General features: G+C 45.1%; 2 protein-coding genes across 2 annotated transcripts; both read left to right on the forward strand.

Annotated features, from left to right (window-relative positions):
• The first annotated feature begins 31,256 nt into the window (after positions 1–31,256).
• Positions 31,257–95,926, forward strand: notum2 (notum pectinacetylesterase 2). Its single transcript, XM_060840933.1, has 11 exons — positions 31,257–31,585; positions 31,763–31,815; positions 34,971–35,066; positions 38,143–38,203; positions 58,100–58,158; positions 58,235–58,337; positions 74,343–74,531; positions 83,045–83,145; positions 83,228–83,375; positions 87,597–87,644; positions 95,623–95,926. Exons 1-11 carry the CDS (start codon positions 31,257–31,259, stop codon positions 95,924–95,926), a joined length of 1,491 nt encoding a protein of 496 aa, XP_060696916.1.
• Positions 95,927–108,890: 12,964 nt separating this feature from the next.
• Positions 108,891–110,745, forward strand: LOC132825107 (inositol 1,4,5-trisphosphate receptor-interacting protein-like 2). The gene has a single exon (XM_060840093.1). The coding sequence runs from the start codon at positions 108,960–108,962 to the stop codon at positions 110,391–110,393; it is 1,434 nt and encodes a 477-aa protein (XP_060696076.1). The 5' UTR covers positions 108,891–108,959; the 3' UTR covers positions 110,394–110,745.
• The last annotated feature ends 11,151 nt before the right edge of the window (positions 110,746–121,896 follow it).

The raw sequence follows: 121,896 nt of genomic DNA on the forward strand, positions 1-121,896 counted from the left end.
TTTTGCCAATAAGTCTGAGGTGGACATAAAATCATTTTAATCATATAAATGAGAAGAATGAACTTTTGCTGCAGATGTTATTGCTGCTGGCGATGGAATTCTGATTTAATTGAACACATCTTTATAAAGAAGGTTCTATTAAATTGAAAATGTTCACTGTTCTCAATTGTCTCAAGCTATACATTGGTAAATATGAATATCTGCGTACATCAGATTCAAATGTTTAAGTTGGGGCATTTCCACGGTCTCTCTCTTTCTTTCTCTCTCGCTCTCTCTCTCTCTCTCTCTCTCTCGCTCTCTCACGCTCTCTCTCTCTCTCTCTCTCTCTCCCCCCCCATATGCACAATATTTGAAATGGAATAGGCATATGTTTTTGGGATTTTATGTTGACAGATGTGATTATAGTTTAAGAAATGGCTGGGAGCTACCTGGAGTCATATGAGTTTGGTGAAGAAATCCTGTTTTCAATCAAACTTCCCGTGGAACAAACTAAGTTGTTGAATGATACAATTAAAAATCTGTGACAACTCAGGATGGGAGTAAAGTAAATGATTTTCTCAGCCATCTAGTAAAGCACCTCAATTATTTCAGAAAGAACTGAAGGATTACTAAAGGGGATAAATGTTGAAAGATGTGTTTTATCAAATATGTAACTGTGCAGCGAGCAAGATTCTTTACAGAAACCTGTGGATGAGAATTGGGAAAGTATAATTGCAGAATGGCTGCTGGATAAATGGGAACAGGCTGCAATGTATTGATCCTGCAGAAATCACCAATCAGCTTATAAAGAGAAACAGAAAAACACAAAACTCTTGGAATACTTGGTAGGTCTTACAGCATTGATGGAGAGGGAGAGAGAGAGAGAGAGTTTTACATTTCTAAGCTTTCATTATTGAAAAGAGACAGGGAAAGCTAGGGAGTTATGAAGATTTCAGAAGGAAAGACTGGCATTTATATAGTGCCTTTCATGGTGGTGGGACGCTTTAATATGTTTCTTGCATCCTCTTTCTGGTGAGAGCAAGATGTAAAGTTTCAGCTTGTTCTCTGCATTTCACAAGGAATCAGATCCCTGTGTCCGTGAATGGGGACAGTTTGCACTGGGGTCTGCCTCCATCTAAATCAGTGTTGCTCACACAAGAGACCCTCCCAATGAGCCTCATCCTTTCAGCTGCAGCAGATCGAGAGGTTTGTTGAAGTTGATTTTAAGGATACAGGCTTCAAACTCCACAATGTCAGGAGTGACTTCAGTTTATTTGGGAAGAGATCGGGGGTTTCAGATCAGTGAGCATTGATGCACTGACCTTCCAACTATTGTGTACAAAGTTCAGAGCATCACTGACAGGTGAGTTACAAAGAAACTCTCCCCCTTATAGAGGAGTCCCTTACCAGGCACACAGTTTGTAGGTACAGAGCAGGAGGTTTAACAGGGGTTTGAGGGAATGTTTATTCACCGAGAGGGTTGTGTTCACCTGGAGCTCTTGGCCTGAAAGCTGGAGAAACTCAACAGGTCTGACCCCAACTGACCAAGGAAGAAACAAAGTGATCATTTCAAATCCAGTGTGACTCTACTTCAGAACTGTATCCACAGCGTTTTTAAAAATTTGTGTGTTCTCTACTTTGTATTCCACACCTCTTAGAATAAACAGCAATGTTCCATCTGCCTTCCTCATCTTTCACTGATATTACAGGATACTGCATTGATCTGTATTTCACATCTTTCCAACAGCAGCTCACAGGCTGGGAATCCTGCAGTGAGTAACTCCCCTCCTGACTCCCCAAAGCCTGTCCGCCATCTACAGGCACAAGGCAGGAGTGTGATGGAATACTCCCCACTTGCCTGGATGGGGGTACAACACTCAAAAAGCTTGACACCATCCAGGACAAAGCAGCCACTTGATTGGTGCCACATCCACAAACATCCATTCCCTCCACCACCGACGCTCAGTAGCAGCCGTGTGTGTATCATCTACAAGATGCACTGCAGAAATTCATTAACGATCCTCAGGCAGCACCTTCCAAACCCGTGACCGCTTTCATCTGGACAGACAAGGGCAACAGATACATGGGAACACCACACCCTGCAAGTTCCCCTCCGAGCCCCTCACCATCCTGACTTGGAAATATAATCACCGTTCCTTCAGTGTCACTGGGTCTGAATCCTGGAATTCCCTCCCTAAGGGCATTGTGGGTCAACCTACAGCACATGGACTGCAGTGATTCAAGAAGGCAGCTCACCCCCACCTTCTCGGGGTAACTGGATTGGCGGCACGGTGGCACAGTGGTTAGCACTGCTGCCTCACAGCGCCAGGGACCTGGGTTCAATTCCCGACTCAGGCGACTGACTGTGTGGAGTTTGCACGTTCTCCCCGTGTCTGCGTGGGTTTCCTCCCACAGTCCAAAGATGTGCGGGTCAGGTGTATTGGCCGTGCTAAAATTGCCCGTAGTGTTAGGTAAGGGGTAAATGTAGGGGTATGGGTGGATTGCGCTTCGGTGGGTCGGTGTGGACTTGTTGGGCCGAAGGGCCTGTTTCCACACTGTAAGTAATCTAATCAATAAATGCTGGGTCCAGCCAGCAATGCCCAGGTTGCAAGATGTTTTTGAAGAAATCCCTTTCTGTTTAAATACTGCCCTGCCTTTGTATTCTTCATGAATGTTTGTTCCCTTAGCACAGTGCACCAACCCAGCCCTTTGACAGATGGAAAGGAAGGGGGTTGATGGCACTAACCTTCGAACCAGAAATCCCACACGGTGATCGGTGGTGGGCAATGCCACAAGGTACAAAGGTGAGATAGCTAGGAGCAGAAAGTTCCAGAAGACTTTTAAAAATTGACCTCTTTAAGAGTTCCTCAGTCTACAGCTTCAGCATGTGAACAAATGAGCAGACAGCAGGAGCTGGTGGAAACACCATCACGAGAGACGGAGATAGAGAGAGAGAGAGATAGAGGGGCTTAGAGCAAGAGAGAAAGAGAGATAGAGAGAGAGATAGAGGGGGTTAGAGCGAGAGAGAGGGATAGAGAGAGAGAGAGATAGAGGGGGATAGAGAGAGGGATAGAGGGGGTGAGAGCGAGATAGAGAGGGATAGAGAGAGAGAGATAGGGGGGTTATAGTGAGAGAGAGGAATAGAGAGAGAGAGATAGAGCGGGATAGAGAGATGGATAGAGGGGGTTGGAGCGAGAGAGAGAGGGATAGAGAGAGAGAAAGAGATACAGGGGGATAGAGAGAGAGGGATAGAGGGGATGAGAGGGATAGAGAGAGAGATAGAGGGCGACAGAGAGAGAGGGATAGAGGGGGACAGAGAGAGATAGAGGGAGAGATAGAGGGGGAGAGAGAGAGAGAGGGATAGAGGGAGTTAGAGCAAGAGAGAGAGGGATAGAGGGAGAGATAAAGGGCGACAGAGAGAGGGATAGAGGGGGTTAGAGAGAGAGATAGAGGGGGTTAGAGCGAGATAGAGGGGGATAGAGAGAGAGATAGAGGGGGTTATAGCAAGAGAGAGAGAGATAGAGAGAGAGAGATAGAGGGGGAGAGAGAGAGAGAGGGATAGAGGGGGTTAGAGCGAGATAGAGAGGGATAGAGAAAGAGATAAAGGTGGATAGAGAGAGCGATAGAGGGGGATAGAGAGAGATAGAGGGGGTTAGAGCGAGAGAGAGAGGGATAGAGAGAGAGAGATAGAGGGGGATAGAGAGAGAGGGATAGAGGGGGTTAGAGCGAGAGAGAGAGAGAGAGAGAGATAGAGGGGGATAGAGAGAGATAGAGGGGATTTGAGTGAGGGAGAGAGAGATAGAGAGAGAGTGAGATAGAGGGGGAGAGAGAGAAAGAGATGGGGGGTTAGAGCGAGAGAGAGGGATAGAGAGAGAGATAAAGGGGGATAGAGAGAGGGATAGAGGAGGATAGAGAGAGAGATGGATAGAGGGGGATAGAGAAAGAGTGATGGGGGATAGAGAAAGAGTGATAGAGGGGGATAGAGTAAGAGAGAGAGAGATAGAGAGTGATAGCGGGGGCTAGAGTGAGACAGGGAGGGATAGAGGGGGTTAGAGCGAGAGGGAGAAAGGGATTGAGAGAGAGAGTGATAGAGAGAGTTAGAGTGAGAGAGAGGGATTATATATATATATGTGTATAGAGGGAGACAGATAGAGGGGATTAGCGCGAGAGAGACAGAGGGAGGGATGGAGTGAGTGAGAGAGAGAGAGGCATACAGAGAGAGGAATAGAGGGGGATAGGGAAAGAAACAGAGAGCGAGAGATGGAGGGGATGGAGCGAGAGAGACAGGGATAAAAAAGAGAGAAGGATAGAGTGGGATAGAGAGGGAGAGAGAGAGAGGGATAGATAGAGAGAGAAAATGGCATGACAGACAGATAGAGAGGGATAGAAAGAGAGATAGAGGAATAGAAAGAAAGAGATAATAGCTTTTACTCCTTCCCTTCAAACCTGGGAGGAGAGACAGAAGGTATCCTGTCACCTGGAAAGAGTTTACAGGCAGCTCACAGCTGTTAGTTACCGACACCATTAGCAAGTGAATATGTGCAGGAGCACTCTCAGTTCAAGGCACAGGCCCCTGAACATAATTTAACAACCCCCATTGGGTAAGGGGGAGTATCACTGAATTCATGGCACAGAAACTGGTCTGAGGAGTAATAATAAAGAATTTCCAGCCCTTACTGACTGAGAGTAATAACTAGAGTATTTCCAGCTCTCTCTAAGTGAGAGGAATAACTGGAGCATTTCCAGCTCTCTCTGAGTGACAGTAATAGCTAGAGCATTTCCAGATCTCTCTGAGTGAGAGTAATAACCGGAGAATTTCCAGCTCATTCTGGGTGAAAGTGATAACTGGAGCGTTTCCAGCTCTCTCCAACTGAGAGTAATAACCAGAGCATTTACAGCTCTCTCAGAGTGAGAGTAATAACTGGAGTATTTCCAGCTCTCTCTAAGTGAGAGTAATAAGGGGAGCATTTCCAGCTCTCTCTGAGTGAGAGTAATAATTGGAGCATTTCCAGCTCTCTCTGAATGAGATTAATAAGGGGAGCGTTTCTAGCTCTCCTTAAGTGAGAGTAATAACCAGAGAATTTCCAGCTCTCTCTGAGTGAGAGTAATAAGGGGAGCATTTCCAGCTCTTTCTGAGTGAGAGTAATAAGGGGAGCATTTCCAGCTCTCTCTGAGTGAGAGTAACAAGGGGAGCATTTCCAGCTCTCTCTGAGTGAGAGTAATAACTGGAGTGTTTCCAGCTCTCTCTGAGTGAGGGTAATAACTGGAACGTTTCCAGCTCTCTCTGAGTGAGTGTAATAACTAGAGTGATTCCAGCTCTCTCTGAGTGAGAGTAACAAGGGGAGCATTTCCAGCTCTCTCTGAGTGAGAGTAATAACTGGAGTGTTTCCAGCTCTCTCTGACTGAGAATAATGAGGGGAGCATTTCCAGCTCTCTCTGAGTGAGAGTAATAACTAGGGCATTTCCAGCTCTCTCTGAGTGACAGTAATAACTGGAGTGTTTCCAGCTCTGTCTGAGTGCGAGTAATAAATGGAGCGTTTCCAGGTCTCTCTGAGTGAACATAATAATTGGAGCATTTCCAGCTCTCTCTGAGTGAGAGTAATAACCGGAGCATTTACAGCTCTCTCTGAGTGAGAGTAATAACTGGAGTGTTTCCAGCTCTCTCTGAGTGAGATTTATAACTGGAGTGTTTCCAGCTCTCTCTGAGTGAGAGTAATAACTGGAGTGTTTCCAGCTCTCTCTGAGTGAGTAATAACTACAGCATTTCAAGCTCTCTTTGAGTGAGAGTAATAACTGGAGTGTTTCCAGCTCTCTCTGAGTGAGAGTAATAACTGGAGCATTTCCAGCTCTCTCTGAGTGAGTAATAACTGCAGCATTTCAAGCTCTCTCTGAGTGAGAGTAATAACTGGAGTGTTTCCAGCTCTCTCTGAGTGAGAGTAATAACAGGAGTGTTTCCAGCTCTCTCTGAGTGAGAGTAATAAATAAAGCGTTTCCAGGTCTCTCTGAGTGAACATAATAATTGGAGCATTTCCAGCTCTCTCTGAGTGAGAGTAATAACTGGAGTGTTTCCAGCTCTCTCTGAGTGAGAGTAATAAGGGGAGCATTTCCAGCTCTCTCTGAGTGAGAGTAATAACTGGAGTGTTTCCAGATCTCTCTGAGTGAGAGTAATGATTGGAACATTTCCAGCTCTGTCTGAGTGAGGGTAATAACTGGAGTATTTCCAGCTCTCTCTGACTGAGGGTAATAACTGGAGTATTTCCAGCTCTCTTTGAGTGAGAGTAATAAGGAGAGCATTTCCAGCTCTCTCTGACTGAGGGTAATAACTGAAGCATTTCCAGCTCTCTCGGAGTGAACATAATAATTGGAGCATTTCCTGCTCTGACTGAGTGAGGGTAATAACTGGAGTGTTTCCAGCTCTCTCTGAGTGAGAGTAATAACTGGAACATTTCCAGCTCTCTCTGAGTGAGGGTAATAACTGGAGCGTTTCCAGCTCTGTCTGAGTGAGAGTAGTAACTGGAGCATTTTCAACTCTGTCTGAGTGCGAGTAATCACCAGAGCATTTTCAGCTCTCTCTGAGTGAGAGTAATAACTGGAGCATTTCCAGCTCTCTCTGAGTGTGAGTAATAACTAGAGCATTTCCAGCTCTCTCTGAGTGAGAGTAATAACCAGAGCATTTCCAGCTCTCTCTGAGTGTGAGTAATAACTAGACCATTTCCAGCTCTCTCTGAGTGACAGTAATAGCTAGAGCATTTCCAGCTCTCTCTGAGTGAGAGTAATAACCTGAGCATTTACAGCTGTCTCTGAGTGAGAGGAATAACTGGAGTGTTTCCAGCTCTCTCTGAGTGAGATTTATAACTGGAGTGTCTGAGTGAGAGTAGTAACTGGAGCATTTTCAACTCTGTCTGAGTGCGAGTAATCACCAGAGCATTTTCAGCTCTCTCTGAGTGAGAGTAATAACTGGAGTGTTTCCAGCTCTCTCTGAGTGAGAGTAATAACTAGAGCATTTCCAGCTCTCTCTGAGTGTGAGTAATAACTAGAGCATTTCCAGCTCTCTCTGAGTGAGAGTAATAACCAGAGCATTTCCAGCTCTCTCTGAGTGTGAGTAATAACTAGACCATTTCCAGCTCTCTCTGAGTGACAGTAATAGCTAGAGCATTTCCAGCTCTCTCTGAGTGAGAGTAATAACCTGAGCATTTACAGCTGTCTCTGAGTGAGAGGAATAACTGGAGCGTTTCCAGCTCTCTCTGAGTGAGAGTAATAACTGGAGTGTTTCCAGCTCTCTCTGAGTGAGAGGAATAACTGGAGCGTTTCCAGCTCTCTCTGAGTGAGAGTAATAACTGGAGTGTTTCCAGCTCTCTCTCGACTCTAATCTCCAGCATCTGCAGTCCTTACCTTCTCCTCTCTGGATTATCACCTAGGTCATGCATAAACTTCTACAGGGATTAAAAAAAAACCAAGGAAGTAAACTGCACATGGAAAGGCATGGGTAAGAGGGGTTCCATTTTGTGGGGCTCTGGTATCAATATTGGGGCAGAAATGATTGGTCCCATTGGAACTGGCTCCACCTGAACCCATCAGGGACTGGGATCCTAACGGAACATCTAAATAGGGTGATCACAAGGACGTTAAACTGATAAACAGGGGAGGGAACTTGGGGGATGTCAATACTGTTTCAAAATCAAACAACATGACCAAGAGTTAAGAAACAATTCGCAGTCCTACTACAGGTACAGCAGGTAATGGCAATAAAACATGTATTGATTAAACTGGATGAGGGAAGTAATGAACAGGCAAATAAGGCATCAATACTGAGGGACAGTGGGTGGCCCAAGGATCTGTTTCCACACTCTATGACTCTAGGTATCAAAATCAACAAGAATAACATATCGTTCCATACAGGGAATTCAGGTGGTCAGGTGCAATGTTGGCCCACTGAAGGCTGGAAGTGGAGATAGTGTCAATGACTTTGGGGAAATGGCAGACATGTTGAATAATTACCTTGCCTCAGTATTTACAGTAGGAAAGGAGGAAGCTTGCTGGAAATCCCAGGGAAATTAATAGTGGATTGAGAACAAGGACTGAATAAAATTAATCTTAAATAAAATATTGGTTTTAGGAAATTAATGGGATTAAAAAGTGGCAGTTCCCCATAACCTGGCAGTGTCTACGGGAAGGTGTTAAAGGAAATAGGGGAACACATTGTTGACACTCTAACTGTAACCTTTCAGAATTCCCTAGGTACAGGAGTTGTCTCTCTGGTTTGGAAAATTGCACATGTCTCTCTGCTTTTTAAGAAAGGCGAAAGAGGAAAACTAGGGAGTTCCAGACCAGTTCGACAAACATCTGGGGTGGTCTCTATAATCAGGGAGGGGAAAACTGAACACCTTGAAAATGTTCACTGAATCAGGGAGAGCCAGCGTGGATTAGCGACAGCTAGGTCACGCCTGATAAACCTCACGGAAGTTTTGAAGAGGTGACTGGGGAATGTCTGTGGATGTTGTGAATGAGGACTTCGATAAAGTCCCATATAAGAAACTGCTAACATCGGAACAGTAGTAGACCATTCAGCTCCTTGAGCCTGTTCCACCATTCAATAAGATCCTGGCTGGTCTGGGGCCTGACTCTATATACCTTTTGAAGAGGAAAAGACAGGGTATTTCTACGATTAGTGGTGCTGGAAGAGCACAGCAGTTCAGGCAGCATCCAAGGAGCAGCAAAATTGACGTTTCAGGCAAAAGGCAGAGAGCCTGAAGCGTGGAGAGATAAGCTAGAGGAGGGTGGGGGTGGGGAGAGAGTAGCATAGAGTACAATGGGAGAGTGGGGGAGGGGATGAAGGTGATAGGTCAGGAAGGAGAGGGTGGAGTGGATAGGTGGAAAAGGGGACAGGCAGGTAGGGAAAATTTGGACAGGTCAGGGGACAGTGCTGAGCTGGAAGTTTGGAACTAGGGTGAGGTGGGGGAAGGGGAAATGAGGAAGCTGTAGAAGTCCACATTGATGCCCTGGGGTTGAAGTGTTCCGAGGCGGAAGATGAGGCGTTCTTCCTCCAGGTGTCTGGTGGTGAGGGAGCAGCGGTGAAGGAGGCCCAGGACCTCCATGTCCTCGGCAGAGTGGGAGGGGGAGTTGAAATGTTGGGCCACGGGGCGGTGTGGTTGATTGGTGCGGGTATCTCGGAGATGTTCCTTAAAGGTCTCTGCTAGGAGGCGTCCAGTCTCCCCAATGTAGAGGAGACCGCATCGGGAGCAACGGATACAATAAATGACATTGGTGAATGTGCAGGTAAAACTTTGATGGAAGTGGAAGGCTTCTTTAGGGCTTTGGATAGAGGTGAGGGAGGAGATGTGGGCACAGGTTTTACAGTTCCTGCGGTGGCAGGGGAAAGTGCCAGGATGGGAGGGTGGGTTGTAGGGGGGCGTCGACCTGGTTGGAGATTCTCGAACCGGGGCATTGTCTGGGAATTAGGTTCTGGAGAGATGTTTACACACAGAAAAGGTGGGAGAGGTTTGGAACTCTCTCCCACAAATGGCAGTGAATGTTGGACAAGTTGTTAATTTTAAATTTGAAACAGATAACTTTATGTTAAAATCTTCAAGGAGAAAGTGAGGTCTGCAGATGCTGGAGGTCAGAGCTGAAAATGTGTTGCTGGAAAAGCGCAGCAGGTCAGGCAGCATCCAAGGAGCAGGAGATTCGACGTTTCAGGCATAAGCCCTTCTTCAGGAAAGAGGGCTTATGCCTGAAACGTCGAATCTCCTGCTCCTTGGATGCTGCCTGACCTGCTGCGCTTTTCCAGCAACACATTTTCAACTTTATGTTAAGCCAACACATGAAGGTACATGGGCCAAAGGCATGTATATGGAGTTCGGCCACAGATCAGCCATGATCCCACTGAATGGTGGAACAGGTTCGAGGGGCTGAATGGCCTCCTCCTGATCCTAAAACCTGTTTTTATTTTCTAGTTGTAATTCACGCATATTCTAATTTTTTAATCATTTTTTACTTTTTTGTTGTATTCTGACCATTTCTAGAAATCTGTTGGACTGTAATACATTTCATTTTGATAGATACAAATTTTCAGATATTTCTTTAAGGGGGAGCTTTCTAGTCACACTCCTGTAAAAGAGCTTCTCAGAAACCCTGGAAGAATGTAGTCTTTATCAGACACATGGAGCGTCTGTTGGCTGCTCTCTATAAATTCCTAAAATGCTTCTCTGATCCTGCAATGGGGTAAGATACTCAAAACAGAACCAGCCTTCCTATTCTGAGGAGACAGTGTGGCAGCAGTTAATGCAGATCTGAACATTTCTCAGTAGCTGCAAAGAAGGCTGTGATTCTCTTTATCCTGAGTCTCTAAGTTGAGTTATTTATTACCTTTGGTGCAGAGGAACTAATAAGATGAATAGAGTGATGATAGCCTTACAACAATTACTGTGGGGAAAACCAACCTCTCATACAATAAAAGCATCGTCTTTAAAATAATGTTGATATTCTTCTCAGAATGAACCATGAGTGATCTTTAACTGGTTATAACTGAGCAGCAGGAGCGATTACTGCAAAATTAACAAATGATTCCAGAGTTGGGGATCAATTTTCTCAGGAATGACTCAGTCTGCTGCAGGGCCTTCACACAAATGTGATTTAATTTGTACACTCACCTCGGAGAGCTGACACCCAGGTGCAGCATCCAATCAGGAAAGCTGATCAGATGTTAACTTCCTTCACAAAGGAAGCAGGGCAGAGATTTTCTCCCAACACTTGGACAATTATACAGGATATTCATGAGCCCTCACCTGGACAATGGTCCATGCACAGTTTTAGTTTCATGAACTGGGGAAGTTTATATTTATCCTGGAGGGGGATGCAAAGAAATCTGGGATGACAGATTTGTCTGATTGGAACAGATTGAGGGAAGGAATTGAGAAGAATGGGAGATGATCAAAGTGAAAGGTATAAATTTGTTGATTACTGTGGAATTTATAAAACAGTGTCAAGCTAAATGCAGCTTTAAAATACAGAAACAAGCTGCAAGTGGATTGGAGAGATGCCACAGGGTTGGGGTGCCAGTGTCCATTGACATGGGGTGTGTGTGACTGGTCCATGCCCTGAGATATTGATGCCAGGTGCCCAAGACTGCAGCCTGGAAGAGTATATGATGAGCTAGTGTGGCCAGACTTTCATATTTTATTCTCTCGTAGGACATGGGCGTTATTGGCTGCACATTTATTGTCCATCCCTAGTTACCCTTGAGAGGGTGGGGGTGAGCTGCAGTCGATGTGCTGTAGTTAGACCCACAATGCCCTTAGGGAGGGAATTCTGGGATTCTGACCCAGCGACAGTGATGGAACAGCGATGTATTTCCAAGTCAGGATGGGAGTGGCTCGGAAGGGAACTTGCAGGGTGTGGTGATCCCATTTATCCCACTTTCTAAATGGAAGTGGTCATGGGTTTGGAAGGTGCTCTCTGAGGATCTTTGATGAATTCCTGCAGTGCATCCTGTAGATGGTACACACTCTGCTACTGAGTGTCAATGGTGGAGGGAGGAGGTGTTTGAGGATGTGGTGCCAATCAAGTGGCTGCTTTGTCCTGGATGGTGTTGAGCTTTATGAGTGTTGTTGGAGCTTCACCCATCCAGGCAAGTGGGGAGGATTCCATCACACTCCTGACCTGTGCCTTGTAGATGGTGGACAGGCTTTGGGGAGTCAGGGGGTGAGTCACCCACTACAGTATTCCCAGTCTGTGAGCTGCTCTTGTAGCTGCTGTGTTTATGTATCAAGCTCAGGTGAGATTCTGGCCAAAGATAGTCCACAGAATAGTGGGGATTCAGTGATGGTAACACCATTAAATATCAAGGGGCAGTGGCTAGGATATCTCTTATTGGAGATGGTCATAGCCTGGCATTATATTATCTGCAGTGAGGAAACTAGATCATACAAGATCTGGACAATATTCTGGCTTGGGCCAGATCTTGTATGATCTAGTTTCCTCACAGCAGGTAATATAAAAGCAAGCTGCATATTAATGAGGTGAGATTCAATGTTAATGAGGCTGTTAATGATGGCAGTGCTCATTAATGGGATCTTACCTCTGCCTTGTGAGAATTTGGGTAAAAAGTGAGGACTGCAGATGCTGGAGATCAGAGCTGAAAATGTGTTGCTGGTTAAAGTGCATTCCTGATGAAGGGCTTTTGCCCGAAACATCGAATTTCCTGTTCCTTGGATGCTGCCTGACCTGCTGCGCTTTAACCAGCAACACATTTTCAGCTTGTGAGAATTTGGACTTAGCACCGGGAGCGCTGGAAAATGTTCCCGACATAACCTGAAAACTGCCACAATTCTCCCAGATTTCCACGTTGTTCATATCCCAATAAGATTCACCCAATAAATCCAAACTGTTTTCTACTCGTCTCAGATACATTAGGGACATATAAGCGACTCTTGGATAGGCACATGGAAGTTAGTGCAATGAAGGGTATGTAGGTTGTTCTGATCTTAGAGTAGGATAAAAGCCCAGTACAACATCGAGGGCTGAAGGGCCTGTACTGTACTGTTCTGTTCTATGTTCGATGTTCTCCAGAATCCCAGTTTCTGCCTTTCAGAAGCTTGCTCTTTACATCCAATTTTACACTAAATCCCACTCACGCAACAGTTACGTTTGCAAATATACAACCTGCAACTTTATCATCCCACCCAATCTCCACAAATCTGCACAACTTTATGATCCCCACTTTCCTGCGATGTACTTTCTCCGTATCATTTAAAATGCCCCTCCCTCTCTATCTCTCGCTTTCAGAGAACCCACCCCCCCACGACCCCCCAACCCCCACCGAAGTCTCAGTTTTCAGCTGGACCCCCCAGATCTCACAGAAATCTCTTTACCTCGCTCTGAGTATACCTTCTTTTTTCGACAAACTTAATCGATAAAATCCAATCACAGAACTCCCCCCGGTCCTCACTTTCCACTCCCACCAACCATCGGATACATCGCATCATCCTCCGCCATTTCTGCCACCTACAGTCAGACACTACCAGCAGGGGTATATTTCCCTCCCCACCCCTATCAGCATTCTGCAGAGACCATTCCCTCCTCGATCCCCTTGTAAGGACCTCGCCCCCCTCCCGGCATCTTCCCCTGCCTCCACAAGAATTGTCAAACTTGCGCCCACACCTCCCCCGCCCCTCACCTCCATCCAAGGCCCCAGAGGATCTTTTCACATCTGCTGGAGATTTTCCTGCACCTCTACACACCTCATCTACTATGTCCATTGCTCCCGATGTGGTCTTCTTGACATCGGGAAGACCGAACACCAGCTTACGGAGTGTTTCGGGGAATATCTCCGGGACACCCGTACTAACAAACCCCACTGCCCCGTGGCCAAACACTTCAACTCCCCCCTCCCACTCCACCAAGGACATGCAGATCCTGGGCCTCCTCCACCGCCGCTCCCTCACCACCCGACGCCTGGAGGAAGAACACCTCATCTTCCCTCTCGGTACCCTCCAACCCCAGGGCATCAATGTGGATTTCACCAGTTTCCTCATTTCCCCTCCCCCCACCTTACCCCTGATCCAACCTTCCAGCACAGCACCGTCCCCATGACCTGTCCTACCTATCCATCCTCCTTCCCACCTATCCACTCCACCTTCCACTCTGACCTATTACTTTCATTCCCACCTCTATCTACTTATCACGTTCCCAGCTACCTTTCCCCCAGCCCCAAACCCTTCCCATGCATCTCTTAGCCTCAGCCCACAAGCCACATTCCTGATGAAGGGATTATGCTCAAAACATCGTGACAGTGACACTAGGAGTATGATTGTAAATTTTAAATGTTTGATCCCTCATTGTGAGATTCTGCTGTTTGGTTGTGGACTCTCCCACAATGGGAAATACCCTTTCCTTTCTCCCCCATGTCAAGGTCTTCAAGAATGCTAAATGTTTCAATAAGGTCATCTCTCAATCCTCAGTATTCTAATGGACTGAGTGAAATGTTTTTCCCAGAGGATTGAATGTCATGGTGCTCCATCCTTTCCCAGATATTCAAATACAAAATATCAATAAAAACATTTCAAGTGGAAATGTACTTTCCACATTATTCTGAGAAATATCATGCACTCTTTTCCTTTTGGAGTCAGGTTCACTCTCACCTTGAGGATGTGTATTAACCACTTACCAATGTATTTCAAGAGACAAATGTCACATTCTGAAGTGCCTTTCACATTTACAATTTCCAGGTGGTTTCTTCCTTTTGTGTTGGCATTGCATTCTCCATTAGCCAGGTATCTAGTGAATTATTAACAATGTCTCCATTTGAAAAGTATTAGAAACGATTTACAACAATTTGTTCATTTCTTAGATATTTGCATCTGTGAAGCACATTGTAAGGCAATACAGGTGGAAGATGGATGGGATGTTTGTGTGAAATATAAATTCATACTTCAGAGAAGTGAGAATCTAATTGATGACAGTGTTAAATAGTTTGTGGGGTCCATGTCTCCTTTATTCGATTCCGTTCTGGTTAGGTCATCGTTTTGTTGCTTCCTGGAAGCTGTAAAGATCAAGTTGGGGTCTGGCAGTACTTCAAAGACAGATACAGTCACATACACCTCGCCTGTATCAACGATGTCACTCACATTGAACAAGGTGGCAAACTGAGCAGAAAACAGCAAAGGTTTTAGGTGCAGGTTCGAACACAACTTTCTTCCAAAAACAAATTTGAAATAATTAATGGCTGATACAAAATGTAATTATTCTTCTCAAATAATTTCAGTTATTTATCTGCATTTACCTATACTATGTATAAAGTGCTTTCTATTTTCATATGTCATTTCATGAGCTTTTGGGGTGGCTCAGTGGTGAGCGCTGTTGCCTCATATTACAAAGGTCCCAGGTTCAATTCCGGCCTTGGGCAACTGTCTGTGTCGAGTGTGGACATTCTCCCCGTGTCGGCGTGGGTTTCTACCAGGTGCTCCGGTTTCCGTCCAAAGATGTGCAGGTCAGGTGAATTGGCCATGCTACCTTTCCCGTTGTGTTAGGTGCATTAGTCAGAGGGAAATGGGTTGGGATGGGTTACTCTTCGGAGGGTTGACGTGGACTGGTTGGGCTGAAGGGCCTGTTGAGAATACAGTAGAGAATCTAATTTAAAAAAACAACATCATTCACACCTGCCCTTACTGTGTGACAATAACACGGAACAACTTACAGAATTATTTCTTATCATGAGAGTGAAGCTTTATCCAAAGCGGTTTGGTGATTTACAACTGATGGTAAATTAAAGCACCAACAGAGTTTAAGATGAAACCATGTAAATTACATAAAGAAATACCTGACTTGCCACATTCCCCACACAGCAACAAAACTTCAAACGTATTTATTGCCTTTAACCTCTGAGTGGCTGTGGATGGAGATGTTGAAATGCATGTATTTGCTTTTGTTTTATTGGACAGTCTCACAGAAAGGGAGTTACTGGAGAGAGAAGACTCAGGGAAGTTGTGATGAGAACCAATGTGGAATGGTTGGCATCTACCAGGTGAGAGAGGTGTGGAATTCGAGATGACGGAGCAGGGTCAAGGGATCAAATGGTCCACCACTATCCAAATCCATGTTTGTATTGATAAGGATGGCCTACCCCTATCCTAATCCATGTTTATATTGATAAGGATGGGCAACCCTCGTCCTAATCCATGTTTATATTGATAAGGATTGACCACCCCAATCCTAAACCATGTTTATATTGATAAGGATGGCCCAACCCTATTCTAATTCATGTTTATATTGATAAGGATGGTCCAACCCTATCCTAATCCATGTTTATATTGATAAGGATGGGCCACCCTCGTCCTAATCCATGTTTATATTGATAAGGATTGACCACCCCAATCCTAAACCATGTTTATATTGATAAGGATGGCCCAACCCTATCCTAATTCATGTTTGTATTGATAAGGATGGTCCAACCCTATCCTAATCCATGTTTATATTGATAAGGATGGGCCACCCTCGTCCTAATCCATGTTTATATTGATAAGGATTGACCACCCCAATCCTAAACCATGTTTATATTGATAAGGATGGCCCAACCCTATCCTAATTCATGTTTATATTGATAAGGATGGCCCATCCATTTCCTAATCCACGTATACATTGATAAGGATGGCCTACCCCCTATCCTAATCCATGATTTTATCGATAATGATTGACCATCCCTATCCTAATCCATGTTGGTACTAATAAGGATGGCCCACCCCTATCCTAATCCATGTTTACATTGATAAGGGTGGCACAATCCTATTCTTATCCATGTTTATATTGATAAGGATGGCCCACCCTTTTCCTAATCCACGTTTACATTGATAAGAATGGCCTACCCCTATCCTAATCCATGTTTTTATCGATAAGGATTGACCACCCCAATCCTAATCCATGTTTCTATTGATAAGGATGGCATACCCCTATCCAAATTCATGTTTATACTGATAAGGATGGGCCACCCTCATCCTAATCCACGTTTACATTGATAAGGATGGCCTAGCCCTATCCTAATCCATGTTTTTATCGATAAGGATTGACCACCCCAATCCTAATCCATGTTTCTATTGATAAGGATGGCACACTCCTATCCTAATCCATTTTTATTTTGATAAGAATTGACCACCCCTATCCTAATCACTGTTTATATTGATAGGGATGGCCTACCCCTATCCTGATCCATGTTTATATTGATAAGGATTGACCACCCCAATCCTAATACATGTTTGTATTGATAAGGATGGGCCACCCTCGTCCTAATCCATGTTTGTATTGATAAGGATGGCCCATCTCTCTCCTAATTCATGTTTATACTGATAAGAATGGCCCATTCCTATCCTAATCCATGTTTGTATTGATAAGTATGGCCTACCCCTATCCTAATCCATGTTTTTATCAATAAGGATTGACCACACCAATCCTAATCCATGTTTGTATTGATAAGGATGGCCCACCCCTAACCTAATCCTTGTTTACATTGAGTTGGATGGCCCACCCCTATCCTAAGGGTAGAAAATGAGGTCTGCAGATGCTGGAGATCACAGTTGAAAATGTGTTGCTGGTTAAAGCACAGCAGGTCAGGCAGCATCCAAGGAACAGGAAATTCGACGTTTCGGGCATAAGCCTAATTCATGTTTATATTGATAAGGATGCCCATCCCTATCTTAGTCCATGTTTGTATTGATAGGGATGGCCCACCCCGATCCTAATTCATGTTTATATTGATAAGGATGCCCATCCCTATCTTAGTCCATGTTTGTATCGATAAGGATTGACCACCCCAATCCTAATCCATGTTTGTATTGATAAGGATGGCCCACTCCTATCCTAATCCCCGTTTGTTTTGATAACGATGGCCAACCTCTATCCTATTCCATGTTTATATTGATAAGAATCGACTACCCCATCCGAATCCATGTTTGTATTGATAAGGATAGTCCATCCCTATCCTAATCCTGGTTTTTATTGATAGGGATGGCCCACACCTATCCTGATCCATGTTTATATTGAAAAGGATTGACCACCCTATCCTAATCCATGTTTATATTGATAGGGATGGCGTACCCCTATCCAAATTCATGTTTTTATCGATAAGGATTGACCACCCCAATCCTAATCCATGTTTGTATTGATAAGGATGGCGCACCCCTATCCAAATTCATGTTTATACTGATAAGGATGGGCCACCCTCGTCCTAATCCATGTTTACATTGATAAGGATGGCCAACTCCTATCCTAATCCATGTTTGTATTGATAGGGATGGCCCACCCCGATCCTAATCCATGTTTGCTTTGATAAGGATAGCCCATCCTTATCCTAATCCATTTTTATATTGATAAGGATAGCCCACCCCTATCATAATCCATGTTTTTATCGATAAGGATTGACCACCCCTATCCTAATCCATGTTTATATTGATAAGGATGGCCCTCCCCTATCCTAATCCATGTATGTATAGATAAGGATGGACCACCCCTATACTAATCCATGTTTATATCGATAAGGATTGGCCACCCCAATCCTAATCCATGTTTGTATTGATAAGGATTGCCCACCCCTATCCTAATCCATGTTTATATTGGTAAGGATGGCGCAACCCTATCCTAATCCATGTTTGTATTGATAAGGATTGCCCACCCCTATCCGAATCCATGTTTATTTTGATAAGGATTGCCCACCCCTATCCTAATCCATCTTTATATTGATGGGGACAAGGTATTGTTGCATGTTGGGAGCTCTCGATTATCAGTTCAAGCATAGACGGTGTCATGAACAGAGCTGTCAAGCAACACCTGGTCAGCATTAACCTGCTCAGTGATGCCCAGTTTGTGTTCCCCCAGGGCCACTCAACTGCATCCTCGGGGCAAACATGGAGAAAAGAGTTGAATTCTGAGAGAGGGGAAAGGGATAGCCTTTGATATCAAGGCTGCATTCGATCGAGTGTCGCAAAGCTAGTATCAATGGGAATCTGGGTCAAACTCTCCACTGGCCAGAGAGGTCCCTGACACAAAGGAAGATGTTGTGGTTGTTGAAGATCAGTCATCTCAGCTTCAGGATATCTCTGCAGGAGTTCCTCAGGGTAATGTTCGAGACCCAACCATCTTCAACTGCTTCATCAATGTCATCTCTGTCATCATGTCTGAAGTGAGGATGTTCGCTGACGATTTCACAATATTCAACTACATTCGTTACTCCTCAGATACTGAAGCAGTCCGTGTTCAAATGCAGCAAGATCTGGACAATATCCAGGCTAAGACTGACAGTGGCAAGTAACATTCATGCCACACAGATGCCAGACAATGACCATCACAATAAGAGACAATCTAACCACTGTCCCTTGGTGTTCAATGTTGTCACCAGCACTGAATCTCCCATTATCCCCAACATCTTTGGGGTTACCATTGACAAGAATCACAACTGGACTCACCACATAAACACAGTGGCTACAAGAGCAGATCAGAGGCTGGGAATACTGCAGTGAGTAAGTTCTCTCCTGACTCCCCAAAGCCTGTCCACCATCTACAAGACACAAGTCCAAAGTGTGATGGAATACTCCCCAATTGCCTGGATGGGGGCAGCTCCAACAACACTCAAGAAACTTGACACCATCCAGGACAAAGCAGCCGGTTGACTGGGACCACATCCACAAACATCCACTCCCTCCACCACCAACTCTTAGTAGCAGCAGTGTTTACTATCTACAAGATGCACTGCAGAAATTCACCAAAAATGCTCAGACAGCACCTTCCAAACCCACAACCACTTCCATCTAGAAGGGCAAGGGCAGCAGATACATGGGAACACTATCCCCTGCAGGTTCCCCTCCGAACCACTCACCATCCTGACTTGGAAACATATCACCGTTCCGTCAGTGTCACTGTGTCAAAATCCCAAATTCTCTCCCTGCAGTGGTTCAGGAAGACAAGTAGGGATAGGCAATAAATACTGACACAGTCAGTGACACCTATATCCTCTGAATGAGTCAAAAAGAAATCATTTGTTGAGATGCTCCATTTTTAGTTTATTTAAATTTGCAAATATCCAGTAATGAATAATATGAGACAAAAAGGAAGGTGTTACTGTGAAAAATAATCATTTAGTTTGCTATTCAGCAGATTAAGTTCTTTCAAAGTTGTTTAATTTGATTTAGACTTAGACTTCAACTCATGCACAAAGTCTGAGCAAAGTAACTGTCAGAATGCAGCCTCACATGGTCCATATATGCTTGTCCTTGTCAGTGTTAGCTGTCCTGACACAGATCGATGAGCTGGTGTCTGCGTGTTCGAGTGAAAATGTGACTGATCCCATTGAGTCCCTCTGGGATTGGTGCCCAGTTAAATCCTTTGATAAGTCTCAACAATTTCAGAAAGATCTCGGATGCATTAACATAATTGTTTTCTGACCTGGTGCTTTTGTGTTCCTGAATTGAAAAGCAATTTAAGGCCAGACTGAGTTCTTTCCTCAGCTAGAATTGAGACTATCCAAACTAATGTAATACAGCATTTGTCCACAGGCAGAAAAGACATTTCTTAAACTATTCCTTCAAACACATGTCCATATATCAGACAGTTTTAAAATTAAATTACTTTAATTAGTCCTTTACTTAATAACAACTGGAATGAAATCATGGCAATATGTTCCTGCTACAGTTTGAAATCTAAGTTCTATTATTACCCTGATCTCCCATCAGAAGGCAGTATATTATTTTAATGTGGGCTATATCTGGGCTATATCTGGGCCTGAAGGTGCAGTTATTAACTCCATTACATAAGACACATCCATTAGGAACTGGAGGAGACCCTAGGCCCCTAAAGCCTGCTTTAGAATCACAGCTGGCCTGATCACTCAATATTCTTACGGACACCCCTTTGGTTACCTCTGCCTTAAAAATATTCAGTCCCTTTTGAGGATAAGTTCCAAACAACTAACAACCCTCTGAGAGGAAAGGTTTTTCCTTTTTCCTGTCCTCAGTGGATGATGTCTTCCTTTCAAACAGTGCCCCCCAGTTCTAGGTTCTCCTACATTTGCCACAATTTAAATTAATTTTATATAAATTGGACATTGTTCGTGTTTCCCTTTTGTTCATTTCAGGTTCAAAGGCAGAGGAGTCTCCCAATGAGGTGTTACCTTTAAATTTTTATCTAAATGCCCTTCCCTTTGTCTAACTCTATTGGACTACACTTGGACAGAGGCTATTAGAGACCTTCATTGCAAGTTCCCCTGACAATATTTTTCTGAAGCCCTTGGCAGATGTGAATGATGACCCTTGATCCAGTTTCTCCTCAGCTCCTTTGCTAAATGTGCAAGGGACCTCTGAGCTACCTTGGGTTTAAGTTGAGACGGGAGGTGGGAGAAGGACAGATGATAGCAATGTTTATGAGGCATTTAGACAGACACATGGACAGGGAGCAAATAGAGGGGTATGGACACGTGTAAGCCCAGGTGTCTACCAACACCCATGAGGTTTTCAGGGAGAGGTGGGCAGCGCAGGGCATGGAGTGTTTGATTTCCGCCTCCAATTCTATTTTGATTGAATCTCTGCCCTCCCCTTCACTGTTTGATCACACAGCATTGTCTTTTGGTGAGAAGGGCACTGCTTGTCACTGGCCCCTCGGGTGTTTCCTGGTGGTGGGGAATGAGTAAAGATCTGTACACCTGGTATCTTTCACCTGCTGGTGGGGCTGGGGAAAAATAAACGCTATGGCAGTTAGGCAGTAGTGTGGGAGCCATTAAAATAAAATTTAAAGAAAGGGATATGGGCCATGTGCAGGAAGATGGGGTTAGTTTAGAATGGCATCTCAGTCAGCACAGGCATGGTGGGCCGAAGGGCCTGTACTGTTCTACGTGCTGCGTACTATGATGAGAGAATTCACATGAAGTCACGTTCTGGCCCTCATTATGGTGCCTGAGCTGCTTGTGCAGTGAACTGTTTGAAATACCATTCTATTAAAATGAGGAAAGAGGTATGTGTTCCTGAATCATTCAGAAAAATGCAACCTAATGTATTTACAGAGTTTCTGATCGTGTCAGAAATATGTCCCTTTTTTGGTAGTAAACTGTAGTAAATAATTAATCTTTTTATGAGTTCTTTCCAGCAATTTTCTGTTTTATTTTTGTTTGGTTCAGATTTCCAGCATCTGCAGTTCTTTTAAATTTACGTTTTTAAACCACTAGTAATGTCATTTGTTTAAGAATACTGGAATCAAAGTACTTACGTTTACATCTTCAAGTTTGTGGCAACTTTGATGAAATCATCGAAGCATAATTCTTCACAATTTTTTTAATCATTCACAGGATGAGGGCGTCGCTGGTTAGGCAGCATTTATTGTCCATATCCCTAATTACCCAGAGGGCAGTTAAGAGTCACCCACATTGATGTGGGTCTGGAGCCACATGTAGGCCAGATCAGGTAAAGATGGTAGGTTTCCTTCCTTAGAGGACATTAATGACCCAGGTGGGCTTTCCTGACAATCAGCAATGGATTCATGGTCATCATATTTCCATAAGTATATTGAAGTCAAATTCCACCATCTGCCATGGCAGGATTCAAACCCAAATCCCCCAAACATTACCTGGGTTTCTGGATTAATAAGCAAATGATGTTTCCATTTGGCTATCACCTGAATATATCGTCTCAAATATGAAGGGATGTTGGCTGGAAACTAAAAGAAAATAAATTACTTCTGTCATAATTCTTGCCAAGGAAGAAAAGTTTCAATAATTATTATTTGAAGTTATCCCCCGAAGAAGTTAATATTTCTAAACATTTGTACAGATTTCTTGATAATATGGCACTTCCTAAAAATAATGCGATCTTGTCCTAAATGTGTATATCAAAATATTGAGATCAGCAAAGACTTTCTGATTAAATGTCCTCAAGAAACATCAGAAGCACAGTGGGCTGATAAATCTCCGGTGCTGATCACCCAATTGGACATGAGCCTTTGATGTTGCTGTTTCTTTGTGTAGTGACAGCGAGCCTGTCTAAACCCACTGCAGGATCAAGGTGTTCCCTCCTATGGTTAGATGGCAAATTACAAACCCAGAAATTCTCCAAACCCAATCCAGCTGCAAAAGCCTCAATGATTATTGCAATATCTTATTGCTCAGCCAGAATTTTCTTTCAAATTAAATGTTCAGTAATGTTCATTGCTGGTTCCCTGCATGATTACAAACTAAACCATTTATAGCTCCCTATGTAATATGAATTCCTAAGTCAGTCATATTTTTCCTTGATCAGCGTTGCAAGTAATGTTTCTGTCTTTAGACTATCATCTCATGGTTATTATTCAGTGATGCTACTGAAGGGTTAAGAACCTCTGTTTTGGCTACAATTCATATCCACGTGAATTATCAAAATGTTCAAGTGTCTGGCCATTTTTTATTTCACTAAATGCAAAACCCTTCTATGAACTCATGGAATTGGACAAAATTTTAGAAAGTAATTTCTTCTCAAAAATGGCATTAAAATAATCCCTGATCATGTTGCAGTGAAAAATGACCACTTCTGGAGTCAGTGTGAATCGAGGAAGCAAAGATGGTTTAATTCACAAGATGTGGGTGTTGACGGCTGGGCCAGTGTTTATTACCCAGAAGACAGTTTAGAGTCAACCACATTGCTGTGGCTCTGCAGTTACATGTTGGCCAGACCAGGTAAAGATGGCAGATTTCCTTTCCTGAAAGACATCAGCAAACCAGATGGGGTTTTCCTGACAACGGTCACCATTAGTCTCTTAATTTCAATTTTTAATGAGTTTTGAGAAGATTTGTAGCTCAGGTTGAGGTTTTGAATGTAGGTTTGCTTGATGAGCTGGAAGGTTCATTCCCAGATGTTTCATCACCGTACCACGTAAGATCTTCAGTGGGCCTCAGGCCACTGAAATTGAATTGAAATGCCACAATCCAATATGGCAATTCACCAGAACAATACATGGATCAATGGATTAATAATCAAGTGACAATGCACGAAACCATCTCACCCCTCACCTCCCCCTCCCCAACCCTGAGAATACACTAGGAAGATCATATCAGATTACAAAAGAACTTTTCAGTAAGACTGATTTTACAGCACAGAAAATATGTTGCTGGTTAAAGTACAGCAGGTTAGGCAGCATCCAAGGAACAGGAAATTCGACGTTTCGGGCCAGAGCCCTTCATCAGAGCCCATTCCTGATGAAGGGCTCTGGCCCGAAATGTCAAATTTCCTGTTCCTTGGATGCTGCCTGACCTGCTGTGCTTTAACCAGCAACACATTTTCAGCTCTGATCTCCAGCATCTGCAGACCTCACTTTTTACCCGATGATTTTACAGCGCACATTGATAATTCTCAACATTGTGCAAACCCCTGTTTATCTCGGCCTTTAACCTTGGGTTTGTTAGTTTCTATGGTAACATAACCTAGCTTTCAGTTCCTTTATTCCCTTAGCCTGTGTGCTACAGGATAATATGCTTACACTATTGGCTGTTACTGCTACAAAATGGAAGAAATCAAGTATAACTCCAGCACTTACTTCAACACGATCATGCACTTTAATGTTATTAACCTCTTGCTCCACAGCCTCGACTTCAGTCCCTCCTTATGAGTCCCTGATCACATGGGATAGTCTGAGATCCTGTCCCTGATAATTGTTCCATGGATGCTGCAGGAATCTGATAGTATTCTGGATAGGCTGGGACTTTTCCCCAGAAGCGTAGGAGACTGAGGGGTGATCCTACAGGGATCTATAAAATCATGAGGAGTGTCAATTAGGTAGGTAGCCAACAGCAACGCCCCATTGTAGGGGAGTCTAAAACTAGAGGCCTCTTGGAGTTTCAAAGGCATTTTCCCCCATTAGCAAGACCATTCCTCTGATGGCATCATAAATGATTAATGACTTGTTCCTGCCGGGGGGGTGGGGGGGCAGATATGGAGTGAAATGTGTAAAAGGTGAGGTTACTGCCTGCAGGATTAAGGGTACTCACAGTGAAAGGGACTGGGAGCTGAAAGCAAAGAGTTTGAATGTTGTTACACTCCAATCCTTCCCACAGGAACCTTGTGGTGTCTGCCTGGGGGAGGTGTGTACTGGTTTCAAGGTTACTTCAGGAGCACTAACCCTGGCCGCGGTAGCAGAGTCATTACTGACGGGCTTCAGGGTATTACAGGAGCAGGTGATGTCGCTGTGAAATTCCTTGCAACATTTGCACATTGTCACCCTTCAAGCCGGATCCTTCCCCATGCCCCATTGTTCAGATCAATGTTCCTCTGAATTTGTTCCATTGATCTATTCTCGCAATGCAGTCATCTGAAGTCAGTCATGTTCGCTATCACTTGGTTTAAGCTATAGCTGTGTCATGGTCCATTCCTGGCTTTCACCCTGTGAATTAATAAGAATCTAGTCTTTTCACTTCCTCATCTGTAGACCAAGCCCAAATCCTACATCCTCAATATCTGACCTATTGTCATTGGCAAGGTCCTGAGCCAACATGTCACATGGTCTTCCTGCTGGTGAGGTTGGTCAGTTGGGGGTTAGGCCTTTGTGTGACATCTCCTTTAATTCCAAATTTCAACGGCTCCCATCCTCAGGGACAGTGAGAGGAACTTGCTGGGTTTATGATATTTAAAGCATCAGCTATCACTAAAGATAATTCACAATATTTATGCAACATTCCTTCACAATATGGTGTCTCTAATCCCAACTCCCAGACCACTGGGACAGATTGTTCTCTGCCATGTTCTTTGTTCCTGAGATGGCGTGCCCCCCACTTCTCCCCCCACCCCCTCCAACTACCCCCCCTCCCCCCCACTCTTCCACAAAGACTGACCAAACACACAAATATAATCTAAAATAAAACAAGGAACTGCAGGATACTGGAAATCCGAACACAACAGAAAGTGCCGGAGAAACTCAGCAGGTCTGGCAGCAACTGTGGAGAGAAAGCAGAGTTAATGTTTCAAAACCAGTCCCACTTCTTCAGAATTGGATTGAATTGGAAATGTTAACTCTACTTTTTGTCTCCACAGCTGCTGGCAGACCTGCTGAGTTTCTCCAGCACTTTCTGTTCTTGTTAACTGATGTCCACTGTTTGAGCTGCCGTGCTACATTTCCTTTAGCCCACGTTTCCAGTCATTAATATGTTTCATGTTAGCCTGGTCCACAGGGGTCTGAGTTACAAATGGTGCCCAAGGTGACTGGGAGCCATCGTTGTTGTGGGGATGATTCCACTAGGGTTAGGGAAAGGGGGCGTGATGCTAGGTCAGGGCAGTGCCACCTGAATTAGGTTGTCTCCATTGATCTTTCTCCATAGGATCACCTGAATAATGTAATGCCCACTCTGCTGCGGATCCCACTGGAACTCAGATTCCTTCCGCATTCCCCACTGCCATCTTTGGATAGTGACAAGGACTGAGTGAGAGGCAGAGAGTGCGTTTATCAACGCTGATGCTGGGGGCTTCCTGTGCTGCTGTTATACTCAGGAGAGTGACCCTTGACCACTCCTACCCTCCATAAGATCGTGAAATCATAACTGATAGGAGCAGGAGTAGGCCATTCAGCCCCTCAAGACTACCCCAACATTCTCTAAGATCACTGATCTACCCAGACCTCCAGTACTGTTTTGTGCCAACCCTTCATTGCTTTGAACTCCTTCTATTTCTGAAATCTATTGACTGCCTCTTCAACTACTTCCAGTCAGCGAACTTCCACAACTCTCTGGGACAGAGAAGTCCTCACATTAACTATTAACTGTGTCCCTTAGGTCCAGAATCCCCAGTAGTAAAAACATTTACCCAGTCAGGCTCCATCAAAATCTTGTACATTTTAATAAGATCACCCTTCATTTCTAAACTCTCATGAATAAAGGTCTAAGTGGAATCCAGTGAAATCGGGAATATTTTGTTCCATCTCTCCACCATCTCTGGACCGACCTCTTTAAATCTTTTGAATACAGGTCATCAACTCCTGGTGATTTGTCTGTATTTAATGTCATTAGCTTGTCAAATATTTTGTCCCCCATGATAGAGACTGTTACAAAAACCTTCCTCCCAATAGCTACTTGTTTATCTGATCTCTTCAGGAAGTTTATAGTGCCCTCCACCATAAAGACCAATGTAAAATAATGGGTTAAATTATCTGTCATTTCTCTGTTCCCTGTTATCAAATCCCCAGTTCTGTACTTGCTTTAGCTGCTCTCCTTTTGTACACGTACAGAAGCTCTTGCTGTTTTTATGTTTCTTGTCAACTGACTGTTTTCTCGGATTTTTCCCTGTTTGTTAGCATTTTAGTCATCTGGTGTTGGGTCTTAAACAAATCCCAATCCTCTGGTCCACCATTTCAGGCTGCCATTGTTCTGAGAATTTATTTGAAATAAAATCATTCCATGAACTGGCTGGTTACTAATCTGTTGTCGGAAGCAGACTCTGTGTTCGAAGGTAGTGCCTGTGACCGATGTTTCAGCTCCCTTGCCCTGCTGTAACCAGACACAAACAGAGCTCCCTGGTTATTACCCCCTCAGTCTAGCCCTGCCGTATCGGGTGAGCTGGGCCAGTCAGACAGCCATGCTGTACAGAAAGGACTCTTCAGCTTTTCCACCTTGAACACAACCAGAGACTCTGTCCTTCCCTCGCTCCTTTCCTGATCCACTTTGCCCTGTCACTCCCTGACTTCTGACCCCAACTCATTTAATTATTCACACAATGTTATCATGTCTATTTTAACTGTATCTCTCTTACCCAAAGCACTGGGCCAAGTGCAGGTAAGTGATGCTGGATTGTATAAACCATTGGTTAGTTCAAGTATTGCGTGCAGTTCTGGATTCCGCATTATTGAGGGGATGTGATAGCATTGGAGAGGGGGTAGAGGGACATTTCCCAAGATGTTGCCTGGGCTGGAGAGTTTCAATGATGGAGAGAGATTGGACAAACTGGTATTATTTGGTTATTTTCCTTAGAGCAGAGGATCAGGATTGAGGTGTATAACATTATGAGGGGCATGGACAGGGTAGAGAGGAAGGAACTTTCCCTTTGGTGGAGGGATCAATGACCATGGGGCATAGATTTAAAAAAGAGACAGGAGGTTTCGAGGGAATGGAAAAGAAACCCTGTCATAAACAATTTCTCATTCCTACTCTGGGGTCCCTACTCTCTGACCCCACAGAGTTACATTACTGTCCCAGACTTTGTTTATTTTCTAAACCCTTCACAAAAAGTAACCAACACCCATATGCTAATATTTTAAAAGTCAAACTCTAAAAAAATGGTAAAATGTATAAAATACACAACTTTCATCACAAATTAAAATTGGCATTGGATACCAGAAGAATCATGGGAGTGGTTCAGTGATTCCCAAAGGCAGGTCTATGGGAGTGAACCCTACAGTGAGTCAGTGAGACACACCATCGTTATACAGTATTTGGTGAAGATGATGAAGGTTGTGGAGTTAGACAGTTTGATGGAAGGGAAAATGGAGTGATTTTGTTTTGTAGACTGTTGGATACAATTGATTTCCAATTGCTGCTCAGTGTAAAATTTCAGCCTATTTTTAAAAATCCCCATATTTATATCTTCATTCCCTTCAACAGAATAAGTATTGGGTGGTTTGTGTCTTGGGTGCCTAATTGATAATATCTGATTTATAACGATCTGTAATGACTGATCCAGTCAAGCTTGACTCACAATGGCTGACCTATAATGTCAAATCTATATTGCCTGACCTATAGTGTCAAATCTATAATGCCTGATTTATAATGCTTGACCTATACTGATAGATGTATAATGTTGGATCTATAATGCCTGGTATGTTTTCCAGGCAGGAATTTGGAGAGCCAACCATTTGCATTATAAATTGGCCATTCTAAATTGCCCATAGTGTTAGGTGCATTAATCAGGGGTAAATGTAGGGAAATGGGTCTGGGTGGGTTACTCTTAGGAGGGTCAGTGTGAATTTTCCAGGCCAAATGGCCTGTTTCCACACTATAGGGAATCTAATCAAATCTAATCTCATCAAAATCAAAATTTCTTTAACATAGATAAAGCAAAAGTGAATATTAATTCCTTGGAATAACTACTACAGATATAAAGTAGACTTGGACATGAATGTGGCTTCATGCTCTAAAGCAAGTGTGTTAGAGGTGAGAAGAGATTAGGAAAGTCACTAAGTTGCTGCAAATCTTGAATCTCCTTCAACACAATATGATGTTAACTGAGGAAAACTCAATGTCGCGTCATCTCCTGGAAGGTATTCGATCAGCACAGATAATCCAATTTTTGCAAAATGTCAATTAGAAATTAATCCCATTTGATGTATTAAAGCTGTTAGGAACATTTTTCAGTGACATTATTTAATTGTTCATCTGGGATCGACTCAGGTGACTGACTGTGTGGAGTTTGCACGTTCTCCCCGTGTCTGCGTGGGTTTCCTCCGGGTGCTCCGGTTTCCTCCCACAGTCCAAAGATGTGCGGGTCAGGTGAATTGGCCATGCTAAATTGCCCGTAGTGTTAGGTAAGGGGTAAATGTAAGGGTATGGGTGGGTTGCGCTTCGGCGGGTCGGTGTGGACTTGTTGGGCCGAAGGGCCTGTTTCCACACTGTAAGTCTAATCTAATCCTAAAGACAAATAAAACAGCAAATGGTATCTATAACTCCCTCTGATTCACAAGCCCAGCTCTCAGATGTTATTCACTATACACCAGAATGAAGAAGGTGTCACTGTATGAACTAACTATAGTCCGATAATGGTTATGAACAGCTTTCCACATTCAGGTTTATTCAACAATCCCCTGCATTAAAAGCAGCATTCTCATTGGGAGGGAATGTTAATTGGCTACATTGACAAAATGTGAAAGGTGATATGATGGGTGATGTGGTTGCTTAAACCAAACAATTATTGCATCAATTTATAAACATTGAAATATGTCCAACCTCATCTGCTGGCATTCTGCAAAAAAAAAACCCAACTGCAAACACTGGTGTCAGAGGCAGAATAACTTCTGCTCCAGGGAATGTCTACCCTTGCTCAATGGAATTTCAAATTTCTGCTGAATTTTCAGGATGAACTATTCTTGCCTTCCCAGGAACCTGTGAAACAGCTTAACCCCAGCTGCACTTCTTCCTCAGAAATAAACTGCTTCAGAGGAACAAAATACAAAGGGACATTTATCAAAGATGTAACTCATTGATTTTTCAATATTCAATTCTGACATTCAGATACATACTTGTAATACATCCAGATTAACGGGAGATCTCAGTCACTTTAAAGGAATGCAAATTTCAAGGCCATTAGTGGCTATTTAGCACTCAGTGAGAAATTGTGCCACATTTTGGTGTCAAAAAGCAATCTGTCAATGTTGAATGATTGTTTGGCAGATTGGAGAGTTGGATATGTAGTAGCTTCCTATAAACACCTAAAAAACTCAGCTTTCCTGCATTGACAGGCCCTGTCAAACTTTGATAGGGAGACTAGTTCCAATGCTGAATCATTTGCTCAGCTAGGTCTGGTTGATGAATGTGAATGTCCAGCATTTCATTGATGAGTGTTTGGTTAGAGCACTGCACTCGTGATCCTCTTTAATGATCAATACGTCACCCTCCTGCTATCTGAGCAATATGCAGGGCAGGTTCAAATAGCCAGGGTTCTCCTTCAAAGTATTCAAGTCAAACTTGGGTAATGACCATTTTCTTCAGAGTCCCAGAAGAGGTATCCCTGCAACTAAATCCAAAGGTAAAGCTGTGAATCCTGCTGCTTTGCACCTTGTGAAGCTTAGTTCTGCCAAATGATAATGTGCTTATGAAAATATTGATTGTATGAATAACTTCCATTTTTCATAGCATGTCCAGTCAAGCATTTTTGCAGTAATCTGCCTAATGTATTGAGTTCGTAATTGCATTTATCTTGTGAGAATGCTGTAATTATTTCTGAAAACTTTAGGATATTTCAAACTACATAACTGAGCAGAAATAGGGACTGACTTTGTAGACTTTTCCTGCTCACTATAGTTTGTAAATGAGTTGCTTTGCTTTCAGAGGAGCTGTGGGAAGTGCATTGCTTTAAACTTATGCCATTTATGCATTGTGACAGGCAGCATGTATCTTTTTACTTTTCTACTTTTAACTGCTGCTGTGCACTCTAAATGTTAAACATATTTGTATACAAGCAGAAATCCAGCCAGCTAAAAGCATGGACAAAGCAGATCTGTAGAGCAGAATGTAGATAAATTAATGCAGAAATGACCCTGCTGTGGTCTTTGCTATTTATTTTTGAGGAACTCAGTGAATTCCATATAAAAATGTACCTTGATCAAAACAATCTCCTAATTAAACATCTGGCAAAGTAAAATACTGGAGGTTGTAACGGCCAGTTCTGGAGTTGTCGGTACAAAGGCATGATTTACACTTTTCACAGTGGTGCATGTGTGTATTAGCTTCTGGTCCAATCCATGTCATCTACACCTTCTTGGCCCCAAGCTCAAAGCAGAATTTCGAGAGGAGAAATTTGATCCATGTGGCAACAATATAAAATCAAATTCACATCTGAGATTTGAGTAGATCCGATACATTTTTCCTTGAGGTAGATTGGCTTCAGGAAGAGACCTCACCTATTCACTGTTTTTCTGAAAGTGTGGTAGTGTTGAGACTAAACAGTTTCTGAATCTAAACAAACATCACCACTGCAACAAACTCCTTCAGTGCATCTCTAAAGGTATGTATGATTTGAAACCTTCCTTGTTAAATTGACAAAGTCCATTGTTTAACAAGTGTCTGTATGTTTTGCAGATTGCATTGTGCCATGCACCCTTTCAGCACGGTCTGTTTCATCACTTTGTTGGGAGCTGTGGTGCCCCAGAGCAGGTCCCATTCAAAAGCAATATCTCGGAATTCCAACTCAAATAAGAGGACTCCAAATCTGAGTAGAGCATCAACACAACCCATCACTAATGAAGAGCTTCAGCATGTTAACCTCACTGCTTCAGAAGGCAGCAATAACAATCTGGTGTCTCATGTCAGGACTCTAGCTCAGAGTCTCTCCCAATGCTCAAAATCAGCTTCTCCTGATGAGCTGAAGCTCACTTTCCTAAGGAACACAGCAGTGACATGCAATGATGGAACTCCAGCTGGGTATAACATTCATTTTAGATGCATAAAATATAGAAAAATTCACATAGCTAATGTTTGATTGTGTCTACTTAAAGATTAAAATATTCACTCTGGCATTCATAAAATAGAATCAAATTAACACAACATGTGGCTTGTCTTGGATTTTATATTGACTTTTATTGCCTTGTTAATTCGCAGATTTTACATAAGGGAGTCAAAAGGGAGCAAGCGATGGTTAATATTTTTAGAAGGTATGCAAAATATGGTAAATTAATAGATGCAGACCCTTTATATGAAAGTTATTCTATCAATATGAATCATCATGAATGTTGTAAATTATTGATGGAATTATTACAAATGGGTTCACTAACTAGAAACCAGTTGTGTCCACAGATGATGCAATGTGAATTGATGAGATTTTTAGAGAGTTTATTATTATGTTGTTGCAAACACTTGAACACATTGGAAATTCCAGTCTCTGATTACCATTATGCATTACCATGCCCACTCCTTTTAATGCAGCATTAACCCATTTAACACCAGTCGCTGATCCTGCCCATGAGAACACAGTGAAGTCACATAAAAGAAGGCAATTTTAACCTGACTGGCCAGTTAGGAAACGGGTGAAATGTTGGTCTTGCTTCCTGCCTGATTTCACTGTACATTGAAGCCAATGAACAATATTGCTGTAAATCTCATCTGATCCCATGGGATTTTCAACTGTAGAGTTACCCCAAGGTTATGTGCTTGTGAAGTCAGAATTTCTTGGAACTTTCTGTGTGACTGGTGTGGATGAGTCAGTGGGAGAGTCAAGGGAGTGGAGCTCTGATTCAGTGTAGATTGCAACATTAATCTGTCTGATGCCAGGGCAGGGTGACACAACGGCTCAGTGGTTAGCACTGCTGCCTCTTAGCACCAGGGACCCGGGTTTGATTCCAGTCTCGGGTGACTATGTGTGTGGAGCTTGTACATTCTCCCTGTGTCTTTGGAAGGTTGGTTTGGATTTGATGGGCTGAACAGCCTGCTTCCACACTGTCAGTTTTCTATGACAGACGTGCACTGCACAAGAATTTGACAGTGGTTATTTTGAAATGTGAAAAAGAAAAGATTTGTTTCCTGCCCACAGACATTTCACATAATGTGGAATTACAAGTTCTGGGGAGGGTTCCCTGGATGATATCTGGCTGTCAGGTTGCAGATATAGCACATGGCGTGATCTCTGTGTTGGGTTGGGTCTTTATGTTCCACTCCTAAGGCTTGAGCAGGTCATTCATGCAGGAACCCTCAGAGCTCCACCATCACAGGATATGGGTGTCACTGGCCAGATCAGTATTTGTTTTCCGTTCCTAATTGCCTGGGAGGAGGTTGTGGTGAGCTTCATTCCTGAACTGCTGCCGTGGTGAAGGGTCACCCATAGCGCTGCTGGTGAAGGAGTTCCAGGATTTTGATCTGAACAAATGGTTGTATATGGTCTGGGTCATTGTGTGAAATGTTCAGCTACTCCCTTAGATAGAAGTAAAATGGTATTTTAAAAGGTTCTTCCCAGTGTCTTGATGAACATTTACCTCACAAGCAATTCCACCAAAAACAGATGACCTGACCATTTTCATGTTACTCCTCAGTTGCTGCATTTTCTTCATTTCTAACCTTAGTGTTGAGGGTTGCCCTGAATCCATGTGCAAACAGATACAAGCAGTAGAAAGAACATCTGAAAAAAATCAACTTGGCCAAGATAGGAGAATTAGTCGTAGCATCATAGAATCCCTACAGTATGGAACAGGCCATTCTGCCCATCCCACCCAGTCCCACCTCCCCCTGTAAACCTGCATTTCCCATGGCTATTCCCATTTCCCATTACTGTGATCTAAAGTTAGGTAAACTATTTGCATCAGTTTTGCAGCCAGATATGTCATTGTAAGTTGAAAATATAATATTTTATTGAGAGAAATTGTTGATGGAAAAAGAATGGTTCTCTAGTTATAACAAGATTTGTCTGTAACTTTCATTTGATACGCTGATTTGTGTATGATTGTAGTAAAGTGAAGGGTCAAAAACAAGGGCTCATTTTTAAATTAAATTTTAAGTAAAACATTTCCATTTGAACAAAAAGAGAATATTATTAGTTATATAAAGAGTTGCATTATTAAAAAGATATGTCATATAAAGAGTTATACAGATAATTATATTACTAAAGAGTTATATAATTAGAATTATAATTAAAGTTATATTATATAAAATGTTATATTATTCAAGAGTTATATTGTATAAAGATTTATATTATTAATGTTATATAATATAGAAAGTTATATTATTAAAGAACTTTGCCTGGAATGTTGAAAATGTTACCTATGAGGGTGACAAAGCGTCTGTAAATGAAGCTTCCAGCTCAGCGAACTAACCTACATCCATTAAAGAGTTATTTTATTTGAGTTATGTTATACAAAGAGTTATATTATTAAAGAATTATGTTATTAAAGAGTTATATAAAGTTATATCCTTAAAGAGTTATATTATTAGTTATATAAAGAGTTATTAGAGTTATGTTATATAAAGAGTTATATTAAATGGAGAAGTATATTATTAAATAGTCACATAATTAAAGGGACATATTATATAAATAGTTTCATTACTAAAGCATTGTATTATTAGTTATATTATAAAAGAATTTATATTATTAGAGTTATATAATTAACGAGTTATATAAAGAGTTTTATTATTAAAGAGTTATATTATGTAAATGTTATATTATTAATCAATGACATTATTAGAATTATATTGTATAAAGAGTTATAGATTCCCTGCAGTATAGAAACAGGCCCTTCAGCCCAACAAATCCACACCGAATTTCGGAAGAGTATTCCACCCAGACTCATTCCCCTCCCTTATTATCCTACACTTACCCCTGACTAATATACCTAACCTACACATCCCTGAACACTTTGGGATATTTTAGCATGGCCAATTCACCTAACCTGCACATCTTTGGAGTATGGGAGGAAACCGGTGCACCCAGAGGAGCCCCACACAGACATGGGGAAAATGTGCAAACTCCACACAGTCACCCATGCCTGGAATTGAACCCGGGACCCTAGTGCTGTGAGGCAGTAATGCTAACCACTGAGCCACTGTACTGCCCCTACATGTTTTGTAAAGAGTGGTATTATATAAAGAGTTATATTATTAAAGAGTTATCTGGTCGTAGAAAATTTGAGTACTGGCAAGAATATTGAAATATTCTTAAAAATCATACTTTTGTCAAATCAAAATTTGGCTGAATTTAATTAACTTTGTGAAGCGCTGTTTCTGTAATGAACAAACTGTGTTAAATTGGATAAATATTCTTGGTTATGTGAGATGGAGTTCAGCATCATTAATTCACTTCCTTTTCTTTTGGAACTGAACATAGGTGGCTGGTGTTGTTACAATAAGGAAAGTTGTGATGCAAGATACAGCACCACTCCTCGGCTCATGAGCTCTGCTGAGTGGCCACTCACCCAGAGAGGTAACCAGATATCCACCTTCTGAATTTACTGCGGCTGAGAAACTAACACTTCCTGCTGTCCACTTGATTTGCCCGAATCTGGTGAATACACGAGAGCTTTGGTACAGAAAGTTACAGTCGATGGGAGGTCACTAGGGTCTATGTAACAACAATATCCTATCGCTCACTCAGTCAGATTGAGGTGCTGTTATTGATGGGTAAAGCAGTTTATTCAGAGTTAGATCACAAAAACAAACCAATGGAGATGAAGGAAGAGAAACAAAAATAGACAGAAAAAAAAAGTTTCTCAAATGTTCGTCCTTTCAAAACAATCTCCAACAACTTTGGAGAAACCGGGGAGGTGATGGCCTTTTGATACAGTCAGTTCTGTTATAATGTGTGTTTCTTCAACACAAACAGGGTTTAATGTGACTGAAGAATTTAGAATGTTATTTGTAGAACGTGAACTTTCCTTATCTGCATTGGCTATAACACTATTCTGGTCCCATTGCACAAATTTATTATAACATGGGATTGGACCTACCATGTTATATCAGAACAGAGTGTATTATCATCAAACTACTGATCCAGAAACTCAGCTAATGCTCTGGGGACCTGGGTCAAATCCTGCCATAGCAGATGGTCAAATCTCAATTCAATCAAAAAATCCAGAATTAAGAATCTAATAGTGACCATGAAACCCTTGCTGATTGTTAGAAAAACCCATCGGGTTCACTCACACCCTTCAGCAGGGAAACCCATTGTCCTTACCTGGTCTGGCCTACATGTGACTCCAGACCCACAGCAATGGGATTGACCCTCAGCTGCCCTCTATGGCCTAGCAAGCCACTCAGTTGTACCAATCACTACAAAGTCTCAAAGAAATGGAACTGGATGGATCACCTGGGATTGACCTAGGCACTGGATAAGACAACGGCAGAAACAATCCTGTCGACCCTCCTGACTAACATCTGGGGGCTAGTGCCAACACTGGGAGAGCTGTCTCACAGACTAGTCAAGCAACAGCCTGACACAGTCATACTCACAGAATCATACCTTACAGACAATGTCCCAGACACAACCATCACCATCGCTGGATATTGGGAGCAAGAGAATCGACATTTCGGCATAAGTCCTTCATTCTTGGTGAAGGACTTATCCCGAAATGTCGACTCTCCCACTCCTTGGATGCTGCCTGACTAGCTGTGCTTTTCCAGCACCACACTCTGACTATTATTTCCAGTATCTGCAATCTTCACTTTCTCCATCCCTGGATATGTTCTGTCCCACTAGCAGGACAGATGAAGGAGAGGTGGCAGCACAGTGTGATACTGTCAGGAGGGAGCTGCTTGGGAGTCCTCAACATTGACTCTGGACCCCATGAAGTCTCATGGCTCCAGGTTAAACATGGGGGGCAAGGAAACCTCCTGCTGATACTGATCTCCCTCAGCAGATGAATCAGTACTCCTTCCTGTTGAATAATATCTACAGGAAGCATTGAGGATGGCAAGGACACAAATGTACTCTGGGTGGGGGATTTCATTGTCCACCACCAAGAATGACTCAGCAGCAGAATGACTGATCGAGCTGGTCGGGTCCTAAAGGACAAAGCTGCTAGACTGGGTCTGCGGCAGGTGGTGAGGGAACCAACAAGAGGGAAAACCATACCAGACCTCATCCTTACCAATCTGCCAGCTGCAGATGCATCAGTACATGACAGTATCAGTCAGAGTGACCACTGAACAGTCCTTGTGGAGACAAAGTCCCACCTTCACATTGAGAATATCCTCCATCCTGTTGTGTGTCATGACCCCCGTGCGAGATGGGACCGACTCTGAACAGATTGAGCAACTCAATCCATGAGGCATTGTGGGCCATCAACAGCAACAGAACTGTACTCCAGCACAATCTGTAACCTCATGGCCCAGCATATCCCCCACTCAACCATTACCATCAAGTCAGGGGGTCAACCCTGGTTCAATGGAGAGTGCAGGAGGGCACACCAGGAGCAGCACCAGGCATAACTAAAAGTGAGGTGCCAACCTGATAAAGTACTAAACAGGACTACTTGCATGTGAAACAGCATGAACAGCAAGTGATTGACAGAGCTAAGTGATCCCACAAACAATGGATCAGATCCAAGTTCTGCAGTGCCACATCCAGTTGTGAATGATGGTGGATGTTTAAACAACTCACTGGAGGGGGAGGCTCCACAAATATCCCCCTCCTCATTGATGGAGGAGCCTAGCACAGGACAAAGCAGCCCACTTGATTGGCGCCATATCCAAAAACATCCACTTCCTCCACCACCAACGCTCCGAAGCAGCAGTGTGTACCATCTCCAAGAGACACTGTAGAAATTCACCAAAGATCTTTAGATAGCACCTTCCAAACCCATAACTAGTGTCATTGGATCACAATCCTGGAATTCCATCCCTAAGGACATTGTGGGTCTACCTACTGCACATGGACTGCAGCGGTTCAAGAAGGGAGTTCACTCCCACCTTCTCAAGGGGCAACTAGGGACAGGTAATAAATACTGGGCCCAGCCAGTAACACTCACATCCCACAAATGAATTTAAAAATTTGAAACAGTAAGATTCCAGACTTTGTAAAGTTTGTTTTCAGCTCTTCATCAGCAGTTGAAATGTACAATTTATTTAAAAAAGGATATTTCAGCTGAAATACAGAAGCCCACCATTTGATAGTGAGTTCAGTTCCTATCTACCAGACACAGGCAGTAACCTCATATCTTTCCCTGCATTTGAAAGGGAGATTTGACAAGGAGACAGCATTTCTGGGAAGCTAATAGCAATTCAGAAAACAGCCCCTGGATTTTCACGTTTGTCTGTGAATGCCGGTCTAATTTACTATGAAATTTGCACATAAATAACATTCAGCTCCATCAGCCTCATTGTTACACCGACAATAAACTCTGGGCCATTATTTCCTTTGGTGCTGGGCCTTTCTAAGACAAGGGAAGCCTTTATAAATAGATCGTTTTTGCAGTTAATGGAGAGCTGTTATCATTATGAGAAATATGAATTCTGATGATTGTGAGGAATGACATTGTCTATGTTATCGATTGTTGTGGCAGGTTCTGGGATTCTGTCAGCTCAGCCAGAGGAGAACCCACACTGGTGGAATGCTAATACTGTGTAAGTTGCTCTTTTAATTTCTCAGCTTTGAGAATGTGCTTTGCATTCGGAGTGATAACACAGGGCAGAAATTCAAATGGGACAAGTGAACTGGCATATCTGCTAAATTGTTCCAAATGAAGCTGACTAAAATTGTTTAGTGTTTAAGGTAAACATTTGAGAGGAAATCTTCCCTGCCCTTCCTGCATTGAGTCATTTCAGTTTCCCCGACAGTTGGTGGAACTCCAGTCAGACAGTGAACAAACTATCTACACCTTATTCTGACCAGTGTCACTCGAACCAGCTGTTTGGAAAGACATATTGACTCAAGCTGTGACCCATTCTCCCAGCAATCAGCATCTAACATTTGAAAAGCATACAGCAACCACATGTTGGCTGAAATTAACAGAGAACAGCAGGTACCAGCAGCAAGAGGTTTCCCTCAGGGGTGAAGGCAAAACAAGAACACAGGTTTTCCCTGGTTAGACTCGCGTACTCCCAGTCACAAGGAGTCCCTAGCAAAGGATTACAGCACACCTTAACAGGAGGAATACATGGAACAGGATGGAGGGATTGGAACAAGGTCAGTCAGCTGGACCTCATACAGAAGAGTTCCCTGATTGGGGCTGTTAATCTGGTCCAATCAGGGAGCCCTGGCTTACAGATATAAACAGGAGTGTCAGAGATACTGACACTCTGGGATCTGACTCTGAACAAGGCAGAACTGGAATCAAGGCCTGTTCATGTGAAAATGAAGGGTGACTTCATGACAGGTTCCTGGCCTCTGTGGAGCTATTTCACAGGATACATCATGAACAGAGTGAAAGGAAAGACAAGTAATTTACAAAGAGGATTTATACATTTAATGGTAAGGTCCTGGGGAGTGTTGCTGAATGAAAGACCTTAGAATGCAGGTTCCTTGAAAGTGGAGTTGCAGTTAGATAGGATAGTGAAACAGGCATTTGATATGCTTGCCTTTATTGGTCAGAGCATTAAGAATAGGAGTTGGGAGGTCATGTTGCAGCTGTACAGAACATTGGTTAGGCCACTTTTGGAATATTGTGTGCAATTCTGGTCTCCTTGCTATTGGAAGGATGTTGTGAAACTTAAAAGGGTTCAGAAAAGATTTACAAGGATGTTGCCAGGGTTGGAAGTTGAGCTATGGGGAAAGGCTGAATAGACTGGAGCTGTTTTCCCTGGAGCATCGGAGGCCAAATGATGACCTTATGAAGGTTTATAAAATCATGAGGGGCGTGGATAGATAAATAGACAAGGGTAGGGGTGTCCAGAACTAGAGGGTATAGGTTTATGGTATGAGGGGAAAGATATAAAAGGGACATATGGTGGGAAACTTTTTCATGCAGGGGGTGGTATGAGTTGACAGAGGAAGTGGTGGAGGCTAGTACAATGCAACATTTAAAAGGCATCTGGATGGGTATATGTATATTGGAAAAGTTAAGAACAAAGAACAAAGAAAATTACAGCACAGAGACAGGCCCTTCGGCCCTCCAAACCTGCGCTGATCCAGATCCTCTATCTAAACTTGTCACTTATTTTCTAAGGACCTGTATTCCTCTGCTCCCTGCCCATTCATGTATCTGTCTAGATACATCTTAAAACATGCTATCATTCCCGTCCCTACCACCTCCACTGGCAACCCGTTCCAGGCTCCCACCACCTTCTGTGTGAAGAACTTTTCACGCATATCTCCCTTAAGTTGTTCCCCTCTCACCTTCAACTCGTGACCCCCAATAATTGAGTCCCCCACTCTGGGAAATGGCTTCTTGCTATCCATCCTGTCTACACCTCTCATGCTTTTGCAAACCTCAATCAGGTCCCCCCCCCAACCTCTATTTTGCCAATGAAAATAATCCTAATTTACTCAACCTCTCTTCATAGCTAGCACCCTCCAGACCAGGCAACATCCTAGTGAACCTTCTCTATACCCTTCCCAATGCATCCACATCCTTTCGGTAATGTGGTGACCAGAACTGTACACAGTATTCCAAATGGGGCCGAACCAAAGTCCCATACAACTGTAACATGACCTGCCTCCTCTTGTACTGAATACCCCGTCCGATGAAGGAAAGCGTGCCGCATGTCTTCGTGACCACTCTACCGAGCTGTTTTGCCACCTTCGGGTAAAATGGACCTGAACACCCAGACCACTCTGTAAATCAATTTTCCCCAAAGCTTTTCCATTTACTGTATAGTTCACTCTTGTGTTGGATCTTCCAAAATGCATCACCTCACATTTGCCCGGATTAAACACCACCTGCCCATCTCTCCAATCTATCTATATTCTGCTGTATTCTCTGACAGTCCCCTTCACTATCTGCTACTCCATCCATCTTAGTGTCATCTGCAATCTAACTAATCAGACCATCTATACCTTCCTCCGGATCATTTATGTATATCACAAACAGCAGTGGCCCCAGCACGGACTCCTGTGTCACAGGTCTCCAGTTAGAGAAACTCCCTTCCACTACCACTCTCTGTCTCCTGTTGCCCAGCCAGTTCTCTACCCATCTCGCTAGAACACTCTGGACCCCATGTGACTTCACTTTCTCCATCAGCCTACCATGGGGAACTTTACCCAACACCTTACTAAAATCCATGCATATGATATCAACGTCCCTTCCCCATCAATCAACTTTGTCACTTCCTTAAATAATTCTGTTAGAGTATAAAAATTTTTCAATAAATATATATACATATATGTAAAAAGAATAAAAATTTTTCAATATATAAAACAAAGTTCTATCAAGTTGGTTAGACATGACCTTCCCTGCACAAAACCATGGTGCCTATCACTGATAAGCCCATTTTCTTCCAAATGTAAACAGATCCTATCCCTCAGTATCTTCTCCAGCAGCTTCCCTACCACTGATGTCAAGCTCACCAGTCTATAATTGCCTGGATTATCCCTGCTACCCTTCTTAAACAAGGGGACAACATTAACAATTATCCACTCCTCGGGACCTCACCCGTGTGCAAGGATCCTGCAAAGATATCTGTTAATTCCCAGCTATTTCCTCTCTCGCTTCCCTCAGTAACCTGGGATAGATCCCATCAGGACCTGGGGACTTGTCCACCTTAATGCTTTTTAGAATACCCAACACTTCCTCCCTCCTTATGCCGACTTGATCTAGAGTAATCAACGTCTATCCCTAACCTCAACATTGATCATGTCCCTCTCCTCGGTGAATACTGATACAAAGTACTCATTAAGAATCTCACCCATTTTCTCTGACTGCATGCATAACTTTCTTCCTTTGCTCCTGAGTGGGCTAAACCTTCCTTTAATTACCCTCTTGCTACTTATATACAAATAAAAGGCTTTGGGATTTGCCTTAACCCTGTTTGCTAAAGGTATTTCATGACCCCTTTTAGCCCTCTTAATTCCTCGTTTCAGACTGGTCTGCCTTTCCCGATATTCTTCCAAAGCGTCGTCTGTTTTCAGTTGTCTGGACCTTATGTATGCTTCTTTTTTCCTCTTCGCTAGTCTCATAATTTCACCTGTCATCCATGGTTCCCTAATCTTGTCATTTCTATCCCTTATTTTCACAGACACGTCTGTCCCATACCGTAATCAACCTCTCTTTAAAAGCCTCCCACATTTCAAATGTGGATTTACCCTCAAACAGCTGCTCCCAATCCACATTCTCCAGCTCCTGCCAAATTTTGCTATAGTTGGTCTTCCCCCAGTTTAGCACACTTCCCTTAGGACCACTCTTGTCTTTTTCCATGAGTGTTCTAAAACTTATGGAATTGTGATCACTATTCCCAAAGTAATCCCCTACTGAAACTTCACCCACCTGGCCGGGCTCACTCCCCAACACCAGGCCCAGTGTGGCCCCTTCCCGAGTTGGACTATTTACATACTGCTCTAGAAAACCCTCCTGGATGCTCCTTACAAATTCTGCTCCATCTAAACCTCTGACACTAAGTGAATCCCAGTTAATGTTGGGAAAATTAAAATCTCCTATCACCACCCTGTTGCTCCAACATCTCTCCATAATCTGTTTATATATTTGTACCTCTGTCTCACGCTCCCTGTTGGGCGGTCTGTAGTACAGCCCCAACATTGTTACCGCACCCTTCCTATCTCTGAGCCCTGCCCATATTGACTCACCGCTCGAGTCCTCCTTAGTGCCCTCCTTCAGCACAGCTGGGATATCCTCTCTGACCAGTATTGCAACTCCTCCACCCCCTTTTACCTCCCTCTCTATCCCACCTGAAGCATGTATATCTTGGGATATTTAGTTACCAATCATGAGGAATGTGGGCCAAATGCTGGCAAATCAGACTACACTAATGTCAGATATCTGGTTGGCACAGACGAATTGGACCGAAGGGTCTGTATCTATGCTGTACATCTCTATGACTTTTAATAATCTTAACACATCCCACAGTGGATGCTACAATATAACAGGGAACATATTTTCATGTTTCTGTGTAAAATTAATAGTTTTTGTTCTTAAATTGAGTAGGGTATCACTTATCTTCATAATGATAATGGACACATTTTTAAAATTAAACTTTGAGCTTCAAACAGAGCATTTACATCAACAAAATAATAATTTCAATAATATAATAATTTGAATGCTGAATGGTTGAAGAACACATGGAAGTCATTACAGATCAGAATAAAAATATTACCCTGTAACTGGGGATTGGGCCACGGTGAGTTCAAAATGACTGAAGTTGCCCGTTGGTTGGTTTTCATACCACATTATTTTCTTTTGAATTTCAGGTGAATTACTGGGTCAGATACAGATGTTTAAAATAATCACTTTTTGTGTGCGCTCTGTTGAATAATTTTGTTTATTTTTCAATAAGCAAACCCCTTTTATTCCCTCAGCTACTCGAAGTTTCACAGTGAATTGACATTTTTCAATATCACTTTGAAAGTTTCAAGTAATTGGCATCCAAATTTTGAAATAACAAGCATCCACTGAATTTGTCGTCTTTGTGTAAATCCTGCATTGTGATGAGCAGCAGTCAGCTGGATGTTTGCATGAGATTGCAATCTCTTTGATGTTTTTACACTGAATAAACTCAGGGAGCAGATCTCAGTCAGACAGAAATCCTGGCAATATTTCCTTTCTCTATAAAAGGTTCAGCATTGAAAAAAGTCAGTGAAAATATGTGGAGAACATCTCTTGGATTATTGAACTCAAAATTCTCAAATGAAATAGAAAAGTTATGATAAAGCCAATTGATATTTCCTTTGTAGGAAATAATTCGATTGGAGCATGAGGTGATACAGAATTTATTTTGTTTGTTTTGAATAACTTCAAATATTATTTGTTCTCAGAGAGGTACAAGTGTTTTCATGTGATGGAACTTCACAGGAAGGTTTTTCTCTAATACTCCCTGGGTAAATCTTTGTGAGTACAGAGGATTGGAACAAAGATATCTGCATTTAGTTGTCAGAGTGAACTGTTTTGTTCAGATGTAGAAACAACTTTTCAGAATGGTCCTGGGGGTGAAACCTGCCCGTGGTGAGTAGAGTTTGCGGAGATTGGAGAGAAGGTGGCTAAGAGGAGATTTGATCGAGGTTTAAATCATGAGCAGGGCCTGGATAAATGTGAAAGGGTGGAGCAGTTCTGGTTTGGAAAAGGGACAACAACAAGAGGATATAGATTTAAAGTGACCTGCAAACGAAAAGCAAGGGGAAAGCGAGGCAAACCAGCAAGTGTTTCGGCTGTGGGAGGCACTGCCTGGAAGCTGGTGGAGGCAGGTTTACCTGAGGCATTCAGGAGGAACACTGGATAATTGTCTGAATGGAAATAGTGTGCAGGGATGTGGGGAGAAAGCAGCACGGGGTAAGTGTTGCTTGTTTGAAGAGCAGGTGCAGGCATGATGGGCTCACTGGTCTTCTTTGGCGCTATAACAATTCTGTGAGGTTAAATGTCCCTGAGGTGAAATGCTTGGCAGCTGCCTCTGGGTATTTCCTGCTGTGAGTCAGAGGGAAACGGAGTGGAAGCTGTGATTCTGGGTGTCGGTCTCTCTTGCTCAGTCTGTGTTTCCAGGATTTACCCAATGAAAGTTCAAACACTTGTCCCTGGAGCAGGCTAGGGTTTTGTAATGGCGTCTCGACAGTGTGGTGCTGGAAAAGCACAGAAGCCCTTCATCAGGTTTCCTGCTTACACCCAAAACGTTGATTTTCCTGCTCCTCGGATGCTGCCTGATCTGCTGTGCTTTTCCAGCACCACACTCTCGACTCTCATCTCCAGCATCTGCAGTCCCCACTTTCTCCTTTTGTAATGACGTGGTTAAGGGGCAGTTGTGGTATCACCGGGCTCTGATCTCATTCCCTTGGGTAGTCATCAGTTGGTGGCTATTCCTGTGGTCGGCCTGTCTTGCTGCTCATGGTAAGCTCCTTCCTCAGTAATTGGAGCTAGCAGGAGGAGGCCATTCAGCCCTTTGTGCCTGCCCCACCATTCAGTGGGATCTTCGCTGATAACCATGGGGGCAGAAAGATAAAAATCATAAGAAAAAGAGTAGACCATTCAGCCCATCAACCCTGTTCCTCCATTTATTAGTCACGGCTGCTAAAACACTTCACAACCTTTTAACAGGCCCCACCTCTAAAACCCTTTATGCCATTGGTCATCTATCCATCTTTAGACTCAAACTCTGCACCTTGACGGCCCCCCAGAGTGGGGGAGAATTCCACAGATTCACCACCCTCTGAGACAAATAAAATTCTTCATCTCCGATCTAAATAGCATCCCGTTTATTTTTACGTTGTGTCCCCTGGTTCTAGACTCCTCAGACAAGTGAAACAATTCTACCCAGTGTCAAGGTTAGGCTAACCCTATACCTAACACAAGCCCCAACACAACTCTAATCCTATGTATCTCCCTGGTCTGTCCCTTTAAGTTTTCTGCATGTTTCAATGAGGTCATCTCTCATTCTTTGAAACTCTGGTGAGTACAGGCCCAGTTTCCCCAGGCTCTCGCAACAGCACATTCCCACCGTCCTGGGTCTGGGGAATATTTGTAGCACTTCTTCAGTGTTTCCTGAAATAAGGAAACCAAAACGCCGCACAGTCCTCCAGCTCCAATAAAACTGGAGCAAGTCTTCAATACGTCTGTTCTCAAATCCTCTTACAATCCAGTCACCTGCCTAATAACCTGCTGCAGCTGCATGTTAGCATCACCCACACACCCACATCCACACATCCCTACACACACCCATACACATACCCCCCCCCACACACACACCCAAACACCCCTACACACACACACACACACACTCACACACACACACCCCCATACACCCACACACACACACACACACACCCACACACACACCCACACACCCCTACACACACACACACACACACACTCACACACACACACCCATATACCCACACACACACACCCACACACACACACACACACACTCACACACACACCCCTACACACACACACACCCACACACACACACACACCCCTACACACACACCCACACACATACCCACACACACATACACACACCCCTACACACACACACACACACTCACACACACACACACCCATACACCCACACACACACACTCATACACACACCCCTACACACACACACACACACACCACACACACACCCACGCACACACACACCCACACACACACCCACACACACATACACACACCCCTACACACACACACCACACACACACCACACACACACCCACACACACATACACACACCCCTACACACACACACACACCACACACACACCCACGCACACACACACCCACACACATACACCCCCCCACACACACCCACACATACACCTATACACACACCTACACACACACACACATACACTCACACACACACACCCATACACACCCACACACGCACCCATACACACACCCACACACACACATAAACCCGCACACCCCAAACACACACACACACTCTCACACACACACACATAAACCCACACACACATACACCCCACACACACACTTACACACACACTCACACACACACATACACACACCCCACACACACAGACACACACACACTCACACACACAGCCACACTCACACATAGACACACACACACTCACCACACACCAACACACACAAACTTCCACACCCACACACACACCCACACACACGCACACACTCACACACACTCTCACACACAAACTCACATACACACACAGTCACACACACAGTCTCTCACACACCCACACACACCCGCACACACACACGCACACACACAAACACCCACAGACACACATGCCTACACATACAACCGCACACAGACACAAATAAACCCACACACACACTCACACATAAACCTATACACACACACACTCACACATAAACACACACGCACACTCTCACAGACACACACACACATAATGTGTTGCTGGTTAAAGCACAGCAGGCCAGGCAGCATCTCAGGAATAGGGAATTCAACGTTTCGAGCATAAGCCCTTCATCAGGAATGAGAGAGAGAGCCAAGCAGGCTAAGATAAAAGGTAGGGAGGAGCGACTTGGGGGAGGGGCGATGGAGGTGGGATAGGTGGAAGGAGGTCAAGGTGAGGGTGATAGGCCGGAGTGGGGTGGGGGCGGAGAGGTCAGGAAGAGGATTGCAGGTTAGGAGGGCGGTGCTGAGTTGAGGGAACCGACTGAGACAAGGTGGGGGGAGGGGAAATGAGGAAACTGGAGAAATCTGAGTTCATACCTTGTGGTTGGAGGGTTCCCAGGCGGAAGATGAGGCGCTCCTCCTCCAGCCGTCGTGTTGTTATGTTCTGCCGGTGGAGGAGTCCAAGGACCTGCATGTCCTCGGTGGAGTGGGAGGGAGAGTTAAAGTGGTAAGCCACGGGGTGGTTGGGTTGGTTGGTTCGGGCAGCCCAGAGGTGTTCTCTGAAGCGTTCCGCAAGTAAGCGGCCTGTCTCCCCAATATAGAGGAGGCCACATCGGGTGCAGCGGATGCAATAGATGATGTGTGTGGAGGTACAGGTGAACTTGTGGCGGATATGGAAGGATCCCTTGGGGCCTTGGAGGGAAGTGAGGGAGGAGGTGTGGGCGCAAGTTTTACATTTCCTGCGGTTGCAGGGGAAGGTGCCGGGGGTGGAGGTTGGGTTGGTGGGGGGTGTGGATCTGACGAAGGAGTCACGAAGGGAGTGGTCCTTGCGGAACGCTGATAGGGGAGGGGAGGGAAATATACCCAATTCCTTCGTCTCCGCCGCATCTGCTCCCAGGAGGACCAGTTCCAATACCGTACAGCCCAGATGGCCTCCTTCTTCAAGAACCGCAGATTCCCCCCAGACGTGATCGATGATGCCCTCCACCGCATCTCCTCCACTTTCCGCTCCTCCGCCCTTGAGCCCCGCTCCTCCAACCGCCACCAAGACAGAACCCCACTGGTTCTCACCTACCACCCCACCAACCTCCGCATACAACGTATCATCCGCCGTCATTTCCGCCACCTCCAAACGGACCCCACCACCAGGGATATATTTCCCTCCTCTCCCCTATCAGCGTTCCGCAAGGACCACTCCGTTCGTGACTCCCTCGTCAGATCCACACCCCCCACCAACCCAACCTCCACCCCCGGCACCTTCCCCTGCAACCGCAGGAAATGTAAAACTTGCGCCCACACCTCCTCCCTCACTTCCCTCCAAGGCCCCAAGGGATCCTTCCATATCCGCCACAAGTTCACCTGTACCTCCACACACATCATCTATTGCATCCGCTGCACCCGATGTGGCCTCCTCTATATTGGGGAGACAGGCCGCTTACTTGCGGAACGCTTCAGAGAACACCTCTGGGCCGCCCGAACCAACCAACCCAATCACCCCGTGGCTCAACACTTTAACTCTCCCTCCCACTCCACCGAGGACATGCAGGTCCTTGGACTCCTCCACCGGCAGAACATAACAACACGACGGCTGGAGGAGGAGCGCCTCATCTTCCGCCTGGGAACCCTCCAACCACAAGGGATGAATTCAGATTTCTCCAGTTTCCTCATTTCTCCTCCCCCCACCTTGTCTCAGTCGGTTCCCTCAACTCAGCACCGCCCTCCTAACCTGCAATCTCCTTCCTGACCTCTCCGCCCCCACCCCACTCCGGCCTATCACCCTCACCTTGACCTCCTTCCACCTATCCCACCTCCATCGCCCCTCCCCCAAGTCCCTCCTCCCTACCTTTTATCTTAGCCTGCTTGGCACACTCTCTCTCATTCCTGATGAAGGGCTTATGCTCGAAACGTCGAATTCCCTATTCCTGAGATGCTGCCTGGCCTGCTGTGCTTTAACCAGCAACACATTTTCAACTGTGATCTCCAGCATCTGCAGACCTCATTTTTTACACACACACACACGCACACACATATACCCCCACACACACAGATACACACACACACACACATAAACCCAGACACACCCACTCACACACACACAGACACACACACACACATTCTCACACACACACACATAAACCCAGACACACACATACACTCACACACACACATACATACACACACACATATACCCCCACACACACAGATACACACACACACATAAACACAGACACACCCACTCACACACACACAGACACACACACACACATAAACTCAGACACACACACACACACTCTCACACACACACACACACCACACACAGAAACATACACACTCACACTCACACACACACACACACCCACACTCACACATACATACACTCACATACATACACACTCACACACACACACTCACCACACACCAACACACACAAATTCCCACACCCACACACACACCCACACATCCACCACACTCACACACACACTCACATACACACACAGTCACACACACACACTCTCACAAACCCACACACACACACACGCACACAGACACACACCCCCCCCCACAAACACCCACAGATACACATGCCCATACATACAACCACACACAGACACAAATAAACCCACACACACACTCACACATACACGTAAACCCACACACAGACACACTCTCACACACACAAACACACACATACATACACACACACACATATACCCCCCCGCACACACAGATACACACACATACTCACACATAAACCTACATACACACTCACACATAAACACACACACACACTCACACACACAAACACACACACACACATAAACCCAGACACACACACATACATACACACACATATACCCCCGCACACACTGATACGCACACACACACACACACACATAAACACACACACACTCACACACTCACACACACATACACTCACACACACATATAAACCCACACAGACACACACACATATAAACCCACACACACTCACACACACACACACACCCCACACACACAGACACACACACTCACACACACACACACACACACTCACACACACACTCACAGACACACTCATAAACCCCCACACACAACAAATCACAAACACACACATAAACCCACACACACACTCACACACACACATGCACATAAACCCACGCATACAGGCACACACATAACCACCCCCCCCACACACACACACACACACTCACACACAGATACATAAACTCACACACATACACCCACATACACACACACACACAAACCCACACACAGACACACACATAAACCCACACACACAATAACCCACACACACACACACACACACATAAACCCACACGCACAGACACTCACATAAACCCACACATACATAAACCCACACACAGACACAAACCCACACACACAAACCCACACACACATGCTCACACACAGACACACACACACACACTGACACACAGACACACTCATAAACCCACACACACATATACCCACACACACAGACACACACATAGACACATACACATAAATCCACACACACATAAACACCCCACACACACACAGTCACACACAGACACACACACACACTCACACACATAAACCCACACACACAGACACACACACTCACACACACACAATACCCACACACACTCACACACATAAACCCACACACAGACCCACACACACATAAACCCACACACAGACACACACACTCACACACACACAGACACACACACATAAGCCCTCACACACATAAACCCACACACACAATAACCCACACACATACTCACACACACACACACACAAATCCACACACACACATGCTCACACACAGACACATACAGACACATATACCCACTCATACACAGACTCACACACATAAATCCACACGCACATAAACACCCCCCCCACACACACACAGATACCCACACACACATACCCTCACACACACACTCACACTCACACACACACAGACACACACACATAAGCCCTCACACACATAAACCCACACACACAATAACCCACACACATACTCACACACACACACACATAAACCCACAGACACCCACATAAACCCACACACACTCACACACATAAACCCCCCCACACACTCACACACAGATACACACACACAGACACACACACACTCACACACAGACACACACACATAAATCCACACGCACATAAACACCCCCCCAAACTCACAGTCACACACAGAAACCCACACACATACCCTCACACACACACTCACACACAGACACACACACACATACACATAAACCCACACACACATAAACCCACATACACAGACACACACAGACGCCCACACACAAACACACTCACACACACACTCACACACGCACACACACACACTCACACACACACACACACACATATACCCACACACACATAATCCCACATACGCATAATCCCACATACACAGACACACACATAATCCCACACACACACATAAACCCACACACACACAGACACACACACACACTCACACAAATAAAGCCACACACACAGACACACGCACACATTCACACACTCACAATACCCACACACACTCACACACATAAACACACACCCACACACACTCACACACATAAACCCACATACACACAGATACACACACAATCACACACACAAATAAACCCACACACACAGACACACATACTCACACACACATAAGCCCTCACACAGATAAACCCACACACACAGACACGCATACTCACACACACACATAAGCCCACACACACATAAACCCACATACATACACACACACCTATAAGCCCTCATACACAGACATACACACAATCTCACATACACACAAATCCACACACACAGACACACATAAACCCACACACACTCACACACATCAACCCACACGCACACGCACTTACACACAGACACACACTCTCACACACACACATAAACCCACACACACTCACACACATCAACCCACACGCACACGCACTCACACACAGACACACACTCTCACACACACACATAAACCCACACACACTCACACACATAAACCCATACACACAGACACACACACACTCACACTCACACATAAACCCACACACTCTCACACATAAACCCACACACACATAAACCCACATACACAGACACACACATAAACTCTCTCACACACACACTCACACACAGACATACACAGACATAAACCCACACACACTCACATACATAAATCCCCCCACACACACTCACACACAGACACACACACTCACACACATAAACCCACACACAGACACACACACGCACTCACACACACACAATCACTCACAGACACACACACTCACATACATAAACCCACACAGATAAACTCACACACACACACACACACACACATAAACCCACACACACATAATCCCACATACACAGACACACACATAATCCCCCACACACACATAAACCCACACACACACACATAAACCCACACACACGCACAGACACACACACAGACACTCACACAAATAAACCCACACACACAGTCACACACACACAATACCCACACACACACACACACACAATACCCACACACACACCCACACACACTCACACAAATAAACCCACATACACACAGATACACACACAATCACACACACACACACACACACAAATAAACCCACACACACTCACATACATAAACCCACACACACAGACACACACATACACACACACACACACACACACACACCTATAAGCCCACATACACAGGCACACACGCACACACACATAAACCCCCACACACATAATCCCACATACGCATAATCCCACATACACAGACACACACATAATCCCACACACACACATAAACCCACACACACACATAAACCCACACACACACAGACACACACACACACACTCACACAAATAAATCCACACACAAACGCACACATTCACACACACACAATACCCACACACACGCTCACACACAAACACACACAGACACACACATTCACACACATAAACCCACATACAGACACACACACACTCACACACATAAACCCACACACATTCACACACATAAACCCACACACACAGACACACACACTCACACACACAGACACACACACATAAGCCCCCATACATACAAACCCACATACACAGACACACACATAAACTCTCACACACACACTCACACACAGACATAAACCCACACACACTCACATACATAAACCCACACACACACACTCGCACACACACACATAAACCCACACACAAACTCCCACATCCACACACACACACATAAACCCACACACACACACACCACACACCAACACACACAAACTCCCACATCCACACACACACACACATAAACCCACACACACTCACATACACACACACACACATAAACCCACACACACTCACACATATCAACCCACACACTCACACACAGATACACACACACAGACACACACACACTCACACACAGACACACACAGATACACACACACACATAAACCCACACACACTAACACACATAAACCCATACACACAGACACACACACACTCACACACACACATAAACCCACACACACTCACACACATAAACCCACACTTACAGACAAACACACACAAATCCACACACACATAAACCCACATACACAGACACACACATAAACTCTCACACACACACACTCACACACAGACACACACAGACATAAACCCACGCACACTCACATACATAACCCCCCCCACACACACTCTCACACACAGACACACACACTCACACACATAAACCCACACAGATAAACTCACACTCATACACACGCACACACACACATACACACATAAACCCACACACACAGACACACACATAAACCCACACACACTCACACACATAAACCCACACACACACACAGACGCGCACACAGACACACACAGACACACAACTCACTCACACACACAGACATATGCACACACATGCACGCAGACAAACACACACAGACGCACACACAGACACACAACTCACTCACGCACACAGACACATGTGCACACACACACAGACACACACAAATAGACCAACACAGACACACACACATAAGCCCTCACACACATAAACCCACACACACAATAACCCACACACATACTCACACACACACACACACAAATCCACACACACACATGCTCACACACAGACACATACAGACACATATACCCACTCATACACAGACTCACACACATAAATCCACACGCACATAAACACCCCCCCCACACACACACAGATACCCACACACACATACCCTCACACACACACTCACACTCACACACACACAGACACACACACATAAGCCCTCACACACATAAACCCACACACACAATAACCCACACACATACTCACACACACACACACATAAACCCACAGACACCCACATAAACCCACACACACTCACACACATAAACCCCCCCACACACTCACACACAGATACACACACACAGACACACACACACTCACACACAGACACACACACATAAATCCACACGCACATAAACACCCCCCCAAACTCACAGTCACACACAGAAACCCACACACATACCCTCACACACACACTCACACACAGACACACACACACATACACATAAACCCACACACACATAAACCCACATACACAGACACACACAGACGCCCACACACAAACACACTCACACACACACTCACACACGCACACACACACACTCACACACACACACACACACACATATACCCACACACACATAATCCCACATACGCATAATCCCACATACACAGACACACACATAATCCCACACACACACATAAACCCACACACACACAGACACACACACACACTCACACAAATAAAGCCACACACACAGACACACGCACACATTCACACACTCACAATACCCACACACACTCACACACATAAACACACACCCACACACACTCACACACATAAACCCACATACACACAGATACACACACAATCACACACACAAATAAACCCACACACACAGACACACACACTCACACACACATAAGCCCTCACACAGATAAACCCACACACACAGACACGCATACTCACACACACACATAAGCCCACACACACATAAACCCACATACATACACACACACCTATAAGCCCTCATACACAGACATACACACAATCTCACATACACACAAATCCACACACACAGACACACATAAACCCACACACACTCACACACATCAACCCACACGCACACGCACTCACACACAGACACACACTCTCACACACACACATAAACCCACACACACTCACACACATCAACCCACACGCACACGCACTCACACACAGACACACACTCTCACACACACACATAAACCCACACACACTCACACACATAAACCCATACACACAGACACACACACACTCACACTCACACATAAACCCACACACTCTCACACATAAACCCACACACACATAAACCCACATACACAGACACACACATAAACTCTCTCACACACACACTCACACACAGACATACACAGACATAAACCCACACACACTCACATACATAAATCCCCCCACACACACTCACACACAGACACACACACTCACACACATAAACCCACACACAGACACACACACGCACTCACACACACACAATCACTCACAGACACACACACTCACATACATAAACTCACACAGATAAACTCACACACACACACACACACACATAAACCCACACACACATAATCCCACATACACAGACACACACATAATCCCCCACACACACATAAACCCACACACACACACATAAACCCACACACACGCACAGACACACACACAGACACTCACACAAATAAACCCACACACACAGTCACACACACACAATACCCACACACACACACACAATACCCACACACACACCCACACACACTCACACAAATAAACCCACATACACACAGATACACACACAATCACACACACACACACACAAATAAACCCACACACACTCACATACATAATCCCACACACACAGACACACACATACACACACACACACACACACACACCTATAAGCCCACATACACAGGCACACACGCACACACACATAAACCCCCACACACATAATCCCACATACGCATAATCCCACATACACAGACACACACATAATCCCACACACACACATAAACCCACACACACACATAAACCCACACACACACACAGACACACACACACACACACTCACACAAATAAATCCACACACAAACGCACACATTCACACACACACAATACCCACACACACGCTCACACACAAACACACACAGACACACACATTCACACACATAAACCCACACACATTCACACACATAAACCCACACACACAGACACACACACTCACACACACAGACACACACACATAAGCCCCCACACATACAAACCCACATACACAGACACACACATAAACTCTCACACACACACTCACACACAGACATAAACCCACACACACTCACATACATAAACCCACACACACACACTCGCACACACACACATAAACCCACACACAATCACTCACAGACACACACACTCACCTACATACATACACACTCACACACACACACACACCACACACCAACACACACAAACTCCCACATCCACACACACACACACATAAACCCACACACACTCACATACACACACACACACATAAACCCACACACACTCACACATATCAACCCACACACTCACACACAGATACACACACACAGACACACACACACTCACACACAGACACACACAGATACACACACACACATAAACCCACACACACTAACACACATAAACCCATACACACAGACACACACACACTCACACACACACATAAACCCACACACACTCACACACATAAACCCACACTTACAGACAAACACACACAAATCCACACACACATAAACCCACATACACAGACACACACATAAACTCTCACACACACACACTCACACACAGACACACACAGACATAAACCCACGCACACTCACATACATAACCCCCCCCACACACACTCTCACACACAGACACACACACTCACACACATAAACCCACACAGATAAACTCACACTCATACACACGCACACACACACATACACACATAAACCCACACACACAGACACACACATAAACCCACACACACTCACACACATAAACCCACACACACACACAGACACGCACACAGACACACACAGACACACAACTCACTCACACACACAGACATATGCACACACATGCACGCAGACAAACACACACAGACGCACACACAGACACACAACTCACTCACGCACACAGACACATGTGCACACACACACAGACACACACAAATAGACCAACACAGACACACACACACACACACACAGATACACACACACTGACACCTCAGACCCAGGGCACAGTAACAGATAGGTCACTGAAGCTTTTGGGTAAAATGGTTCTGTCCTTTTTGAGATCAGTCATATCTTGGGGGTTGGGGTTTGGTGGGAGCACAGGGGTCTTGTTGTATGTCTCACCATCAGTGGCATGCTCCCAGACCAAGTCATTGTATTTCTGTTGAATGTAGTTAATGTTTTCCAACCAAGGCTTCCTACCTGATAATATTCTGTCACTTTCTTCAGTGTTGGGAAACATTGGAAAGTGCCCATTGACATAAATATCATTTTATCAAATAGAAATATAGCTAACCTGTTTCCCTGGGGCAATCTTTGGGCTTGTCTTCTACTGGACAACAACCTACCTTATTTATCTCTTTGGGTGAGTTGTTCTTTTGCTCTGCTTACCTGTGGATTTTCTGCTTCAGCATAATTTATGCAAGTGATTTATTGTGTTAAGTAAAAACATTGAGTTTTAATAACTGGGCACTGTTTACAAGTGATGCTTCTTTCCCCCAAAGTGTTGGCAAGGATTTTTATTGTGTACTGTCTGTTCTGCCACGCCTTAACATGTGTCCTTAAGAACTGAATGAACTCTACTGGTCACTTGGGTCAGGATTGATCTTCTCTTCTTAGGATTGAGCTGCATTGTTTCTGGACCCCTACTTCACTAACTATCTGAATGGCCTCCTCTAAGTCTTCTTTGGACTGTAATAAATCTGACAAAGACTCATTAGTAATGTATTCAACTATTTGGTTTGTTAAGAATTCTGTCTTTAAGTCGCCACGGTTGCACGAATCACTAATCTGTTGTGACCTTGAATGAAATAATCTCTGCATTCCACTGAACACTGAACTTCTCTCTGAAATCTTGCTGGTTTTGAGATTAAAAGCAGTTGTGGAGCCTTTTAAAATCTCCGTGAATATGTCTGTTGCTGCTTTTACACTGGACATCACTGTCATGCTAAGTGTATGTTTAAGTAGATCTGCGTGTGGAGGTTCAGACTAAGTGTTCAGTTTAGAAGCTATTCTATGCCTTATGAATTGTTTTCTCCAGGATGTCCAATCCTGTTCTGTATACCCCATCACTGAAATTAAATCTGTACATATTCTTGTGTTGGATACAGGAAATAATAATTTGAAATATATTTAATAAACTGTTCATTTTTATATTTATGAAACAGGCTTGTACCTTATTGTTCCAGTGATGTATGGAGTGGAATTGCATCAAAAACCCGCCAAGGTATATTTTTTGAGATGTTATAAGGAGAAACAAATAAAACTGTTTCTGTGCATTAATGTGAGTATTTCCTTTCCAGTTAATTATGCGTTTATGGGCTCATTGATTGTCAGGGAGGTGATTAAAGATTTAGTTCCAAGAGGTGTTAAATTAGCGAAAGTGGTCATGCTCGCTGGGACCAGGTAAGTGAGTTTCATTCTCATCAATTGTCCAAGCTGCATTTACTAACTGCAGATGCTGTTGTTTATTTCGCTTTAGAATAAATGACTGAATTCATCAATTTTCATCACTGCTGTTAAATGTGATGATGAGAGGGTGACTATTTAACTATTAATGTCTTCTACTGACAATTTTATTTTGTCATCATGAGATTCTCAATAGGTCTGAACCATCTGTTCAAACCTCACTGGAACAGACTTGGCTTCCTCATAGTGCTGACAGCTGGGGTTTGTTCTTTTACAAAAACAGCATTTTTAGGACAGAGACATGTTACCAAAACATTGTCACAGAGTCAGTGAATTCCATCCTGGCAGGGTTATTACGCTGCAGCCATTGCTGCTCACCATGTTGGACAATGGGCCCTCACCATGGCTCATTGTGTCATGGAACACTAGCTGGGCTCGGCACAATGTGCCCTGAGAGAGATCTTCAAACCTGTTCTGTCAGGAAACACAGCTAGTAGTCTAACTAATAGCAATTCAGGGTCTAAAGCAAGCTGCAGTTTATTACATCAGTGTTGCATTAATAAGGTTGAGCTTGTTCCTAAATTAGGCGGCACGGTGGCACAGTGGTTAGCACTGCTGCCTCACAGCACCAGAGACCCGGGTTCAATTCCTGCCTCAGGCGACTGACTGTGTGGAGTTTGCATGTTCTCCCCGTGTCTGCGTGGGTTTCCCCCGGGTGCTCCGGTTTCCTCCCACAGTCCAAAGATGTGCAGGTCAGGTGAATTGGCCATGCTAAATTGCCCGTAGTGTTAGGTGAAGGGGTAAATGTAGGGGAATGGGTGGGTTGCGCTTCGGCGGGTCGGTGTGGACTTGTTGGGCCTGTTTCCACACTGTAAGTAATCTAACCTAGAGACCGACGATACCAGGATATTGAGAGGGACAGAGCTAAGATCAATCTTTTCTCACTCAAACCCAAAATGGAAACAGCTGAGAAAATTAATACACTCTGCAGCATTAATCTCCAGCAGCAATATCCTCCAGCAGCATTAACATCCAGCATCATTAACCCCCTGCAGCATTAAACCCCAGCAGTAATAACGTTCAGCATTAACCTCCAGCAGCATCATCCTCCAGCAACATTGCATCCAGCAGTATTAACGGCCAGCATTAACCCCCAGCAGCATTAACCTCCAGCAGTATTAACAGCCAGCATTAACTTCCAGCAGCATTAACCCCCAGCAGCATTAACCTCCAGCAGCATTGACCGCCAGCAGCATTAACCTCCAACATCATTAACCTCCAGCAACATTAACCTCCAGCAGCATTAATCCCCAGCAGCATTAACCCGCAGAATCATTAACTTTCAGCAACATTAACCTCCAGAATCATTAACCTCCGGCAGCATTAACCTCCAGCAGCATTAGCCTCCAGCAACATTAACTTCCAGTAGCATTAACCTCCAGCAACATTAACTTCCAGCAGCATTAACCTCCAACAGCATTAACCTCCAGCAACACTAACTTCCAGTAGCATTAACCCCCAGCAGCATTAACTTCCAGTAGCATTAACCTTCAGCAGCATTAACCTCCAGCAGCATTAACCTCCAGCATCATTAACCTCCAATAGCATTAACCTCCAGCATCATTAACCTCCAGCAGCATTAACCTCCAGCATCATTAACCTCCAGCAGCATTAACCTCCAGCAAAATTAACCTCCAGCAGCATTAACCTTCAGCAATATTAACCTCCAGCAACATTAACTTCCAGTAGCATTAACCTTCAGCAATATTAACCTCCAGCAACATTAACTTCCAGTAGCATTAACCTCCAGTTGCATTAACCTCCAGCAACATGAACCTCCAGCAGCATTAACCTCCAACATCATTAACTTCCAGTAAAATTAATCTCCAAGCAGCATTAACTTTCAACAGTATTATCTTCCAGCAGCATTAACCTCTAGTAACATTAACTTCCAGCAGCATTAACCACGTGTAGCATTAACCTCCAGCAGCATCAACCTCTAGTAACATTAATGACCAGCAGCATTAATGCTGGACATTAATAATGATGACGGTTAATGCTGCCAATTCACCTGACCTGCACAGCTTAGGACTGTGGGAGGAAACTGGAACACCCGGAGGAAACCCAAGCAGACACGGTGAGAATGTGCAAATTCCACACAGACAGTCGCCTGAGGTGGGAATCGAGCCCAGGACCCTGGCACTGTGAGGTAGCAGTGCTAACCACTGGGTCACTGTGCTACCCCAGCTGCTAAATATCACTGGCTTCTAATCCCTTGTAGGGTCAGCACTTACTTTATCTATTATAAAGACCGTCCAGCATCTCCATATAAGACCATAAGACCATAAGACATAGGAGTGGAATTAAGGCCATTCGGCCCATCGAGTCCACTCCGCCCTTCAATCATGGCTGATGGGCATTTCAACTCCACTCACCAGCGTTCTCCCCATAGCCCTTAATTCCTCGAGACAACAAGAATCTATCAATCTCTGCCTTGAAGACATTTAGCGTCCCGGCCTCCACTGCACTCTGTGGCAATGAATTCCACAGGCCCACTACCCTCTGGCTGAAGAAATGTCTCTGCATTTCTGTTCTGAACTGACCCCCTCTAATTCTAAGGCTTTGTCCACAGGTCCTAGTCTCCTCACCTAATGGAAACAATTTCCTAGCGTCCACCCTTTCCAACCCATGTATTATCTTGTACGTCTCTATTAAGTCTCCCCTTAATCTTCTAAACTCCAATGAATACAATCCCAGGATCCTCAGCCGTTCCTCGTATGTTAGACCTACCATTCCAGGGATCATCCGTGTGAATCTCCGCTGGACACGCTCCAGTGCCATTATGTCCTTCCTGAGGTGTGGGGACCAAAACTGGACACAGTACTCCAAATGGGGCCTAACCAGAGCTTTACAAAGTCTCAGTAGCACATCTCTGGCTTTTATATTCCAACCCTCTTGAGATAAATGACAACATTGCATTCCCTTTCTTAATCACGGACTCAACCTGCATGTTTACCTTTAGAGAATCCTCGACTAGCACTCCCAGATCCCTTTGTACTTTGGCTTTACTAATTTTCTCACCATTTAGAAAGTAGTCTATGCTTTTATTCTTTTTGCCAAAGTGCAAGACCTCACATTTGCTCACGTTGAATTCCATCAGCCATTTCCTGGACCACTCTCCCAAACTGTCTAGATCCTTCTGCAGCCTCCCCACTGCCTCAGTACTACCTGCCTGTCCACCTAACTTCATATCATCGGCAAACTTCACTAGAATGCCCCCAGTCCCTTCATCCAGATCATTAATATATAATGCGAACAGCTGTGGCCCCAACACTGAACCCTGCGGGACACCGCTTGTCACCGGCTGCCATTCCGAAAAAGAACCTTTATCCCAACTCTCTGCCTTCTGTCAGACAGTCAATCCTCAATCCATACCAGTAGCTCACCTCGAACACCATGGGCCCTCACCTTGCTCAGCAGCCTCCCGTGTGGCACCTTATCAAAAGCCTTTTGGAAGTCTAGATAGACCACATCCACAGGGTTTCCCTGGTCTAACCTACTTATCACCTCTTCAAAGAATTCCAACAGGTTTGTCAGACACGACCTCCCCTTATTAAATCCATGTTGACTTGTTCTAATCAGACTCTGCTCTTCTAAGAATTCAGAAACCTCATCCTTAATGATGGATTCTAGAATTTTACCAACAACTGAGGTTAGGCTAATTTGGCCTATAATTTTCCATCTTTTGTCTTGATCCTTTCTTGAACAAGGCGGTTACAACAGCCATCTTCCAATCATTCGGGACCTTTCCTGACTCCAGTGACTCTTGAAAGATCTCAACTAACACCTCCGCTATTTCCTCAGCCACCTCTCTCAGAACTCTAGGATGTATCCCATCAGGGCCAGGAGTTTTATCAATTTTAAGACTTTTTAACTTTTCTAGCACTATCTCTTTTGTAATGGCAACCATACTCAACTCAGCCTCGTGACTCCCTTTAATTGTTGGGATATTACTCATGTCTTCCACTGTGAAAACTGACGCAAAGTACTTGTTAAGTTCTCCTGCTATTTCCTTATCTCCCATCACTAGGCTTCCTGCATCAGTTTGAAGTGGCCCAATATCTACTTTTGCCTGTCGTTTGTTTCTTATGTATTGAAAGAAACTTTTACGATCATTTCTAATATTACTGACTAGTCTACCTTCATATTTGATCCTCTCCTTCCTTATTTCTCTCTTTGTTATCCTCTGTTTGTTTTTGTAGCCTTCCCAATCTTCTGATTTCCCAGTGCTCTTGGCCACTTCATAGGATCTCTCTTTTTCTTTAATACATTTCCTGACTTCCTTTGTCAGCCATGGCTGTCTAATCCCTCCCCGGATAATCTTTCTTTTCTTGGGGATGAACCTCTGTACAGTGTTCTCAATTATACCCACAAACTCCTGCTATTTTTGCTCTACTGTCTTCCCCGATAGGCTCTGCTTCCAATCTATTTTTGTCAGTTCCTCTCTCATGCCCTCGTAATTACCTTTATTTAACTGTAACACCATTACATCCGATTTTGCCTTCTCTCTTTCAAACTCCAGACTGAACTCTACTATATTAAGATCGCTACTTCCTAAGGGTTCCCTTACTTTAAGATCTTTTATAGAGTATGGTTCATTACAAAGCACTAGGTCCAGAATAGCCTGCTCCCTTGTGGGCTCCATGGCAAGCTGTTCCAAAAAGCCATCCTGTAAGCATTCCATGAATTCCCTTTCTTTGGATCCACTAGCAACATTATTTACCCAGTCCACCTGCATATTGAAGTCTCCCATGATCACCGTGACCTTGCCTTTCTGACATGCCTTCTCTATTTCCCGCCCCTGGTCCTGACCACTGTTAGGAGGTCTGTACACAACTCCAATTATGTTTTTTTTGCCTTTGTGGTTCCTCAATTCCACCCACACAGACTCCACATCATCTGACGTTATGTCATTCAATGCCATAGATTTAATTTTGTTCTTAACTAACAAGGCCAGCCCGTCCCTTCTGCCCACCTCCCTGTCTTTTTGATAAGTTGTAAACTCTTGGATGTTTAACTGCCAGTCCTGAACCCCCTGTAACCAAATCTCTGTGATGCCTACCACATCATAATCATTCACTATGATGTGTGCCATCAGTTCATCTGCTTTGTTATGAATGCTACGAGCATTCAGGTAAAGTGCCTTAATGTTAACTTTCTTATCATTAGAGATATTGGAAGTCATATGATGTCCTAAGTTATCCTTCCTTTTTGCTGCATTCCCAGTCTGCCTCGAGTTTAGATCCGCCTGCACACATGCTATCCTGCTGCTTTCCATTTAACTCCATACTCCCTGTCGCTTTCACTTTCCCTTCCCCCCAACTCAGAAGTTTAAAGTCCTACTGACCACCCTATTTATCCTCTTCGCTAGAACATTGGTACCTGATCGGTTCAGGTGGAGACCGTCCCAACGGTACAGATCCCCCCTGTTCCAAAACTGATGCCAATGCCCCATGAAGTGGAATCCCTCTTTCCCACACCAATCCCTTAGCCACGTGTTTACTTCCCTAATTTTCTTGTCCCTATGCCAATTGGCACGCGGCTCGGGCAGTAATCCGGAGATTATGACCCTTGAGGACCTGTACTTCAATTTCATTCCTAGTGCTTCGTAATCCCCAAACAGGTCCTCCACCCTAGTCTTGCCGATGTTGTTAGTACCAATGTGGACCACAACAACTGGATCCTCCCCCTCCCGCTCCAATATCCTTTCAAGCCGGTCGGAGATGTCCCGCACCCTGGCACCGGGCAGGCAACACACCATGCGAGACTCCAGATCCGGCTTGCAAAGGATACTATCTGTCCCCTAATTATAGAATCCCCTATAACCACTACTTGTCTATTTGCTCCCCCCTCTTGAATGGCCTTCTGCACCATGGTGCCTTGGTCAGCTGGCTCATCCTGTCCGGAGCCCTTTTCCTCATCCGTACAGGGAGCAAGAATCTCATACCTGTTGGACAAGGTCAAGGGCTGAGGCTCCTGCACTCCTGAACTCAGGTTCCCCCTACCTGCCTCACTTACAGTCACACTCTGATGTGCCTGATCACTAGCTGAATGTGAATTACTTAATCTCCCAGGTGTGACTGCCTCCTGGAACAAAGCGTCCAGGTAACTCTCCCCCTCCCGGATGTGCCGCAGTGTTTGAAGCTCAGATTCCAGATCATCAACTCTGAGCTGGAGTTCTTCCAGCAACCAACACTTGCTGCAGATGTGGTCACTGCCATTCACAATGGGATCAGCCAGCTCCCACATCATATCTCCCCCATTGTCCAGCCAGAAGTGGAAATATTCAACAAAATGTTACCAGTTTAATTCCTGACCCTCTCCTTGCCATTCTGAGGTGTTCAAAATAATAAATTAGAAAATTCCCTTAAAACATTCTCCTAAAAATAAACAGATTCTACATTAAATCAATTCATCTTGCAGAAGATTTTAACTTAATTCTTGATTAATTCCTAATTAATTATCCATTATAATTAAGGATATAAGTTGTGTAAGATCTGGCATATGGGACCCACAGTTAACTAAAAATAGACAGTCAACTATTCCAAAGTAATTCCAGGATAATTTATTAAGAAGCAGCAATATGGCTCTAATAGACCAGCTAAATATCCTGGGTAAGGATACAGTGTGGGCCAGTGGGTTCACTGATACCAGACGGTGAGCTCAGGGGTTGACACAGAGTGTGCCTAATCTCAGTAATCTATGAGGCAGCATCCTACTCCCCGGATGACTGATCGCTGACTCAACCTCTGTCTTCCTGGTCTGTCCATCTCTCAAAGAATGGATCACTCTGACCAGCAGTGTCCCCTGTAAGGAGAGAACTATCCCCTGTCACTGAGCCTCTTTCTGGGGATCTGGTGAGTCCATCCGATAGACACAGGATAAGGATCTGCCCATCAGAATCGTCAGCCCCCATTTTACCCGGCTCCCAGCTCAAGCTTAATTTACAGTTTGCTAGCCTATGGCATAGTGGCAGCGTCCCTGCCTCTGAGACAGGAGGTCTAGGTTAAAGACCCATCAGCTCAAGAGGTGTGTAATAACATCCCTGAGTAAAAAGTGAGGTCTGCAGATGCTGGAGATCAGAGCTGAAAATGTGTTGCTGGTTAAAGCGCAGCAGGTTAGGCAGCATCCAAGGAGCAGGAAATTCGACGTTTCGGGCACAAGCCCTTCATCAGGAATGAGGGAAGTGTGTCCAGCAGGCTAAGATAAAAGGTAGGGAAGAGGGACTTGGGGGAGGGGCGATGGAGATGTGATAGGTGGAAGGAGGTCAAGGTGAGGGTGATAGGCCGGAGTGGGGTGGGGGCGGAGAGGTCAGGAAGAAAATTGCAGGTTAGGAGGGTGGTGCTGAGTTTGAGGGAATCGACTGAGACAAGGTGGGGGGAGGGGAAATGAGGAAACTGGAGAAATCTGAGTTCATCCCTTGTGGTTGGAGGATTCCCAGGCGGAAAATGAGGCGCTCTTCCTCCAACCGTTGTGTTGTTATGTCCTGGCGATGGAGGAGTCCAAGGACCTGCATGTCCTTGGTGGAGTGGGAGGGGGAGTTAAAGTGTTGAGCCACGGGGTGGTTGGGTTGGTTGGTCCGGGCGTCCCAGAGGTGTTCCCTGAAGCGTTCCGCAAGTAGGCAGCCTGTCTGCCCAATATAGAGGAGGCCACATCGGGTGCAGCAGATGCAATAGATGATGTGTGTGGAGGTGCAGGTGAACTTGTGGCGGATATGGAAGGATCCCTTGGGGCCTTGGAGAGAAGTAAGGGAGGAGGTGTGGGCGCAAGTTTTGCATTTCTTGCGGTTGCAGGGGAAGGTGCCGGGAGTGGAGGTTGGGTTGGTGGGGGGTGTGGACCTGACGAGGGAGTCACGGAGGGAGTGGTCTTTGCAGAATGCTGATAGTGGAGGGGAGGGAAATATATCCCTGGTGGTGGGGTCCGTTTGGAGGTGGCGGAAATGACGGCGGATGATACGCTGTATACGGAGGTTGGTGGGGTGGTAGGTGGGAACCAGTGGGGTTCTGTCCTGGTGGCAGTTGGAGGAGCGGGACTCAAGGGCGGAGGAGCGGGAAGTGGAGGAGATGCGGTGGAGGGCATCGTCGATCACGTCTGGGGGGAATCTGCGGTCTTTGAAGAAAGAGGCCATCTGGGCTGTACGGTATTGGAACTGGTCCTCCTGGGAGCAGATGCGGAGGAGACGAAGGAATTGGGAATATGGGATGGCGTTTTTACAGGGGGCAGGGTAGGAGGAGGTGTAGTCCAGATAGCTGTGGGAGTCAGTCGGTTTATAGTAGATGTCTGTGTTGATTCGGTCGCCCGAGATAGAAATGGAAATGTATAGGAAGGGGAGGGAGGAGTCTGAGACGTTCCAGGTGAATTTGAGGTCGGGATGGAAGGTGTTGGTAAAGTTGATGAACTGTTCAACCTCCTCGTGGGAGCACGAGGCAGCGCCGATACAGTCATCGATGTAGTGGAGGAAAAGGTGGGGGGTGGTGCCAGTGTAGTTGCGGAAGATGGACTGTTCCACATATCCTACGAAGAGGCAGGCATAGCTGGGGCCCATGCGGGTGCCCATGGCAACTCCTTTGGTTTGGAGGAAGTGGGAGGGTTGGAAAGAGAAGTTGTTCAAGGTGAGGACCAGTTCAGTCAGTCGAAGGAGGGTGTCAGTGGAAGGGTACTGGTTGGTGCGGCGGGAAAGGAAGAAGCGGAGGGCTTTGAGTCCTTCGTGATGGGGGATGGAGGTGTACAGGGACTGGATGTCCATAGTGAAAATAAGGCGTTGGGGACCGGGGAAGCGAAAATCCTGGAGGAGGTGGAGGGCGTGGGTGGTGTCCCGAACGTAGGTGGGGAGTTCTTGGACTAAGGGGGACAGAACCGTGTCGAGGTACGCAGAGATGAGTTCGGTGGGGCAGGAGCAGGCTGAGACAATGGGTCGGCCGGGGCAGTCAGGTTTGTGGATTTTGGGGAGGATTTTGGGCATAACATCCCTGAGCAAGTTAATTAGAAAATATCTACAGTTTATCAGGAACAATTGCTGGTTCTTATCCCTGATTTATAAACCATCATCCTTCCAAATGAGATCCTATTAAAGGGTGCATTCATTGTAATGATGTGATGTATGAACAGTTCCTCAAACTCCGATTGGCTATTTTATACTGGCCTGCATACTTCACCTATCGCATTTCCAACGCCCCTCCCCCAAGTCCCTCCTCCCTACCTTTATTCTTAGCCTGCTGGGCACACTTTAAACAGACCTCCTTCCTGCATACTTGCAAACAGACTCAAGAACTGAATCTGTTCACTGCTCAGGGACTGCCTGCACTTGTCAAGATAATGCAATGTACAAAACCATCCCAGAACCTTGGAATGTCAACATGCAAATGTTACCGGTGACCAAGACAATTCCAGGGAATCTCCATAGACTCTCTGAAGACGTGGCCTCATACTGTGCAGATCAAATTATTATTCAATATTTTTGTACCTATTTGCAAAAGGCTCATTTAATTAAGGCAGATTTCTTCCAACTGATACTGGGGAGATAATGGTGTTGTGGTAATGTCACTAGATTTATAATCCAGAGGTTCAGGATAATTGTCTCCAGGTATGGATTGATATCACACCACGGACAGTTAAATGGCATTAAAATTCAATTAATAAATCATGGCTCATAGATTACCGAAAACTAATCTCAGTAATGGTGACCATGGAATCATTGCTGACTGTCATAAAAACCCATCTGGTTTACAAATGTACTTCAGGGAAGGAAATCGGCCCTCCTTACCTGACCTGGCCCAGACCCACAATAATATCACTGACTCTGAACTGCCCGCTGAAATGGCAGAGCAAGCCACTCTGTTTAGGGATGGGCATCAAATACTGGCTATCCCATGAAAGAACAAAATAAAAATAAGCGCAATTAAAAGGGAAGGATAGTCACACCTCAGGTACAAGAAGCAGGGAGATGGCTTACAGTCAGGGGACGGAAAGGGGCCCAGCAGGTAGTGCAGGGATCCCCGTGGCTGTTCCCCTCAACAACAAGTACACTGTTTTGGATACTGTGGGGGGAGACAACTTACCCAGGGGTAAGCAATGGAGCACAGGTCTCTGGCACAGAGTCTGTCCCTGTTGCTCAAATGGGAAGGGGGGAGATGAACAGAGTATTATTCATTGGGGACTCCATAGTTAGGGAGACAGATAGGGGGTTCTGTGGGAATGAGAGAGACTCACGGTTGGTGTGATACCTCCCAGATGCCAGGGTTCGTGATGTCTCTGATCATGTTTTCAGGATCCTTAAGGGGGAGGGGGAGCAGCCCCAAGTGGTGGTCCAAATAGGTAACAACAATATAGGTAGGAAAAGGGATGGGGATTTAAGGCAGAAATTCAGGGAGCTAGGATGGAAGTGTTGTTATCTCTGGTTTATTACCCGTGCCACATGCTAGTGAAACGAGGAATAGAGAGAGAGAGGAGTTGAACTCGTGGCTACAGGGATGGTGCAGGAGGGAAGGATTGGAGCTCAATAATTGGAGCTCATTCTGGGGTAGGTGGGACCTCTACGAATGGGACTTCACCTGAACCAGAAGGGTAGCAATATCCTGGGAGGGGGGAAATATGCTAATGCTCTTCAGGAGGGTTTAAACTAATTCAGCACAGGGATGGGAGCATAATTTGTAGCTCCAGTGTCCAGGAGGTTGAGAGTAGTGAGGTCAGTAATAAGGTTTCAATGTCGCAAGAGTGCACCAGCAAGCAGGAAGGTGGTTTCAAGTCTGTCTACTTCAACACCAGGAGCATCCAGAAGCAGGTGGGTAAACCTGCAGCATGGGTTGGTACCAGGGACTTTGATGTTTTTGGCCATTTTGAAGACTTGGATAGAGCAGGGACAGGAATGGTTGATGCAGGTTCTGGCATTTAGATGTTTCAATAAGAACAGGGAAGGTGGTAAAAGAGGGGGAGGGCGTGGCATTGTTAGCCAAGGGTAGTATTACGGTGTCAGAACGGACATTTGAAGGCTTGCCTACTGAGGTAGTATGAGCTGAGGTTAGAAACAGGAAAGGAGGGGTCACCCTGTTGGGACTTTTCTATAGGCCTCCAAATAGTTTCAGAGATGTGCAGAAAAGGATTGCAAGGATGATTCTGGATAGGAGTGAGAGTAACAGGGTAGTTGTTATAGGGGACTTTAACTTTCCAAATATTGACTGGAAATGCTCTAGTTTGAGTACTTTAGATAGGTCAGTTTTTTGTCCAATGTGTGCAGGAGGGTTTCCTGGCACAGTATGTAGACAGGCCAACAAGGGCTAGGCCACATTGGATTTGGCTCTGGGTAATGAACCAGGTGTTAGATTTGGAGGTAGGTGAGCACTTTGGTGATAGTGACCACAACTCAGTTATGTTTACTTTAGTGATTGAAAGGGATAGGTACATACTGCAGGGCAAGAGTTATAGCTGGGGGAAAGGCAATTATGATGTGATTAGGCAAGATTTAGGATGTATAGGATAGGGAAGGAAACTGCAGGGGATGGACACAATTGAAATTTGAAGCTTATTCAGGGAACAGCTACTGTATGTCCTTGATAATTATGTCCCTGTCAGGCAGGGAGGAAGTGGTTGAGCGAGGGAGTCGTGGCTTTCTAAGGAAGTTGAATCTTTTGTCAAAAGGAAGAAGAAGCCTTATGTTAGGATGAGACGTGTTGGCTCAGTTAGGGCACTTGAGAGTTACACGTCAGCCAGGAAAGATTTAAAGAGAGAGCTAAGAAGAGACAGGACGGGACATGAGAAGTCATTGGCAGATAGGATCAAGGAAAACCTTAAAGCTTTCTATAGATGTGTCAGGAATAAACAATGATGAGAGTAAGATTTGGACCAATCAAGGACAGTAGTGGAAAGTTGTGCGTGGAGTCTGAGGAGATAGGAGAAGTGCTAAATGAATATTTTTTGTCAGTATTCACACTGGAAAAAGACAATGTTGTGGAGGAGAATACTAAGATACAGGCTCCTAGACTGGATGGGATTGAGGTTCACAAGGTGGAGGTGTTGGCAGTTCTGGAAAGTGTGAAAATAGATAAGTCCCCTTGGCCTGATGGGATTTATCCTAAGATTCTCTGGGAAGCCAGGGAGGAGATTGCAGAGTCTTTGGCTTTGATCTTTATGTCAACATTGTCTACAGGAATAGTGCCAGAAGACTGGAGGATAGCAAATGTTGTTCCCTTGTTCAAGAAGGGGAGTAGAGACAACCCTGGAAATTATAGACCAGTGAGCCTCACTTCGGTTGTGGGTAAAGTGTTGGAAAGGGTTATAAGAGGTAGGATTTATAATCATCTACAGAGGAATAAGTTGATTAGGAAGAGTCAACACGGTTTGGTGACAGGTAGGTCGTGCCTCACAAACCTTATTGAGTTCTTTGAGAAGGTGACCAAACAGGTGGATGAGGGTAAAGTGGTTGATGTGGTGTATATGGATTTCAGTAGGTGTTTGTAAAGGTTCCCCACGGTAGGCTATTGTACAAAATACAGAGGCATGGGATTGAGGGTGATTTAGCGGTTTGGATCAGAAATTGGCGAGCTGTAAGAAGAAAGAGGTTGGTAGTTGATGGGAAATATTCTTCCTGAATTCAGTTACTAGTGGTGCATCGCAAGGATCTGTTTTGGGGCCACTGCTGTTTGTCATTTTTATAAATGACCTGGATGAGGGCTTAGAAAGATGGGTTAGTAAAATTGGGGATGACATGAAGGTCGGTTGGAGTTGTGAAGAATGCAGACAGATGTTGCAGGTTACAGAGAGACATAGATAAGCTGCAGAGCTGGGCTGAGAGGTGGCAAATGGAGTTTAATGTGGAAAAGTGTGAGAAGATTCACTTTGGAAGGATCAGCAAGAATAAAGAGTACTGGGCTAATGGTAAGATTTTTGGCAGTGCAGATGAACAGAGGGATCTCTGTGTCCATGTACATAGATCCCTGAAATGTTGCCACCCAGGTTGATAGGGTTGTTAAGAAGGTAGATGATGTGTTAGTTTTTATTGGTCAGGGGATTGAGTTTCGGAGCCATGAGGTCATGCTGCAGCTGTACAAGACACTGGTAAGACCGCACTTGGGTATTGTGTACAGTTCTGGTCACCACATTACAGGAAGGATGTGGAAGCTTTGGAAAGGGTCCAGAGGAGATTTACTAGGGTGTTGCCTGGTATGGAGGGAAGGTCTTACAAGGAAAGGCTGAGGGATTTGAGGCTGTTTTTGTTAGAGAGGAGATTGAGAAGTGACAATTGAGACATCTAAGATAATTAGAGGGTTAGGTAGGGTGGACAGTGAGAGCCTCTTTGCTCAGATGGTGATGGCTAGTACAAGGGGAGATAGCTTTAAACTGAGGGGTGATAGATATAGGACAGATGTCAGAGGTAGTTTCTTTACTCAGAGAATGGTAAGGGTATGGAATGCTTTGCCTACAACGGTAGTAGATTCACCAACTTTAAGGGCATTTAAATGTCATTGGATAGGCATATGGGTGATCGTGGAGTACTGTAGGTTAGATAGGCTTCAGATTGGTTCCACAGGTCAGCGCAACATCGAAGGCCGAAGGGTCTGTACTGCGCTGTTATTTTCTATGTTCTATGTAGAAGGTTTATTTTTATAAAAGATGATGAACCCAATCATTTTGAAATCTTTTAAATGCCTGGTCCATATAAAATTGGATAAGATTGTGATGGTCAGCTGAGTAGTTTAGCCCAAACAGATGTGATTATATCGGAGACAACGTGATTTCTGAAGAAAGTTAGTTTTTCACAACATGTGGCTGAGTGCGATGTGAATATATTAATGGTGAAGTGGGAAAGGATTAGGATGAGGCTCCAACTCCCAGTCAATGCTACTACCTCCAATTCATCATGAGAAAAACTGACTTTCTGTTTCCCCTCCCCCTGTAGAGAATGTCTTCTCTGTAGTTTCTCCAGAGTTAAAACTGGGGCTCATGATGCCCCACCACATTGCAGGGTAACATCTGGGCCCTGGCTTGTTATAGTGGGCTACATTCCCCGTTATATCCCAGAGCCCAGAGGGGCGGGGGGTGAGGGTGGGGTGGGTGTGGGGTGGGGGGGGGTGAGGGTGGGGGCAGGGGGGGGTGGGATGGCGTGGGGAGGGGATGCTGGGGAGTTTGCTCAGAGACCTCAGCACAGTTTTGGGGGGGGTCAGGTTTGAGGGATGGGGAAGTGGGGTGAGGGGGCAGGTTATGAAAGGTTGGGGGGGGTGCAGTGGTCACACCTGAATGGGGCTACAACTCCTCCTTCTTTCCCACCGTTCATTCAGGTTGTGCACTGCTGCTTCCCCCTCCCCCCCACCCTTCCCCCATCACCCCCCACCCCCCGGTCACATGTTTCCATGCAGCTCGTCTGGAATACAATCCTCCACCCAGTCCACCAAATGGCAAGAGGGGATCCCAATGGGTCAAAGGGGTAATCTGACTGCTTAGCCCCTCCCCCTGCCCTACCTGGAGTGGGGAGGGAGTTGGGATGGTGGGTTGTGTTGGGCTGACCCACCCACTGTATTTCATATATCCTGCTCATCTTCAAGTTCACCATCAGGGGTGGGGACAGGGGTATAAAAGGCAACACCACCCCCACCTGCTAAATTCTGTCTGAACTTTACTCCTTCAGTTGAGAAACATGTCAATGAACAGTTACCCTCTTCCCTCTGGCATTAGGTTTCCTCACCAATGTCTCCCATTGCAAAATAAAACTGAGAACCTCATCGTTTCCAGAGTCAGGATTCACTACTCCACCTTCTCTTCCCAGGCCATTCCAATTTGTAATTTCTCCATTTTCCTTTGTTGGAAGGGGAACATATTCCCTCCATTTCTTACAGTGGATTTGCCAGAAATCTGGTTGTTTTCCCTTGCTCCTTCCAATGTGACTTCCAGGAGACTATCCAAGGTACCACTGTGGACCTGGAATAAGTCAGTTGTTCTTTATTTTCTCAGCGTGAAAGAGATTGTGAGCCCAACCATTTCCCAAACTATCCCACTCAACTATCCCTTTTAAACATAACTGTCATCTCAGCTGGCCCACAAAATTATTGGCATTATCTTGTGGCTTCCTAATGCCATGGAAGTTGAGCTGTAAGTTTGGATTGTAAATGGTGTGAAGCTTAAAGCTGGAGGTTTTGTGGGCACTGCCTCAGAGCTCCATGTTTGAGTCCCTCTCTCTTAGAGCTGATCACCACACAAGGTGAATTCACAGATGTTGCCTTTCAACCTTCAGGTCCTTGTGGTACACCTTTGGCAGGTGGTAAGAGCAGGAGAATTTCCAGACCATCAAGAGCCGTGTGATGGGGGTCTCCATGACAACAGCTTCCCCATGTTAAAGGGCTCCATGGGCTATGAGTGTTAAAGTGACATCCTGACATTCAGAAATCTAAAGGGGATGCTTTCCCATCTCAGAGCCAGCCCAGGGTTGGTAGGGGAGTTGGGGGGTGAGGGTGGGGTTGGGGGGGTGAGGGTGGGGTGGGGCGGTGGGGGGGAGGTTGCAGGTTGGGGGCACTGAGCAAAGGAAACTGATTGGAGAAGATAATGTTGGATCATGTGATTCCAGTTTCCTCACATCAGACCTTCTGGGAATGGATCATCAAGTATTTTAATGGAATTAATATTTACAACAAGAATAAAAATGCATTAAAAAGTTTTTGAGCTAACAAATTGAAATTTGTAAGAAATGTCTGTGAATGTTCTTCACAATTTTGCAACTTTCAAGAATATAATCTAAATACAGTCAATAATCTAAATGTATAGACCCATATGAGGTGTATAATCTATATATAACGTAGCTTCACGAGGTATGCAATCTTTAAGAAACATATCCACATGAGGTACATATTCTATATGTGTAGTATCTATGTGAGGTATATAATCTATATGTAACATATCTCCATGAGGTATCTGTTTGAGGAGTGTTGTATCTCCATGAGGTGTATGATCTGCTTGCAGTGCTGGTGGAACCGGAGTGTTGCTGAACATCGAGCGAGTGGCCAACCTCCTGGCCCAGTTGGGAGCTGATGTCCAGGTCCGTGGCTTGGTGGATTCTGGGTGGTTCCTGGACAATAAACAACCACGACAGACCGAATGCTCAGGTGAAACCACCTGCAGTCCAAACCATGTCATTAAAAAAGGACTCAGGTAAACTACAAAATGACAAATATACTCTTTATCTTCCAAAAGCCTCTGAACGTTCAGGAGATGGGAGGAGAGGTGAAGATTGTTCTGGGTGTGACAGAAGGTTGACTCACTCTGATGTGTTATCTTTAAACATTAATGTAATTTACCAAATGTCGATAGCTTCAAAAAGAATGAGAAACAAAGAACAAAGAACAGAGATAATTACAGCTCAGGAAGAGGCCCTTCAGCCCTCCAAGCCTGTGCTGATCCTGCTATCTAAACCTGCTGCCTATGTTTTAAGGACCTGTATCCCTCTGCTCCCTGCCCATTCATGTATCTGTCTAGATACATCTTAAATGATGCCATCATTCCCGCCCCTTCCACCTCCGCTGGCAACACGTTCCAGGCTCCCACCACCCTCTGTGTAAAGAACTTTCCACATGTATCTCCCTTAAATTTTTTCCCTCTCACCTTGACCTCGTGACCCCTAGTAATTGAATTCCCCACTCTGAGAAAAGGCTTCTTGCTATCCATCCTGTCTATACCTCTCATGATTTTGTAGGCCTATATAAGGTCCCCCCTCAACCTCCTTCTTTCTAATGAAAATAATCCTAATCTACTCAACCTCTCTTCATAGCTAGCACCCTCCAGACCAGGCAACATCCTCATAAACCTTCTCTGCATCCTCTCCAATACATCTATAACCTTTTGGTAATGTGGTGACCAGAACTGTACACAGTATTCCAAATGGGGCTGAACCAATGTCTTGTACAACTGTAACATGACCTGCCAACTCTTGTACTCAATACCCCGTCCGATGAAGGAAAGCATGCCGTGTGCCTTCTTGACCATTCTATCGACCTGCATTACCACCTTCAGGGAACAATGGACCTGAACACCCAGATCTCTCTGTACATCAATTTTCCTCAGGACTTTTCCATTTACCGGATAGTTCACTCTTGTATTAGATCTTCCAAAATGCATCACCTCACATTTGTCTGGATTAAATGCCATCTGCCGTTTCTCTGCCCAAGTCTCCAATCTATCTATATTCTGCTGTATTCCCTGACAGTCCCCTTCACTATCTGCTAATCCACCAATCTTAGTGTCATCTGCAAACTTGCTAATCAGGCAACCCACACCTTCCTCCGGATCATTTATGTATATCACAAACAGCAGTGGTCCCAGCACGGACTCCTGTGTCACAGGCCTCCATTTTGAGAAATAGTTTGGTTTTGTTATTTCACTGGCAAGGAGCCGAACGCTGATCCTGGAAAAGCTCTGGCCCCTTGTCAGAAGCTGTGTCGATTCCTCCTGGTCTCAGCGACAATGGTGGAAATAGAGAAAGTAAGAGTAAGCAAGATCCCAAAAGAAGTGTCAAGGGCACGGTGAAAGAGCAAGGGAGAAGGATGGAGCTGGCCAGGGGACAGAGAGAGAGGGAGGGAGGGGAAGGGAGGGAGGAAAGGGGAGGGGGGAGGTGGGAGAGAGAGAGAGAGAGAGAGAGAGAGAGAGGGAGGGTGAGGAAGGGGGAGGGAGAGAGAGGGGGGGGAGGGGGAGAGAGGGGGACAGAGAGAGGGAGGGAGGGGGAGAGAGAGAGGGAAGGGGAGAGAGAGGGAGGGGGAGGGGAGAGAGAGGGGGAGGGGGAGAGAGGGGAACAGGGAGAGAGGGAGGGGGGAAGGTGGAGGGAGGGGGGAGAGAGAGGGAGAGAGAGGGAGGGGGAGAGAGGGGGACAGAGAGAGAGGGAGGAAGGGGAGGGGGAGGGAGGGGGAGAGAGAGAGAGGGGGGAGGGAGAAGGAGGGGGAGAGAGAGAGGGGGGAGAGAGAGAGGGAGGGGGATTGGGAGAGAGAGGGGGAGGGGGAGAGAAGGGAACAGGGAGAGAGGGAGGGAGGGTAGAGAGAGAGGGAGGGGGAGGGAGGAAGGGGGAGGGAGGGGGAGAGAGAGAGAGAGAGAGAGAGAGACAGCGAGACAGAGAGACAGAGAGAGAGGGAGGGGAAGGAAGGGGGAGGGAGGGGGAGAAAAGGGGTAGAATGTTGCTCCATATAAATACTCACAGCCTTCCCAAAAGAGTGCTCCCACAGAATCCTACAGTGTGGAAAAAGGCCCAACACATCCACACCGACCCTTCGAACAGTAACCCACCCAGGCCCATTCCCCTAACAAATGCTCCTAAGCTACATATCCCAACACGACAGGCAATTTCCCATGGCCAGTTCACCCTAACCTGCACACCTTTGGACAGTGGGAGGAAACTCAATGCAGAAACAGGGACAATGTGCAAACTCCACACAGACAGTCACCAGGGGCTCAAGTCGGACCTAGATCTCTGGTACTGTGAATCAACAGTGCTAACCACTGAGCCACCATTCTTCTACAAATGGTTCAAATACTGATAATAGAGACTTCTTCCCAGGATGGAAATGTCTATCATGAAGGGTTATGATTTTAAGGTGACTGGGAGAAGATTTAAAGGAGATGTCAAAGGTTGGTTCTTCACACAGAGAGTGGGGGGTGTGTGGAATGCACTGCCAGCGGGGGTAATAGAGTCAGAGACATTAGGGACATTTAGTGACTCTGGGATAGGCAGATGGATGATAGTACAATGGAAGGTATATACATTGGTCTGATCTTAGAGTAGGATAAAGGAACAGCACAACATCAAGGGCCGAAGGGTCTGTACTGTACTGAACTGTTTGATGTTCTATGTTCTCCCGAGTGGTTCCACTTTAAACACAATGGGTTTGTGCAGCTGTTTCTGTTTTATGTCCATCTCCCATATGACAGGCTGTAGGCAACACACCTTCCCCATGCTACACATGCAACTTCTGCCATCCTGGCGCCAACCTGGCACAGGCACAGGACCTGGGCTTATAGAGACTGTTGGCTTCTCTCCCTGTGGAGAACCTTGCCCATGGATACAGTGTGCACCAAACAGGTCACACTCAGGTTCCTTCAGCTTAAACCGTCAACATTTTAAAGGACAGACTTTCAGACATTGCTGAGTTTTCTTTTAATGTGTATCATATTCTCACTCTCCCAATCCCATCAGCCACAACCCCATCAGCCCCAATCCCATCAGCCCCTATCCCATCAGCCCCAATCCCAACAGCCCATATCCCGTCAGTCCCAATCCCGTCAGCCACAATCCCATCAGCCACAATCCCATCAGCCCCTATCCCATCAGCCACAACCCCATCAGTCCCAATTCCATCAGCCCCAAACCCATCAGTCCCAATCCCAACAGCCCCAATCCCATCAGTCCCAATCCCAACAGCCCCAATCCCATCAGCCACAATCCCATCAGTCCCAATCCCATCAGCCCCAAACCCATCAGCCCATATCCCATCAGTCCCAATCCCATCAGCCCCAAACCCATCAGCCCCTATCCCAACAGCCCATATCCCATCAGCCCCAATCCCATCAGTCAATAGACAAGACAATAGACAGTAGGTGCCGAAGTAGGCCATTCTGCCCTTCGAGCCTGCACCACCATTCAATATGGTCATGGCTGATCATCTTCAATCAGTATCCTGTTCCTGCCTTATCTCCATAACCCTTGATTCCACTATCCTTGAGAGCTCTATCTAACTCTTTCTTAAATGAATCCAGAGACTGGGCCGCCACTGCCCTCTGGGACAGAGCATTCCACACACCCAACACTCTCTGGGTGAAGAAGTTTCTCCTCATCTCTGTCCTAAATGGTCTACCCCGTATTTTTAAGCTGTGTCCTCTGGTTCGGGACTCACCCATCAGCGGAAACATGTTTCCTGCTGCCAGAGTGTCCAATCCTTTCATAATCTTATATGTCTCAATCAGATCCCCTCTCAGTCTTCTCAACTCAAGGGTATACAAACCCAGTCGCTTCAGTCTTTCAGTGTAAGGTAGTCCTGCCATTCCAAGAATTGACCTCGTGAACCTACGCTGCACTCCCTCAATAGCCAGAATGTCTTTCCTCAAATTTGGAGACCAGAACTGCACACAGTACTCCAGGTGAGGTCTCAGTAGGGCCCTGTACAGCTGCAGAAGGACCTCTTTGCTTCTATACTCAATCCCTCTTGTTATAAAGGCCAGCATGCTCGAAACGTCGAATTTCCTGTTCCTTGGATGCTGCCTGACCTGCTGCGCTTTAACCAGCAACACATTTTCAGCTCTGATCTCCAGCATCTGCAGACACCACGTTTTACCCCAGCACCCTATTAGCCTTCTTCACTACCTGCTGTACCTGCATGCTTACCTTCATTGACTGGTGTACAAGAACACCCAGATCTCTCTGTACTGCCCCTTTACCTAAATTGATTCCATTTAGGTATTAATCTGCCTTCCTGTTCTTGCCACCAAAATGGATAATCATACATTTATCCACATTAAATTGCATCTGCCATGCATCTGACCACTCACCTAACCTGTCCAGGTCACCCTGTAATCTCCTAACATCCTCCTCACATTTCACCCTGCCACTCAGCTTAGTATCATCAGAAAATTTGCTAATGTTATTACTCGTTCTATCTTCTATATCATTAATATATATTGTAAAAAGCTGCGGTCCCAGTACTGATCCCTGCGGTACTCCACTGGTCGCTGCCTGCCATTCCGAAATGGAGCCATTTATCACTATTCTTTGTTTCCTATCAGCCAACCAACTTTCAATCCAAGTTAGTACTTTGCCCCCAATACCATGTGCCCTAAATTTGCTCACTAACCTCCTATGTGGGATTTTATCAAAAGCTTTCTGAAAGTCTAGGTACACTACATCTAGTGGATCTCCATCGTCCATCTTCAGAGTTACATCCTCTTTACTCAGCGAGTCGTGAGTTCATGGAATGCCCTGCCAGTAACAGTGGTGGACTCTCCCTCTTTATGGGCATTTAAACGGGCATTGGATAGGCATATGGAGGAAAGTGGGCTTGTGTAGGTTAGGTTAGCTTGGATCGGCTCAACATCGAGGGCCGAAGGGCCTGTACTGCATTGTATTTTTCTATGTTATATGTTCTATGTTCTAAAATTCCAGAAGATTAGTCAAGCATGATTTCCCCTTCATAAATCCATGCTGACTCTGACCTATCCTGTTGCTACTATCCAGATGTGTCGTAATTTCATCCTTTATAATAGACTCCAGCATCTTTCCCACCACTGAGGTCAGACTAACTGGTCTATAATTTCCCGCTTTCTCTCTCCCACCTTTCTTAAAAAGTGATACAACATTAGCCACCCTCCAATCCGCAGGAACTGATCCTGAATCTATCGAACTCTGGAAAATAATCACCAACACATCCACGATTTCCCGAGCCACCTCCTTCAGTACCCTGGGATGTAGACCATCAGGTCCCAGGGACATATCAACCTTCAGACCTAACAGTCTCTCCAACACCAATTCCTGGCAAATATAAATTCCCTTTAGTTCAGGTCTTTCAGCCACTGTTACCTCAGGGAGATTACTTGTGTCTTCCCCAGTGAACACAGATCTGAAGTACCAATTCAATTCTTCTGCCATTTCTTTGTTCCCCGTAATATATTCCCCTGTTTCTGTCTTCAAGGGCCCAATTTTAGTCTTAACCTTTTTTTTTCCCTTTCACATACCTAAAAAAGCTTTTACTATCCTCCTTTATATTATTGGCCAGTTTGCCTTCGTACCTCATTTTTCCTCTGTGTATTTCCTTCTTAGTAATCCTCTGTTGTTCTTTAAAAGCTTCCCAGTCCTCTGTTTTCCCACTTATCTTTGCTATGTTATACTTTTTCTCTTTTAACTTTATATTCTTCTTATATTCCCTTGTCAGCCACGGCCACCCATGCCTCCTCATAGGATCTTTCTTCCTTTTAGGAATGAACTGATCCTGCAACTTCTGTATTATACCCAGAAATATCTGCCATTGTTCCTCCATTGTCATCCCTGCTAAGGTATTGCACCATTGAACTTTGACCAGCTCCTCCCTCATAGCTCCATAGTTCTCATTATTCAACAGAAATATTGTCACTTTCGATTGTACCCTCTCCCTCTCAAATTGCAGATTGAAGCTTAATGTATTATGGTCACTACGTCCCAATGCCTCCTTCACTTCGAGGTCCCTGACCAATTCTGGTTCGTTACACAATACTAGATCCAGAATTACCTTCTCCCTGGTCGGCTCCAGCACCAGCTGCTCTGAGAATCCATCTCGGAGGCACTCCACAAAGTCTCTTTCTTGAGGTCCAATACCATCCTGATTCTCCCAGTCTACCTGCATGTTAAAATCCCCCATAACAACTGTAGTAACATCTTTACCACAGGCCAATTTCAGCTCCTGATTCAACTTACATCCGACATCCAGACTACTGTTTGGGGGCCTGTCGATGACTCCCAAGAGGGTCTTTTTACCCTTAGTATTTCACAGCTCTATCCACACTGACTCTACATCCCCTGACGCTAAGTCCCCCCGCGCAAGGGACTGAATATCCTCCCTTATCAACAAGGCCACCCCACCCCCTTTGCCCGTCAGTCTGTCCTTACGATAGCACGTGTAGCCTTGAATATTCATTTCCCAGGCCCTGTCCACTTGAAGGCACGTCTCAGTTATCCCCACAATATCGTATCTGCCAAATTCCAAAAGAGTCTCAAGCTCATCCATCTTATGTCTAATGCTTCATGCCTTCATATACAGTATTTTTAATTTGTTACTGCTCTCACCCTTCCCATCAACCCCTATTTCACTCAGCCTTACAGCATGATCCCTTTCTGAGTTTTCTGCCTCAGTGATATAGTTAGCTTTCTTGATTTCCCTTGTTCTGACTTTCCTTTCAATTTCCTTCTTAAACATCCAGTCCCAATCCAATAGCCCCAATCCCATCGGTCCCAATCCCATCAGCTCCAATCCCATCAGTCCCAATCCCATCGGCCCCAATCCCATCAGCCCCAACCCCATCAGCCCCAATCCCATCAGCCCCAATCCCAACAGCCCCTATCCCATCAGCCCCCATCCCATCAGTCCCAATCCCATCAGCCCCTATCCCATCAGTCCCAATCCCATCAGCCCCAATCCCATCAGCCCCAATCCCATCAGTCCCAATCCCATCAGCCTCTAACCCATCAGTCCCAATCCCATCAGCCCCAATCCCATGAGTCCCAATCCCATAAACCCCTATCCCATCAGCCCCCATCCTAGCAGCCCGAATCCCTTCAGCCCCAATCCCATCAGTCCCAATCCCAACAGCACCTATCCCATCAGCCCCAATCTCATCAGTCCCTATCCCATCAGCCGCAATCCCATCAGCCCCAATCCTATGAGTCCCAATCCCATCAGCCACAATCCCATCAGTCCCAATCCCATCAGCCCCTATCCCATCAGCCCCAATCCCATCAGCCCCAATCCCATCAGCCCCTATCCCATCAGCCCCAATTCCATCAGTCCCAAACCCATCAGCCCCAATCCCATCAGCCTCAATCCCATCAGCCCCCATCCCATCAGCTCCAATCCCATCAGCCCCTATCCCATCAGTCCCAATCCCATCAGCCCCTATCCCATCAGCCCCAATCCCATCAGTCCCAATCCCATAAGCCCCTATCCCATTAGCCCCAATCCCATCAGCCCCCATCCCATCAGTCCCAATCCCATCAGCACCAATGCTATCAGCCCCAATCCCATCAGCCCCAATCCCATCAGCCCCAATCCCATCAGCCCCTATCCCATCAGCCCCAATTCCATCAGCCTCAATCCCATCAGCCCCTATCCCATCAGCCTCAATCCCATCAGTCCAAATCCCATCAGTCCCAATCCCATCAGCCCCTATCCCATCAGTCCCAATTCCATCAGCCCCAATCCCATCAATCCCAATCCCATCAGTCCCAATCCCATAAGCCCCTATCCCATTAGCCCCAATCCCATCAGCCCCCATCCCATCAGTCCCAATCCCATCAGCACCAATGCTATCAGCCCCAATCCCATCAGCCCCTATCCCAGCAGTCCCAATCCCAACAGCCCCAATCCCATCATTTCCATCCAATCAGCATCCCCTCCTGTCCAATACCATCTATGGTAAATTGATGCAGGGATACCAGACTGAAGTTCATGTTTGACCTTGAGTGGACAGTTATCCCTTTGAGTTGGAACTGTTTTTGTGTTGCTGGGTTTGACATCACTGTCAATGTGTGAGGACCCTACAGTATTGACCCACCCACCGGGGGACAATCATTTCCCTGAGCTTTCTGTTGAAATGAAGCTGTGGCGTAGGGGCTGAAGGTCCTCAATGTTCCAGAAATAGGAGGACTAGACCATTCAGCCCATCAAGCCTGCTCCAAACGTCTATAAATCTGGATTGACGCATTCCAACCAATTATTGGAACTGCGGGACATTCAACCTCGCATATCTCCCTCCAAATTGATATTGCTCTCAAAATTGCAACAGCAAAGTGAGAAATGAAGATGAGATGTTAGTTGTCTTTATTATTGTGTTGATTGTGTTTATGAATGGTGAGTTTGAGTTTTTAAAATGGTTCAAAATGTGGTAATGAATATCAACAGTTGTTCTGAAGTTTTACAGTGAGCTAATGGGATCTTTCTGTGCAGAATGTGGAATAGTGTTGTTCCGGAGAGATGCAGACAGCATTATAGACGAGGAGAAGAATGGCAATGCTTCTTTGGCTACAGGATGTATCCGTTCCTAAAATGTAAATGAAATTTGAAACTTTGCAGATTTCCGAACTCGGACGCTGGAGTAGCTGATCTAGCTAATATCTGCTTCTGTTGTAGCCCCTGTGTTTGTGGTCCAGTGGCTGTTTGATGAAGAGCAGTTGAAAATGGAGAATATTCAACTGGGAAGTCACTCCCTCACAGAAAGCCAATGGAATTATATCCAGAATCTGGGCAGAGACCTGAGAAACTCATTACGGGATGTAACGTGAGTAATGATACAATTTTAAGCATTTGTACTTGGGTGGGAGATCATGCTAATCAATGAGAATGGGGAAGTCCGATATCTAAGTATTGCAGACAAGTGACTCCCATTCTAAATGTAGCATCATAGCCCAAGGTATTCCTCTGCCTGCCTCAAACTCCAGGAAATGGTTTTGAGTTATCGTTACGGGGTACTCCAGGGTATAAAAAGGAGGAGATATGTAAGGTGGAGGAGAGAGGCAACAAGATAACACCTGGCCCTCACATGAATTGATGGATCATGTAGATAGAATCGCGACAGTGTGGAAAAAGGCCATTTGGCCCATCATGTCTGCACTCACCATCTGAAGAATATCCCACTCGGATCTCAGTCCCCATAACAACACATTTCCTATGGCTAATCCACACTTCTCAATAAACTATGGACAACTTAGCATGGCCAATTCACCCTAACCTGAAAATGTGTTGCTGGAAAAGCGCAGCAGGTCAGGCAGCATCCAAGGAGCAGAGAATTGACGTTTCGGGAATGAGCCCTTGCGCTTTTCCAGCAACACATTTTCAGCTCTGACCTCCAGCATCTGCAGTCCTCACTTTCTCCCAGTTCACCCTCATGTGCACATCTTTGGGCTGTAGGAGGAAACCAGAGCAACTGGAAGAAACCCACACAGACCCAGAGAGAACCTGCAAACTCCACACAGATAGTTGCTCGAGGATACAATTGAACCCAGGACCCAGGACCTGGGCTCAGGTAACCACTGAGCCACCATGCTGCCTTGTGTGAGGAGGGTACACTGCACTGAAGGTGCTGTTGAAGAATTGTTCCAGCTTCTGCTGTTGGGTCAGTTCTTTCTGTAGCTGTGAATGTTCTCCCAGCACCAAGCTCAGGAGACAATGGGGAGGTCAGGTGGACCGTCCCAGTAACCAACCCATCAGATATCTCATAGAACCACAGAGTTCATCCAATTTCTCACAATAATACAGCTGCAGTATAATAACTGTTCATGTTGATCACCCTACTGGCTTACTCAAGATGTCATCAAGGGGACAGGTGACATATTTTAGGGTTTGACAGTTAATCCTTTCCATAGAGTATGAGCACAGAAGGGGACAAATTCCTTCAATATATGCAGGAGAACTTTCTGGAATTGTACATATCTAGTCTGACTAGGGAGGGAGCTGTTCTGGACATAAGACAGGCCCAATGGAGAAGGTCAGAGTACGTTGAAAATGTGTTGCTGGTTAAAGCACAGCAGGTCAGGCAGCATCCAAGGAACAGGAAATTCGACGTTTCGGGCATAAGCCTTTCATCAGGAATGGCTTCCTGATGAAGGGCTTATGCCCGAAACGTCGAATTTCCTATTCCTTGGATGCTGCCTGACCTGCTGTGCTTTAACCAGCAACACATTTTCAACTGTGATCTCCAGCATCTGCAGACCTCATTTTTTACCCGAAGGTCAGAGTAAGTACAGCCACTCCCAGAATATTTTTTATTTATTCATGGGATGAAGGTGTCACTGCGAGACAGCATTTATTGCCCAGCCTTAATTACCCAGAGGGCAGTTAAGAGTCAACCCCATTGCTGTGGGGCAGGAGTCACATGTAGGCCAGACGAGGTAAGGATGAAGATTCATTCTCTAAAGGACATTAGTGAACCAGATGGGTTTATTTTCAACAATCGATTTATGGTTACCATTAGATTCTTAATTCCAGATTTTTAAAAATTGAATTCAAATTCCACCATGGCAGTGATTTGAACCCAGGCCCCCAGAATATTATTTGGGTGTCTGGGTTAACAATCCAGTGATTGGCTTCCCTATATTAGTCACGTTTGCCTGTGGTGAGGTGCCAAACATCCCACTTGGCAAATCCAGAATTGTTCGGTTTTGCCGTGACATCTTTATCCTGAAGAAGTCTGGCCACCCCTAGCAACGCTCACACTCCGTTACCAAGGACAACGGGTCCAGCTGCAGGTCACCATGGTGATATTGTGACTGTGACAAACATTGAGGGTTTTGAGGATCTGGATCTGTCCTTATTGATAAGCGCTGAGGATATCCCACAAGTTTGTCACTTTCTGTGATATCAATAACTTCCAAAGGCATTGTTGATGGAAATTCCTGGGGAGGTTGAGGTGGAGACGCAGAAAGTAGAACATGAGCGGGACCTTCATTTGGAAATGAACTTGGACATATTTCTGAGGGGCATGTGAAAGCCTCCAACCAACAATGGGCCCTCATTCGACCCCCAGTTTGCTCCATCATCCGATTGTTTTCTGGAAGGGACTATCTCTTCAACATTGTATCCACCACAGAACCTTAGTGAACTCTAGGCCTGTCTGAATACATGAGAATGGAATAGTGTACCTTCACTGAGGCAGTCATGAGGGTTTAGAGTCATAGAGATGTACAGCACGGAAACAGACCCTTCGGTCCAACCCGTTCATGCTGACCAGATATCCCAACTCAATCTAGTCCCACCTGCCAGCACCCGGCCCATATCCCTCCAAACCCTTCCTATTCATATACCCATTAGAATGCCTCTTAAATGTTGTAATTGTACCAGCCTCCACCACATCCTCTGGCAGCTCATTCCATAAACATACTACCCTTATTTGTATAGAAATGGTGTGCATGATATGAGGAAAAGGGAGGTGTCTGGCACTAGTGGATAGAACTGGTACAGGGGCCGAATGTCCTCCTCCAGTGTTGTAACAACTCAGTGATTCACTTTTATTATAACTGATTCCTGTCTAGCCAATAACTTGCAGTTCCCTTGGCCACCTGAACCTAGCTTCAGCATCAGAGGGTGAACAGTGGCTCCTGAAGTAGATGGGGTTAGGGGAGTGAGCTGGACCACTTCTTATTGCATCCAGTGAGCCCCTGCCTGGTCAGCAGGAATGTGTCTCCTGTCAGTGACACTCACATAGTTCTGGGAAAATAAGTTAGCAGCTGAGAATGGGGCTTCTGTCTTGAGAAACAACAAGTTGATTCCAATGAGCTGCAAGACCTTTTGTCTGACCATGGGATATTTGACTTAATGCTGTTGTCAGATTTTGCAAAAGTGAACAACAGTGATCTGTGAACTGGCTGCAAGCTCCTGAAGCTTGTTCAATGTAAAAGGGAGTCTCTGTGCTCCCTGCATCTTCAGAAAGAGATTGGGGGAGATGGGGATGTGAGAGATGTTACAGGTTTCAGTTGTGCTGTATCAATGGATGCAATGAGGGGAATCCCTTCTATTGTGTATACAGGCCAAAGGGATATCAACTCCTCAGCCTCATCAGGGATTGACAGAACATGCTGAAACATTCCCACAGCACCAGATGTTGGCTGTGATCAGATAATTGCAAACAGACTGTAAAGAAACAACAGCAGGTTTGAATATAGCTGACGTTTTGGGATAAGTCTTTTTGAATGACCACCTACCCCCAGAATTACTTCCAGCAAAAAAAGTTACCTCAAACTTTCTTTGAGAAAGAAGTGTTTAGAAAATGTTGGAGTTCTGGAAGAGGAGGAGATAGAAACAAACATTTTATGGATCTCCAGCATCCACAGTATTGGCCTTTCATTAGGAGGTAGAAGTTTGGCTTAGCCTGCACCAACAGGTAATAGGGGGTCGATCTTTCGTTGTACCTGGAGCACGGTGTTCAGTTCCGAATGCGATAATCTGTCTTCACCTTAGCTACCTGGTATTGTTTGGAGGAGGAATAGCACTTAGCGAACTGGAGAGGACATTGCTGTTGAACATTAAATGTCTCTCCAGTTGTTAGGACCATTTTCGCTGTGAGACTACATCGATTTTTTCAGTTTAATATTCTGAGGAGCAGTTTGCTCAATAATGAAGGGTAAATGCTGCTGTGAATCACCAGCCCAGAATCTACAATCACAGACTGCTGGAGACTTCGACACAACTGACATACCACAAAGTACTCATTAGAAAAATTTGCAATCTCTTTTTCAAAATTCATCTGCTGTCACTCGGACTTGAAAAGTCTTGGGTAGTTACATCATGAGAAAAAACTTCAGATATGAGTTAGCTGTTTTCTGCAAATTGCAACAGCAACCCTTTGCCTGATATCACTCAAACCGTGTAGAACACACATGGTCATTTCATTTGACATTGTCTAAGCTGCCTTAGCAAGGAACAATATATTTTGAGTGTTTCTATATACTATTTTAATGTTTATTGTGTAATATTTTGTAGATAATTTGAATTCTCCCTATTTCAGAGCTGTTTTTGCCCCAGCCTGTCTTGCACACACCATGATCTTGAACAGGTAAGGTATTAAAATGTTACATAAGTTGAAAACTTGCACAAAGTAACATTGGATTTGTATTCTTCTGTGGTGAATTAGCTCATTAAACAGTTTCCAGAGGACATTTATTTCCTCTGCTGTTTCTGTCAGAGCACATCTGCACTCGATCACTCATACATTCCACAATGCAGTTCGACAGGAGATTAGGCCTGTACTGTTGCGCTATTTTTAAACTTCAGGCTATAATTTCAGTTCAGTTAATCAATGCCTCACTAAAGTGAAGTAACAAATTATGTTAAATGAATGAATTTAAATTTTGCAAGATTGTAGTGAATATTCTAGTCTGAGTTGTAAATGAACATGGAACATTACAGCACAGTACAGGCCCTTCGGCCCTCCATGTGGCGCCGCCCTGTCATACCAATCTGAAGCCCATCTAACCTACACTATTCCATGTACGTCCATATGCTTGTCCAATGACGACTTAAATGTACTTAAAGTTGGCGAATCTACTACCGTTGCAGGCAAAGCATTCTATACCCTTACTACTCTGAGTAGAGAAACTACCTCTGACATCTGTCCTATATCTATCACCCCTCACTTTAAAGCTGTGCCCCCTCATGTTTTCCGTCCCCATACTTGGAAAAAGGCTCTCCCTGTCCACCCTATCGATTATCTTATATGTCCCTATTAAGTCACCTCTCAACCTTCTTCTCTCTAAAGAAAACAGCCTCAAGTCCCTCAGCCTTTCCTCATAAGACCTTCCCTCCATACCAGGCAACATCTTAGTAAATCTCCTCTACACCCTTTCCAAAGCTTCCACATCCTCCTTATAAAGCAATGACCAGAACTGTACACAATACTCCAAGTGCGGCCACACCAGACTTTTGTACAGCTGTAGCATAACCTCATGGTTCTGGAACTCGATCCCTCTATTAATAAAGGCCAAAACACTGTATGCCTTCTTAACAACCCTGTCAATCTGGGTGGCAACTTTCAGGGATCTGTGTACCTGGACACCGAGATCTCTCTGCTCATCTGCACTCCCAAGAATCTTACCATTTGCCCAGTACTTTGCATTCCGGTTACTCTGACCAAAGTGAATCACCTCACACTTGTCCGCATTAAACTCTATTTGCCACCTCTCAGCCCAGCTCTGCAGCTTATCTATGTCTCTCTGTAACCTACAACATCCTTCATCACTATCCACAACTCCACCGACCTTAGTGTCATGTGCAAATTTAGTAACCCATCCTTCTACGCCCTCATCCAGGCCGTTTTTAAAAATGACGAACAGCAGTGGACCCAACACCGACCCTTGTGGTACACCACTGGTAACTGGACTCCAGGATGAACATTTCCCATCAACCACCTCCCTTCTTTCAGCGAGACAATTACTGATCCAAACTGCTATATCTCCCTTGCCTCCGCATTTTGTGCAATAGCCTACTGTGGGGAACCTTATCTTTTCTGAACCCTCTCCGATTTGAGAAATATCCTTCCCCTAGAGGGTGACCAGAACTGTACACAGTACTCCAAAAATGGCCTCACCGACGTCCTGTACAACCTCAACATGATGTCCCAACTCTTATCCTCAATGGTCTGGACAGTAAAGACTAGCATGCTAAACACCTTCCTTACCACTCTGTCTACCTAAGATGCAACTTTCAAAGAACTATTACCTGCACTGTTAGGTCTCTCTGTTCCACAACCCTCCCCAGGGCCCTGCCATTAACTGTATAAATACTGCCCTGGTTTGTTTTAGCAAAATACAACACCTCACATTTATCAAATTAAACTCCATCTGTCACTCCTTGGCCCATTGACCCAAATGATCAAGAATCTTTTTTAATCCCAGATAATCTTCTTCACTGTTCACCATACCACCACTTTTTGTTCATCTGCAAACTTACTGACCATTACTCCTAAAGTCTCATCCAAGTTGTTTATGTAAACAATAGTGGAAAACCACTGGTCAGAGGCCTCCGGTCTGAAACACAACCCTCCACCACCACCCTCTGTCTCCTACCGTTAAGACAATCTTGTTTCCAACTGGCCATTGACTCCTCAGGTAAGATCCAGCAACAACATGCATGATCAGGCAGATCAGTGGCAAGTACCATTTGTAGCATTACCAGGCAATGATCGGTGCAATAAGACAGAATCTAACCGTTGTCCTTTGATGTTCAGTGATATTGCCATCATTGAATATTGCAGCTGTATTGAACTTTAGTTGGGCCATGTTTGGAATATTGTGTTCAGATCTGGTTGCCACATCACCAGAAAGGCGTGGAGGCTTTGGAGAGGTTACAGGAATAGTTTACCAGAATATTGCTTGGTCTAGAGGGTATTAACGATGAGGAGTGATTTGGAGATGCCGGTGTTGGACTGGGGTGTACAAAGTTAAAAATCACACAACACCAGGTTATAGTTCAACTGGTTTAATTGGAAGCACTAGCTTTCAGAGCGCCGCTCCTTCATCAGGTGGTTGTGCTATAAGGAGAGATTGGACAAGTTTCACTTGAACATTGGAGGATAAGGGATAACCTGATAGAAGTTTACAAAATGATGACAGGGATACACAGAATGGAGAGTCAGAGTCTTTTTTCCCAGGGTAGAAATATCAGTTAATATGGGCCCAGATTTAAGATAAAAAGGGAGTAGGTTTAAAGGAGGCGTGAGAGGCAGGTGCCTTACACAGAGGGTGGGAAGTACCTGGAATACGGTGCCAGAGGAGGTGGGGGAGGGAGGCAGGTGGGAATACAATAGCAACGTTTAAGAAGCATCTTGACAGATCCATGAATAAGCAGGGAATAGAGGGATACAGACTGCATACAGGCCAAAGGTTTTTAGTTTAGAAAGGCATCATGTGTTGGCACAGACCTGGTGGGCCGAAGGGCCTGTTCCTGTGCTGGACTCCTCTTTGCTGTTATTTTTTGAATCCCCTACTATCAAAATCCTGAGGGTGACCATTGACCAGACACTGATCTGGCCTTGCCACAGACATACAATAGTTACAAGAGCAGGTCAGAGACAGAGAATTCTGCAGTAAGTAACTCATCTCCTGTCTCCTCAAATCCTGGGCAGCATCTACAAGACACAATCAGGGCCAGAAAGTTAGTGGTTGGAGATTAAATATTGGAGATGCCTCACCTGATTTTAGTTTCCTGTTCTCCAACCCCAGCTCAAACCGGATTACCCAGCTGTGAGACTTGGTAATAGTAGGACCCTGCTGGTGTAGGACTTGGTGTGGAAGACATTTCAGGATGTAGCCTTCCAGTCAGGTTGGAGTGACAGGGGCTGGTCACCTACAAAGAGAGAATTCCAGCAATCCCAACAGGAATTCATCAAACTAACAGACTAGTGTCTCAGTAACACTGGTAGGAACAGAGGAGGGAAATATTCTGGACGTAAAAAAGGCCATTTTGTTGATATTGGTCATGGAAAGAAGGTAAATCAGGTGAAGTCAAAGTCAGTAGAGACACAACACCAGGTTATAATCCAACAGGTTCATTTGAAATCACAAGATTTCTGATGATTTCACCTGACAAAGGTGCAGTGCTCTGAAAGCTTGTGATTTCAAATAAACCTGTTGGACGATAACCTGGTGTCATGTGACCTCTGACCTTGTCTACCCCAGTCCAACACCGGCACCTCCACAACAGTTGAGGTCACTAGGATGCCAAGTGTTCTCCCTGGGGACAGAACCGTGAGTGTGGGAGGAGTGAGTGTGGAAGGAGTGAGTGTGGGAGGAGTGAGTGTGGGAGGAGTGAGTGTGGGAGGGGTGAATGTGGAAGGAGTGAGTGTGGGAGAAGTGAGTGTGGGAGGAGTGAGTGTGGGAGGACTGAGTGTGGGAGGAGTGAGTGTGGGAGGGATGAGTGTGGGAGGGGTGAGGGTGGGAGGAGTGAGTGTGGGAGGGGTGAATGTGGAAGGAGTGAGTGTGGGAGGAGTGAGTGTGGGAGGAGTGAGTGTGGGAGGGGTGAGTGTGGGAGGGGTGAGTGTGGGAGGAGTGAGTGTGGGAGGGATGAGTGTGGGAGGGGTGAGGGTGGGAGGAGTGAGTGTGGGAGGGGTGAATGTGGAAGGAGTGAGTGTGGGAGGAGTGAGTGTGGGAGGGGTGAGTGTGGGAGGGGTGAGTGTGGGAGGAGTGAGTGTGGGAGGGATGAGTGTGGGAGGGGTGAGGGTGGGAGGAGTGAGTGTGGGAGGGGTGAATGTGGAAGGAGTGAGTGTGGGAGGAGTGAGTGTGGGAGGAGTGAGTGTGGGAGGGGTGAGTGTGGGAGGAGTGAGTGTGGGAGGGATGAGTGTGGGAGGGGTGAGGGTGGAAGGAGTGAGTGTGGGAGGGGTGAATGTGGAAGGAGTGAGTGTGGGAGGAGTGAGTGTGGGAGGGGTGAGTGTGGGAGGAGTGAGTGTGGGAGGGATGAGTGTGGGAGGGGTGAGTGTGGAAGGAATGAGTGTGGGAGGAGTGAGTGTGGGAGGGATGAGTGTGGGAGGGGTGAGGGTGGAAGGAGTGAGTGTGGGAGGGGTGAATGTGGAAGGAGTGAGTGTGGGAGGAGTGAGTGTGGGAGGGGTGAGTGTGGGAGGGGTGAGTGTGGGAGGAGTGAGTGTGGGAGGGGTGAGTGTGGAAGGAATGAGTGTGGGAGGGGTGAGTGTGGGAGGAGTGAGTGTGGGAGGACTGAGTGTGGGAGGAGTGAGTGTGGGAGGGATGAGTGTGGGAGGGGTGAGTGTGGAAGGAATGAGTGTGGGAGGGGTGAGTGTGGAAGGAATGAGTGTGGGAGGGGTGAGTGTGGAAGGAGTGAGTGTGTGTATGCAGTTGATGAAGTCCTGAGCTCTACCTGCACGGAGTTCCCGAAACCTCATCAAACATTTTTGTCCAGTTTTAAAATAACGTAAACCTGATTCTTCAAACATCTAATTCATTTTTTATTTGAGAAAGAAGCTCTGTAAAATTATGTTGTCAGCTAAAAATGATAGGTCACATTCTGGAAATGTTTTAATGGTTTATGTCTGTTGTCATGTGCACATCTCTGAATATATTTGAACATGTTTAATTGCTATTCTAAGGTAACCCCCATTGTCCTTTCTCAAACTCGGTGGTCAAGGAAGTAGGAATGTTAAATCTCATTATTAATCATAATATTTGGCTCTTTGGGAATTTCAGCCAGTAATTAATAGCTATTGCAAGAAGCTTCGATAGTAAGAACGTGGGGAAAATGTCAAATTAATTTTAGATCACTATAATTGACATATTTCAACATATTGTACCACTCACGTTGTGCAATCAGCCTAAAGGACATTCACACAAATTATCCCAAAGATATTTACACATTTTTGACAATTAGTTTTGTCTTGATATCCCTCCATCATCCCAGCAATCACACAGTCATCCAAAACCCAAGGTTCATGCACTGCATTTACACTAAACATGACCACGACAGAACAGCTGCTGTTCCACAATATGTAACGCCAATGCAAATTCAGAATCAAATAATACAAATCGTAAATTAATATATTTAAACTCAATTTTCACTCCCAGAAATGGGTGGCTTGGTAACAGGTCAGCAGGGAAAATGCAGAAATCTAAAACAGGAACTTAACCTGTTTCCAACACAGTCACTTCCTGTACTGAGGAGAGCAACCAATCCACTTACAGAAACTGGAATGGAGATTTAAATATGAAAAAGAGGGTGCGTACCTTCATTTTAGATGACTTTAATTATAACCAATGGGGCTGAGATCATGCTATAGGTGCCTCTCCTGCAGTACTTATAGGACAGGAGTGCCAATAGTAAATGTGAACGGTCCCATCATGCTCGGTCCGTCAACTCAGTCTGTCAACCATGTCCTCCACTCACCATCACCATCTGATACCCTCTGCCACCCTGTGATAGACCACTAGAGAAGCTCCCATCATCTGGATCTCCCCGGTTTCCGGATCCCACCTCTCTATGATCAAGACCCCATCCCCATACAATTCTCTCACCTTCCCCAACGTGCTGTCATTCAGTTTCAACCTGTAAAGACTGCCTGATGGTGGGAAATACATTATAATGGAGGCAAGAATATAGTCCTGCTGGAAGAGCTCTTGTGGTGTAGTGGTAGTGTCCCTACCTCTGATCCACAAGACTGGGGTTCAAGTCACACACTCCCAAGGTATGTGGTAACCACACTGATCAGGAATTCTGGGTTTTCCCTTGCTCTCTGAAAGACACCATTTCCATTCTACAGTCAGGCCTGTGTCTGTAAATACACGGCTCTAACACAAAGTGATTCAGGTGCTCTCCAACACAAAAAGAGAATGAAGCCACAGGACCTTCTTAAAGTGTGATGACGTGATAGCCAAGTCGAAGCAAGACCTCATCTAATTTAAGCATCACTAACAGCATTGTGGGGTCAACCCACAGCACATGGACTGCAACGGTTCAAGAAGGCAGCTCACCCCCACCTTCTCAAGGGGCAACTGGGGATGGGTAATAAATGCTGGGCCCAGCCAGTGACACCCACGTCCCACAAGCAAATCCTTACCCCAAGATGTAACAGTCTAGTCTTTATGATTATACAGTATTTTTTCTAACATTCCATGACATTTTTCTGTTCTATGTACCCAGATCCATTATGCTGTTTGTATCGTTAATGGTTTCAGCTCTTAGTGATATGGAAATATCTTCTAACATCTAAAGTGGCTGAAGTCACACATCTTCAATGGTCTCTTAGGAAGGACTTTATCAAATCATTTCTGCAAGTCTATATAAATAACATTCCCCCTTCCACTACACAGTCATTCAAATTCAGTATGATTCATCAGGCATGGCCTACCTTTTACAAGTGCATAATGGTTCTCTCTGACTAGCAGCAGATTCTCCAGGTATTGAGTCACTCTGTCCTCGATGATAAATTGCAGTCATTTCTCGACAGCACATGTTGAGCCAACTCCTGCAGATTTCCCTGGCTTTTCTTAGAGAGCTGTTGTAATGAAGGATTTGGTCTATATTTAACTTTTCAGATCATGTTTGACAATCTAACACGTTTTTATGATAACTTGTTTCTTGGATAATGGAGGTTCCATGGATTCTTTTCAACCTACTGCCAAACGTGGCTGAAGGGTTGCTGGAACAGCTAGACAAATAGTTGACTGTTTCATTTCTCCAGGGTTTTCACTGAAGTTTCACAACTGGGGGGGAGCTCCAGGGAAATTGTCAGCAGAGAAGCACTCATCCGCATGACTACACACTTTATTTGAATCCCTATGATAAGGGGAGTGTTAACTCTCAATCCGCTCTCAATCCAAAAATACCAAAATCAACTTACACATAAGGTCACAAAACATTGCCACATTATAAATTAGATTAGTTATAATTTCAAACTAAATTATACAATTGAATTCAAACATAAAGGTAAGTTACCATAGTCCTATTGCCTCATTACAGAGAGAGCGCGCGCGCGCTAGTGATGGTTAAATCTCAAGCAAGGGGACAGTCCAGTGTGGTGACCTCAGCTGGTGGAGGAATTGAACCCATGCTGTTGGTATCATAAACCAGCCATGCAACCAACTGAGCTAACCAGCCTGGAAGCAAAGTACCGATTCTTCATGATTCTTCATGATTAGTGAGCTCCTAAAGTAGAACTGCAGTGGAATACTGACCTTGAATGTTTACCTGAAACTTCTGCAGCAGTTTTAGTTTGACACATTAACCAATGAATTAAAGATGAAAGCCAAGGAAGACCAACTCTACCTAAAGACGACAATGATTTTAACACCGAAACCAACAAATTCTGGAGATAACAGCGGGTCAGGTAGCATCCACAGAGACAGAGAGAGAGCGAGAGCTAATGTTTTGAGACTAGATGATCTTCATCAGAGCTGTGATGACTCAAAGCATTGGCTTGCTCTCTCTCCCTGACCCACTGTGATCTCCAGCACTTTTTGTCCTCAGCATAGATTCCAGCTCCTGCAGTAATCTGCATGGACAATAATTCTAACAATCCTCCTGTATCATTGTTCTAGCAACTGGCTGGACTTCCAGGTAAGAGGAGCTGCCTTGAATAGGGCTTTACAATGCTGGGACCGCAGTCTGCAAGAGAACAGGAACTCAACACCCTCGATGAGAAACTGCTCCTTTCACTTCATTGATCAGTGCCGGTTACCGCACTGTAACCCCACGTGCCCAGCTCTTCACGATCAGGTCACAGGGCAAGAGGTGAACATGATTCAGCTGCTGATGGACATGGGCTTTGATATTCAGAGAATAGCACAGCAGCTTGGAATGGAACCCAGTCACTTGCTGGGAATGCTCAGTAATGGAGGCTAAACTCTTCAAACTAATCTCATTGCTTTCCTCTGAGCAGGAAGATTTACAGTAAAAACAAACCTGGATTTCAGTCACAGCATTGCTTGGTTAACAAAGCTGGAATTTTAAATTAGCATGCTCAGTTATTTAGAAACTATTCCGGTTTAGTATAACAATATATTTTTAACCGAGCATTGTTCAATGTGGTTCAACTTCTTTACTGTCAATGTGCCTTATTTTTGTGAGAAGTGATGGGTTTAATTTGTACTTAACATTTCGTAAACTGTATTCTTCACTTTTGTTGAGTATTTGGCTTTGATCATTTCTAATCTAGAATGTTAACAAAGCAACCCATAAATTACTGGGATTAAATAAGCAAAACTAAATCACGTCTTTTATTAATGATTAAGACAAGTCTGTTTGTAACTAACAGTCAGAAGTCACATGACACCAGGCTCAAGGTGAACAGGTTTATTTGAAATCACAAGCTTTGTAAGTGCTGCTCCTTTTTCAGGTGAAGTCAGATGAAGGGGCAGCGCTCCGAAAGCTTGTGATTTCAAAGAAAACTGCTGGACTAGAACCTGGTGTCATGTGACTTCTGCCCATCCCAGTCCAGCACCGACACCTCCACATCATGTAACCAGCAGTTACGGGGTTAAAGGTGCAGATTCATTATTGTCATTCCCAATTATTTTGTTGCTGCTATTTGCGTTTAGAGTCAAGGAAAAATATAATTCCAATTGATTTTATTCATTGTTTTCCTGGTTTAGTGTGACAGGTTAAGGCTTTCATTGAAAACGGACTGAATTCTCTACATCCAATTCAGTCAAGTTCAGTCAAAAAAGGGATGTACCTTAATTGAAGAAAAATTATTTTCCTGAAATTCCATAAACCAGTAACAATCTTTCCTAAGTTTACATACAAGGGAAACATTTGCATGGTCAGTGATTGAATAGGAATTCCATTAAAACATTGACCTGTTTCTAAAACAATGATCCTGGAATTATGTTACTTTTCCAATTAAAGAATGTTGCCTTGAGATTACCGGAAGCTAAGAGCCCAGTGGTTTATCCTGTAACAGCATCCTTCTGTAACTGTGTGTCACTTATCAGGCAGGGGGGCAGGGGGAGAAATCAGCATAATGAGACCTTGCTGGGATCTTACATACCATTAAAAAAAAGCCAAATCCATTAGGAAACATAAAAACTGAAAGAACTGCGGATGCTGTAAATCAGAAACAAAAACAGAAAAGCTCAGCAGGTCTGGCAGCATCTGTGGAGAGAAAGCACAGTTAATGTTTCAGAACTGAGGAAGGGTCACTCAACCCAAAACAGTAACTCAGATTTCTCGCATTAGATGCTGCCAAACCTGCTGAGCTTCTCCAGCAATATCCATTTGGAAACTCACTCCATACCAATTACACACACTAAAAACAGACATTAGAAAAAGTGACAGCCACCACAGTTTGCTCTCTTATGAGAGTGGGAACTAATTGATAGTGGGTTTAACCTGAAGGTCAAATAATGGGCAAGTCATGAGCTTTCACACGTCCTTCAGCCAGGGGAGGGATTATACCCACACTGTTGGCATCACCATTACACTGTGAAACCAGCAGCCTAGCCCCCTGAGCTCTGTATGATTACCACAATGTGACATCACTTACAAGCATTAACATATATGATTCAATAACTATGCTGCCTTCCTTAGACCATAATCAGGTGAAGGTATTTGTAACCTAATATGCTCACTTAACTCATTGTGACGACCTGAGCTGTTAGTTGTAATATTGTTTAAAATAAATTCACTGCAGCGGGGAAGGTGTGGTTTTCTGTTATTGATTTTGAATGGGGTCACGATTTACAGGAGAGTGAGGCCAACGGAACTTTACAGAAATGAAAGTATCTGCAAGGCAGCACTGTCGTTTCTGGTGGACAAGCTGCTCATGTTCCATTATCGTGGGGGAGTCAAAGGACAAGGAGGGAAAGAGTGAAAGAGAATGACCCAGCCATCACCCTGCAGAGAGCAAGCTACTCTGGAAGGAGTCCTTCCCCAGTGGTGGAGCCAGGGAGATCAGTCAGTGTTTGTATCAGGGCCTGTGGTCACACACAGACAGATGCAACAGCACCAACTCGAGACCATTCAGCCTCTTCAGGATGCTGTAGCATTCTATAAAATCCTGGCTGATTTGATTGTATTGAGAATTCCACGTTCCTATCTATCCCTGATAACCCTGAATTCCCTGCTGATCAAGAACCTATCCATTTTTGTTTTTAAATTATTCAATGACCCCCATCTCCACCACCTTCTGAGGCAGAGATCTCGAAACAGTTCCAACAATATCTGGGACAAAGAGTCTAATGATGACCATGAAATCATATCCATTTATCAGAAACCCCAACCTGGCTCACTAACTGCCATCCTTATCTGGTCTGGCCTACATGCGACTCCAGACCCACAGCCTTAACTGCCTCTGGGCAATAAATGCTGCTGAGCCAGTGATGCTCTTATCCTGTGCATGAATGAATAAACAAAACTCTCCATATTTCACAGGGTTTTGGCTGTGGTGAGGATGTGGTGATCTGGAGCCAGGGAAACAGCCTCTGTGTGAGGGGCTGACCATCCACTAACATAGAAGCTGCCATCTAATATCATCATGACTGATCAATGTACTCAGTCCCCTGTTCATACCTTCTCCCCAAACCCTTTGATCCCTTTCACCTTCCCCTATCTCCTTATTGAATACGTTGACTGCTTTCTGTGCTAGTGAATTCCACAGGCTCACCACACTCTGCGCAACACTGAGACCCGGGTTCAATTCCCACCTCAGGCGACTGACTGTGTGGAGTTTGCATGTTCTCCCCATGTCTGTGTGGGTTTCCTCCGGGTGCTCCGGTTTCCTACCACTGTCCAAAAATGTGCAGGTTAGGTGAATTGGCCATGCTAAATTGCCTGTAGTGTTAGGTAAGGGGTAAATATAGGGGAATTGGTCTGGGTGGGTTTGCGCTTCGGTGGGTCAGTATGGACTTGTTGGGCCGTAGGGCCTGTTTCCACACTGTAAGTAATCTAAATCTAAGTAACCTTTCCTCCTCATCTCAGTCCCAAATGGTTTATTCTTTATGTCATAGAATGCCTGCTGTGCAAAAAGAGGCCATTCAGCCCATTGAATCTGCACTGACACTTTGAAGAGCATCCCATCCCCCACCCTATCCCATTGTTTCCCATGGCAAATCCATTTAACCTGTACATAAAGTCATAGAGATATACGACACGGAAACAGACCCTTCAGTCCAATGCATCCATGCTGACCAGATATCCCAGTCTAATCTAGTCCCATTTGCCAGAACTTGGCCCATGCCCCCATCCAAATGCCTTTTAAATGTTGCAATTGTACCAGCCTCCACCACTTCCTCTGGCAGCTCATTCCATACACGTACCACCCTCTGCATGATAAAGTTGCCCCTTAGATCCCTTTTATATCTTTCTCCTCTCGCCCTAAACCTATGTCCTCTAGTTCTGGACTCCCCAACCCCAGGAAAGAGATTTTGTCTATTTACCCTGTCCATGCCCCTCATGATTTTATAAACTTCTATAAAGTCACCCCTCAGTTTCTGATCTTCCAGGGAAAACAGCCCCAACCTGTTCAGCTTCTTCCTGTAGCTCAAACCCTCCAACCCTGGCAACATCCTGGTAAATCTTTTCAGAACCATTTCAAGTTTCACAACATCCTTCCAATATTCCAGAAGTACTAACCACTGAACTACAGTGCTGCCCTAAATCCTGTCCAGTATTCCTTGACAATTGAAGAGTTTAAATGAAAGAAATTTTAAAACTGTTTATATGAAAGTAGACACAAAAGAAGAGAAAGAAGCGTGAATATAAAACATCTCCCTGACCGGATCCAGTGATGAGATGAAACTGGCCGCTCTGCATCTCCTAGCCCTTCCAGCACAAACACTGCAGTGACTCCAGTCACACCAACGGTTCAGCTTGTCAATCATTTTTGGCACTCTTCCAAGATTTCTCCTTCTTTCGAGTTCTGTACATTTTTAAACAAACTCCATTCATGTACACCCCCTGCCCTTCAATGATCTGCCTCACCATTCACACCTGTCGATAAAATTGCATGTCTTCAAGCTAAAGGAACTGTCCTCTCTCTGTGTGACCTGTTCACCTCTGAGTATTAAAGGAAGAAGGAGGAAGCAGAGGAACTATGAGCTATCTGTACAAGATTGAGGAGAGTTAGCTCCAGCTCATCATAATGCTTTATTCCAAATAGGACAATAGTAGGATGATAAATTAGTGCTAAGGGCCCAGAGGGAACCCTGTACTCCTCACACACCGAGGATTAAGTTGATATTTTCCCATGACCCAAACTGAGCCTGTCCCAGTAGCGCTGGGTTAGGTCAACTAATTCCCAACAGAAATGTGTATGACCACTTCCACAAAAGAGAAAAATCACATGATGGGGCTCAACATTGGAGTGTTTAAAGATAAAATTCCTTACTTAAATGCATCAATTTAAATATCAAGGGCAATTTTAGTCATTCACAATGTAGTTTGCACAAGGAACTGAGGTTTGTACAACTCCATACAGCATCAGGTGCTTACAACTTTGCAATTAAACAATTAGGCGAAGTTTAACACCTCCAAAACTCAACAATGTGTCCAGAGTAAAATATGTATCTCTGCTTCCACCGGAATCATTGTAAAATCAAATTAAAATTCAGAAGGTTTATTACATTTTCAATATGAGATCATGGTTTGAAAACAAAGCACAGATTTGATACATTTTACTGATTTATGTCCAGCTTCGTAGGTTTTATGAATTGTTTACTTTATATATGATTCTTTCAACATCCACACACTTCCAAATACTTTTCTAACATTTATTCCACTTGTTTATGGATCTGACTATAATTACATACAGTGCATAATTATCCTTTAATGTGGAACTGGTCCTTAGAGAAAAATGTGAAATCCTACCCTTTTATTCAGAATAAAAATCTTTCTGTACATTTGCCGGAAGTACTTTAAACCAGAATGTGATTTGGGTGAATAAAGGAGCGAGTTAAGAAGCAGCTGTTAGGCCACATTCTCATTATTAAACTGGAGAATCGGATGTATAAAACACCGTGTCTCATATTACACTATGTTCATTCTAGAACATGCAAAAGAGTTTTGTGAAAATGTCAGATCCTATTCTAAAAGAATATAATTTAAATAAAATGGAATGGTCAGATGCAGATTGTTAAATATTTAGATCTGGAAATTCCTCATCCTTTTGTAAAAAGGAGAGGCCTTGAATGTGACCTAATTTTTTTTAAAAATCCATAGAATTTATGAAAGTACATTAAACAGCAATTTAAATGTGAGATTACGTAAACTGCAATAGTGTACAACATAATTTCTTCCACTGAATGGCAGGCAGTACTGCACTCAACAGATGGGAGGGCATAGATATAAATTCCATTTCTGCTTCATGACTGCAGTTTAATTTCCTGGGCTGGGGTTGGGGGGTGGTCATGAGTTTTCACATTGGGAGGCCACCAGAAACAAGAATGGTCAATTCTGTTGCTGCTACATCAAAGGAAATGTGAACCAGGTTAAACGGGTGAACACATCCCCACAGACTAGACCAGAGCATTCATGATACATCTCAGCCACAACTGAATTCTGTTCCCTTTGGCTGGTTTGTTGAGACCATTGCTATGACATGAATGGGAAGAGGGGATTGAGAATCCAAATCTGTTATTTGACAAATCATCACAAATGCATACATACCCCATTAAACTGCCAGATTATTGATTTGCTTGAAGGATTGCTATTCAAGACAAAAATAATTCATGCGAGATTTCTTTGTTAATGGGATAACTATTTATTGTTAACAAACGTATTATTTAACAAATGACAGAGAAAAAGAACTGATCACTAATCTTCTACTTAAATTATGCCCCTTTAAAATCCAAAGGACAGACACACTGCTTCACAAATAAGGCAGACGACAGAGAGACAGTTTCACATAATTGTTCTGTTTGGAAAAATATAGGCAGAGATGAAATACCCAGACAACAAGGTGGAGAGTCACTTCCCATACTTCTTTTGATTTGGGCAATAATGGGTTGCTTTGATCCAATAGTTGATCAGGTAGACTGAGATCATATTCTGCATTAGAATTCGAGTCACAAGATTTTTTTTACTTTTCACTTCCTCAGAGAGAAAAGAGAGAGATGGATTTTTTTTTAGATTCCCTACAGAGTGGAAACAGGCCCTTCAGCCCAACCAGTCCACACCGACCCACCGAAGAGCAACCCACCCAGACCCATTCCCCTACATTTACCCCTGACTAATACACCTAACAGTATGGGCAATTTATCATGGCCAGTTCACCTGATCTACACATCCTTGGACTGTGGGAGGAAACCGGAGCACCTGGAGGAAACCCACACAGAGAATGTGCAAACTCCACACAGCCATTTGCCTGAGGCGAGAATTGAACCTGGGTCTCTGGAGCTGTGAGGCAGCAGTGCTAACCACTGAGACACCGTGCCGCCCACTGTATGGAAATAAAAAATGCTGGAGATTATTGGATAAGGTAGCATCCATGGAGATAGAGCAAGCTAGCGTTTCAAATTTAGATGACTCTTCATCTGAGATCTGATTTAGACTTGAACCATGAGCTCGCTCTCTCCCGACAGATGCTGCCTGAGCCACTGTGATCTCCAGGATTTGTTGTTTTCATTACAACTTCCAGCATCTGCAGGAACTTGCTCTGCCAGTTTCTGTTTGCCAGCTCTGGTGTTTCTGCCGGTGCTGCCGTCAGGCTGACAGCTGTCATCAAGCTCTTCCTGTCACCTGTCTCATTCCTGATGAAGGGCTTTTGCCCGAAGCGTCGATTCTCCTGCTCCTCGGATGCTGCCTGACCTGCTGTGCTTTTCCAGCATCACTCTAATCAAGCTCTTCCTTCCCTATCTTACATTCCAGGTGCTGCTCTGTCTCAATAATGTAACACCTTCACTGCTCCAAAAGCAACATAGCTGATTTCTGCTAAAATTCAAACCGTGTCACTTCTGGTGAATTGCAGCAGATGAGGAAGATACTAAATGAGTATTTCGCATCAGTATTTACTGTGGAAAAGGTCATGGAAGACACAGCCTGTAGGGAAATAGATGGTGACATCTTGAAAAATGTCCATTTACAGAGGAGGAAGTGCTGGATGTCTTGAAATGCATAAAGGTGGATAAATCCCCAGGACCTGATCAGATGTACCTTAGAACTCTGTGGGAGCTATGGAAGTGATTGCTGGGCCTCTTGCTGAGATATTTGTATCATCGATAGTCACAGGTGAGGTGCCGGAAGACTGGAGGTTGGCAAACAAGGTGTCATTGTTTAAGAAGGGTGGTAAAGACAAGCCAGGGAACTATGGACCAGTGAGCCTGACCTTGGTGGTGGGCAAGTTGTTGGAGGGAATCCTGAGGGACAGGATGTACATGTATTTGGAAAGACAAGGACTGATTAGGGATAGTCAACATGGCTTTGTGTGTGGGAAATCATGTCTCACAACCTTGATTGAGTTTTTTGAAGAAGTAACAAAGAGGATTGATGAGGGCAGAGTGGTAGATGTGATCTATATGGACTTCAGTAAGGCGTTCAACAACGTTCTCCATGGGAGACTGATTAGCAAGGTTAGATTTCATGGAATACAGGGAAAACTAGCCATTTGGATACAGAACTGGCTCAAAGGTAGAAGATAGAGGGTGGTGGTGGAGGGTTGTTTTTCAGACTGGAGGCCTGTGACCAGTGGAGTGCCACAAGGATCGGTGCTGGGTCCACTGCTTTTTGTCATTTACATGATTTGGATGTGAACATAAGAGTTGTAGTTAGTAAGTTTATAGATGACACCAAAATTGAAGGTGTAGTGGACAGCGAAGAAGATTACCTCAGCCTACAACAGGGCCAATGGGCTGAGAAGTGGCAGATGGAGTTTAATTCCGATAAATGTGAGGTGCTGCATTTTGGGAAAGCAAATCTTAGCAGGACTTATAGACTTACTGTTATGGTCCGAGGGAGTATTGCTGAACAAAGAGACCTTGGAGTGCAGGTTCATAGCTCCTTGAAAGTGGAGTCGCAGGTAGATAGGATAGTAAAGAAGATAGTGAAGAAGGTATGCTTTCCTTTATTGGTCAGAGTATTGAGTACAGGAGTTGGGAGGTCATGTTGTGGCTGTACAGGACATTGGTTAGGCCACTGTTGGAATATTGCGTGCAATTCTGATCTCCTTCCTATCGGAAGGACGTTGTGAAACTTGAAAGGGTTCAGAAAAAGTTTCCAAGGATGTTGCCAGGGTTAGAGGATTTGAGCTATAGGGAGAGGCTGAACAGGCTGGGGCTGTTTTCCCTGGAGCGTCAGAGGCTGAGGGGTGACCTTATAGAGGTTTACAAAATCATGAAGGACATGGATAGGGTAAATAGACAAAGTCTTTTCCCTGGGGTGGGGGAGTCCTGAACGAGAGGGCATAGGTTTAGGGTGAGAGGGGAAAGATTTAAAAGGGACCTAAGTTGCAACTTTTTCACACAGAGGGTGGTACGTGAATGCAATGAGCTGCCAGAGGAAGTGGAGGATGCTGGCACAATTGCAACATTTAAAAGTCGTATGGATGGGTACATGAATAGGAAGGGTTTGGAGGGATATGGGCCAGGTGCTGGTAAATGGGACTAGATTGGATTAGGATAGCTGGTTGACATGCACAAGTTAGACCGAAGGGTCTGTTTCCGCGCTGTACATCTCTATGACTCTATTGAGCATCCTTCCCCTTTAAGCATCCAAAGAGCAGGAGAAACGACGTTTCGGGCATGAGCCCTTGATTCTCCTGCTCTTTGGATGCTGCCTGACCTGCTGCGCTTTTCCAGCAACACATTTTCAGCTCTGATCTCCAGCATCTGCAGTCCTCACTTTTTCCTCCCCATTAATCATAGCAAGCTGCTCTTTGCAAGTTGCCCCTTTCCTCAGTACCACTTCTCTATGGCACCCCACTCGTCCTTTCTTCCTTCTCAGTAGAGACAGAAGCATTTATCACTGCCAGGAATCAGCATTCCCAGCATCACCTCGATTTCTAAAGCCCAGCCATACATGAGCTGGAATTCTGTCAGCCAGCAGTTACCCTTCATGATGTAGTTGCAGGAAAACCAGCCAAGCATTTAGAAACCCAGAATATAATTAATCAGAGACCGCAAGCCTTTGTGAAAAGGAAATCAAGCCTGACAATTTATTCCAGTTCACTGAGGAGGTAACAAGCAGGTTGTTGACTTGCTTGCTGAGCTGGTAAGTTTGTTTGGAGATGTTTCGTCACCATACTAAGTAACATCATCAGTGCACCTCTCGTGAAGTGTTAGTGTTCTGTCCCGCTTGCTATTTATGTGTGTCGGTTTGCTAAGGTGGGTAGTATCATTTCCAGTTTTATTTAATGGTTGGTATATGGGGTCTAATCTACATTTTTGTTAATGGAGTTTTGGGTTGATAAAGGGGAACTTGTAAGTGTAATATATTTGGATTTATAAAAGGCATTTGATAAGGTACCTCACATGAGGCTACTTAATAGGATAAGAGCCCATTGGTGTTGGGGGCAGTATGTCAACATGGATCGGCTATTAAATTCAGAGAATTGGGATAAAGTGACATTTTCAACCTGATAACCTGTAACTAGGGGTGTGCCACAGGGGATCAACACTGGGGCCATACTTATAAACACAAGAAATGAATGAGTTAAATGAGAAAAGAGCAAGTTTGCAGATGGTACAAAATTAGATTGGAAGACAAGTAATGAGAATGATACTAGGAGTTAACAGAGGGATACAGACAGGTTAAGAAAATACAGATGGGATATACTGTGGGATAATGTCAAGTTATGGATGAGTTGAACCAAAGGCTCTGTTTCTGTGCTGTATATCTCTATAACTTGGGAACAGAGACACTGTTTTACAGTTCAGATTTCCAGAGAATTGATCAGACACATGGTGTGTAGAATACAAGGTGAAGAAGTATTGTAAACATGTTTTTGTGGAAATAATGAGGAGGGGATGGAATTAGAGGGAACAGTTTTGATGCAGCTGCAGAAACAGAGAAAGCTGAGCATTCAGAGACAACAGTCTGAGGATAGCTTCTAAAGTCATTCAGCTGACAAGAAAACACACCAAATCTCTGCCTTGTGAACTGATGAATAGAGTACAAGCACCAGGAAATTAACCGACAGCTTTACACAGGGTGGGTAGGTCTCAGTATTTCACCCAGGTCTGAACGCAACATTTGCACAAAGCTGTCCAGAGCTGTGAGGGGATGTGATGGGATTGGCTGCAATCTCCCAGCAGGACAGAGCGGAATTGTGCAGAAACCTGAGAGGATCAGTCTGTAAGTCTTGGAGCAGATGGAGTTTATCAGTAAGCGAATAGTGGTGTCCAAGCTGATGAGGTCCCCTATATCCACAGAGCTGTGAATGTTCTTTTATTCAGTTGTGAGATGTGGGCATCACTGACTGGTCAGTTTTTTATTACCCATCCCTAATTGCCCCTTGAGAAGGTGGGGGGTGAGCTGCCCCTACCAGTGCAGTGAACCACTGCAGTCCATGTGCTGTGGGTTGACCCACACTGCCCTGAGGGAGGGAGTTCCGGGATTGTGACCCACGCACTGGCAGTTCAGAAGAAGTGCCGAATAAGCAGCAGCACCTATTGGCCCGTGTGACTCCAGTCTGAAGTTTACTCTTACCTTCTGTTGGTTGAAGGGGTTTCCATGAGGCACCTGTGATTTCCCTTTGTACATCAGATTGTCAAAGGTTAAATCTTCTTTCACATTTGACAGGATTTGCAGCCTGTTTCACAATTTAACAGGAACAGGAGGAGGCCATTCAGCCCCTCATGCTTGTTCCATTCTTTGCTTATGTTGTTATCAGTGTCCAAATTATACTGACACCCTCCCTGTCCTTTACATCCTATGTCATAAATCTGACGGGTACAGTGGCTCGGTGGTTAGCACTGCTGCCTCACAGCACCAGGGACGCAGGTTCAATCCCAGCTTCGGGCTGTGGCTGTTGGTCTGTATGGAGGTTGCATGTTCTCCCCGTGTGTGCGTGGGTTTCCTCTGGGTGCTCCGGATTCCTCCCACAGTCCAAAGATGTGCAGGTTAGGGTGGATCAGCCATGCTAAATTGGCCATAGTGTTCAGGGATATGCAGGTTAGGGTGGACTGGCTATGGGAAATGTGGGTTACAGGGTAGGGGCTGGGACTGGGTGGGTTCTTTTTGGAGGGTTGGTGTGGAGCCAATGGGCCGAATGGTTTCTTTCTACACTGTAGGGTTCACCGACTTCAGTAATGATCTGAGGACCCAGGATTAAATCCAGGCAGAGCTGATGGTACAACTTGGATTCCATTCAGGTGGCACGGTGGCTCAGTGGTTAGCAGTACTGCCTCACAGCACCAGGGACCCAGGTTCAATTCCAGCCTTGAGCAACTGTCTGTGTGGAGTTTGTACATTCTCCCCGTGTCTGCGTGAGTTTGCTCCGGTTTCCTCCCACTGTCCAAAGATGTCCAGGTCAGGGTGAATTGGCCATGGGAAATTGTCCATAGTGTTAGGTGCATTAGTTAGGGATAAATAATATAGGGTAGGGGAATGGGTCTGGGTAGGTTACTCTGCAGAGGGTCGGTGTGAACTTGTTGGGCTGAAGGGCCTGTTTCCATACTGTAGGGAATCTAAAGTAAAAAAACTCCCTTAGTATTAAGTGCCGATAGATTCCAAAGACTAGTGGATCAAATCAAACTCCATATCCCTTTGAGTGTGTTAAGAATGATCAGCAATCCGTTTGTGATTCATAGAATCAGTGTCGAAGCCGACCACTGAGTCCACACTAACTCTTCCTTCATGGAGCATACCCCCTGCACACACCCACCCCCCACCCCCGTCATCCCTGTAACCCCACATTCCCATAACTAATCCAACTACCCTGCACATTATTGGACTGTGAGAGAAAGTGACAGCACCCGGAGGGAATCCGGGCAGACACGGGGAGAACGTGCAAACTCCACCCGAGGCTGCAAGACCCAGAGACCAGCTCCTCTTTAAGAAAAGCGCAGCAGGTCAGACAGCATCCAAGGAGCAGGAACTTCCTGATGAAGGGCTCATGCCTGAAATGTTGAATCTCCTGCTCTTTGGATGCTGCCTGACCTGCTGCGCTTTTCCAGCAACACATTTTCAGCTCTGATCTCCAGCATCTGCAGACCTCACTTTCTCCTCCTCTTTAAGAAAGGTGTGTGGGAGAGGAGGGGGTGTGTGGGGAAGTAGGAGGGGGTGTGCAGGGGGTTGGGGGGGGGGTGTGGGAGGAGGAGGGGTGTGCAAGAATGTGGGAGGTGCACTGTGTGTGGGGGGATGCTCCAGGATCCTGGGGCACTTTACCTCAACACTGAGCAGCTTGTGATAACTGTGGCCTCTCCCCATACCCCGCACTACACAAACCAACATTCACCTAGACCCCTCACACAGACACACACACACACCCAGAATCTTCTCTCTCTCACACACACACAGGCCCCTCTCCCACGCACACAGTCTGACCCCTCTCTCTCACACACACACACCCAGCCTCCTCACACACACATAACCAGACTCCTCACACAGACACACACCCAGAGCCCTCTCTCTCTCACACACACACACAGACAGATAGACACACACAGACAGACAGACAGACACTGGGTTGGGATGAGGGTCGGGGTAAGGGTTGAGTGTAACAGTCTCGGGCCCCAGTCTCTGAGCAGAAAGACACGCCGCTTCCTCCTCGCTCCGACACTGAGTGACGCGGATCCTCGTAACAGGAAGTTTCCAAAGTTTCAGCAACTTCAGCCCGAGAGAGAGAGAGAGAGACTGAGTGAGTGAGAGAGAGAGGGAGAGAGAGAAAGAGGGAGGGAGAGAGAGAGAGAAGGGAGAGGGAGGGCGGTGGGGGTCTGTTCCGATGCCGGCTCCCGGGGCTGGCGGGCGGGGGGACTGTGGGGATTGAGCTCAGAGCCGTGACGCCATGCCCGGCCGTTCGGGCCGTCGCTGCCGCCTGTTCTGGCTCCTGGCGAGCTGCCTGAGCGCCGCCTTCCTGTGCCTGAGGAGCGAGCTGGCCACTCAGCCCGAAGAGGAGCCTAGCCCATTGCCTGTGCTGCAGCTGTCCCTGGCTTTCCTGCTGTGTTACTCTCTGATCAAGTCCTGGTGCCCAGTGTGTCCTCACCAGCCCTGCCCTGTGCTGGCACCGTCCGCCTCTCTGGCCAGGAAGGCCGCCCTGGAGGGTTACTATGAGCAGCGGCTGAGAGTCTCCCCCCATGTCCTGGGTCACAGCCGGGCCCATGTGAGTCAGTTAGTGGGTGAGTTACTCAGGGTGGGCAGGACAGAGCAGGATGGGGGCACACTGGGATTCCGGGGAGATTTCCTGCAGATTGGCAGCACCTGGGAACAACACCAGACCAACAGCCCGGACTGCTTCGACATCCTGGTGCCCATCAAAGTGCCCCAAGTCCTGCAGCTGGAGCCCAGCTTCCAGGCGGGCCCCCAGTCCATGCCCCTCTCCCTGGGGGGCACTGCCATCTGCAGGGTGAAGGCATGCAGTAAGCCGGAGGGGGCACGCTGCAGGAGGGAGTTCATGGAGAGTTTCTGTGTCCGCCTGGAGAAGCAGCGGGCCCTATCCTCTGCCCAGGTCCTCAGGTGGTTCCATGCCAAGGTGCTCCGCTCTCTGAATGTGATCCGCTTCCAGTGGGAACAGCGCTGCTCCATCAGCCTGCTCCCTCACCGAGACCAGCTCATCCTCAAACTGCTGCCCAGAGCCGACTATGTTTGCTGCCACATCTCCCTGTCTGTCAGGCTGATCCCTGCTCTGCATGTCGGTGATTCCGTCTTCCTGGTGGCTGAGAGTTCCAGAGGGAAGGAGTTACTGCTCCCTGCCCTCACCCCGGGCACCCTCTGGGCTGTGTACCTCTCCAAACACGAGCACAAGTTTCTGAACTGGCTCAGGGCTCAAACGCCGAGCAATTCCTGCCACCTCAAGTGTCTCCAGTTGATGAAAGTTCTCCGGGACCTGGCCTGCAGAGAGTTTGACCAGCGGTTCTCGGTTCAGTGGAACACCATCCTGTGTACCTACAACATGAAAACGGCGCTTTTCCACTTGCTCCTGAAAGGTCCCTTGGATGCCTGGGATGAGAAATTCCTCATGGAAAGGCTGCAAGACCTGGTCCTGTTTTGGAGGGAGCGGTTACAGAAACAGGAGCTGATGCACTTTTTCCTCGGGAATAAGAACGTGCCGGATTTCCTCACGGTGCCCAGGAAGATGAAGGAAGTGTTCCCGGTGAACTTGCTCGCTGGCTTTGATGCTGCTCTCTTGGACCTGGTGTCCTTTCAGCTGCTGAAAACGTGGAATTGTGCCCATCTCATTATGAAGCTACACAGTCACAAACACTTGCCGAGAAATTACTAACAGACGCCGAAATCTGAAACTGCCTTCAATGTAACAAACCGCCCTGCTGCTTCTCTCTGCTCGGTTGGTCATTTTAATTTATTGCGTCATTTTAAGTGACACATCAGTATTATGTCCTGATCACGTTCAAAACATAGTGTCTCAAAACATGTCTCCCCACAGCCACTTCACATTCCAAAAGTTATCTCTTGTTTCTCTCTCTGTGTGTCTCTCTGCATTGAAGCTGCCAGACTTGCTGAGTTTTTTCGAGCAATGTCACTATTTGATTCATTACTTTAACTGTTCTCTGTTCAGGAAGAAAGCCAGTCAGTATTTTATATCAAAAAATGTTTTATTTGAATGTGTACATTTTTAACACATAATTTATTATTTTGTTAATAAATAATTTGAAGGATTTCCTTGCTTTCTGCTGTTTTCTATCAGTGCTTAGGGTCAGCAGTGGGGCATTATTCAAATGAAGCTTGAACTAACAACACAAGCTTTTGTATGTGATGTGGTGATACTGAGGACAAAATATCGGTGAGAAAAACAACTCAAAAGGCACAGGTTGGTGGTGACGCATTCCAGGATTTTCTCTCACCATCTCTCACATCTTTGTGCTGCTGTATAAGGTTTGTTTTATCATAATGTTTCATCTCACTGTCATCCAGGGCACAAGAAATTCTCAAGGTCAAAAAATGTATCAGAGGAGAGTGCTGATTGGTTGGCAGGTGGATTCTGATTGGTGGAGAGTTTATTTTACAGAATACACCAGTTAGACGATGACTGACAGTTAACTGTCAAGCTTTGTTTAAATGTAACCCTGGAAGGTTGACTGTACGCAAAGTCAGAAATCGCATGACCTCAGGTTATAGTCCAAAGGTTTATTTGAAATCGCAAGCTTTCGGAGCGCTGCTCCTTTGTCAGGTGGGGTGATGGCAGTCCATCACTGACACCTCCACATAATTACTCTAGTCAAGGCATTGTTCGGAGGAATTAGCTTTCACCTTTTCAATTCAGTTTAAGCAAGGGTAGAGTGAATATGTTTTGTTATCATCTTCAAAGATCAGGGAGCTCTGGATTAATATTGGTAGTTTGCAGTGAACACAGGAACCTGATAAAGCTTGGCTGTCAACTGTCAGTCATCATCGAACTGGTATCTTCTCCATGGAAATGCTTCTACCCATCTGAGTCTGTTTGCCACCCAGTGATTGTGATTCTCCCATGTAGAGTAAACCTGCTGGTTCCCCTTTAGTTTGATATTTCTTGTGACTTGTTCTGACCAGTGCAAGATGGAAAACTCAATTAAAATATCTTTTAGCAGCCCTCCAATTCTGTACTACCAAAACAATAATTGTGCAAATCATTAAAACATGTCAGTGTCGTAACCTTCTGCTGCCCACACAGGGTCCCCCATTAACAGAAAACCTGTAACCGAGAATTGCCGTCACCCTGGAATTGTGTGACACCGTTGTGCCTTTTCTGTCTCTTTGCCATATGACCCATGGTGCTGGTTCTGCATTTACAGATCCTGCTCTGACTTATTTATCTAATAATGACTTTCTCAGGATGGGTCGATGCAGTGAGCAGGAATTCTGAGGCTTTGCTGAGATGCTTGGTAGAGATGAATGGGGCTGAATCTCCAGCCACTAAAACAGGCGAAGACAACTTCCAGTAATCCAAGGCTCATTCCATGATCGTATCTAGTATCTGTCCATTATTCACAACTATTTGGCAGTTTGATCAATTTAAATATATGATTTTCATCCCTTAATGCTTAAATGGATTGCACTTTAACAACATGTGGATAACTGGTACGTTTTTAAATAATTTATATTTGATTCCAGCATGCTGGTATTTGAACTTTTTTTCATTTTCTGCAATTAATTTATAAATCCAAATGTTTGTTTGGTCTCACCCATAGTCATATCTTAAAGGTTACGATGTTTATCCAGGTATCTGAGTGTAGGGGATGCAAAGAAATTCACAAGCCACTGTCCGTGGCAGAGTATGATCCATGGAAACATCGATGTGTTACAAATCGCTCTCTAATGTGATTGCAAGTAATGTATTGAAAACTGATTGTGAAACGCTGAATGCATGGAATGTCAGGAGCTTAAGCATCACATTTTGATAAGTTGTCTGATTTGTACGGAATATCTGCTACAATGCAGAGCAGACTGTGTTACAGTCAGTTTGGTCTGTCTCAGTGTTCTAGGTTAAACTGCTCATAACCAGTTTCATGTTCTTATAACTTCCATTTTATTTACTCTTTGTGCTTTTTAGTCTTTCATTTCCCATTCATACTTTCAAACTTATTGATGACATGACCTTCTCGATATATTAGAGGAAGTGGTAGATGCAGGTACAGTTACAGCATTTAAGAGACATCTGGACAGGTATGTGAATAGGAAGGGTTTGGAGGGATATGGGCCAAGCACGGGCAAGTGGGAAACAAAACCAGAAATAGCAGGAAAAGCTCAGCAGATCTGGCAGCATCTGTGAAGAGAAATCAAAGTTCATGTTTTGGATCCGGTGACCCTTCCTCTGAATGTTTCGAGGAAGGGTCACTTAACACAAAATGTTAATTCTATTTCTCTCCACACATGCTGCCAGACCTGCTGAGCTTTTCCTGCAATTTCTGTTTTTGTTCCTGATTTACAGCATCCGCAGTCAGTTTGGGAAATCTGGTCAGCAGTGACAAGGTGGAGCCAACAACAGCGCAGTACAACACAGCGCAGAACAATACAGTGTAGAACAACACAGCGCAGAACAACACAGCGCAGTACAACACAGCGCAGAACAATACAGTGTAGAACAACACAGCGTAGAACAACACAGCGCAGTACAACACAGCGCAGAACAATACAGTGTAGAACAACACAGAGTAGAACAATACAGCACATAACAATACAGCGCAGAACAACACAGCGCAGAACAATACAGCGCAGAACAATCCAGCGCAGAACAATCCAGCGCAGAACAACACAGCGTAGAACAATACAGCATAGAACAATACAGCGTAGAACAACACAGCGTAGAACAATACAGCGTAGAACAATACAGCGTAGAACAACACAGCGCAGAACAACACAGCACAGAACAATACAGCGCAGAACAACACAGCGCAGAACAACACAGCGCAGAACAACACAGCGTAGAACAACACAGCGTAGAACAACACAACGCAGAACAACACAGCGCAGAACAATACAGCGTAGAACAACACAGCGCAGAACAACACTGCGCAGAACAATACAGCGTAGAACAACACAGCGTAGAACAACACAGCGCAGAACAACACAGCGTAGAACAACACAGCGCAGAACAATACAGTGTTGAACAACACAGCGTAGAACAACACAGCACAGAACAATACAGCATAGAACAACACAGCGCAGAATAACACAGCGCAGAACAATACAGCGCAGAACAACACTGCAGAAAAACACAGCGCAGAACAATACTGCGCAGAACAATACAGCGCAGAACAACACAGTGTAGAACAATACAGCGCAGAACAATACAGCGCAGAACAATACAGCGCAGAACAATCCAGCGCAGAACAACTCAGCGTAGAACAATACTGCGTAGAACAATACAGCGTAGAACAACACAGCGTAGAACAATACAGCGCAGAACAACACAGCGCAGAACAATACAACGTAGAACAATACAGCGTAGAACAACACAGCGCAGAACAACACAGCGTAGAACAATACAGCGCAGAACAACACAGCGCAGAACAACACAGCGTAGAACAACACAGCGCAGAACAACACAGCGCAGAACAATACAGCGTAGAACAACACAGCGCAGAACAACACAGCGTAGAACAACACAGCGTAGAACAATACAGCACATAACAATACAGCGCAGAACAACACAGCGCAGAACAATACAGCGCAGAACAATCCAGCGCAGAACAATCCAGCGCAGAACAACACAGCGTAGAACAATACAGCATAGAACAATACAGCGTAGAACAACACAGCGTAGAACAATACAGCGTAGAACAATACAGCGTAGAACAACACAGCGCAGAACAACACAGCACAGAACAATACAGCGCAGAACAACACAGCGCAGAACAACACAGCGCAGAACAACACAGCGTAGAACAACACAGCGTAGAACAACACAACGCAGAACAACACAGCGCAGAACAATACAGCGTAGAACAACACAGCGCAGAACAACATTGCGCAGAACAATACAGCGTAGAACAACACAGCGTAGAACAACACAGCGCAGAACAACACAGCGCAGAACAATACAGTGTTGAACAACACAGCGTAGAACAACACAGCACAGAACAATACAGCATAGAACAACACAGCGCAGAATAACACAGCGCAGAACAATACAGCGCAGAACAACACTGCAGAAAAACACAGCGCAGAACAATACTGCGCAGAACAATACAGCGCAGAACAACACAGTGTAGAACAATACAGCGCAGAACAATACAGCGCAGAACAATACAGCGCAGAACCATCCAGCGCAGAACAACACAGCGTAGAACAATACTGCGTAGAACAATACAGCGTAGAACAACACAGCGTAGAACAATACAGCGCAGAACAACACAGCGCAGAACAATACAACGTAGAACAATACAGCGTAGAACAACACAGCGCAGAACAACACAGCGTAGAACAATACAGCGCAGAACAACACAGCGCAGAACAACACAGCGTAGAACAACACAGCGCAGAACAACACAGCGCAGAACAATACAGCGTAGAACAACACAGCGCAGAACAACACAGTGTAGAACAACACAGCGTAGAACAACACAGCGCAGAACAACATTGCGCAGAACAATACAGCGTAGAATAACACAGCGTAGAACAACACAGGGCAGAACATCACAGGGCAGAACAACACAGCGTAGAACAACACAGCGCAGAACAATACAGTGTAGAACAACACAGCGTAGAACAACACAGCGCAGAACAACACAGCGCAGAACAATACAGCGTAGAACAACACAGCGCAGAACAACACAGCATAGAACAACACAGCGCAGAACAATACAGCGTAGAACAACACAGCGCAGAACAACACAGCACAGAACAATACAGCGTAGAACAACACAGCGCAGAATAACACAGCGCAGAACAATACAGCGCAGAACAATACAGCGCAGAACAACACAGCGTAGAACAATACAGCGCAGAACAATACAGCGCAGAACAATACAGCGCAGAACAATCCAGCGCAGAACAACACAGCGTAGAACAACACAGCGTAGAACAACACAGTGTAGAACAACACAGCGCAGAACAACACAGCGTAGAACAACACAGCGCAGAACAATACAGCGTAGAACAACACAGCGCAGAACAACACAGCACTGAACAATACAGCGTAGAACAACACAGTGCAGAATAACACAGCGCAGAACAATACAGCACAGAACAATACAGTGTAGAACAACACAGCGTAGAACAATACAGCGCAGAACAATACAGCGCAGAACAACACAGCGCAGAACAATACAGCGCAGAACAATCCAGCGCAGAACAACACAGCGTAGAACAATACAGCGTAGAACAATACAGCGTAGAACAACACAGCGTAGAACAATACAGCGCAGAACAACACAGCGCAGAACAATACAGCGTAGAACAATACAGCGTAGAACAACACAACGCAGAACAACACAGCACAGAACAACACAGCGCAGAACAACACAGCGCAGAACAATACAGCGTATAACAACACAGCGCAGAACAACACAGCGTAGAACAACACAGCGTAGAACAACACAGCGCAGAACAACATTGCGCAGAACAATACAGCGTAGAACAACACAGCGTAGAACAACACAGCGCAGAACAACACAGCGTAGAACAACACAGCGCAGAACAATACAGTGTAGATCAACACAGCACAGAACAACACAGCGCAGAACAACACAGCGCAGAACAATACAGCGTATAACAACACAGCGCAGAACAACACAGCGTAGAACAATACAGCGTAGAACAACACAGCGTAGAACATAACAGCGTAGAACAATACAGCGTAGAACAACACAGCGCAGAACAACACAGCACAGAACAATACAGCGCAGAACAACACAGCGCAGAACAACACAGCGCAGAACAACACAGCGTAGAACAACACAGCGTAGAACAACACAACGCAGAACAACACAGCGCAGAACAATACAGCGTAGAACAACACAGCGCAGAACAACATTGCGCAGAACAATACAGCGTAGAACAACACAGCGTAGAACAACACAGCGCAGAACAACACAGCGTAGAACAACACAGCGCAGAACAATACAGTGTTGAACAACACAGCGTAGAACAACACAGCACAGAACAATACAGCATAGAACAACACAGCGCAGAATAACACAGCGCAGAACAATACAGCGCAGAACAACACTGCAGAAAAACACAGCGCAGAACAATACTGCGCAGAACAATACAGCGCAGAACAACACAGTGTAGAACAATACAGCGCAGAACAATACAGCGCAGAACAATACAGCGCAGAACAATCCAGCGCAGAACAACACAGCGTAGAACAATACTGCGTAGAACAATACAGCGTAGAACAACACAGCGTAGAACAATACAGCGCAGAACAACACAGCGCAGAACAATACAACGTAGAACAATACAGCGTAGAACAACACAGCGCAGAACAACACAGCGTAGAACAATACAGCGCAGAACAACACAGCGCAGAACAACACAGCGTAGAACAACACAGCGCAGAACAACACAGCGCAGAACAATACAGCGTAGAACAACACAGCGCAGAACAACACAGTGTAGAACAACACAGCGTAGAACAACACAGCGCAGAACAACATTGCGCAGAACAATACAGCGTAGAATAACACAGCGTAGAACAACACAGGGCAGAACATCACAGGGCAGAACAACACAGCGTAGAACAACACAGCGCAGAACAATACAGTGTAGAACAACACAGCGTAGAACAACACAGCGCAGAACAACACAGCGCAGAACAATACAGCGTAGAACAACACAGCGCAGAACAACACAGCATAGAACAACACAGAGCAGAACAATACTGCGTAGAACAACACAGCGCAGAACAACACAGCACAGAACAATACAGCGTAGAACAACACAGCGCAGAACAACACAGCGCAGAACAATACAGCGCAGAACAATACAGCGCAGAACAACACAGCGTAGAACAATACAGCGCAGAACAATACAGCGCAGAACAATACAGCGCAGAACAATACAGCGCAGAACAATACAGCGCAGAACAACACAGCGTAGAACAATACAGCGCAGAACAATACAGCGCAGAACAATACAGCGCAGAACAATCCAGCGCAGAACAACACAGCGTAGAACAACACAGCGTAGAACAACACAGTGTAGAACAACACAGCGCAGAACAACACAGCGTAGAACAACACAGCGCAGAACAATACAGCGTAGAACAACACAGCGCAGAACAACACAGCACAGAACAATACAGCGTAGAACAACACAGTGCAGAATAACACAGCGCAGAACAATACAGCACAGAACAATACAGTGTAGAACAACACAGCGTAGAACAATACAGCGCAGAACAATACAGCGCAGAACAACACAGCGCAGAACAATACAGCGCAGTACAATCCAGCGCAGAACAACACAGCGTAGAACAATACAGCGTAGAACAATACAGCGTAGAACAACACAGCGTAGAACAATACAGCGCAGAACAACACAGCGCAGAACAATACAGCGTAGAACAATACAGCGTAGAACAACACAGCGCAGAACAACACAGCACAGAACAACACAGCGCAGAACAACACAGCGCAGAACAATACAGCGTATAACAACACAGCGCAGAACAACACAGCGTAGAACAACACAGCGTAGAACAACACAGCGCAGAACAACATTGCGCAGAACAATACAGCGTAGAACAACACAGCGTAGAACAACACAGCGCAGAACAACACAGCGTAGAACAACACAGCGCAGAACAATACAGTGTAGATCAACACAGCGTAGAACAACACAGCACAGAACAATACAGCGTAGAACAACACAGCGCAGAATAACACAGCGCAGAACAATACAGCGCAGAACAATACAGCGCAGAAAAACACATCGCAGAACAATACTGCGCAGAACAATACAGCGCAGAACAACACAGCGCAGAACAATACAGTGTAGAACAACACAGCATAGAACAACGCAGCGCATAACAATACAGCGTAGAACAACACAGCGTAGAACAACACAGCGTAGAACAACACAGCGCAGAACAACACAGCACAGAACAACACAGCGCAGAACAACACAGCGCAGAACAATACAGCGCAGAACAATACAGCGTAGAACAATACAGCACAGAACAACACAGCACAGAACAACACAGCGCAGAACAATACAGTGCAGAACAATAAAGCATAGAACAACACAGCGTAACACAACACAGCGCAGAACAACACAGCACAGAACAACACAGCGCAGAACAATACAGCGCAGAACAATACAGCGCAGAACAATACAGCGTAGAACAACACAGCACAGAACAACACAGCACAGAACAACACAGCGCAGAACAATACAGCGCAGAACAATACAGCGTAGAACAACACAGCGCAGAACAACACAGCACAGAACAACACAACGCAGAACAATACAGCATGGAACAACACAGCGCAGAACAACACAGCGCTGAACAATACAGCGTAGAACAACACAGCGCAGAACAACACAGCACAGAACAATACAGCGTAGAACAACACAGCGCAGAACAACACAGCGCAGAACAACAGAGCGCAGAACAACACAGTGCAGAACAATACAGCGTAGAACAACACAGCGCAGAACAATACAGCGTAGAACAACACAGCGCAGAACAATACTGCGTAGAACAACACAGCGCAGAACAATACAGCGTAGAACAACACAGCGCAGAACAATACTGCGTAGAACAATACAGCGCAGAACAACACAGCGTAGAACAACACAGGTAGAACAATACAGCACAGAACAACACAGCGCAGAACAATACAGCGCAGAACAATAAAGCGTAGAACAACACACCGCAGAACAATACAGTGCAGAACAACACAGCGTAGAACAACACAGCGTAGAACAATACAGCGCAGAACAATACAGTGTAGAACAACACAGCGCAGAACAACACAGCACAGAACAATACTGCGTAGAACAACACAGCGCAGAACAATACAGCGTAGAACAACACAGCGCAGAACAATACTGCGTAGAACAACACAGCGCAGAACAATACAGCGTAGAACAACACAGCGCAGAACAATACTGCGTAGAACAATACAGCGCAGAACAACACAGCGTAGAACAACACAGCGTAGAACAATACAGCACAGAACAACACAGCGCAGAACAATACAGCGCAGAACAATAAAGCGTAGAACAACACACCGCAGAACAATACAGTGCAGAACAACACAGCGTAGAACAATACAGCGTAGAACAACACAGCACAGAACAATACAGTGCAGAACAATGCAGCGCAGAACAATACAGCGCAGAACAATACAGCGCAGAACAATACAACATAGAACAACACAGCGCTGTACAATACAGCACAGAACAACACAGCGCAGAACAAGCCCTTTGGCCCTCGATGTTGCACCGACCTGTGAACTATTCTCAGCTTGTTCCCCTAAGCTATCCCAAAATCATCCATGTGCTTATCTAAGGATTGTTTAAATCTCCCTAATGTGGCTGAGTTAACTACATTAGCAGGGAGGGCATTCCATACCCTGACCACTCTCTGAGTAAAGAAACTGCCTCTGACATCTGTCTTAAATCTATTACTTCTCAATTTGTAGTTATGCCCCATCGTACAAGTTGACGTCATCATCCTAGGAAGAAAGACTTTCACTGTCTACCCTATCTAATCCTCTGATCATCTTGTATGCCTCTATCTTAGCCACCTTCTTTCCAATGAGAACCGATCCAAGTCTCTCAGCCTTTCCTTATAAGACCTCCCCCCCCACCCCCACAACCCCCACCGAGACCAGGCAACATCCAGGTAAATCTCCTCTGCACCTTTTCCAATTCTTCCACATCCTTCCCGAAATATGGTGACCAGAACTGTACATAATATTCCAAGTGTGGCCGCACCAGCATTTTGTATTGTTGCAGCATGATATAGCGGCTCCAGAACTCAATCCCTCTACCAATGAAACCTAAGACACCGTATGCCTTCTTAACAGCACTATCAACCTGGGTGGTAACTTTCAGGGATCTATGCACATGGATTCCAAGATCCTTCTGAACATCCACACTAACAAGAATCTTTCCATTGACCCTGTACTGCCTTCCTGTTATTCTTCCCAAAGTGCATCACCTCACATTTAGCTGCATTGAACTCCATTTGCCACCTCTGAGCCCAATTCTGCAGTTTATCCAAGTACCCCTGCAACCTGTAACATTTTTCCAAACTGTCCACTACTCCACTGACTTTAGTGTCATCTGCAAATTTACTAATCCATCCACCTATGCCTGCGTCTAAGTCATTTATAAAAATGACAAACAGCAGTGGTCCCAAAACAGATCCTTGTGTCACACCGCTAGTAACCCGACTCCAGGCTGAAAATTTTCCATCAACCATCACTCGCTGCCTTCTTACAGAAAGCCAGTTTCTAATCCAAACTGCTAAATCACCCTTAATCCCATGCCTCAGCATTTTCTCCAACAGCCTACCATGTGGAACCTTATCAAAGGCTTTACTGAAGTCCATGTATACCACGTTAACTGCCCTACCCTTATCTACATGCTTGGTCACCTTCTCAAAAAACTCAATGAGGTTTGTGAGATACGACCTGCCCTTGACAAAACCATATTGACTATCTGAAATCAAATTGTTGCTTGCTGGATGATTATAAATCTTATCTCTTATAATCCTTTCCAAAACGTTTCCTACAACAGAAGTAAGGCTGACTGGTCTGTTTGTTTCTGTGCTGTATGACTCTATGACAACCATGATAATGGATATAGGGGCATATTAACAGGAGCATGGTTCTTTCTGTTATTTCTCTCCTGCTGTATATATCTTCCAGGTCGTACTTAACGCAGACACACTGAGATTAGGAGTTTGTTCATATTTTCTTGAGATGCTGTTAGAATTTGGAGGTTTGTGATCACAGGTGACACTACTTGCAGGAAAGTTTCATAGATTTTATTCAGCTGTTAACCAGCAGATTAGCTAGTTCTGAAGAAAGGTCATTGGAATCGAAGGTCACTTTGACTCTTATCTCTCTCTCTCCACAGATGCTGCCAGACCTGCTGAGTTTCTCCAGTAATTTCTGTTTTGGTTTCAGATCTTCAGTTCTCTGTCTTATTAGAGCTCAGATACTTTGGTTAATTAAACAGCGATGTGTACAACTTGTGACAATGGAGGATGGTTGACATAGCAGTGGGCAAACAAGCAGTTCATGAGGAGTGTGTCGCTCTCATTAAAGTTGTGAAGACAGCAACTTGCTGTCTAACCAAAGTGGGAAAGTCTTTCCTCAACCGTT

The sequence above is a fragment of the Hemiscyllium ocellatum genome, chromosome 20 (genome assembly GCF_020745735.1).
Source record: "Hemiscyllium ocellatum isolate sHemOce1 chromosome 20, sHemOce1.pat.X.cur, whole genome shotgun sequence".
In the NCBI taxonomy this organism is placed as follows: Eukaryota; Metazoa; Chordata; class Chondrichthyes; order Orectolobiformes; family Hemiscylliidae; genus Hemiscyllium; species Hemiscyllium ocellatum.

What these genes read in the sequence shown, in the direction of transcription:
- notum2 (XM_060840933.1), top strand. Translation starts at nt 31,257, where the DNA reads ATGCACCCTTTCAGCACGGTCTGTTTCATCACTTTGTTGGGAGCTGTG. An exon ending in AATGATGGAACTCCAGCTGG is followed by an intron (nt 31,586 to 31,762) that starts GTATAACATTCA and finishes GTTAATTCGCAG; the next exon opens with ATTTTACATAAGGGAGTCAA. An exon ending in CACACCATGATCTTGAACAG is followed by an intron (nt 87,645 to 95,622) that starts GTAAGGTATTAA and finishes TCATTGTTCTAG; the next exon opens with CAACTGGCTGGACTTCCAGG.
- LOC132825107 (XM_060840093.1), top strand. Translation starts at nt 108,960, where the DNA reads ATGCCCGGCCGTTCGGGCCGTCGCTGCCGCCTGTTCTGGCTCCTGGCG.